Source organism: Cibotium barometz, chromosome 12, assembly GCF_041138505.1.
Source record: "Cibotium barometz isolate CiBa-2024 chromosome 12, ASM4113850v1, whole genome shotgun sequence".
NCBI classification, from domain to species: Eukaryota; Viridiplantae; Streptophyta; class Polypodiopsida; order Cyatheales; family Cibotiaceae; genus Cibotium; species Cibotium barometz.
Window position 1 is genome coordinate 18,234,073 of NC_141057.1, and position 118,393 is coordinate 18,352,465.

General features: G+C 39.6%; 1 protein-coding gene across 1 annotated transcript; it reads left to right on the forward strand.

The window, feature by feature from the left end:
• Window positions 1-493: 493 nt before the first annotated feature.
• On the forward strand, window positions 494-66,472 carry LOC147633148 (MADS-box transcription factor 23-like). Its single transcript, XM_086805689.1, has 7 exons — window positions 494-1,094; window positions 38,830-38,905; window positions 65,455-65,516; window positions 65,683-65,821; window positions 65,853-65,885; window positions 66,030-66,071; window positions 66,232-66,472. Exons 1-7 carry the CDS (start codon window positions 757-759, stop codon window positions 66,370-66,372), a joined length of 831 nt encoding a protein of 276 aa, XP_086661815.1. The 5' UTR covers window positions 494-756; the 3' UTR covers window positions 66,373-66,472.
• Window positions 66,473-118,393: the final 51,921 nt, after the last annotated feature.

Consider the following 118,393-nt stretch of genomic DNA (forward strand, 5'->3'; position numbering starts at 1 on the left):
TGTATTGTGAGGTTATTTTTAAAGAGAGAAATTGACATTAGCATGCGGGAGAAGGGGGGGGTATTGAACCCTGGCTATCGCAATGTAAGGCAAGAAGCCTAACCGCTATTCTCTTGTAGACTTGAATTAATGAGATGCTATCTTGTTTTTATATTTGAACCTATGATTAATGATAAACTTTAAATACATTAATATCCGATTCATATTTCATTTGCATCCTCTTTAGAAGTAATACCTTCTTGTTCAAAAACTGCTTGAGGCTTGTGAGTTCACTCTTTCTTGATTTTAAAAATCCTAGGGTGCATTATGGATCTTGATAATGGAGGCACGCGGTGTGGTCCTCTAGCATGTTAATTTTTTTTTTATTTTTTTTAAAGGGCGTACGAGAGACAATGGTCGTACTGTGGGTGGGTAGAACGGGAAAGTGAAGCAAAAAAAAAAAGGAGCAAAGCTTCAGGTTTCGTTTTCAGGCGGTACTGTTGCCAGACGATTATACAGAAAAAAAATTACATTTATAAATAATGGAAAACGGGATAGTGGATGCAATGTCCAAGTAAAGAAGCGTTCTTGTCTCCAAAGTTGATTTGTTTTTCCTGTGGAGATCTGGCTTGCGCTTTTAAGCCTGATCGGCCCTGGCTTGTTAGGTTTCTTCTCATCTAAATAAATCAGAAGCTTGGCATTGTGGAAAGGCCTTGCTGCTGTAGTAAGTATAACCTGTATCTTCATTTCTCCCTGAGCACGTTACAGCTAAGAAGAATGGTTCAAGCTCCAGCTGAAGATGCCCACGCAACAGTTGCTCAAGCAGAGTGGCATCACGCGGAGACGGAGTACACGCACCACGACCACGATGGTTGCCTGGACCTGCTGCAGCAGTCGTTCCATAAGTTTGATTTGCCCGCCCCTCCCGCTGCTGTCCCTCGCGGCAAGATCCAGATCAGACGAATCCAGAACACCACCAGCCGCCAGGTCACCTTCTGCAAGCGTAGGAACGGGCTGCTCAAAAAAGCATACGAGCTCTCTGTTCTTTGCGATGCCGAAATCGGCCTCATCATCTTCTCCAGCACCGGCAAACTCTTCGAATACGCAAGCTCCAGGTACAATTGCTGCGAATTAAAGCTTCTCATTAATTCTTCTCATTAATTGCGCTGCTAAATGTATCGGAGGCTATTTGCTGAAGTTTTCAACCTCGTCTGTTTTCCCACTTGAGCACGCACGTGCATGTGCACATCCCACGCGTACACATGTATATGCTCAAGTTTTTATTGATGTGTCTGACCTCTTCCACCTGTGTACGTGCATGCATAAACGCACACATGGACATCCTGCGTATACACATACAGTATGTGTAGTTATATTATATATACATGTATTTATATATGTACATTTACACACACTCACGTACATGTATGTATTTATGTGTATTGTAATGGGAAAGAATCTAACCCTCAAGGAACGAAGATCAAGAGGGCTTTTCATTTGAAGAGGTTGAGTATAAAAGATGTATGGAGGAAGACAAACCAATCGCTAGCTAGTTCTCGATCATCCTTGTCCTATCCTGATGATCACATACCTTACCTTCATGTGCTAGGGATTCATTCAAAAATTGACCATTTTTTCGCACCTTCCTAGTTGTAGGCATTGTTGTTTCTAGGAGTATCAGCACTCTATACATGGCTCTAAAGTCCCCTGTGTCTTTACCCATGAAAGGATCTTCCATAGGCATGACTCCTCATTTATCTAAAATAGACATAGCTGTAAAGGTTCTACAAGATCCATAGAAACAATATTGGAAAACCAAGCCGACTCTAACCCTCTTAAAAAATGTTGACCGATAGTGGGTCTCTACATCTTATAGTGTATACTATTTGAGCAATAAATGAGAATATTTTTTGCAAATGATGCTCATGCAACCAAAGGAAAAGGTAGGTTGACTAGAATTCAAAGTGTAAAAGAGAATTCCAAGTCATGTAGAAAGTTAGATAGTCCTATGTAAAAGAGAAAGCCAAGTCATGTAGAAAGTAAGAAATATGTTGAATTCAGGGCTTAGTGCGTCCACCAACAAGAAAGAGATAAAAGCCGGATTTCATTTTATTATTATTAAAAAAAGAAATTAAAAACAATATAATTTTTAACAAAATCCTAACTATACACAATTTCTCACACTCCATCCACATATCCTCCTCCTTGCCTACCTTTCACTCACTTTATTATGCACCTAACCCCCTTATTCCCTCCCCTTCACACATTCCCCATAAATGTGTGCATAAATGCACACATGGACATCCTGCGTATCCACATGTATTTAGTTATATTATATATACATGTATTTATATATGTACATTTACACACATACTCACGTACATGTATGTATTTATGTGTATTGTAATGGGAAAGAATCTAACCCTCAAGGAACGAAGATCAAGAGGGCTTTTCATTTGAAGAGGGTGAGTATAAAAGATGTATGGAGGAAGACAAACCAATCGCTAGCTAGTTCTCGATCATCCTTGTCCTATCATTATGATCACATACCTTACCTTCATGTGCTAGGGATTCATTCAAAAATTGACCATTTTTTCCCACCTTCCTAGTTGTAGGTATTGTTGTTTCTACTTCATGTGCTAGGGATTCATTCAAAAATTGACCATTTTTTCCCACCTTCCTAGTTGTAGGCATTGTTGTTTCTAGGAGTATCAGCAATCTATACATAGCTCTAAAGTCCCTTGTGTCTTTACCCATGAAAGGATCTTCCATAGGCATGACTCCTCATTTATCTAAAATAGACATAGCTGTAAAGGTTCTACAAGATCCATAGAAACAATATTGGAAAACCAAGCCGACTCTAACCCTCTTGAAAAATGTTGACCAATAGTGGGTCTCTACATCTTATAGTGTATACTATTTGAGCAATAAATGAGAAAATTTTTTGCAAATGATGCTCATGCAACCAAAGGAAAAGGTAGGTTGACTAGAATTCAAAGTGTAAAAGAGAAATCCAAGTCATGTAGAAAGTTAGATAGTCCTTATGTAAAAGAGAAAGCCAAGTCATGTAGAAAGTCATTCAGGGAAAAAATATGTTGAATTCAGGGTTTAGTGCGTCCACCAACCAGAAAGAGATGGAAGTCGGATTTCATTTTATTATTATTAAAAAAAGAAATTAAAAACAATATAATTTTTAACAAAATCCTAACTATACACAATTTCTCACACTCCATCCACATATCCTCCTCCTTGCCTACCTTTCACTCACTTTATTATGCACCTAACCCCCTTATTCCCTCCCCTTCACACATTTCCCATACACAATTTAAATTTTTTATAGTCTTCCTCCTTTCCCACCTAACCCCCTACCATACTTATAACTCACACACTAAACACACACACACACAAATACACTCAACACACAACACTTAATTCACAACTAACCCTCTCATCATCTCCTATCTCCCGTTAACTTAATAACACTCTTTTTACTAATTATTTTCTTGCACCTTTAAAAAAAAGATCTATCATCCCCCCATCAACTTTATGAGTTGTAGCATGTTTTTGTTCTCCAGTGGCACTTTTGGGAACGAATTGTTTTGTGCACATGGCAGTCTCACATTTCTCTATGGAGATTCAATCTCTCATCTTTGTATATAGCATGCCACAAAGATATAATTGGACCACACACTCTTGCACTATGTACACCCCCATTTGTGTGCACATTGGCACACAAAGGTGGCACATGCACATTGATCACACATCCTCCCATTTTTCTCCATTCCTTTTTGTAATCTAGCATGAATTCATTAGTTTCACTGATTTTTTAGATACCCAACTCCCATGCCCACACTTGCATCACCAGTTTCATGTAATTCCTTTGATATTATGAGGATATTTGGGATTCAGTTCCATTCTTGAGGGCTACATGGGAGGATATTGCTTATGTGATCTTCGGGGACATGTGGTCTGTAAATCATGAATCATGATATAGTGTAGAGAGGTTCTTTATGGTATATGTCTCATCACTGCCTTCCCTTTTATGTCTTATTACTATTGCAAGGTCACATAGAGTTTTTCTATCGAGAGCTTCATACGGCCGTGTTACACCATGATGCATATGTTGTGACCTCAAGTGTGTTTTTTGTCTAGCAAACCCATCTAGTATCTATAATATCTTCCATCATTGGGGTTGAGCTACATTTGTCCTCATCCTCCTCAATAGCCACTTCAGATCATTTGGAGCCAGTGTCTATGGACACTATGTAGAAGATAGCCTTAACACCGACTATTTCCTAGTCTTTGACTTACTCTTTTTATTAGGAGGACTTCTCCCCACTGCATTATAGATTCATGGAGGAGGGACCTCGTGGTACACACTATGATTCTATGTCTTATTTGGAGTCATTAGGTCCACATGGATCATCGGCAGGTCTTACGATTCAAGGTACTTATACATTTATGGCCTTTCCTAGAACACCATCTCTAGCCACTTTCATCTGGGATCCAAGATCCACTTTGGATGATCCTTGGACCATATCCTAGCCATCGACATTTGCTCCATCGACCATCCCTTTTACATTGCAATTTGCTAGGGCACCCATGCTAACATCATATGTTTGGGATATAGACATACACTCATGGGCACTCATTGAGTTCCCTATCTTCATTTGGGATCCTAGTGGATGGACTACACATTAGAGGTGGGGGAGTCCCTCGCCTCTCTTCATTCATGTGTGCTTCCAATTAGAGGTGGGGGAGCTTCCTATACCTCCTTCTTTGACATGGGTTTGATCGAGATATCGTTTTAATGTTCTTTGGCCTATTACGCTTCATCATTTTATTTTCTTTTTGTACTTCCCTCCTTATACTTCCACCTTAGAAATTCTCTTCGACATCAAATGGGACCATGTGTGCATCAGACATGGGGGAATGTTAACCCCTTGGGTTAACACCTAGGCTGACATTGACAGTGTCCACTATAGGTGCATGTGCACATGATTTGTTCACATTGTATTATTCATTAGATGCACATCTTATATGGTTTATAGTTTAGGCATGAGGGTTATTGGGTTTACCCACACCTCTTTGGTTGTAATCTATTAAATCTCACCCATGTGTGACATGTGGCATTGTATTTTCTATATAATGAAGGTATGGGTAAGGGAGAGATCATTGCTTCTACCTTAGAGTTGAAGTGTCTATTCCTTCACTGATAGTGTAAGCTTTCTCTTATGCAAAGGCTCCTCTTGTTCCTCTTTCCCTCTTCTTAGTTCTTGTGTGAGAGAGACTGTGTGTTGCAAGGGTGGAAGATCGCCTGGTCCTTCTTCTTGCCATGTAGCTACTAGTGAGAAGGTGTGAGGTTAAGTTGAAAGAGGGATGTTTGTGTTCTTGAGGTTCTGCATATTTATTGAGGGAGGATGGGGAGAGTGCTATCTTCTTCTCTTGGGTTTGTTGCATGTGGTATGGTGAGAACATTCTATATCTGAGAGCCCTTAATATTATCATTGGGATTGTTCATGGTGTTGGAAAGAAGGTTATCTAAATTAATTTATATAGTTTTCTTGCTCATTTATTGTTCCTTCCATTCATTAGGATGTTAGGTACTTTAGGTCCTCTCTACTCTCTCTCTCTCTCTCTCTCTCTCTCTCTCTCTCTCTCTCTCTTCATCCTCATCCTCGAGATGTTGTGTGAGAGGAAAGCATTTGGGGCTCAATCCTTCTATGTAGATATCTTTCGATGGCATGTGAACACCGAGGACCACAAAAAGGCTACATACTAAGATGTGCGGCTGGAAAAACTTTGTATCCAAAAATATCTCAATTTCGTATTACCTCTCTCTAGGCCAAAAACAAGGGAAAATAATATTTCTTGTATTCAGAAATAGGGGATGATTACAGAAGCTGAAGGGGAGGTTCTTACACCTTTACATCTCCAAAGCTAGACGTAAGAATCTTACATCCTATCCCACTCAAAAAATGAGGGGTGTCCTCATCTCGCACAACTGAAGGATAATCTCTCTCATCTCTTTCTTCTTCTATTCCTTCGAGCGTTCCTGCCTTGGAAGTGGATGGTTGGTTTGGGAGCTTCTCTCTTTGATTTTTTCAATTCTTAGATTGAGGTCTTGCATTACTTTGAATTGAATTTGAGGGTTGGTTAGGGGGTCTACCTTTGGGGTTTCTCTGATTTTGATGGAAAGGACCTTGATTACTCTGGAAGGAGGGATCTGGAATTTGGAATCTTGGTCCTTGATTACCTTATCCCAAAAACCTTGATCCAAAAGGAGTTGGGCAATCCATACTACGATGACCGTATCCTTGGTAGTTAAAGCATTTAACTTCTTTGTTCAAGGATGGAACTTCTGAAGTTGAATTCCATGGGATTGCGTTGCAGGAAAAAGACCTTTCTTTCATTCTAGAATTTTTGGTATCCGGAGTTTGACCTTGTTGTCTCTTAGGAGGTGAAAAGTTGGAATCCCCTTTCGGAGCTAGGAATCTTTTGAAAGATGATGGTATTCTCTTCGGCGAGACCTTGACAACAAAGGCCTTTCCAAAATCCTTCGCTATCCGCACTACTTCAGCCATGGAAACTGGCTTGGCATTCTTTAGCAGCGTATACAAGTGTTCGTTCCTTTCCCGAATGAACCTGGCCATGCTGCTCTTCATCCCCAGTGGTGCCGAGTATTTGAGGAGGAGAGCAAACGCCTGGTGATATTCTTCCATGTTTCGGATTTCCTGGGTTTCTAGGGAGCCGGGAGGACAAAATCTCTTCTTGAGGTAAGCTTTGAGATCATTCTACGTTTGGGTGTTCCGATCCAAACAGTTTGTTTCATAGTGGTTCCTTCATGCTACCTTGGTTGTTTCTATGATCTTCAACCTGGCAAGAGCCACCTTACTTTTTTCATTGTAACCTAGTGACATCAAAGTACTCTTCCGTAGCTTCGATCCACTTCTCTACTGTTTCTTCGAATTGCTCTCCTTCATCTTTGAAAGGTCCAGGCTAAGATCTATGAAGAGCTTTGCGAACATATGGGTCGAGCTCTTCCTCATCGCGTGGGAGCTAACATTTATACCATGACGACCTTGATCCATGATCCTATCAATACAAAAATTCCCTGTTAAGTCCCTTTTTCTAATTTAACCAAAACACTCAGGTGAAAAGATCACTTCAAATCTCAAAGGAGTTAAACTTTAGATCCAATTAATTTTGGGGTTCCTAAAAGTTTGTCAACCCTCATAGAATCCTGGGATAAAGATCCCTTTGACGAGAAGAAACATATAGATCTCATCATCAGAAAATAGTATATTCATATCCTTAACACAAAAATAGTCCATCAGACCAATAATTTTCAATTATCATTTGAACATTCCCCACGGGAACTTCAGTTATATAGGTTCTTAATTTGTCATTCCATAATTGGGTCCACTGTGTCAAGGTCAAGCTGCAACAATCTCGCAGCACAATCCACTAATCTCATTGTGATCTGCAGAGATTTGATCGTCTTCCCAGCTACCAACATCATTACTGAAATTTTCTCCATTCATCATCATGACTTATTCAGCTCATCATCCCAAATTCAAAAAACATCATCCTTCAATCACAATCCAGATAAATTCTAATTCTTAACTAGAATTCTAAAATCATATCAACCAACATTCGAGATCATCATCTAGTATAGCATTTTTGCTTATAACTTTAAGGTCTTATATTCATTCGTATTTATCATCAGTAAAGAGCTGCAGTTATACCCACGGTATATACAGGTAATCACAATCCTTGGAGCTATAAGGTAAATACCATCATGTCTAGGTCTTAAACAAGTCGGGGATTCCACACAATTGTGGTACTTCCATCTAAAAACCCAATTCCCAATTTATGAATCCCCATTCTGAATATCAATTCGTATGAATTTCAACACACAATTACAAGCTTTTACTGGTAACTCATAGATTTTTGACATTTCTTGCTTCTTGGTTTATCAACTTTAGCCAATTCGCCTTTAATACTAGTGAAAGATCCCTGCCCCCTCTGCACATTGAATTCTAACGTTTCTTGCTTTTCTTGGTTTATCAACTTTAGCCAATTCGCCTCTAATACCAGTGAAAGATCCCTGCCCCCTCTGCACATTGAACTCTGGGGTGCTCGCAGAGTAGCGAAAGTAGTAACTTCTTACGCAGGGCAGAGCTTCCCACTCAGGGCCTCGCCTACGAATGTCTAGATAAGAGACTAATTCCTCGGTTCTTCTAAAACCAAACCCGGAAAAACTTTTGTCATCCAGAGAAGGCATAGGCGATTCCTCCAGGAAAAGTTATTCTAATGTAGTCAAGAGTCTTAATTACCCTTTTGTGTTCCAATCGACCCCGCAAGTCACATGGCCGGATCGAGGGAGGAGCTTGTACTTGGATCATAAAAACCAACACTTTTTTCCCCGTCATCAAAGAGACACAACTGTTGATTCTTTTCCATAGAACAAGGATTATCCGTGATTTACTTCAACTATCGTAACTTGAATTGAATTGAATTGAAATTTATTATAGGAATCCATTAGTCCAACCTAACCCTATCCCCAATCCCATGGGTTAGTCAACTGCCCAATCACTGTATTGATAAGATCCATTATAAAAATTTGGTAATGTTTTGTCCTCGTACCAGGGAAAAGAGTTCCTAGCCCCTAGCCGGCACTCAAGCTAATTACAAAATAGAAACACCGCTTATGCACCCAATATGAAATTGCCTTTTTCACAGATTTAGTTGTCTTCAAAACAAAGTTGGAATGAAACCATAGTGTTTTCCATCACGATCCTCAGTATTTCATTTCCCAATCCAATTTCCAATCATTTCTTTCTCGGCGTAACTATGGCATCATTGGCAACTAGAACACTCACCACTTGCTCGCACAGCGGCCTTTTCAATAGTCACTAGCCCATAGTACCTAGGAATATAATCACATAAAATCTATCTAGACTCTCTGTTGAAGATCAGCTAGATCAAACAATAAGATCTATGTAAAAGAGCCATGAACGCCTCCGTTGAAGACCAGCAAGGCCAATCAACCAAATCTATGCCCGTGTTCCGAAAACAACTCCAACTCATTTTCTTCCTCGTCGCACGTGTGGGTATCCTGGGTGAGAGCCCGAGCACCGTATGGTCAGCACGCTCTAGGTTCATTTCACAGGTCACCTAGCACTTCACTCATCCAATCCCATGGGTTAGCCAACCGCCCAACCACTGTATTGATAGGATTCATTATAAAAATTTGGTTATGTTTTGTCCTGGGTACCAGGGAAAAGAGTTCCCAGCCCCCTAGCCAACACTCAAGCAAATTACAAAATAGACAAACCACTTACGCACCCAATATTAAATTGCCTTTTTGTCCTGGGTACCAGGGAAAAGAGTTCCCAGCCCCCTAGCCAACACTCAAGCAAATTACAAAATAGACAAACCACTTACGCACCCAATATTAAATTGCCTTTTTCACAGATTCAGTTGTCTTTAAAAAAGAGTTAGAACAAAACCATAGTGTTTCCCATTAGGATCCTTAGTATTTCATTTCTTAGTCTAAATTTTAATCATTGATTCCTCGGCATACTTGTGGCAACATTAGCAACTAGAATGCTCACCACTTTCTCACACAAAGAGCCTTTTCAATAGTCCCTAGCCCATAATCACATAAAATTTATATGGACTCTCTGTTGAAGATTAGCTAGATCAAACAACAAGATCCATGTAAAAGAGCCATGAACTCCTCCATTGCAAACTAGCAAGGCCAATCAACTAGATCCATGCACATGTTCAGAAAACAACTCTAACTCATTTTCTTCCTCGACGCATACATGGGTATCCTGGGCGACCTAGAGCCCGAGTACCGTATGGTCAGTACCCTCTAGGTTCCTTTCACAGGTCACCTAGCACTTCACTCATAGGCTGCTTCCTTGGTCCCTCATGCACCATATCGAGCCTGACCATTTTAATCAAACCACAGGCTAGTCAAGACCTCGGCCGGTCAAGACTTCGGCCGACCTTGCCATGCAAGACGTCCTTCATTGACTCTCCCGTCAGCTGTTGCAACCTTTTAACTTAGGTCCTCACAACCTCATTCGACAAGATAGTCAAAATGCTTCCCTAGCATTCTTGACATAAAATAATCTTTAAAAATAGATTTCATATACAAATACAATTTCCAACAAACTCCCATTATTCTACATCATTTCTGATTATTCCACATTCTTCTACATCAATTCACATCGTATCATTCCACATCCATTCATATCCATTCACATCGTCCTAAATCCATTCACATCATTCCATATCCAATCACATCCATTCACATCGTCCTACATCCATTCACATCATTCCACATACATTCACATCATATCGCATCCATTTGTATCCATTGGCATTCATTCATATCCATGCGCATCCATTTACATCTAATCACATCCATTCATATCCATTCACATCATTCATATCCATTTACATCATTCCATATCCAATCACATTATTCCATATCCAATCACATCCATTCACATCATTCCATATCCAATCACATCATATCGTATCCAATCATATCCATTCATATCATATCGCATCCATTCACATCATATCACATTTTTTCACATCCATTGACATCATATCGGATCCATTCAAATTGTTCTATATCCAATCACATCCATTCTCATCATATCACATCCATTCACATCATATTGCATCCATTCACATCATATCACATCCATTCACTTCATATCGCATCCATTCACATCCATTCACATCATATCATATTTATTCACAACCATTCACATCATATCACATCTATTCACAATCATTCACATCATATCACATCCATTCATCTAAATGAATCATTTCTATAATTCTCTTAAATTAGATGATTCTAGAAAATTTATGCATAACCTTCTTTATTCTTCTCACAATTGAACAATGCTCAAAACTTCACTTTTAGCATAAAATTTATTATGCAAAAATTCATTCTCTATTGATATAAATTTTTTCATAGCTTCTTCATATTTTCTCAAAATTTCACTTATAAATAAAAATAACCATTTTTTGAAATATGCCAAAAATTCTTGTTTTAATATTCAAAATATTTTTACCTAGAATATCTTGAAAAAAACTCTTTTTGTATCTAATTTTTTATGCATGTAAAAATAAATATAACAAAAATTTCTCTTTTCTCTATTTACACAATCATGCATAAATACTATAAAAGTATTTTTCATAAATATAACAATAATCATTCTTCTAGCATAAAAATATTTTTGTCTAGAATATGATGGAAATTCCTCTTTTTGCTTTATTAAATTTATGCCTAAAAATAAGACTTATCTTTTTTTCTGAAAAAAATTGCCATAGGTTAATGTCTCTTATATACATATTCAATTAATTTCTAATGCACATTAGAAAATTCTTTTCGAACTTCTCTTTCAGGGAAATTCATTTTAGATATTAAGAGAAGCTTTGAATCCAAAAATATCTCAATTTTGTATTACCTCTCTCTGGGCCAAAAACAAGGAAAAATAATATTTTCTTGTATTTAGAAATAGGGGATGATTACAAAAGCTGAAGGGGAGGTTCTTACACCTTTACATCTCCAAAGCTAGAGAGAGGAATCTTACATCCTACCCCAAAAATGCGAGATTTCCTCATCTCACAAGTGAAGTATAATCTCTTTCATCTCTTTCTTCTTCTATTACTTCCAGCGTTACTGCCTTGGAAGTGGACGGCTTGGGAGCTTCTCTCTTTGATTTTGTCAATTCTTAGACTGAGGTCTTGCATTACTTTGCATTGAAGCTGAGGGTTGGTTAGGGGGTCTACCTTTGGAATTTCCGTGATTTTGACGGAAAGGACCTTAATTACTCTGGAAGGAAGGAGCTAGAATCTGGAATCTTGGTCCCTGATTTCCTTGTCCCGAAAAACTTGATCCAAAAAGAGGTGGGCAATCCATACTACGATGACCATATCCTTGGGGGATAGTTAAAGCATTTAACTTCTTTGTTCAAGGGTGGAACTTTTGAAGTTGAATTCCATGAGATTCTCTTGCGGAAAAAGACCTTTCTTCCATTCTGAAATTTCTCATATCATGAGTTTGACCTTGTTGTCTCTTAGGAGTTGGAGATTTGGAATCCTTTTCTACAGCTAGAAATCTTTTGAAAGATGATGGTGTTGGCTTTGGCGGGACCTTGACAACAAAAGCCTTGGCAAAATCCTTTGTCATCCGCACTGCTTCTGCCATGGAAACTCGCTTGGCATTCTTTACCAGGTTATCCAAGGGTTTGCTTATTCCCCGAATGAACCTGGCCATTAGCTGTTCTTCATCCCTAGGGGTGCCGAGTATTTGAGGAGGAGAGCGAATGCCATATTTTTCCATGGTTCGGCTTCCTTGGGTTAGCTCCAAGAATTCATTCATCTTAGTTTCTAGGAAGCCGTCGGGAGGAAAGAATCTCTTCCTGAGGTAAGCTTTGAGATCATTCCATGTTTGGGTGTTTCGATCCAAATGGTTTGTTTCACAGTGGTTCCTCTCCATGCTACCCTAGCTATTTCTATGATCTTCAACCTCGCAAGAGCCACCTTACTTTTTTCATTGTAACCAGTGACATCAAAATACTCTTCCATAGCTTCGATCCACTTCTCTACTGTTTCTTCCAAGTTCTCCCCTTCACCTTTGAAAGGTCCAGGCTGCGATCTATGAAGAGCTTTGTGAACATTTGGGTTGAGCTCTTCCTCATCCCATCAGGGACTAACATTTCTACCACGATGACCTTGATCCATGATCTTATCAATACCAAAATTCTATGTTAAAGTCCCTTTTTCAACTTAATCAAAATGCAAAGGTGAAAAGATCACTTCAAATCTCAAAGGAGTTAAACTTTAGATCTAGCTGATTTTGGGGTTTCTTAAAGTTTGGTCAACCCTCACACAGAATCCTGGGATAAAGATCCCTTCTACAAGAAGAAACATAGAGAACTCATCCTCATCACAAAATAGTTTATTCATATTCTTAACACAAAAATGGTCCATCAGACCAATAATTTTCAATTATCATCTGAACATTTTCCACAGGAATTTCAGTTATAAATGTTATGAATTCATCAATTCTCAACCAGAATTTTAAAATCATGTCAAGCAGCATTCAAAATCATTAGCTAGGATAGCATTTTTGTTTATAACTTCAAGGTCTTAGATTCACTCATATATATCGTCAATAAAGAGCTGCAATTATACCCACATTATATATAGGTAATCACGGTCCTTGGAGCTATAAGGTAAATACCATCATGTGTAGGCTCAAGAAAGTCAGGGACTCCACACAATTGCGGTACGTCCATCCAAAAACCCAATTTTCAATTTATGAATCTCCATTCAGAATATCAATTCGTATGAATTTCAACACATAATTACAATCTTTTACTGGTAACTCTCATATATTTTTGACATTTCTTGCTTCTTGGGTTATCAACTTTAGCCCATTGGCTCTAATACTAGCTAAAAGATCTTTGTCCCCTCCATGCATAGAATTCTGGGGTGCGCAGCGGAAGTAACAACTTCTTGTGCAGGGCACAGCTTCCAACTTGGGGCCTTGCCCACGAATGTCTAGACAAGAGAGGTATTGGTCGGTTTTTCAAAAATCGAACCCAAAAAAACCTCCCTCGCCTAGAAGGCATAGGCGATTCCTCCAGGAAAATTTATTCTAACGTAGTCAAGAGCGTTAATTACCCTTTTGCATTCCGACCGAATCCATGGGTCACATGGCGGGATCGAGGGAGGAGCTTGCACTTGGATCATAGAGACCAACACTTTTTCCCTGTCAAGAGGCACAACTGTTGATTCTTTTTCATAAAACAGGATTATCCGTGATTTACTTCAACTATCATAACTTGAATAGAATTGAATAGAATTGAGTTTTAGTATAGGAATACATTAGTCTAGCTAACCCCATCTAAACCCATGGGTCTAACCACTGCATTGATAGGATCCATTATAAAAATTTGGTTATGTTTTGTCCCAGGTGTACCAGGGAACAGAGTTCCCAGCTCCCCTAGTCGGCACTCAAGCAAATTACAAAATAGACAAACCACTTACGCACCCAATATGAAATTACCTTTTTCACAGATTCAATTGTCTTTAAAACAGAGTTGGAACAAAACCAAAGTGTTTTCCCCATTAGGATCCTTAGTATTTTATTTCCCAGTTCAATTTTTTATAATTTCTTCCTCAGCGTACCTATGGCATCATTGGCAACTAGAACGCTCACCACTTGCTCACACAAGGGTCTTTAAAATAGTCCCTAGCTCATAGTACCTAGGAATATAATCACAAAAAATCTATATGGACTCTCTATTGAAGATCAGCCAGATCAAACAGCAAGATCCATGTAAAAGAGCCTTAAACTCCTCCGTTGAAGACTAGCAAGGCGGCCAATTAAGCAGATCCATGCTCGTGTTCAGAAAACAACTCCAACTCATTTTCTTCCTCGACGCATGCATGGGTATCAGCTAGATCAAACAACAAGATCCATGTAAAAGAGCCATGAACTCCTCTGTTGTTGAAGACTAGAAAGGCCAATTAAGCAGATCCATGCTCGTGTTCAGAAAACAACTCCAACTCATTTTCTTCCTCGACGCATGCGTGGGTATCCTCGGTGGCGACCTAGAGCCCGAGAATCGTATGGTCAGAACCCTCTAGCTTCCTTCGCAGGAGGTCACCTAATGCTTCACTCATAGGCCGCTTCCTGGTCCCTCATCCACCATACCGGAATCTCACCATTTTAATCGAACCGAGGCTGATTAAGACCTCGGCCGACCTTGCCACGCTAGACATCCTTCTTTGACTGTCCCGTGTGGCAATTTTTTCACTTAGGTCCTCATGATCTCATTCGACAAGATAGTCAAAATGCTTCCCCAGTATTTTTGATATAAAAGAATCTTTAAAAATAGATTACATCCATTCACATTATATTGCATCCATTCACATTATATTGCATCCATTCACATCATATCACATCCATTCACATCATTCCATGTCCAATCGCATCCATTCCACATCCATATCCAATCGCATCCATTCCACATCCATTCACATCATATCGCATCCATTCACATCATATCACATCATTCATTCACATCCATTCACATCATTCATTCACATCCATTCACATCATATCACATTATTCATTCACATCCATTCACATCATATTCCATCCATCACATTATTCCATATCCGAGCACATCCATTCACATCATATCACATCCATTCACATCATATCGCATCCATTCATATCCTTTCACATCCATTCACATCCATTTACATCATAACACATCCATTCACATCAAATCGCATCCATTCACATCATATCACATCCATTCATCTAAATGAATCATTTTTAAAATTCTCATAAATTGAATGATTCTAGAAAATTTATGCATAACCTTCTTTATTTTTCTGACAATTGAATAATGCTCAAAAGTTCACTTTTAGCATAAAGTTTATTATGCATAAATTCATTCTCTATTGATATAAAATTTTCCATAGCTTTCTCATATTTTCTCAAAATTTCACTTATAAATAAAAATACTCATATTTTGAAATATGCCAAAAATTTCTCTTTCAATATTCAAAATGTTTGTACCTAGAATATCTTGGAAATTTCTCTTTTTGCATCTTAATGTTTATGCATGTAAGAATAAATATAACAAAAATTTCTCTTTTCTCTATTTAAATAATTATGCATAAATACTATAAATGTATTTTTCATAAATATAACAAAACTCATTCTTTTAGCATAAAAATGTTTATGCCTAGAATATGATGGGAATTCTTAATTTTGCTTTATTAAATTTATGCATAAAAATAAGATTTATATTTTTTTCTGGAAAAATTTACCATACCTTCGCTGCAACTTCTGAGAATGATCAATTTTATAACTTTAAATGAATATTCATAATTGAAATATGATAAGAACTCCTCTTTTAAATTTAAATTATTTAATGCATACATAACATAATTATAAGCATAATTATAATTAAATCTCTTGATTATTCTTAAATATACATTCCTCATTTTCAAAACTATTAGCATAACTCAATATAAAATGAATTAATATGATTTTTCTTAATCATAAACAAGCTTAAAGAAATTAATCATCATTTTTAACTAGATTAAAATCATAAAAATAATTAATCTTTTTCTCTAGCTTGTCAAGCCTAAAGTTTTGTTTAAGATAACGAGTTTATCATTAAGAACCATTCTTTTAAGAAGGATCTAACCATAAAGATAATTAATCTTTTCAAAAAGAGAGATTTACTAATAAAAATACTATAATTAAGCATAAAGATTAGTAATAAACCATTTAAACATTATGAATGATTAGAAAAAGAAAAAACCATTTAATTGAAAGCTTCCCAAGCATTACAAGGGTTGGGAAGCAAATAACCATTGAGAAAGATAGAAAAACCATTGGATTAAGGCTTACCTTTGATTTTGGCTTTGCTCCTAAAAGAAGTGAAGCCCACAAAGGAAGATTTGGTCACTAAGTTGGGGGGAGTAATCTTCAAGAGAGGATAGAGAATTGTGAAGCTCCAAATCTTCCAAAAGTAGACGCAAATTATAGGGATAATAGAATTACACTAAAATGAAGCTAATACTAACATCATGTAATTACTCAAAGATGAAAATACAAAGAAATGAGGGTCTATTTATAGGTGAGGGAGGCCACTAACCAAGTTCAACCAGGTTCTACCGGGTTCTAGAGGTTTCAAGCTTCAGTTTGACCGAATTTGGATACGTTTTGGATGAGTTTGGCTCTCTTTTTGATCCAATTTGTAGTAGCAAGAGAGAGGAGAGATAAAAATATCTCATTTTTTTGAATAAAAAATGCAAGGTAATTATAAAAAAAAGGTGCCTCCTTCGCGAGCCCTTTTTCTCTTTACTACTGAGGTGTCAAATTTTGATTTTTTTACTAATAAACCTTAATTTTTAACTAATAAACCTAGTACTTGGTCAAGTCTTCATCTTATGTGAGCATTTACTCAATTTTCAGAGATTCTATTTTATTTTTTATATTTTTGTCATCCCAACACTTGGATTAATCCTATTGGCTCTTTGGAACCTTATTGGTACCTATTTAAAAATTTCTAAAAATGTTGACCCTTAGGTTGTCTCTTATACACATATTCAATTAATTTTTAATGTACATTAGAAAATTATTTTTGAACTTCTCTTTTAGGAGAATTCATCTTAGATATTAGGAGAGACTTTGTATCCAAAAATATATCATTTTTGTATTATCTCTCTCTATAATATTTTCTCTCTCTAGGCCAAAAACAAGGAAAAATAATATTTCTTGTCTTCAGAAATAGGGGATAAATACATAAACTGAAGGGGAGGTTCTTACACCTTTACGTCTCCAAAGATGGAGGGAGCAATCTTACAGCCTTCTCCCCAACTGCAAGGCGTGCTTCAAGTGAGTGAAGTTGATCACTCTTGTTGGTTTGAGTTGTTGGTTGGTAACAAAGAGAGATGTTGTTCGAGTGTGTTCATAAGATGGAGGTTTTGCATACGTACCTTAAGCCCATGCCTTCTTAAGATTGGACTATAGTATGCTATAATTTTTATTGGCACAACCAAGCTAATCCTCTAGTATATTTACATTATTTACTCTATGAACTTTTTATAACCTTTCAAATGTTATAGTTGCTATCAAAGAACTTGGAAGCTGAATGCACCATTCCCACTCTTTGTGTACATAATTTGGTGGAAAAAACTTGGATATATACCAAAGAAGCTACATGTGACAGCCCCACTCTCTGCGTACATAAAACTATACATAAAATTGTATGAGGTTTACTTATTTAATCTTAATGGGGAATCATAGGATGTCTCCAATTTTGTGGGGCTTAAAGTATTGAAGAACATGCCTTAGAGATCTTCCTTTGAGGGCTCATAAAGCTTTTTGATATTGGATTAATTTTATTCCTTTACCTCAAACTTGTTGAGTCTGCATCCACCACACCATCCAATGTTGTGGTGGAGGTTGTCTTGCTTTGAGATACTAAGTTCCTCGTTATGTTTTGTGGCCACTACCTTGACCAAAAGAGTGATCATATTGAGGTTATCTTAGTGTAGGTCTCCTGTAGGTCAACAACCTCCACATATATCAAAGACAACGAAGATCAATCTCCATGCGAAGAATATACTTCTTAGATTTTGTGCATTGTTTCCTCTTTTGTCGTTGAGTTCTTATGGATAATTCATAAGTTGATTCTTCCATGAAATAATATTACCAAATGGGTCACTAGATATCCTAATTTGAAGTCTTTGTTAGCCTTTAAATTTTAGGTTTTGATTTTCACATCTTGAAGGATGCCCAATGGTTTAGATGCATTCCCATTGGTGAGCACTTACCAGGAGATAGATGCCTACAAGATTGTGGTGGAACCTCAACCGAAAGGCCTCAATTTCTACATCTGAATTCTACATCTGAAAGGACGCCTAATGGTTTTGAGGATCATAGTGTAATATCCTATTCTCTTAAAATCCATCACAATAAATGAGTGGTGAAATATCAACCAAAAGGTCTTTATTTTTTGGAGCCTTTCTATAGCATTAAGTCAAAGTGTATGTTTTAGTCCTCACTACACACTTAATAGATTAAGGCTCATTAAAGTGGCTAACACATTTTTCATTGGAAAAATATGTAACTTTGTTTGGAGAATTATCCATGCTTTTATCCATATAATGGTATTATGTGCCTCTGTAAAGATTGGCGTTTGGGTCGACAGTAGGGTCCATCATGGTATATGGAGTTCTTGGAGCATGCGAGGGACTGAAGGCAAGATCTTTATGTGAGGAAAATATGTAATATAGTATCGGCCTTTGGATGGAAGCACCATTACTTTGATCAAGGAGAAATAATCTCTAGTTAGAGCATTTTCTAGTTACATTCATATGGATCATTAGTCTTGTATGGGTCTTATGGTTCATAAGCTTTATAGCTCACTTGTTTGGGATTTTGTAAATATATAGATATGGTTACTAAGTATTATTATATTCATGTGTTTCTAAGCGAAACTAGTTGGGTTGGTACCATATCTATATATGGCATCTATGGTGGTAGTATATGTGTATCCCCCTCACTAAGGACTTCTAGTAGTTGGGAACTAGAGTCTAAGATGGCTGAGGAGTATTCTATGGTAGTATTTACATATCCCTCACTAAGGGCTTCTAGTAATTGGGAGCTAGAGTCTAAGATGGTTGAAGAGTAGTGCTAATGGTTTCCTTGATGCAGGGAATGTAAGCAACCAAGCGTTCAGTCAAAAGAAGACACCGACTTGGATGATGAAGGCGACACACAATCTTATTGCCCTGACATCTCCAACCCATCCCCGACCCCCCTAAAAAAATCAACCTCCACCACCCATGACAACCTTCTCACGAAGATGGACCCGCTGGAACAAGAGCTGGCCTGATGTAAAGAGTGAAATGCCAAACTCTTGGAAAAGAATCCTATCAGAACATGAGCGAGTTGAAATCGGAGGCATCGATCGACATGCAGCACTTACCGACTGACCATGGTGCCCAATTCAATGGTAACCACATCTAAAAAAGATTTGGCCATGGCCCTTCTGAAGGATCATGCAATGGCACTCTATAAAAATTACAATGAGTTGCAAGATTGAATGGCCCACAAAGATCAGTACCAACACCATGAAGATGGCACAAAGATTAGCACCAATGCCACACAAATGATAAGGACAAGATGCTCGCTCACATCCACGAACTCAAAGGCAATTTCTTCGAGGAGAATCCTAGAAGGTTGGTGATGGAAGAACCAAGACATGCATGCAAACATCAAGCTCACCGTTGATGGCACGGAAGCGGTAAAGCTGTTTACGCCCTTATAGCATGCCACACTTCCACACACGCATGCAAACACACCAGAACACCAGACCAAAAAGCATGAACAAGACTTATATTTCAGATCTGGCTGTCACAACTCGTACCCAAACGAACAAAGGAACAAAAAACTCTCTGGCATCATCAAACACCAGCTACAGCTAATCAAAAGAATTTACAACTCTGGCTTGAATCCCCAGAAGAGGTAGAAAACCACAAAATACCACACACACGCACTCTCTCTCTGGCTCTCTGTGCTGATCCTTTGTCAGCCACACTTCAAACCCAAGCTTTGCAATGCTACCAGCCCATCACCAAGCAGCCACACTGTATATCACCAGCCTTTAATGCTAGCAGATACGCACTCCAGAGCCCCTCTGAGGACTCAAGACGGCCACCTTTTGAACCACTCCAGTGATGCTTCACCTCGTTGCTATGACCAAGGCTCTTCACTCGTCCAACCTCGTCTCTAAATCACACGGTGCATTTAAGAGGGGGTTCAAGTGGGATCGACGGCTGAGGGGGCCCGATTTTGGGCGGGGCCGATCCGGGCCGTCAGATCCCCGAAAGTAAACTAGGGCACAAAAAAAACTCGGCCTATGAAGTAAACTAGGGATCCCTAGTTTACTTCATAGGCCGAGTTTTTTTTGTGATGTCCGCACTTGGCCTCTGAAGTAAACTAGGATCTAGAGCCACCCCGTAGTAATGTCGGGGGCTTGCCAAATTGCCTAGTTTACTCCAGTTCCCGAGTTTGGACTTATAATTTTTTTGCCTAAGTCTCAAATTGCAAAAGAAAGGATTTGAACCAACGACGTGCCGCTAGGGAGGCCATAGTCTTACCATTAGGCTATAATTTCTGCTAGCTAGTGTGTTTGGCCCTTATTAATATATGTGCGGGGCAGCCCTAGTTTACTTTCAGACCCTAGTTTACTATCGGGCGGTCCTAGTTTACTTTCGGGAATCCGACGGCCCGGATCGCCCCGCCCAAAATCGGGCCCCGTCAGCCGTCGATCCCACTTGAACCCCCTCTAAAATGCACCGTGCCTTTTAGACACGAGGCTCATCCAGGAAGCGACTGCTTCTAGTCGCGCTGCTAATGCCCAAAGCTGCCTCAGCAGCCTCTCTTCACCAAAGCACCTGTCTGCACAAGCACCCGCCCGTATATACGTATCTACCTCAGCCTCAACGCTTTTCACTCGTCCGAATGCTCTCACCGAGGCAATCCTTCGTATCCTTTGGCGACCACCATGCCTTCTTCATGCCCGTCTGCTCTGCAGCTCCTCTTTTGCAAGGCTGATTCCTCTCCCTTCTCTACTTGCAGCCGGCGAGTCGGCTCCAGCATCTGCTTTCTCTCACAGTCGCAATCAGTTGGCGCTCCCAGAGTAGCTAACGTGCTAAAAAGCTCCTCGCCACCCAGCAGCTTCTCCCAGCAGCTGCTCCTCTCTTCGTTCAAACACCTGGGCGTCTCCAGCCTTTTGGCGACCTCCAGCACAGCTCTCCCCTCTCACAAGATGGCGCCCTCAGCTGCGCGCCTGCCTACAGCTTTTTGCTCTGAGTGCAGCTATGCGAGAGAGCCTCCATCCACAACACGGCGGCCTACCTTATCAAAGCATCTCATCTGTGCCTGTCTCCGCCACTTCTCACAGCAAAAGCCCCCTTCTCGAACTCGTCCATCGCCTTCAACCCCCTACTTCTGCTGAGACATTCATGTCCAGTAGCTGTACAAACAGGGATGAAATGTTCAGATTTTCCTCTGTACCTTCCACATCCTCCTGACATGCATCACAAGCTTCCTGATCTTCTTCTTTCACGGCCAACATCAATCGAGCAAAATATTTCTTCAGTCGTAAACCATTTACTCTCCTTTTATGCTTCTTTCCATCCAAATCAGCAAGTTGATAACTCCCATTATCAAATTTTCTCTCAACTTTATACGGACCTTCCCACTTTGTCTGGAATGCAGTATGAAAAGTGCTATCCAGTTTGCTATTATACCTGAGAACCACATCACCCTCGTCAATTTCTTTCTGCTCCACCTTCTCATTCTCTCTCTCTTGTCTTTTCAATTGCATAGCTGCATAGTGATCAAATGCTAGCTCTCAGTCCAGTTGAACTATTTGCAAAGCTAGTAATTTTTCTCTGTAACAATTAATAGGCTCATGCCCTTCTTCAATCAAAAACTTCAAAGCTGGAATTTCCACATCAATAGGCATGAGTGCTTCTTTCCCATAAACTAAATGAAAGGGTGAGAATTGTGTACCAGATTTTACAGCAACCCTGTATGCCCATAATACACGATTCATCTCTATATCCCAATTCTTGATATGACCTTCTGTCATTTTGGTTATCATCAGCTTAAATTCACCATTGAATCTTTCATTCAAGCCATTGCATTGAGGGTGATAAGGAGTGGAGTACTTGTGGTTGATATTCAATCTTCTGCATAAATGGTCAACTACCTCTCCTCTAAATTCAGGTCCATTATCTGATAGTATCTCCAGAGGAATACCAAACCTGCAGCATATATGTTCATACACAAAATCAGCCACCTCTTTACTATCCACTCTCTTTACTGCCTTCACTTCCGCCCATTTTGATAAGTAATCTACCGCAGTAAGCACATAACACTTTCCTCTGGCTGTCCTGGGAAGTGGTCCAACTGCATCCACTCCCCATCTTTCAAAAATGTCATATACCAGCATGATATTTCTCGGCTCCATTTTTAAGATCCTCTTCCCCATTCTCTGGCACTCATGGCAAGACCTGCACCAGTGCTGAATATCCTTCTGGATGGAAGGCCATACATAACCCTCCAGTAATATCTTCTGCAAGGTGATCTTAAATGCATAATGACCCCCACATGCTCCCTCATGATTTGAAGATAGAATATAATAAATCTCTTCTCTCCAGGGAATTCTCCTCAATACCTGATCAGCTCCCTGCATGTATAATTCATCCCCAATCATGACATAATGCTTACTTTTCCTGATAAAATGATACTTTTGGCCTTTTTTGAGCTCCTCAGGCAAGCGACTTGAGAGTAAGTAATCCACCACTCTCGACAGGTATTCCCTCCCTCTGTATAATGGCTCTTCGATTTTTGCAATTGCTAGATCCTGATTAATTGCCTCCTGAGCCAACTCATGTGCCATATGATTTTCCTCCCACCGCACATGTTGAATACTCCATGCTGTAAATTGATGTAGCAGCCTTCTAACATTAGCCAGACATTCTTTTAATCTCGGATTCTTTGCTCGCCAGCTACCCAAGACCTGCTTTACCACTAATAAAGAATCTCCCTTTATGATTAGCTTTTGAATTTTTTGCTTTAAAGCAGCCTGCAACCCTTGAAACAATGTTGTGTACTCAGCTTCATGTTACTTTCAGCTTCCAGAAGTATCCCATTCTTTAGAATCAGCACACCTTCTGAATCCTGGATTATATATCCCCTGGTGGCCTGATGTATACTCCTTTTATACGAACCATCAAAGAATAAAACATGAGCTCCAGGAATGATAATCTGTTCCTCTTTTTCTATCTTTGAATCCACTTCCTTCACCAGTATCGGGCCATCTTTGTATGTTAGAAGATCTGCCAGAGTTGCCTTGCAAGTATCTTCAATCAAAAATGAGAAATCATACTCTTCAAGCTCCACTAACCATCGCATCATACCTTTTGAGAGTGAAGTACCATTCACCAGCTGAGGGAGTAAAGTATAATTTGTCAGCACCACAAATGGTTTCATCAGGAGATATGACCTGAATTTCCTGCAAGCATACACCAGACTTGACAAAACCAATTCAGCCGCCTCAGTATATTTCCTCTCTGCATCTGTCTTCACTCTACTTGCATAATACACAGGCTTCATATATCTAGATTCATCTCCTCTCTGCATTAAGATTGCTCCAACTACATCCGGACCAAAAGATGGATTCACATAAAAGACCTGAGAGAAATCCGGAGCTTTCACACTGGAAATACCTTCCAATACCTCCTTTACTTTCTCAAACACTTCCTCGCATTCTTCATTCCATTGCAATGGTTCCTTCTTCATAGCCTGCTGAAGAGGATAAAGTAGTTGAGACATTAAAGGAACAAATCTTGCCATATATTTTACCTTCTGGACAAAAGTCTGCAGCTTCCTGGATGTTGATGGTGCAGATAATAAGACAAGAGCTTTTATCTTCTCTGGATCAGGTTCAATTCCATTCTGAGATATCATATGCCCCAACAGCTTCACCTTTGAATGTCCTAAATGACACTTCTTTGGATTCAGCTGTCCACCTGCATCATCCATTTTAGAAAATACTTGCTCCAATTTATTACCATGCTCTTTTTGAGAACTATATACACATATATCATCTAAAAAAGCTCTCACAAAATGATCTGTAAGAGGTGCAAGTACTCTATCAGTATTCCTCTGATACCACGAGGGTGCATTTTTCAAACCAAATGGTACTACTCGATAACAGAAGCAACCCCATGGTGTAATGATTGTGGTTTTAGCCTGATCTTCCTCAGCAATTGAGATTTGAAAATACCCAGAGAAGCCATCGCATACACTATACCTCTCATATCCAGCTACCCTGTCCAAAATATCATCAATAAACGGCAGAGGATAATGATTGCTTTTTGTTGCAGCATTCAGAGGCTTGTAATCAATACAGACTCTCCACCCACCTGTATGCTTTGGAGTAAAGACCACTGGATTTGCCCAATCTGAGTGATCTACTGGATAAATTAACCCTGCTTTTAACAACTTACTCAGCTCCTCTCTTAATACAGGCAATAGCTCTCTATTTATCCTCCTCAGTTTCTGAAACACTGGCCTCACACCCTCTTTCAATACTATAGGCATTGGCTCACATTTGAATCCTCGGATCTCTTCATATGAAGTAATAAACAAATGAGGGAATTTATGTATTACCTTCATATATTCTTCTTTCTCCACTGGCTAGGATTCAGCATGCCCTGTAAAACAGCTTCTCTTTCTCTCCACTGGGGGTGATGGAGGCTGCATTAGACTGTCCATATCTTCAAGTCTGCTTTCTTCTTCCTTTTTTAGCTCCTCTTCAGCTTGCATCATATGCTCATTTTGTTCCTTCATTATAAATTATACCTGGCTCTCATCATCAGAAGTAGAACTTTCTTCTTCAGTTTCACTATCTGTATACTCATCAGGACTTGTTTCTTCAGGCTCAGTCTTCATTTCCCGCTTACTACTCATGTTGAATTTCCTGGCTCTCCCTCTCCTATTATGTACTGTTATGGTCCCCCTTTTCCAGTTTTGGATGGCACCCACCTGTCTGAGCCAAGGTCTGCCCAAAATCAGCGGATAAGCTCCCAAACCAGCCGGCATAATATGGCAATTTATATTGCAAACCACACCAAAAGCAGTCTCACTGGCACTTCTGTGCATATACCCAGACACTTCACTTTTGCATGATTTGCCAGACGGAGTCTAAAATCTGAACTAGCATTCAGCTTCAACCCCAATCTCTCCATACAGGACTGAGTCATCACACTGATTTGTGCACCGCCATCCACATATGCTTCCCCAACACTCACACTTCCACACCAGGCATCAACTGATGGACAAATATCAGGAAGGTCTTCCACAGACATCAGCTCCATTTCGCCTTGTGTGGGCTCCTGCTCATTTACTTTCCTCGGATTTGCTAACTTCTTCCACTCTCTCTTAAGCTTCGGACACAATCCAAGTAATTGGGCAAATGTTATATTGGCTACCCTTCCCTTTAAGTCTCCCATCAATGTATACTCCTCTTGGCCTTGACCAATATGCAAATCTGAAGTTTTATAATGTCTCCTTGGCTTCCTCTTCTTCTTCTCTGGTTGAGGGCTTATATCAAATTGGACATGTTTACCTTTTTTAGAAGATGGTTCAGGTTCTGCCATTGTACTCCTCGTCCTCTTTGCCACAGGCATAATCTCTGGAATGGCCTCTACTTCTATCAAGCTGAGAGCCGGTCCCTTTCCTTTATCCTCCCATTTGACTCCACTGGTAGAGGGTTGATTTGGATCTTTTACTTCAACACTATGATCCCCCGATCTATCATTAGTCCTTTGCATCACAGGATATATTCCACCACCTTCTTTGGGCGGCTTGTCACATTGAGGGCTGATATGTCCCCGCTCCCCACAGTTCCAGCATTGGACATAGTAGCCCCGTCCTCTCCCTGTTCCTCCCATGTTCCCTTCACCTGTTGACATATTATCCCTTCTATTATTTGGTGCACCTCGGCTTCTTCCCTTTCCACCTGCTTCCATCTAATTCAAACTTAGAGACTTCATGAGCTCCACTACATGTATGTCCCTCTTCAAAGTGTCTTCCTGTTCTGGAACAACAGCAGCTTCCCTTTCAGGATGTAACTCTCAATCTCTGGCATCTTCACAAACTTCTTCGGCTCTTCCTGTATTCCCATCTGCCTCAGACGCTTCACCTTCCACTCCTTTTCTCGAGCTACTCTGACAGCCTCCTCAAAGCTATCCAGGTTCTTCAGCTCCACCTTCAGACGGAGGGTTGGCTCCAGACCAGCCACAAACCGGTCTCTCTTTATCATCTGCGGGGGTACTTCAGGAATCAGAGCCTCACACCATAGACTCCACAGTCTACCAAACTCTATCAGGTACTGATCCACATCCTGACCATCCTTCTGCTGAATGTTACACAACTCCTTCCACACCTCATTTGGACTCCTCACTCGGGCAAACTGTGCCAAGAATGCAGCTTTGACTACACGGTACTCAGGATCCTGTTGATGAATGTTCCTGTGTGTAGTCACAAACATCTGTAACCATGTTTTTGCATCACCCTGCAAGTAATAAGCCAAAATCTGAGAAAGGATCTCCGGGGTTGCCCTGTCTTTCATCAAGGCTGTAAATTCCATCTTCTCCAGAAACCTGACTGCACTTTCCTGTGGCAATCCCCAATACTCTGCAAAATCTTGAGCCATCTTTTCAAATCTTGCTTCTCACAACCCCTATCTTCTTTCACAATCCAGAGGAAATCTGCTCCTCTGTGGAGGCACCAAAAAGTGATGGCACGGAAGCGGTAAAGCTGTTTACGCCCTTATAGCATGCCACACTTCCACACACGCATGCAAACACACAAGAACACCAGACCAAAAAGCATGAACAAGACTTATATTTCAGATCTGGCTGTCACAACTCGTACCCAAACAAACAAAAGAACAAAAAACTCTCTGGCATCATCAAACACCAGCTACAGCTAATCAAAAGAATTTACAACTCTGGCTTGAATCCCCAGAAGAGGTAGAAAACCACAAAATACCACACACACGCACTCTCTCTCTGGCTCTCTGTGCTGATCCTTTGTTAGCCACACTTCAAACCCAAGCTTTGCAATGCTACCAGCCCATCACCAAGCAGCCACACTGTATATCACCAGCCTTTAATGCTAGCAGATACGCACTCCACTGAGGACTCAAGACGGCCACCTTTTGAACCACTCCAGTGATGCTTCACCTCGTTGCTATGACCAAGGCTCTTCACTCGTCCAGGCTGCTTCCAGTCGCTGCTAATGCCCAAAGCTGCCTCAGCAGCCTCTCTTCACCAAAGCACCTGTCTGCACAAGCACCCGCCGGTATACGTATCTGCCTCAGCCTCAACGCTCTTCACTCGTCCGAATGCTCTCAGCAAGGCAATCCTTCGTATCCTTTGGCGACCACCATGCCTTCTTCATGCCCATCTGCTCTGCAGCTCCTCTTTTGCAAGGCTGATTCCTCTCCCTTCTCTACTTGCAGCCCGGCGTCCCTCTTAGTCGGCTCCAGCATCTGCTTTCTCTCACAGTCGCAATCAGTTGGCGCTCCCAGTTATCACCAGCAGCTAACGTGCTAAAAAGCTCCTTGCCAGCAGCTTCTCCCAGCAGCTGCTCCTCTCTTTGTTCAAACACCTGGGCGTCTCTAGCCTTTTGGCGACCTCCAACACAGCTCTCCCCTCTCACAAGACGGCGCCCTCAGCTGCGCCTGCCTACAGCTTTTTGCTCTGAGTGCAGCTATGCGAGAGAGCCTCCATCCACAACACGGCAGCCTACCTTATCAAAGCACCTCATCTGTGCCTGTCTCCGCCACTTATCACAGCAAAAGCCCCCTTCTCGAAGTCGTCCATCGCCTTCTTTTTTTGGTGAAGATCCCTGCAGCGCCCGCAATCACCAGCCACGCACTCTTCACGTGTTTCACCAAGCTTCGCCAACCCTCTAGAGGGTGCGCTGGCGGCCACCTTTAGCTCCATGTGGCCTTCAATTTTTATGGCCACATCAATATTATAATTATTTTTTTCTTCTTGGAAGGCCTACAAAATGGCCACACTCATTTTCTTTTTTCACACTAATACTCAAGCTGCATTGGCCACCTTAATATTTATGGCTCAAACCTCCATATACTTTCAAACACAGCTTCAATGCCCATACATTTGGGTGTGTACACATACTCAGAGCCAAACGAGGAGCTGAAATCATCCTCAGTGGACCTTCTACCGGACAGGCCTGTACATGCTCACATCAATACATTTACTCTGTACACCTGACAATGCTCTCAAAAGCGAAACTTCACACATGCCATGTACATGTATGTACACATTTCAACTCCTATTTTTGTCCACACACCGTATCTAGCATCGAAGAGGCCAAGAACTTTAAGGTCCCTCCATGCTAAACTCACCCCCGCCTGAACACAAATTACGGACCTGCAATGCAAAATGATCTGACTCCAAGCTAGCCTCACCCAAACCATCTGCCAGGGCTCTTACTACATCTAGATCCTCATCAGTGACATCATGGTTGGTAACTTGGCCTACAAGCTTGATTTTTCAACTTCTACAAGAATCCATAATGTATTTCATGTACCTAATCTTTAGAAATTTGTGGGGCCTATACATCATGTTATCAAGGAGCTTCCACCTATGGACGAAAAAGGGGAGATCATATTTGAGCTAGAAAGGATTATTGGGAGAAGAACAAGATAATTCAGGAATATGAGCATTGAAGAAATCCTCATCAAATGGAATCATTTACCCTTGGATGAGGCTACATGATGGCAACCACATTCTGACGTGGAACAACAAGGTTTACATATGCAGGGTGTATCTTAACCATGTGGCATGTTGTTCTTTGGATTTAAAAGGGTTTCATAAAGAAGTATACATGGTGGAATTATATATTTTGTTGAAGTTCCCTTATGTGAAGGCCTCTTTTTATAGATATTGGACTTGAATCATCATCATGATTTATACATTGAGGATAAAATTGGCTACTTGATCGATGAATTTTCAGCCTATTATGAGCTCATTACCATCCTCTCCATTGATTTATATGAGAGGATGTATCCAAGTATACATAGAGTAGATTTTAAGGACAAAATCCTTCGAGAACTTTAATTAGGGAAGGAATGGTTTGTAATAAAGTAGGAACTTTAATTAGGGCATGGGCATGGGATCAACTATAAAAGGGGTTGATGGATCATCGTTTTTACCTTTTTATCATATGAATTTCGAATGTTCATTAGATCCTAGAGCTACCATGCTTTGGCCTATGGAAGGCTATTTCCATCCTTTGGTGAAAGGCTAAATCACTTAGGCAATGTGTATGATTTTTTTCTAATCTCATGTTAATCAACTTAATGATTTGTCCCAAATCTCAGCTTATGGTTAGCTAATTTTAGGATCAAGTTATTCATGGTGGTGTAAGGACAATTATATAAGATGAGCATAGACCAAATTTTAAGAAGGTGTGTTCCTGAACATGAACAAAAAACTGTGATGTGGGAGAGGCACATCAATCGGAGTATTAGAGGCCACGTTTCGAGAGAAATCATGGAAAGTAAGGTGTTCTTGCAAGTAGTACTTTGGTGTTCAACACAATTAAAAGATGCCCACACATTTGGAAAGAAGTGTGACATGTGCCAAAGGCTAGGACAGTCAAATGATTCAAAAAAAATACCTCACACCATGATACTATCACTCGTGCCATTCTAGAAAAGGATCCTAGACTTTGTAGGACCGTTCAGGCCAGTTTCTTAGAGAACAAGAAACAATTATATACTAGTGGCGAGAGACCACTATAGCAAAACCTTTGAAATATTTAAAGGCATCATCAGTGGGGTAAAGCTCCTATATGAAACAATCATCAAAAGATTGGGATGCCTAATTGAAATAGTTAGCAATGAAGAAAGCCACTTCCTAAATCAGGTGATCAAGAAGTTGACAGAGAAACACATGATTATTCACAAGAAATCAACACTCTACTACCCACATGCTAATGGACAAGTGGAATCCATGAAGAGAATCCTGAAAGAAATTTTGATCGAGACAGACAAGGACAATAGGATAGATTGGGACATAGAACTACATTCTGCATTATGGGCATTTGAGATAGCTTAAAAGAATGTGACATGACTTATGTCATTCAGCGTGGTGTATGGACTCAAATCAATAGTGCCCATGGAATTCATTACACAAAAACTCAAAATACCCATGGTAGAGAGATTATCTTCGGAAGAGTCAAAAGTTCATAGAATCGAGCAACTCCTCAAATTGGATGGAAAAATAGTATATAGTGCATGGATAGTTGGGATTGTGTAGAAAAGAAGGAAGCTCCAAGTGGACAAGAACACAAAATTCAAAATCCTCGAGGTCGGAGCCGTAGTCCTGATATTCTTCTCAAGAATGGGACCTTATCGAGGAAAGTTAAAGATAAGATGGACATGCCCATTCAGAATCATCAAGAAAAAGGGAACTAGAATCTTTAAAAATCAGGAAGCCTGGATGAAGAAAGGTTAAATATATAAGCTGAAGCCTTATCATGGAAAGAATCCACAATAGGAAGGGACACAAGAAAAACAAGTGCATCAAGAACCAAAAAGCATCCAAGGAGCATAATCTGAATCCAATGAAGTGGGATAGGACTCTCGAAAGAGCAAAGGGGGGAAAGAAAACATAAAATCAAAAAATAGAAAATGTCAATGTGAATGTAATTTGAGCAAGTTCCATTTGGCAATTGCATGGAGGTGGTAAAATCAACCTTGTAAAAGGGTGCATGGATGGAAAAGGAATGAATTCACATCATTGTGCCCCACTACTACCCACCTGCAGGCAACCTATGTAGTAGGCATTGATGAACAATATCTGAAAAAGAATTATGAAAAATCATGAAAACATCAAGCAATTATAGCCATACAAAGGAGGCATGCGCCATGACAAAATGGCCAAGAGGCACTATAGTTTCTCACTCAAATGGCGAGATAATGTAAATTGATAGGAACGTTTTAAGTGAAAGGATGGGTCGAAGGAAGCCTGAACATGGAACCAACTAAGAACGTTTACCAAATCTTTTCCCAACTTGTTTTTACAGATGTAAACTATTCTTATGGGGGAGTAATGTCATGTATCCTGTAATGGAACATGAGAGCTGTACTGAATACAGAGCCAGAATGCCAGAATGCTGGAGTGCAGAGGAGAGTACATCCAGGGTCTAGGGGTGAGGACACTTGAGTAAAAGCACCAATTGGACATAGAGCTAGGCGGTCGGATGATCGAGCAGTCAGATGATCAGACTAGTGTGGACGTCATACCCTATACCAATTGGGTGGTCATGAACTATACCAATTGGGTGGTAATGATAAGTGTGTACACTCATCATTATCCTCTAGGGTTGGGTGGTGACTAGAGCTCTTAGCCCTCTCGGCTATGTAAATGTGACACTCCACCACCCCCTTAAATCATTACGGAGATATACAAACTTGTGAATGAAAGACACAACAATCCCAAACCTCAACCTCAATCACAACCCTTGAGGGGGTTGACTAAGAAGGAGTGGTTAGTACCAAAGAGTATCCTTTCTAGCTAAGGGAAAATGTGATTCCCAAATAAAAACTTGACAATTTCCATTTACCTATAGGTCTACCACATGATGAGAGATTTACTAAGATAACACTTGCTGTCAAGGATTGACTGATGTCCTGATCAACCTACTGAGTGTCTCTGGTTATGTGTGCAGCAAAAATACACCTGTATGATATGGATCAAGCACAAGATGATGCGGAAACAAACTATCAACTACAGGAGATTGCACAAAGAAATCGATTAAGACGAATATATATGAAAAATATATAGGAAGATAAATAGACATGACAAATGTACATAGATGATATAGAATGATCTTTTTTTATCTAAACATATAATACAATAATAATAGTTGGGACTACACCCTTTTATACTGTTTCACTCGTAGTCATAGAGTGGTATAGAGATACCCTCGTGCTCTGAGCACGACTGATTTACAGAAGTAATGACCTATTAACTGGTGTTAAAGTGCGTCGACTCTAACATTATGGCGATGCTGCTCCAGCTCGGCGGTGGCTGGGTGGTTGTCCGACTGTGTGGATGTTTGGTGCTGTTGTTCGGTCAGACAACACCTAGCGTTGTCGGATTCCCAATCCAATAACTTAAACCCTGAATCTTCAAATCTTCCTTGATGTTAGATTTTCCTTATCATGTTAGTGGAGTCAATCACCCAGAGATAGGGACCATGTTAGATTCTCCTTAGCATCTACCTTCTTCAGCTTGGGGAGTTTTGATCAAAGTGTGCAAATGAATCCTCCTCTCCAACCTTAGTGCCCAAACTCCTGAACCTAATGTGACAGGCACATTTGTGATGGTGATATGGAAAAAGGATTTGTGGTGGTGGAAGATGAAGGATAAATTCTTCAAGTTTGTGCTGTGAAACATAAACACCAATATGGCCAATGTCCTTCTGTCGCATCGAGCTAGCCGAGGTGTGCAAACAACGCCATTGATCTGGGCAAATTTTAGATCCCGTTGAGGTGGGATGGGGGCGAGGTTGGAAAGGGGTTGGGGGTTGAGGCCATGATTTTGCAAAAAGGCATCCATCCTCCTCCATGCCCAGAGGGGGTTAACTATGTAAACACTAACTATAGCACATGCATTCAAGGGGTATTTAAAAATAGCATTATTAATAATTTTTGTATATTAAATATAGATCTTATGTATGGAATCTAGTAGTAAAGCTAACCTTTATGTATGGAAATTTCCACCTTTTTAAATTAAAACTACCAATTTTTTTTGTTGGCATTGACTGTAAAACTATCTCCAAGGAAAAGCGCATTAGACAATGTATGACTAGCATATAAACTCTCTTCTATGGACTCTTCATCAATACTTACATCATTTGTAGGACCAAAATGTAATAGTGTCATCGTGGCATATGTGCTTTATTGATGCTTCTTCTCTATGACCATTACATACATGCATTACAATTGCATGACACCCATCTTGATGTTAGTGAAAGGTTGCTATATGGTGAATTCCCATGAACGCAATGTAGGGATCCTGACTTGGGAATAGCTTCATAGTTCCACTTTCTCTCCCTATCTACATCTCCTTCTTGATCTCCTAGTTGGCATGCAAAATCTCCCTATGCTTGGATGCATAGCAAGCAAGAGCTTCATGAGAAATATTAGCTCTAAGAAAAGCCATCAAATCCACTACACATTTTAATGTAGCTTCTTTGACCTTAATCTACTAGTTTGTCAAGGATCTCTTCACAAGTACATTAGCCCCATTGTGATCATCTTTGCCATGGGCAAGGACAAAGATGTTGCATGTAATCTCTACAAGCCTTTGATCCCAACATATCTTGGAATAAAATAGAAGGGTTTCTTGGCCTTGAATTGAAAGGAAGCCTCATATTATCAAAATCAATGCCTCTTGAGGTTGAAGCCTTCATCTCTTAACCACTAGTGATGCTACACAAACAAAGTTGCACAAAGATTATGCCATGTATTTTATCATTTGATATGAAGTTAAATTTCTTACTAAACGCGATTCCCATACAATATACATATGGACAAAATTTGTGACTTGTCTAGCATACCAGTTCATGGACTGAATCTCGTTTTGCTTCTTCACTACAACAAAAAGAGGGTTTAGAAGCACAAATAGTAGCACTTTTATAACTAGACGAGTACGGAGATGTCATGCCCATTTCGTCATTAAACATGCTACTATTTTTGCTGCAATGGGTTTGCTTCTCAGTAGTGAAATTAGCAGCGCTTTTTTGCTCCTCCATAGTGTAATTTCACTTTCGCTGCTAAGCAGCATAATTTCACTGCAATTTTCAGCTAAGCAATGGAATTATTGCAGAGTAAAAAAAAACCTAGGGCAAATTGGGAAGCCTGCACAGGACTCCCCAGTCTACCCCAACTCTTTTTTTCTGATGTAGACACAATAAAACTAACACAACTTCATGTCTTACTCATCGTCATGGACAAGTGTAATGTAAATAAAACTTGACAAATACAAAAGAAAAACAATTTCAATTCATGGTTTTAGGAATGTCAAAATTCAATACTTGGCGGAATTACATAAATATATGATTCCAAAAATCTCATATACAAAAAAAAACGTAATGAAAAACTGTGGAGCTAGGGGCTACATTGAGGGGGTCTTACATCTCACTCATTGCAATTATTATTGTTCGTTGTAGCTCCACTCCCTTGGCTTCTCACATTTCCATTTCTTCTTGCTTGGACATTTGCGGACCATTTCTAGTTACATGATCACCACCGTTTCTAGTTACATGATTCTAAAACACATCAAAACTATCACAAGTGAAAATCAGTTTTGCAAAAACAAAGACGTCCAAGGTTTAGGAATGTACTTATTTGCATGCTTTCCAAGCATGTCCTCTAGTAATAAAAATATATCCTTCGTCTTGCACCCTTTCAAATAGAGCTTCCAAACCCCATTGTAATGCAAAATTATATTCATTGGGAGCAATCCACTGCTCTAAGCAACAAACATACAAAAAAATGATTGTTTTAGAAAGTTGTTATTTAAGATAACTTTCTTTAATTAAGAGATAAGATACAATTTGAGGCTAATATACTTACAAATATTGTTGGGATATCGACTCCTCCTTCATGTGTAACATCGCGCCACAAGTTCTGTGCCATCTATCCAAGAAAAAACATAAATATTTAAAAATCTTACGCAAATGGCCTTATGCATATGGATAATCCATAAGGCTAATGCATTTGGCTAATGCATAAGGCTACCGGCATGCCTATGGTGCTACCGGCATGCATTGGAAGCTACCGGCATCCTAGGTTGCTATCGACATCATACGTAGGTTGATACTGGCATGCATAGGTTGCTATCGGCATGCATAGGAAGCTATTCGCATGACTAGGAAGCTATCGGCATGCCTAGGTTGCTAGTGGCATGCATTGTAAGCTACCCGTATGCCTAGGTTGCCAGTGGCATGCATTGAAAGCTATCAGCATACATAGGTAGCTACGAGCATGCCTATGGTGCTACCAGTATGCATTGGAAGCTACCAGCATGCCTAGGTTGCTACGAGCATGCATAGGTAGCTACTGGCATGCCTAGGTTGTTAAGGGCATGCATGGTAAGCTATTGGCATGCCTAGGAAGGTATCATCATGCCTAGGTTACTGGCATGCATCGGAAGCTGTCAGCATGCATAGGTAGCTACCGGCATGCCTAAGTTGCTACTAGCATGCCTATGTAGCTACCGGCATACATTGAAAGCTATTGGCATGTGTAGGTTACTACCAAAATGCATTGAAAGCTACAGGCAGACCTTGGAAGTTATCAGCATGCCTAGGTTGCTATGGGCATGCATTGGTATCTATCGGCATGCCTAGGAAGCTACTGGCATGTCTAGGAAGCTACTGGCATGCCTAGGTTGCTACCAGCATCATGCATAGGTTGCTACCGGCTTCATGCCTAGGTTGCTACCAGCATCATGCATAGGTTGCTACTTGCATGCATAGGAAGCTACCGGCTTACCTAGGTAGGAATTTGCCTCTATTTCTTTCTACTTAGTCATCAGTTTGCTACTCTCCCTGGTCCTAATCGATGCTTCTTTCGCATTTACTTCAAAAGGTTCAGCTTATCCGGATAAGTTCACGAACGCGGTTCTGACCTACTTGGTGATGCTAGAAGTCGTTTTGATACATGACCTTATTCGGTCTCCCCTTCATTCATTATCTTCGATTCAGAAGTGACCTTTTCATTTCCCTGTGCAGTATCCTCGAACAAGATTAGTTGGTTTTTGGATTTCGGTCTATGATGGTGTTTGTACGGATTTTGACCATTGGATTTCTTCACGAATGGAAGAAGGGTGCTCTGGATTGGGAGTAACCGAGAGTGAAGAGTCAGGCTCCAACGAGGCAAATGCGTGATGAACGGGGACCGCACGCGAAGAAAAAACCCCAGGATGAACCGAATACTACTACTACTATCAGCATGCCTAGGTTGCTACCGACATGCATAGATAGCTACCGGCATGCATTGGAAGCTATTGGCATGCCTAGGAGGCTATCAGCATGCGTAGGAAGCTAAGCTACTGTGCCATGTCTAAGTAGCTAAGGGCATGTAGTATTGGAAGCTACCGGCATGCCTAGGTTGCTACCAACATGCATAGGTTGCTACTGGTAGGCATGCATAGGAAGCTATTGGCATGCGTAGGTAGCTACCAAGGAAGAGGTATCAATCACTTCTCGCCATGCATCTACTCCTCATGGGACAGGAAGCAACAAGTATGCACGTGCATGTTGGAGCTAGTAGGCGACACGATGTCCTTGTGGATTCAAAGAATGTATATCATGGAGAGAGTGGTCAGCATGCAAGCCAAAAGACTTTACCCATTGAGTTGTCTCGTGGTGAGACATTGGAAGCTACCGGCATGCCTAGGTAGCTACCGATATGCATTGGTAGCTATCGGCATGCATTGGAAGCTACTGGTATGCATGGAGCATGGAGAATGGAAAAAATAATAAACCTTAATCTTAGAACCCTAAACTTACAAACCCTATAACATGTAAAAGCATAAGAGAAGAAACATAAAAGAAAGAGATCTCTTACCTTTTGAAGCTTTTATGTGTTAAAATCCTACAAAATCAAACCAAAATAAGGAAAAAAAAGTATTAATAAAAAACCCTAATCTTAAAAGCTTGAAATCTTACAAACCCTAAAAACATGTAAAAGCATGAAAGAAGAAACATACAAGAAAGAGATCTCTTGTGAGGCTTGTATGTGTTGAAAACCTACAAAACTAAACCGTCAAAAAAAAAAGTAATGAAAAAAATCAAGATCTCTTACCATATGAAGCTTTAATGGTGGAGAGCTATTAATTAGGAAAAAAGAAGAAGGAAAAATACTCGTAATGATTAAGATTCAATAAGAAGGAAAAAAGAAGAAAATAAAAACTTAAAAGAGAGGAAAGAGAAAGAAAATACTCATAAGAAAGCTTTCATGGAAAGCTTGTTTGCATAGGAGATAAATGAAAAGAGTAGACATACCTTGCTTGAGCTTGAGGAGGAAAGGGTAGGAGAGGTAGAAGTGATAGATAAGGCATAAACCTGTAATAAAACTACGAGTACAAGATGATTGTATTTAAAAGATAAAACTATGTGGCGGTAAAAGAAGCGGGATATTTTTATAGTATAACATCGATTTTTTCATTTTTGCTATACACGATGCTATGCAGCGAATTTTCACTGCAAAAAATGTTGCTCAACAACGGAAAAATGCTCTGGAGTGGCGATAAATCATTGCTCAACATCGTGAAAATCCTCGATATTTTCCTTTCAAAATTGCTACTAAAAAATGTTGTTGTGCGCGTGATATGTTGTGGTGTTTGAATGAATAATTTTTAGGAAAGTCCACTATTAACACCACCACATCTTGAGGAAACCTTAGAATGAACTATTTGAATTGTTCAGCATACCATGTATAGACAAAGTTGTGCATACTGAATTTTTGAAGGTGTCTTTAACAACTAAAGTAGCTCATTGCATTACATCTCCTTGAATGTTAGGTCCTTTGTTTTCTTCTTATTGTCATTTTTGTCACTTCCTGTCTCCATCACTAATTTAAATAGTTTTATAGAAAGCATGCATTGGAAGTGCCGGATGTATAGGAAGCTACTGGCATGCCTAGGTTGCTATCGGCATGCCTACTAAGAAGCTATCGGCATGCCTAGGAAGCTAAGCTATTGGCATGTCTAGGTAGTTACCAGCATGCATTGGAAGCTATCGGCATGCCTAGGTAGCTACCGGCATGCATTGGAAGCTACCAACATGCATAGAATGCTACGTTAAAATGAAAACCTCTACCTATAAATTTAGGTAAACTAGTTGCATTTAAGAGCTACTTATTTTATTCACTCTTCTATCTATATGCAATGTAAGTTCATTAATTAAAAATCCTCTTTTATGTATATGTAATGTAAGTTCATTAATTAAAAATACTCACTCTATGTACTAAGATGCTTTGTTACATATGTACAAGCTACAAGCACAAATACCACTCTAGCTACTTACTGACGAGTTCTACCATCCTATATCTCAAAGAAGCTATTTCTAGCAAATAACTCTCTATGTACTCACATTGTTTGGTGCTACCATCCTATGTCTCAAAAAAGCAAGTTGTGACATGTCTCAAGGCTCTACATTGAGAATGCAAGCTTGGCAAACTCTATCCATTTATAATCAACCACTTATAATGAAATAGCATCTATATATAATCAATAAGGGAGCAAATTCCAATAGTACTAATGTCCCATGGATGTGGTATTAACTCCTTGAATCATCCGATATAGAGTATAATGAAAACTAAAGCTCCTTAATTAATCTAGAAATGGATATCAAGGTACAAAGTTGAAGTCCTTTAGAATATTTACAAAATCGCAATGTGCCTTTTTCTTCCATGCATGTTCCCCCTAAACGAGTCAATGGAAAGGAGAGGAAATATGTGGTCTAAACTAGAGTAGTTTATATTAAAGTATACCTATATCTATGTGGAGAGAGAGAGAGAGAGAGAGAGAGAGAGAGAGAGCGATTATTTAACAACTTTACTTTGACAGGATGCAAAAGATATTTGAAAGATATGAAATGTGCTCAAGCATAAAGAGTGGAAATGTTATGACATCAAATACTAAGGTACACAAAACATTACTTATATACAAAGTGATTACTAGTTTTTAACTTTAATATGAGTATATTAAATTAGAAAATATTTTTTATCTAATAGTAAAAAGAGTTCAAAGTAAGCATAGTATTCTTGGTGCATGTTGAGAGGAGTGATTTTAGAGTAGAGGAGTGATTTTAGAGTGATTTTAGAGTAGAGGAGTGATTTTAGAGTAGAGGTATGCTATTCTTGGTGCATGTTGAGAAGATTGAGTTACCTCCTTTTTATCATGGAGTACATAGCTATGGATGGTCACAACGTGGAAGACAGATTGTAGCAGAGTGGTGCTTCAACACCTAATTAAGCTTACACATTTTAAGAGGCTCAAACTTGAGAGAAAGGTTACTTTCCCATGATAAATCATGTTAAACACTTCCTTAAACATTGAATGAGTAGAGTTCTAGGAAGGGTAATTTCTCCACATTGTCACATTAAACTCTTTCTTAAAGTGTGAATGAGTAGATTTGTAGGATTACGCTCAAACTTGAGAGCAAGGTAAGATACCCACAATAAGTCACATTGAACTCTTCCTTAAACTATGAGTAGAAAGGGTAAGATGGAGATATACCTAGTTTATATCAAAGGGATATATAACAAGTTTTAATCATGATTTTTTGCCACATAGTAAGCATATATCATAAAATCACAATTAAAACTCATAATTCACACAAATGGGATTTGTGTTCTTGATGATAAAATTACTAGTATATAAGTGGCTCCTATATTCGTGTTTGGATACCCCCAAAACTATGCCTCCTATATTCGTGTTTCGATACCCCCAAAACTATGCCTTACTCACACTTGGGTACCCGAAACTCAAAAGTCAACTAAATGTAGTTTGGACATGGCTAGCTTTTCATAAAGATTAGATTTATTTATACTACCATTACATGGATATGTTGGACATGGCTAGATTCTCATAAAGATTAAATTTGACCATATTATCATTACATATAGCTCTTATTACTTTCTCTCATTTGTAGCAAAGAGTAACTTTAAACCCTTGGGATATGGTTAACATGCTCCCTGCCTCATGCATACCCTCTTGTGCATAGGATTCTACCTATTTTTTGAAAGACATGTTAAGAGTGTGTGAGTAGTAGTAGTTCATGTGCTTTTGCACTGTGAAAGGGGTTTATTTTAAATATGGAAGTGCTATCTAGAATCCTATCTTATTTATATCTTCAAAAGTGTGGTGCATGTATGGAGGTTTGAGGAGTGTAGTTGATGGTATTAATACAACCTGATTACTCTAGACATTTATTCTTCTCAATATATAAGTTGTTGTAATATACGACTATTTATATGTTGGCAAAATTTAATGCTTGCCAACATACTCCCTTAAGGTGTCTTTTACCTCAAATTCATTTACAGAAGGGTTTTTTATTTGATTCTACGTAAAAATTAGTAAGTCTATAAAGAAAAGGGGTCATTCTATTCATGGGAAATTCACAGATAAGGGGTTGTTTAAATAACCTTTGAATGCACGTGCTTCATAGGGTTTCTTAGTAGTGCACCCCCCGAGCCTTTTCAACTTAAAGATGTTATGTCAATCATATCTAGAACTGTATGACATTCAAGGTTTCTACTAGATAAAAGTGTGTGTTTGCCTTGTGGTGTGATAAAAGGATCTTATTTTTAGCAAGGCATTGAGCCTTAACTTAGGATTTACTAATGGATTACCAATATGGACCATTATCTCATCCTCATCCGAAGTTGTAGTTAGCATAACTTCTTGTTACCTCTATTGGTTGTTAGAGTTCTTGAGCTGTTACTAATTTCTGAATGTCTCCAGCTTGACCTTTACAAATCATTATATTTCCACCAAGTCCTCTTGATCTAGAAGTTTAGTAGCTTGGTGAATAGTAACAAGTAGGTGGCATAATCAATAATAGTGAGGAGGAGAGAGAGAGAGAGGGAAAATGGAGGGTTAGTAGGTGAATAGTGATGAGGGGGAGAGAAATAATAGTTGCTAATATTTTCACTTACATGAACATTATAGGCCTCACCTTGGTCAGGAAGGTGATATGGAAGAAGTATTTAATTTAGAAAACAATTTTAACAAGAAAAGTAAGCTATCTCTCTCTCTTTCTATTATTATGTTTCATCTTTATGGTCAGGGGGAGGTGTTGGTAGAATCAAATAATATGCAAATTTCTTGATCCTCTTGACATGTGATTCATGGGTATATGTTTAATAGAAAATTCCTATACTACATTTCATAAAAGTTTTTCTAAATGAGCATATATTTTATGATATAAAGTAAGAAAACCCATAGGATGACATCATGAGATATTGTGGAGTAGTAAGTTTTGATGGGTTTCAAAAGCTTCAAGCCACCCTTGTGTTTTGAATTATCAAAACTTTGTTTTAACATTTGAAGGGAAGCTAGTGTGGAGAGGTTGGTGTTGGAAGTAGTAGATTGGACAAATGAACCTTGAACATTATCTACCCATCATATTCAATATGGTAGAATTTTGTAGCACTCTACACCAATATTTAAAATTTAGTATAGAGTGTAGAGGGTATGAGTACATGGATGTAGCATTGGAGAGGCATACATTAAGTACTATACACTGTATCATGGATGTAGCATTATAGGTATATACGGGAACATGAAAGACATATATAATTATAATAGAGCATGCACACATGGATATAGAATTAGAGAGGTATATGTAAGCATGAAAGATAGATATAATTATAAAAGGGTCTTCACACCTCTTAGTGTGCTCATGGATGTAGCATTAGAGAGGTATATGTGAGGATGAGAGATAGATATAACTATAATAGAGAGGTATATGTGAGGATGAAAGATAGATATAACTATAATAGAGTATGGTGCTCTCATGGATGATATGTATAACTATAATAGAGTATGCTCTCATGGATGTAGCATTAGAGAGGTGTATGTAAGCATGAAAGATAAATATAATTATAATAGGGCCTTCACACCGCTTAATGTTATCTCCTAATGAGGACTATATGTCCTAAGGTGAAAATTCAATAAGAGAGAGGGTTCGTATAGGAATAAATAAGGACAAGTTTTAACAAGGAGACCTATCAACAAGCCCTACAATGACTTTCTCTATGATATTATCACCTTATTATGCTGGTGGTCTTAGTTTGACTTGATCTTATTGTAAAATAGTCACTTGCTGCTCATGCCTATAGAGGAATCGGAAGATAACATCTTCCCTTCATGTATTGTTGCTAGAAGTTCCTTGTGAGTCTCTATGTGCTAATCACAACTTTATATTTGGCTTGATTTGCCTTCGTTTATGCTTATGGAAGATCAATGTCCACCTTATTTATCTCCTTCTTTACAGCATATAGCTTGTCATTTGAGTTACTAAGCACTTGTTTCTGGCTTTTGAGTAGTATTGTTTTCACTATTTCTATCTCTTCCCATGCTTACTTTACGTTTGTATACATTATTCTTAAGTGGTCCTTATTAGGGAATTCCCTTTCCCTTTGTGTAATCTTAGCTCTATGATCTTAGGATCTAGAGAGAACTTTTATACCCCAAGCTTATTTAGTTTGTTGTGTAGTTGACTTTTCATTTCTCAATCCTTTTTTTTTCAATTGTGCAATTGATTCTTCATTTCTCTTGTTGAATTGTTTGCCATTTTAATCTTGTCTTTCATCTCATGTGAGTTGGTTTGGCCTTGTGCAACCTTACAAGCTTTCTTTGGACTTCTTTCTAAAAATGATATAGTTGCTACTTTTGGGTAGTCGTTTCTTTTTACAAATCTTCTAGTTGCTACTTTTGGATAGTCGTTTCTATTCTCATTATAGACAACTTAAAAGACAAGGCATTGCTATCCTTTGTAAAAAAAATTTACCTGGATTTTTTTGTTGTTTAAATGGCAAATAAGTGTGCACATCTTATAATTTATTTTGTGCTTTAGACCTTTATCATCAATTTAAAATGGAAAATAAGTTGCACAACTTTTAAGCATGCACATCAAGCTAAAATGGAAAGTAAGTGGGCACATTAATTTAAAACGGAAAGTAAGTGTGCACACCTTATAATATTATTTTGTGCTTTAAACATTTGTCTTTTTGTTTCACTTTAAATGCATCATGTTTAAATGGCACATAAGTGTGCACCTCTTCTAATATTGATTTTTGCTTTAGATGTTAAGTATTAAAATGTTGGAGAAGATTAGCCCAAAATGTCTACATGAAGTGAGAGTACACATTTATTTAGGTAAACAATAGGATTAGTAGAAATGAGCACACTTTCATGGAAAGTTGAAAGTGAAGATTACCTACCTTACTCTCTGGTTCAATATTGTAATTCGGTTAAGTTTAAGCCTACATAAAAAGGGCTTCAACCTTTCTAAATATCATTCAAATGGTCAAATATAGAAAGTATTTTGGGAGCACTTTTTGATACAAGGTTTGAAATGTGTTTTTTGTTTTCGTTAATGAATTTTTTAATCCCTCCATAACCAAGCCTTCATCTCCTACTTTGATTCTAGCCTGTCATAACTTTTCTTGATCCAATTATTTTTCTACGGCTTTCTCTTGAGATACGTCTTTAAGCTTTTTTAAATTATCTTTGTTTTGCAAGGAATTCCAAATTCTTTACCACATCTTTGTGCATATTTTGATTACAATCTAGGATATGCCTTGTGAGTATGTTAATGCGCACTATAGTATCCCATCCGATTCTTATGTATCTTTTAATTCACATGTCATAATTGTAGGCAGTTCTTTATGCCCTCAATCAATTTCTCTAATTATTATGTAAGATCTATTGGGAGGTTTGGCACTTATTACTATAGAGCGGTTCTCTCTACCGTGCAAAATATAGTGCTCATAGAGTACTACCGATCAACAAATGTGTTAAGAAACACAATGTCAATCCGAGGACTCAACCCGATTAGTGCATGAAGGCTTATCCCTTGAGGGAGAGCTCACATACACGAACCACCACTTGACGACTCAACCATTCAACACCTCAATCAATCTCTCAATCCCTTAAATCCACTACACTAATCAAGAGAACAAGCAATGCATGGCAATCTCTTAATCCCATTCAAACATTGATTAAATCTTAGCTTTCCCTAATGCTAGCAAACCCATAAGCGTGCATCTACTAACCCACAAGCTTAAGCAAGCATAGAATGTATCATTCACAAACCCACAAGCTCATAGAGAGAGTCTCTCCATGAATAACTCATTGCCAATGAAGTGGGCAAGAGCTTGCATCAATGGAGACTACACACACACACACTACAAGCATGCATACACAAGAGAAAGAAAGAAGCATTCAACTAATCATAGATTAATCTACTTCAATGATGCTAAAGCATATTAAGAGAAAGAAGTGGAGCTATACTCATTGGAGCTTGATGCTCATTAGAGTACAATAGAGAGAGAGTTAGAGAGTTGCCATAGCTTGAGAGCTCAAGAGCTTCACTCAATAGCTTATGAGAATGGCCAAAAACCTCCTCTTTCTTTAGATAACATCTCTTTTATAGAGATGTCACTAACCCTAACCCTAGGCCTCTTTCACATATGGGTGGACAACCCCATAAGTGAGCCTTGCTTAATACACTTAGAACTCTCATTTAGAACCCACATTGGTCTAAAATGATTTACATTGCACTTCGGCACAAAAATATGAAAAAATTATGTGCATCTTTATGTTCCCATGGCTACAATCTCGCTCTCTCGCATTAATTGCTTCCGGTCTCCTTCCATAATCCGTGTTCCCGTGGAACATTCCCCCCTTCCTAAATCGCGCACGTCCTCGGGCACAGTAGAAACAAAAGTTGCAAAAAACAATGGAAGGAGCAGAAAACACTATATTCGTAAGTTTGGGAATTTCCCAACTCCCATTTTTTGAATACTAAAAAGGTGGAACCTGGATAACATGCCTAAGAGTTTCTCAAAACCATATCATGTGACCTATTGTTGGAAAGCGCTTGGAAAATGGAATCTAGTGAGCTATAGAGCGCTCAATTTGGACTAACGGTGTTCAAGTTATGATTAATCCAAAGATTTAACCACGTGTCCCAAACTATTGGAAAATTCCCATATTCCCCAATATGGTGTTAGAAGATTAAAGAGAATTATTATTTTTAGCTTGATAAAGAGGAAGGTTCCATCCCAATGAGACCCAAGCAAAGGGCAAGAGACCTCCGCCAATAGAATCTAAAGGCCGCTAAGTATCTCAAGGGCGATAGACCCTTTTCTTTCTTTTTGACATAAGGAGTACTCCATGAAGATGAGGGCATCGGTCTCGAGGGTCCATAATGTACCCAAGAGTCCTACCAGCATTTATCAAGGCGATAGAGTCCTTGTAGGTCTTCTTCTTAATCTTTTAGATGTTAGTGTTAACCCCATGGAAACCAAGGCATTGGCTCCAAGCTGTTAAAACAGCCCAAGGTCCTACCAAGCATTCCACATGGCTGTAGACACGTCACGTCTCAAGTCACTTCTATATATTTTTTAGGGCACGTGTTTCGTAAATTTTTGTTTATCGTAGCACCTAGCCCATACCTAAGAGGTAGCTACCACTAGGGATAACTAATATACTTCTAGAGCATAAGAACTTGGCATACTCCGTTGGTATATGTCTTACACCGTCTTCAAATAGAAATACCTTCTACTAATTCCTCTAAGAATCTAGAAATCACTCGCTAATAGTAACAACTAATTTAAAACTTAAACCAGCCAACTATGTGTGAACATGCAAACAATATATGCAAAAGTGAAAAGCACATAAAGAACAAAAGATTATGATTTGAATACACCTGTTGTAGTGGTCGTTGATGTGGCACATTTGTCTTGATGCATTGCTGATTTGCAGATTGCTTCTCTTTGCTCTTTGTAGGCATTGCATGTCTCCCCCTTCCTAATTTGTATGCATGGTAGGTGGACTGTTGGAGCGTGTTTGTATGCTCTTGTTTAGCTGAGATCTCTGCAAAATGTCTTATTAACAAATAAGAAAAAAAAAGAATAAAATTTGTTATTGGTGCCAATCACCGAATATAGCCGAGGGGAAAAACCCAGTGGGAGAAAAGTGCCCTGGCTTGTTGATCGTATTGTGGAGTTGATGAGCTTATCCTTGCATTGGCGGTGGATCCGTGTCCAATTCTGCTGGAAAGATTGTATCAATCACTTCAGGACGCAAGGACAACCCTGTACAAAAGCCGGCCTCTGGAGAAGGTGGTAGAGGAAGGAGTGCTTTCTCGCTAAAATATGGCATTGGTTCTATGGGAAGGTTAAGCAGACAATGCCGATTTTGAAATTGCTCAATATAGGTGCTTATAGTGATCCAAAATTGACATGTTGAGGCTGGGGAAAGAAGGGCTTGCAAGATAGGTGGTTGCAAGGCATTTATGCATGTATCCCTCCATTGTTGTGCTTGAACCTCCTTAGGTAATCTACGTTAATTTGGTTCTTGGTCTGGTACTCTCATATCAAGAAGGTTATGGCATTGGGGTGTAATTCTCACAATTTGTTTCATTAAGCCCGTGCCATATCGTCGAGAGTAAGAGCGGCATAGCCAATAAATGTGTGAAGCTTCCCCTAATACGAGTCATGCACACTCTTGACAATGTGGAAATGGATGATGCTGTTGATAGAATAAAGTGACAAAGTGATGCCCACAGCAAATTTTACCTAAGGAAGCATAAAAATACCTAGAATGAGTTTGAAAAGGAGGAGCACTATAACCCCCGCGATGTTCATGTTGAGTACTATGAGGGTTAATGCATGGTGGACATGTATCTCGCCAAGTATCCATCAGGAGGTATCTGGGCGTAGAATAATGAAATTTAGAAACTTCAAACTTTATACACTCATATCCATCATTACAATCCCTATCAAAAACAATGTAGATAAGATCATCTCAAAAAGAACACAATCCTGTAATGGCAGAAGGAACCACATTAGTAAAAGTGAGACTATTCAAACACTGATCTACCAAAGAGCTTCAATTGTAGTGTTAATGCCTTACCTTTGGTTTTGGGTATGTCCTTCTTAAGAGGTGGGAAGGATAGCAATTGTCGAGGAATTTAGGCAAGATAAGAGGATTTAGGCAGTGAAGTGCTAGAATCTATGCTCAAAGGAGACTCATGTAAAGTTGGATTTGTCTTAGGTACACAAGTTGATGGTGGGAGTGTGTAACAAGGAGAAGTTTGGACAACTGGTGATTCAATACATGTTTTGGAAAGTCAACACAAGGATATTTGTAGGTGCTATCACAACCACCTATCCTATCTTGAAGAGGTTGTGTTGATTTCCTTTGCACCCACTGATATGAAAAACCAAGAGTGGCTTTTGGAATCTTATTGATACACTCTTCTGGCTCTAGCAAACCATGGCATTTGGGAAGCCAAAGTGTTGTTGCACCCTCATAATAGCCTTGTGCTTTAAGAACATGCTTTGGGACCCAATGAGTAACAATCTGAGGCCTAGGCTTGGAAAAGATATTTTTTTAGGAGGTTTAGCAACTAGGCTAGATGGTACAAGTTTGTACGCATCTTTGGGTAGCCAAATTAACGATTCCTTCTTGCCTGGCCTTCTTTGAGCAGTGACTAGAGTAGTTGGAACATGCCAGCCATGGCCCTCACTTGAGGACTCATCGATTATCCACATCATTTGTCTTGGATCTTGAAGAGCAGATGTTGAAAGTGGGTTGTGTAAGGTAGAACTACCACCCTTTTGACATGATAAAACTCATGGAGCAGCAGATCCCAAGATGCAATCAAAATCAATTTGCAATTTGTATTGTCTATTCTTCCAATCTAATGAACAATTAGTACCTTTTAACCATGATCGGCCAAGAACAACCTCTACCACTGCCTTGGACTTACTAGCCACATAAAAGGGAATTGACATCTGGTGATCCTAAATGGATATCATAATGACACATTTTCCCTCTATAGGGTTATCTTCACCTGAGAAGCTTCGTAAGTCAATAGGAATGTGCACAAGTGTTGGTTGTCCCAAGGCTACCCATGTGTCAAATGAGAGAACATTATAATCTGCACCAGAGTCAATTGTCTCATGAAGATGAAGACACACGTGAATATTGAAAGGATCGACATATTGTTCATCAATATAGCCAACTATAAGGTCAACACAGAAGCCTTGCAACGCTCTTTGGCTTTTGCAACTCTAGCTTTAGCTTCTTCTTGAGCCTGACGTTTAAGTAGGTTATGTGCTTCTTTCCGTGTGTGGATAGCATGCATTTGTTGAAGCATGGCTTCAGACCTTTCGCTTATGCCTTTTAAGTGTGTACAAGAGCACAAGGTCCCCTTTTTTGAATCGGCTAGTTGTTACATTTCGATCATACCGTTGCTTTTGTCTCCTCTTCTCAGCATACATCCCCACCATTATCGCCAATAAGCGGGTCTCATCAAGCTTTTTCAATTCATCAATGCATTGAGAAAGCTCATGACCAGTCTAGTCCAATTGTTTAGCAACTCGTAGAGTAGGTACAAGAAATTCAATGGGAAGAATTGCATCTAGCCCAAAAGCAAGCTCAAATGGAGTTGTGCCCACAAATGTTTTATAGGCTGTTCTATATGCCCAAAGAACTTAGTGAACTTTTGCACACCTTGATCACTAACGATTTCAATAGATAAGCCATAGCATGTAAACACGTACTCATACAAGAACTTGGCTGTGGTTCTCGCATCATTTTTGACTGTAGCCTTTGCTTCTACCCATTTGGTCAAATAGTCAATTGTTGCGACTATAATATATTCGGCATACGTGTGACGAGCTGGAGGTTTAATGGGACCGACAAAATCAATACCCCATTTGGCAAACACATGTGTGCTTAACATAGGCCGCAATGGCATATTGTTCTTTGTGATGGGAGGTTTGGTTCTTTGACAATCGTCACAACATTTTACATATTCTTCGGCATCCATTTGTAAGGTTGGCCCCCAAAGCCTAGACCACCTAATCAACTTAGCTATGGCATCGCCCGAAAAGTGTCCACCCCCAACACCTGCATGTACATGAGTCAAGATTTTCAAGTAGTCAGCTTCACATACACACATACGCAAGTTGCCATCCTTGCCCCTCTTGTAGAGTTGGCCCTCTATCAGCATATAGTTGGCCGCTTCAACATCAATAGCATGCTTTCGATATTTAGAAATTTTTCGATCAGTATGACCATACTGAAGATAGTCCACAATATACTTGCTCCAACTTGGTGTAGTTGAAATTTGGAATAATGTGACATTATGAATTGGTTGTTGAATTTTACATGAAGCACAGTTACGAATAAATTTTTCAGCATCCACATGCATGGTAGGCCACCATTACCCATCCTGAGTTATACGTCGCACACAAGTAGTAGCTGATGCATGGATTCCACCAATACTCTCATGTGCCCATTCCAAGATCTCCTCATATTGGTCAAGGTTAGGTATAAGCCGCAACACTCCATCATTACCCTGATGATACCTGACGATATAATCTCCCTGAGATTAACTTGAATGGTTGCCATAGGTCCACATTAGGACCCGCTAGTTGTATCTGCCCACCACTTGTCAAAATTTCTAAGATGGGTTCAGACCATTTAGGAGCTGTCTCTACCAGTAAAAGTGTTGAATCTAACATACCATCATCCACACCCACAGGAGCTTCTCGAGAGGTGATTCGAGACAAATGATCTACCCTAAGATGAGTTGTTCCTTTTCGGACTGCCACTTCAAAATCAAACTCAAGAAGGATGACAAACCACCTCACAATCCTTCCAGTTGCACAAGGTTTATTCACCAAATATAGCACTGCTTGATGGTCCACAAAAAATATAAATTTGTTTGCCAAAAGGTAATGGGGCAAAACTTTTTCACTCCATATATCATGGTGGACAAACCTTCTCTTTCTGTTGTGGTATAATTCTTCTCAGCTTTGTTCAACTGTCGACTAGCATATGAGATTGGAAAATCCTTATTATGTTCTCTCGATTGAGCCAAAATACATCCAATTGCAAAGTTTGAAGCATCAATATGGACATGAAAGATTTGGTTCCAATCTGGTGCCCGTAAGATGGGTGTAGACACTAATGCTTGCTTCAACTTTTCAAAGGATTCCTCACACTCGTCAGTCCAATTAAACTTTACAAGAAGAGCATATAATGGTCTGGCTAGGACATCGTACATGTAGATGAATCGACGATAATAGCCACAATGTCCCATGAATATTTGTACCCCTTTAGGATTGATAGGCTGATGTAATGAGACAATGACATCAATTTTATCCATATCTGTTGAAATATCATTGCGAGAAACAATATGGCCCAAAATCTTCCCTTGTCTTACCATGAATTTGCACTTGTCAGGATTCAAGCATATACGATAAACTTGACAATTTGAAACACAAGTCTGAGGTGTTCTATATGATCATCACGCTCTTGTGAGTGAACACATAAATCATCCATGAAGATCTCAAGAAATAGCCTAAGGTACTCCTTGAAGACATGACTCATTAACCGCTGAAAGGTTGTAGGTGCATTTGTTAGACCAAATGGCATAACACGATAGGCAAAGATGCCATCTTCAGTTGCAAAGGCTATCTTGTGTTGATTATTCGGATCAATTGACACTTGATTGTAACCGAAAAAATCCATCCAAGAAACTATATACCTTTTTCCTTGCAACACGTTCTAAAACATGATCCGTGATTGGAAGTGGGTAATGATCACGTAGAGTAGCTGCATTTACCTTCTTGAGGTTTACACATACTCGAAGTTTTCCATTTTTCTTGGGCACCACTACAATAGGGGAGACCCATTCAGTGTGTTCAATCTCATAGAAAAATTTTGCCTCTAAGAGCTTGTCTATTTCTTCTTTTATCTTTCGTGCAAAATTCTCATTGTAAGTATAAGGACGTTGCTTGGAAGGCTTTGCATCCTCTCGCAATGGAATTGTATGCTGACATATGCTTGGATCAACTCCTTTGAGGTCTTTATAACTTCAAGAAAAAACATTGCGATACTCCTTTATTGTTTGAATTAATAACTTCTCCTCATCTAAGGACAAGTCTGTGGCAATCCACACATAGCGAGGTTCTTCTCCTGGCTTAGCGATATCAATTTTTTTTGCATCTTCTGGACCATCATATGAAACCCCTAGCATGCTTGGCTTTTGTCGCATGGGCTGTTGAAGAACAATCTTCCGATCTTGAAGAGTGTACTGTGTGAAGTATGCGAGAACATTGAGACCCTGTTCTTGTCCACTTGAGTCATCACTAATTGCAGACCATGCGGTTTTGAGCTCTCTTTTGCAATCTTTCATCAGAGTTTTTTGTTCAACCATTATCTTTGCACTTCCGACACTCTCTTTTTAATCGGTTTGAGACTTGAGTTTTTGTTTTTGTCTCTTTGTTTTTTTGTGATTTTTGCTAACAGTTTTTGGCTTTTCTCCTAGTTGGAATCCATCTGATCGTTTTACTTGGTCTTTGATACTATCTTGTGGTTGGACATAGTATAGATATCCATTCTTTCCTGAGAAGTAAGGTGGTGGTCCAGAGTGTTCATTCTTAAACTCCTCGTTTTCTTTTTGTATTCTCTCACGTCGTTCCCTCTCATCTTATTTATGGATTCTCTTATGGCTCTTACAGCATTTACGTTTGGGTCAGCTTCGAGGGATCTCTATTTGAACCTCCCTTCCTCTCAAGATTAGGCGTGCCTTTCCTAACTCTTCCTCGGGGTTTAGAGTCCCATCCATCTTCCTTATCACTATCATTAGCCGATTCGAGTGTTAAATCCTCCACTGAGAATTCCTCTACATGCAGTGCTATGGATGCAACCCCATAGTACAATTCATCTAGAAGGTCACGTGGTTGTACCATTCGTATAGGAATAATGTCATATCCATTTGAGTCACAAAATTGAATTGGCTTAGGTAAAGCACATGTTGATAATGTTGCAAGGACATGACTCCATTCTAGGGGATCAATTAAGTGCTCAGGGAAGGGTTGTGGAATGTATGCCTCATCTGATACACTTCGATTACCCTTAAAACTTTCAGTGTTGAAATCCTTACATGAGGCTCCACACATCCACAGATCTTCTCGCCCATCTGACAATGTAACTCTTGAGCCCTTAGATGAAGCAGAATCAAACTCATCTATTGGAGACTGCATTACATCACGATATGAGTGATTCTTTAGGTTGACCCTCGTGATGATGACAGAATCATGTCGATGGTACAAATAATTGTATCCCCAATCTTGAATCATTTGAAATTGTCACATGAATGGTCTACCCAATATCACTTCATAGTTTGGATGCTTTCCAAAATCCACTACTGCAAATGTGTGCTCATATTCAATCCCACATGTGGTGACCAATATGTTCTCTAGCAGCCCAATGGGATGTTTTAAGCTTCCATCTGCTAGCTGCAAGCGTATCCTTGTACTCCTAATTGCTGGTCTGCTCCCACTTTTTCTAAATGGACCTTGTCACAATGCCAACTCCTACACCACTATCAAGTATTACAGTTGGAAAGCAAGGATCTAGAGATCTCTATAGCCATGGAGGTGATGATAAATAAGGTGAGCTAAGGTGGATAAATGTAAGATTCCTCCCCTAGCCTCTCAAGATGTCCAGCATCTTTCCCTGTAATCAAATCCCTCTTCAGAAATATAAAAGATCTTGTTTCTAACTGTTTTGGCCTAGAGAGAGAAAATGATCTAGAGAGAGGTAATTTTGAATATTTTCAGGCAAAAAAATATCTCTTCTTATTAAAATAAGCTCCCCCAAAACAAAAGTTCAAAAAGATTTTTAGAAGGTGCATTAGAAATTAAGTATATTCTGTTCAAGAGGCCTTACCCTAGGGGTCCATATTTTAGAAAAAATTTAAAATTAAGGTTTTGAGGGGTCAATCAGATTCATCCAAATGTATACAGAAGATAAATAGAATAAATAAAGAAAATACCCCCCCAAAAATGAGTAAATACTCACATAAGATGATGAAGAGTGGACTAAGGACCAAAGGAATTCTAAAAAAATAGATTTTTGACACCTCTCACAATAGGGATCCCCCCCTCATCAATGAGGCACCTACTTCACACATGTGGTGGAGTTTTAAATCATAAAAAATTGAGATATTTCATCTCTCCTCTCTCCCAATTCAAGTCTAGTTCCAAAAGCTAAAATGACCTAAAAATGGTCAAAAATTGACCAAACTGAACTGAAAAATTCTAGAATCAGTTTGCCTGGTTAGGAGCTCACTTTTTCCTACAAATAAAAGCCTTCCCCTTTGTTGAAGCTTAATAGTGTTTTATGCATTGTTACTCTACTCCTCCCAAGAGCCAAGAACTATGAAATCCTTAATAATTCACTAGTTTTTGACCATTCCCTCTTCTGAAGAATGTGTGGCCACTCTTGTTGCATACAAGAGTAGAACCTTCAAACCATCAAGCCAAAGGAAAGCTCCCAGAATTCATGTAAGTTAGAAATTTTATATTTTCTTTATTCTTTTAATAGTTTTATAAATTGTTTGTTATCTTAAAAAATGATAAACAAATGCTATGCCTTCTTGGAAAGGCTTTCCCCCTCTCTCATTCTTAAAATCAGCCCTTCTTTGTCCTAGTTAAGTGATCTAATTGTTGGAATTAATCTTTTCATATTGTTTCTTCCTTAAAAATAAAAATTGATTAATTTAGAATGATTTAAACCAATTGGGGATAATTCCTAAGTAGCTTAAGGTTAAAAAAATCAAAAAATGCTCAGCCATACAAAGGAGGTTATGGTGAAATTTTCTAAAAAAATTATGAAATAAAATTAATCTTTTATTAATAAAAAAGAGTAATCCTCATCGTTAGTGTATTCTAAAAGTGTCATTTTCATAGAAAGATGCATATTGATTATTTTTTTTTAAAAAGAGTGATTTTTACATAGAATTGAATTTTATGCATAGAAAGATGCATATTGATTATTTTTTAAATAGAATTGAATTCTATGCATAGAAAGATGCATATTGATTATTTTTTTTAAATTGTAAAAGTGTTACTTTTATCATTATGGATTTTTATGCATAAATAGTTGCATAAAAGAATAATTTTTTATTATAAAAGTGTTACTTTCATCATTATTGATTTTTATGCATAAAAGAAATTTCTTAATTATAAAAGTGTTACTCTCATCATTATGGATTTTTATGCATAAATAGTTGCATAAAAGAATAAATTTTTTAATTATAAAAGTGTTACTTTCATCATTATTGATTTTTATGCATAAAAGGATGCATAAAAGAAATTTTTTAAAATATAAAAGTGTTACTTTCATCATTATGGATTTTTATGCATAAATAGTTGCATAAAAGAATAATGTTTTTATTATAAAAGTGTTACTTTCATCATTATTGATTTTTATGCATAAAAGAGTTTTTTTAATTATAAAAGTTTTACTTTCATCATTATGGATTTTTATGCATAAATAGTTGCATAAAAGAATAATTTTTTAATTATAAAATTATTACTTTCATCGTTATTGATTTTTATGCATAAAAGAAGTTTTTTAATTATAAAAGTGTTACTTTCATCATTATGGATTTTTATGCATAAATAGTTGCATAAAAGAATAATTTTTATTATAAAAGTGTTACTTTCATCATTATTGATTTTTATGCATAAAAGTTTTTTCGATTATAAAAGTGTTACTTTCATCGTTATGGATTTTTATGCATAAATAGTTACAAAAAAGAATAATTTTTTTGTTATGAAAGTGTTACTTTCATCATTATTGATTTTTATGCATAAAAGAATTTTTTTAATTATAAAAGTGTTACTTTCATGATTATGAATTTTTATGCATAAATAGTTGCACAAAAGAATAATTTTTATTATAAAAGTGTTACTCTCATCATTATTGATTTTTATGCATAAAAGTATGCATAAAAGAATTTTTTTAATTATAGTTCAGCCTCAAACTGCAGCAGCCAGGGCAGTCACAATTGCAGACGTAGTGGAAGAGAAAAGAGGACAAATTTATCCTGCAAATTAAAAACCAAGGGCCAAACCGTCAATTCTTTGTCATTCATACTCCAGCTTAGTATCAGGGTAAGCCTTTTAAGCTTTTGATTGATTCAGGTAGTACTCATTCTTTCATTTCCCCTGGATGCTTGCGTAAGCTAGTCTTAGATCACAAATCAGGGAAACCTATGCAAGTTGAATTGGCAAGTGGGAAGATTCTTTTCACTCACCTTGAGATAGATCGTATTCAGTTCAATCTACATGGAAATTTAACTGACTGTCAGTTTAGAGTTATATCTTTCGGAGTTTTTGACGGGATCCTTGGAATGAGTTTGAAAAGGAGGAGCACTATAACCCCCACGATGTTCAGGTTGAGTATTATCAGGGTCAGTGCATGGTGGACATGTATCTCGCCAAGTATCCATCAGGAGGTATCTGGGCGTAGAACAATGAAATTTAGAAACTTCAAACTTTATACACTCATATCCATCATTACAATCCCTATAAAAAACAATGTAGATAAGATCATCTCAAAAAGAACACAATCCTGTAATGGCAGAAGGAACCACATTAGTAAAAGTGAGACTATTCAAACACTGATCTACCAAAGAGCTTCAATTGTAGTGTTAATGCCTTACCTTTGGTTTTGGGTATGTCCTTCTTAAGAGGTGGGAAGGATAGCAATTGTCGAGGAATTTGAGCAAGATAAGAGGATTTAGGCAGTGAAGTGCTAGAATCTATGCTCAAAGGAGACTCATGTAAAGTTGGATTTGTCTTAGGTACACAAGTTGATGGTGGGAGTGTGTAACAAGGAGAAGTTGGGACAACTGGTGATTCAATACATGTTTTGGGAAGGTCAACACAAGGAGATTTGTAGGTACTATTACAACCACCTAGCCTATCTTGAAGAGGTTGTGTTGATTTCCTTTGCACCCACTGATATGAAAAACCAAGAGTGGCTTTTGGAATCTTATTGATACACTCTTCTAGCTCTAGCAAACCATGGCATTTGGGAAGCCAAAGTGTTGTTGCACCCTCATAATAGCCTTGTGCTTTAAGAACATACTTTGGGACCCAATGAGTAACAATCTGAGGCTTAGGCTTGGAAAAGATATTTTTTTTAGGAGGTTTAGCAACTAGGCTAGATGGTACAAGTTTGTACACATCTTTGGGTAGCCAAATTAACGATTCCTTCTTGTTGGCCTTCTTTGAGCAGTGACTAGAGTAGTTGGAACATGCCAGCCATGGCCCTCACTTGAGGACTCATCGATTATCCACATCATTTGTCTTGGATCTTGAAGAGCAGATGTTGAAAGTGGGTTGTGTAAGGTAGAACTACCATCCTTTTGACATGATAAAACTCGTGGAGCAGCAGATCCCAAGATGCAATCAAAATCAATTTACAATTTGTATTGTCTATTCTTCCAATCTAATGAACAATTAGTAGCACTTAACCATGATCGGCCAAGAACAACCTCTACCACTGCCTTGGACCACATAAAAGGGAACCGACATCTGGTGATCCTAAATGGATATCATAATGACACATTTTTCCTCTATAGGGTTATCTTCACCTGAGAAGCTTCGTAAGTCAATATGAATGTGCACAAGTGTTGGTTGTCCCAAGGCTACCCATGTGTCAAATGAGAGAACATTATAATCTCCACCAGAGTCAATTAAGGCAGAGACAAAGTAGGTAGTCTCATGAAGATGAAGACACACGTGAATATTGAAAGGATTGACATATTGTTCATCAGTATAGCCAACTGTAAGGTCAACACAGAAGCCTTGCAACGCTCCTTGGCTTTTGCAACTCTAGCTTTAGCTTCTTCTTGAGCCTGACATTTAAGTAGGTTATGTGCTTCTTTCCGTGTGTGGGCAGCATGCATTTGTTGAAGCATGGCTTCAGTTAATGGTTCATTGTATTTCTTGAGATGACTTCTATTAATGAAGTTAGGCATTTGCTCACCTTCTAGTGTCTCTAAACGCACTGCACCACTTGGAGTAAGCTCATTAATCACAAACGGTCCTAGGCCATGTTTCTTGAGCTTTCGCTTATGCTTCTTAAGTGTGTACAAGAGCACAAGGTCCCCTTTTTTGAATCGGCCAGTTGTTACATTTCGATCATACCGTTACTTTTGTCTCCTCTTCTCGGCATACATCCCCATTACCGCTAATAAGCGGGTCTCATCAAGCTTTTGCAATTCATCAATGCGTTGAGAAAGCTCATGACCAGTCGAGTCCAATTGTTTACCAACTCGTAGAGTAGGTACAAGAAATTCAATGGGAAGAATTGCATCTAGCCCAAAAGCAAGCTCAAATGGGGTTGTGCCCACAGATGTTTTATAGGCTGTTCTATATGCCCAAAGAACTGAGTGCAACTTTTTCTCCGCATTAGTTCTATGTCCCTCAACAATCTTTGTGAGTGCTGTGCAGAGAATCTTGTTAGTACTCTCAGCTTGACCATTGGTCTGGGGATGATAGGGTGCAAAATACTTGTGAATTACCATAAATTCTTGAAGTAAAAACTCTATGACCTCATTCACAAAGTGCACACCTTGATCACTAACGATTTCAATAGGTAAGCCATAGCGTGTAAACACATACTCATATAAGAACTTGGCTGTGGTTCTGGCATCATTTTTGACAGTAGCCTTTTCTTCTACCCATTTGGTCAAATAATCAGTTTTGTGACTATAATATATTCGGCATGCGTGTGACGAGTTGGAGGTTTAATGGGACCGACAAAATTAATACCCCATTTGGCAAACGCACGTGTGCTTAACATAGGCCGCAATGGCATATTGTCCTTTGTGATGGGAGGTTTGGTCCTTTGACAATCGTCACAATGTTTTACATATTCTTCGGCATCCATTTGTAAGGTTGGCCCCCAAAGCCCAGACCACCTAATCAACTTAGCTATAGAATTGCCCGAAAAGTGTCCACCCCCAACACCTGCATGTGCATGAGTCAAGATTTTCAAGTAGTCAGCTTCACATACACACATGCGCAAGTTGCCATCCTTGCCCCTCTTATAGAGTTGGCCCTCTATCAGCATATAGTTGGCCGCTTCAACTTCAAAAGCATGCTTTCAATATTTAGGAATTTTTCGATCAGTATGACCATGCTGAAGATAGTCCACAATATACTTGCTCCAACTTGGTGTAGTTGAAATTTGAAATAACGTGACATTATGAATTGGTTGTTGAATTTGACATGAAGCACAGTTACAAATAAATTTTTCAACATCTGCATGCATGGTAGGCCACCATTGCCCATCCTGAGTTATACGTCGCACACAAGTAGTAGCTGATGCATGGATTCCACCAATACCCTCATGTGCCTATTCCAAGATCTCCTTATATTGGTCAAGGTTAGGTATAAGCTGCAACACTCCATCATCACCCTGACGATACCTGATGATATAATCTCCCTGAGATTAACTTGAATGGTCGCCATAGGTCCACATTAGGACCCGCTAGTTGTATTTGCCCACCACTTGTCAAAATTTCTAAGATGGGTTCAGACCATTTAGGAGCTATCTCTACAAGGAAAAGTGTTGAATCTAACATATCATCATCCACACCCACAGGAGCTTCTCGAGAGGTGATTCGAGACAAATGATCTACCCTAAGATGAGTTGTTCCTTTTCGGACTGCCACTTCAAAATCAAACTCAAGAAGGATGACAAACCACCTCACAATCCTTCCAGTTGCACAAGGCTTATTCACCAAATATAGCAGTGCTTGATGGTCCACAAAAAATATAAATTTGTTTGCCAAAAGGTAATGGGGTGAAACTTTTTCACTGCATATATCATTGACAAACGTTCTCTTTCTGTTGTGGTATAATTCTTCTCAGCATTGTTCAACTGTCGACTACCATATGAGATTGGGAAATCCTTATTATGTTCTCTCGATTGAGCCCAAATACATCAAATTATAAAGTTTGAAGCATCAATATGGACATGAAAGATTTGGTTCCAATCTGGTGCCCGTAAGATGGGTGTAGACACTAATGCTTGCTTCAACTTTTCAAAGGATTCCTCACATTCGTCGGTCCAATTAAACTTTACAGGAAGAGCATATAATGGTCTGGCTAGGACAGCGTACATGTAGATGAATCGACGATAGTAGCCACAATGTTCCATGAATATTTGTACCCCTTTAGGGTTGATAGGCCGAGGTAATGAGACAATGACATCAATTTTATCCATATCTGTTGAAATATCATTGCGAGAAACAATATGGCCCAAAATATTCCCTTGTCTTACCATGAATTTGCACTTGTCAGGATTCAAGCATATACGATAAACTTGACACTTTGAAACACAAGTCTGAGGTGTTCTATATGATCATCATGCTCTTGTGAGTGAACACATAAATCATCCATGAAGATCTCAAGAAATAGCCTAAGGTACTCCTTGAATACATGACTCATTAACCGCTGAAAGGTTGCAGGTGCATTTGTTAGACCAAATGGCATAACACGATAGGCAAAGATGCCATCTTCAGTTTTGCAAAGGCTATCTTGTGTTGATCCTTCGGATGAATTGACACTTGATTGTAACCGGAGAATCCATCCAAGAAACTATATGCCTCTTTCCCTACAACATGTTCCAAAACATGATCCGTGATTGGAAGTGGGTAATGATCACGTATAGTAGCTGCATTTACCTTCTTGAGGTTTACACATACTCGAAGTTTTCCATTTTTCTTGGGCACCACTACAATAGGGGAGACCCATTCAGTGTGTTCAATCCCATAGATAAATTTTGCCTCTAAGAGCTTGTCTATTTCTTCTTTTATCTTTCGTGCAAAATTCTCATTGTAAGTATAAGGACGTTGCTTGGAAGGCTTTGCATCCTCTCGCAATGGAATTGTATGCTGACATATGCTTGGATCAACTCCTTTGAGGTCTTTATAACTCCAAGGAAAAACATCGCGATACTCCTTTATTGTTTGAATTAATAACTTCTCCTCATCTAAGGACAAGTCTGTGGCAATCCACACATAGCGAGGCTCTTCTCCTGGCTTAGCGATATCAATTTTTTTTGCATCTTCTGGACCATCATATGAGACCCCTCGCATTCTTGGCTTTTGTCGCATTGGCTGTTGAAGAACAATCTTCCGATCTTGAAGAGTGTACTGTGTAAAGTTGGCGAGAACATTGAGACAACTGACTAGTAAACACTTCTTAGTAATTTCTTCTATCCTTAGTCTCATAAGTGATCCTGCAAATTTGATGGCACAAGAACAACCTCTTGCAACATGGGCACTCCTCTTCCATGGATGTGCTACTCGTCCTTAAAATCGGCATTCTTGTATTTAGATAATGGAAGACGAGGCATACTACGTATTGAGATGAGAGGCACTTGTTAAGTGGAAGGATAGAGAGGATGAAGCGTCCATATGGGAGAACTTGAGTACGCTTACAAATAACTATCTAGATTTTGTTTTTGTGGAAGAAAAATCTTCTTAAGGGGGAGGTAATGTCACGTAGCGTGTAGCATGTACATGGTCGCAAGCACGACTACGAGACCACATTCTAGAGAGCGGGTGATGAGTGAGTCCAGGGTTCAAGGGTGAGACATATGGGTCGGAGTATCGTAGTATCCGGGTGAATGTGGACAAGAAGGCCCCTACATATATCCTGGTAGGGATGGAGAGATCCCTCATTCTTACTTTATAGATGGGTGGTGACTCCAAGCCCTATGTCTCTAATCCGCATAGTCTAAGAGTGTCTGCGCAGTCGGGGACCATGGCGTATGCATCACATTAGTATCATAGCTTGTAGGTTGCTTTCTCTTCCCCATGTGATCGAGGTTTAGGCTTGCAAAGGATAAGGAACCTTATCTTTAAATTTTTGGGTGGTGGAGAGGAGACACATAATCGTGAGCCCTCTAGAAGCATACCACAATGGTCACACTACTAAGTGTATGATGTATGCCTTGTGTCTCACCTCATATTATATATCCTTTTATGCCTCTACACATTTTATCACAAGACCTTACATAAACATGTTCACCAATTTTGCAGTTGTCATAGCAGCACTTGGGAAGATGATTTGTACACAACTGTAGATATTGTGTGCTTACCTTGTGTGTTGGTTTTGTCGATTAGGTATCCACGTGAATAGGTGGTACATTGATCTCATCTAATCTTGATGATATTGGACACTCATTGTGTCATTATTAGTTTTGTGTACCTCAACACCTTCTTATCATTTATGCTTCAACGTGTGGTGTAGACTGTAGAATAATTGGTGACACAATTGGAGGAGAAAAAGGCAGCATGTTTATATGGATTTTATCTTTTGTCTTTTCTTTTTCTTGTGGTTTTGTTTGTTTGTTTCACCATAAATGTTATCTTTATTCCAAAGAAAATCATAATGAATTTACATGTTAAAAGGATTTGTGTAAGAAAACTTAGGGTATTATGTGTGACATCTTTCTATACTAAGTAACGATCTTGATGTAAAGGATCAAGGAACTTATTTTATAAAGAGAATAATTAAGAGAATTGTTTACAATTCTCATCTAACTAGGTAAGGATCCTTAAGGAAGAAACAGTGACCTTCCACAAAACCAATAAACCCATATTGCAAGTAATTATCTTTCCAGAAAAGAAAGAAACACATATTGTAAAGAATTGTTATTATTGAAGTGACATAATATAAGTCCTTTAAGGACACCTTTTTTGGATGTTAATGCTCCATCCACATTTTGTATTTTCCAAGCATGGGTTAACTCATGATTGTATCACCCCCCCATCATAAGGAGTATGGTTGCCGAGCGTGGTTAGCCCCCTAGAAGCATACACATCTACATGGACGTATAGAGGCTCTATCATGATAAAGTAGCATCCCACTTTGCCTAGCTAGCCCCTTATTGTTTCACAAAAGACAAGCTTTGGGGAAGTTAAAGATAGGAGGGGTCTCTTTGGAGTATATTTACCCCTTTCATTTTCCACACTACCTTTGCATGTGGAACTACATGGAATCTCTTTTACCATCTTGACATCCTGACTACCCATGCAATATTTTCACCTCTAATACCCTCGTCCAATCAAGAATGAAGGGAGCTAGACTAGGACTATGAATTGGGGCTTTGAAATACCATCTTCAAAACCAAGATTCTAGTCAGAATTTTGACATATGGTTAGCAATAACATATTACATAACTTTTTACACAAGCATAAATTCTACAAGAAGAGGAACCGCCATATAATTTGACCCAGAGGAAATCACACTGAATAAGGTTTTGCCTGAAGATTGAGGGTATTAAGCATGGCATCTTGCTAGTTAATAATGGCCTTGAGGTGAAAGCTCAAAGGTCTTAGCTTTTAAATAAGATTAAGAGGGTTTTCATGTAAGAAATGTTTGCATTGATCATCTAGCTAGCTAAGGATTCTTATTATCTAAACAAAAAATATCAAGAGAGAATGATATTTAGATATAAAGATTAAAGAATATGGTAATGAATTATAATTATTTTACCTGAGGTAAATTTCCACAAAACAATGTATGCATAAAGTTGTGATATAGCACACATTTTGACATAGATTGGATTATATAATGCCAATTTGGTATTATCCCAAACTTTTTGATGTGTGTATGTGTGTGTGTAAATACATATATATACACACATATATGTGTGTGTGTAAATACAGATATATACACACATATATGTATACATACATGTGTACATAGACATGTAGGTAGATATATATCTACATATGTATGTATTTATGATGAATACAAACACACATAAAAATATACATACACATACATCATATCAATATATAAATATGTACAAATGTTTATGTGCATATAAACTATGTATGTATACATACATACATACGTATTCAAATTTGCATAGATATATGGATACATACATAAATGCATGTGTATATATAATAGATGCTTGCAAGGTAGCCACTAAGGTATCTCACATAGAGGTGAAACTAGCTAGTTGGAAGGGGGGTTGTTGCTCAAGAAGTGCTAAATGAGCTTGCCAAGAGCTCCAAAAAAGGGTAAAACTAGCTACCTAGAAGAGTTATTGATGCTCATAAGTAGTGTACCATAAGAGATTGAGGACACATATAGTAGACACACATGGATAGCGGCCCAAGACACATGAGGGGGCCTCCTCAAACCCATGCACACCACCATGAAGGTGTAGGGTAAAGGGGGACATGGGCCTAATTAGCCCTTTATACTACGGTTATTTTTTACCCTTTCATCATATATGTGTTAAGGGTGCCATGGGCTTAATTAGCCCTTTATACTAAGGGTATTGTTTGACCCTTTCATCATATATGAGATATACGATATCCACATGTCAGTTAGAGAAGGAACGATTTCCAACACCCCCCACTGTCTAACTTTGCTCCACGTTCACACTAGGATAGTGGCAACATATCAACCAAATAGCTTGGCTCATACGTTTGTGGATGTGTGGGATCAGAGGTGACGAATACTTGCCTTGGCTCTATAACTTGGCTCAAGGGCCCATAGTAGGCTCAAAGGCTCAGAGTCTTGGCTTGTCCATCCTACAGCTTGAGCACAAGGCAGGTGCTTGACGATGATGATAGAGAGTGAGGCACAACCAAGATTTGATACCATGTAAAAGATTGAGTGCACACAAAAAGCAAACACATGCAGACACATAGCTGGATTGGGGCCCTCCTTGCCTCGTCAAACCATGCATACCACCATAAAGTTGGAGGGTTAATGGGGCCATGGGCTTAATTAGCCCTTTATAATAAGGGTATGTTTAACTATTTCATCATATATGGGATATATGATATCAACATGGTAGCTAGAGAAGGAACGGCTCTACCACGCTGTGATACCATGTTAGAGATTGAGCACACATGAAGCACACACGTGACAGGCAGTCGCAAACATGGTCGAGAGTCCTTGCTTCCCTGATCTTGGGTTTTCCAGCCATAAGGTTGGGGGAAAGAGGGGGCCAAGGGCCTTATTAGAGACAGAATGTATATGGTATATATGATGTAGCTAGAGAAGGAATGTGTGCCAACATGTGTACACATAATGTCATTCGAACTACTTGCATGTTGGGATCAAGTAATATGTTAGCCCTACTACCTCATATAATCAGAAAGGAAATCAATTTTTTCTCTAACTTTGTACACTAGCATGTTGTTTTTAATCCATGCGCCCCTCCCATTACTCGAGTTAAAGATAATTAAAAGAGAAAGCCCCCAATCTGGAGGTTGTGCTTGTGGCTAGGCCCCCACTATATAAGGCCTTCCTAGGCTCTATTGTTGGTTATCTTTCAGGTGTCACTCTCACATACCAACCCTACCTAGAACTTCACACTTTCTTGATGAGAAGTTTCTTGTAGTTAAAAAAATTGTAAGTTTCATGAAAAGAAAAGAAAACACAGCTCAATAGACAATCTTGGCAACATGCACAAAATATTTTTATAAAGAAAAAGGATATTGTTTGATTTCAAGAATCCAAATCCGCTCTTTGGAAGAACGTTTTTTTGGCCCAATGATAATGAACATATGCTTAAAGGTGAGATGCCTCCATTCTACTTTATTTTATGAGTGTCTCAAAGGAGGATGCCGTATGAACAAAAAAAGGAAAACAAATTAAAAAGAGAGGAAGCTTAGACTTCTTATTAGCCTCATTTATGAGGTTTTTAAAACGTTGCATATGTAATGATCCTTATAGAAATCTATTACTTGGGAAAAGACTCAATGAAAGCTAATGGTAGTCATGTGCCAAGATTAGTGTTGGGAAATCCATGGCTTCTTGAAGGTCATATAATCTTTTGGATGGGGAATCTTCTCGATCTTGGATGCCCCTAGCAAAAGGTGCATCCCCCACCATGGGCCCATCATTGACTAATCATTTTTTTGACCTACCAACCAACAAAGTGTGGACCTAAAAATATGACATTTAAACTCAAAACAAGGCTTTCAAAGGAAACCATGTGCTGAAGTGGCTATAGTGTTAGACTAGGAATGAAGAGGTCTTAGGTTAGAGTACTTTCCCTAGACGGTTTCGGTCCCCCATGCAACATTTGTGCCGCTACTACGGATGCTGACAAGGGTAGGGTATGTTGTATGAACAGAAAAATATACTACCACCCTTCTCCTCCCATCCTCCTCAAATTAGGCCAATCTCGTCACCCATGCACCATGGGCTACTAAGGATCGACGTCTAAGTGTGAAAAGTTCCGACGGCTAAGACATAAGATTATATTGAGTGCATATGTAGTGTCTTAAAGTATGTGTGAAGTTGTATGCCATTGAAGAGAAGACTTTTCTAAACATCTTTTTATGGGTAGTATATGTGCAATTGCATGTTATTGAAGAGAACAACTCTTTGGTTTTTTTTTTTTTTGGGTAGTATGTGTGAAGTTGAATGTCATTGAAGAGGAGACTTTTTCGAACGTTTTTTTAGTAAATGTATTTTTCCCAATGAGCCAAGAAGGACAACAGGTGTTGACTTTGGAGAATTTGGTCTTCAAACTTAAAATTACAATTGGTAAGACCGCTAATACCCATTGATGTTGTGTTGTTAGTATTGGATACATAAGGCTGCCCGAATGAAAGAGCAACTAGAAGTCCTAGAAGAAATGCATAGGTATGAACACTTTTCCTGCATTGAAAATACTGTTGTGCCAAATATAACCTCAAAGCGTGTCATGGTAGCTTGTGTCGCATCTCATGATCTGAAGTAGGTGTACAGTGTATATACAGTTGTTGAGTCAAATTGGAGCTGTCTCTTAATGTTTTCTCTGTTTCTAAAGAAATATGTCAGGTGCAAATCTAGACAGATTGCAGATTAGAGACTTGCAAAAACTTGAAAACAAACTTCAAACTGGCTTATCTCGTGTGAGACAAAGAAAGGTGATTGTCAATACTTTGATTCAGGTAGTCGATAGGTATGCTAACTAAATACAAAACTTATTTTTTCAAGTGGACAGACACAGTTGAAGATTTGCGTACAAAGGTGCGTGTTTGATGCATTTTTTTTCTTATAAAGGCTACGAGAAGGATTCACACGTCTGATATTTTACGAATTTATTTTGAAATATGATAAAAACACACGTAATAAAGAGTTTAAAATGGGTTTTCGATTGGTGATTACCTTCAGGAGAACTTGCTTCTAGCGGAGAATGAGTCCCTAAGATCGAAGGTAATCAAACCCCATAATATATCCATAAGACTCAATATAGCTTTTGTCTGACTAACTTTGTTGATTAATCAATTACACGCGCCCAAACCGCTTAATTCGGGTGATTACTATTGACTATTTGATTTGAACAATATTTTTTTTTCTGACATAATCGTTAAAGTTGGCATGGCAAGCGCCGGCTGGTGTGTCTACAACCACAGGCCCCATAGACATGCAAGACAGGGTGAGTGCAGCTAAGGCGTCCTCAAAGGAAGAAGAATCAAGCATGAGGCTTGCTGAAACAACCCTTAGGCTGGGTTAGTTGCTGCTTAAACCAAATGTGCTCCGGCAAGCAACCTTCATAGCACTTCCAAACTTTCATAAATATCTGTATCAAAAACTGTCCTCTGTGCAAATTGGTTTATATAGACAGAACATGACTGAATGGATATCGTGTTGTGAAGCAGTGCTGAAGGTGCCGGCTCGTGTGTGTAAGCATAAGGGTTATTCTAACATGCAATGTAAGTTCCTGAAGCATGCTGGGTAGTATAAGCGTACGTTGGTGAATCGTGTCTTGAAGACCAGAGCGGTAAGAACTTCGTGAAGGAAATACTTGAAGCTCAGTTGGTTAGGCACAACCGTTGCTTTGCTAGTCCCGAACCTGTATGCCCAACAGGGACAACATCCATGAGCAAGGACAACAAGAACAACAAGAGAAGGATTTAGTGTCATTGACTGGCCACACGTGGAGATGGAGGTTAATGAACTTATGGTCACAACGAAATCCATGGCAAATGGGTGCAGCCATTACATTCTTGCTCCATCAAATTCTATATCACCTCATACTTTATTTGAACCCCGTTCATGCATAACTTTAAGGTCTCACACACATACAAATGCATGCACGCACATGTACATGCATGTATGCCCACATGTCACCATCTCGTCAAACTTGACACTTTAGTGGTTTTGTATCGGTATCTTCCAGCCATGCTATCTGTCTATCCTCGATGCAATAAGCTTCTAGTGGCTGGCATCACACTAGTCTACAAGAGTCCTAGGATGAAATCTCACTCAGCTTCGTGACGCAAGGACTAGTGTCTAGAAAACATTTAAACTACGTTGAGGAGATAAGAGAAGGTGACACAATTGCTCAAAACACACATTAACATTCCACAGTACTTGAAAGAGTCTATAAGCATTAGTATTTTAGAAAGGCCCAAGAGGTAGAGTACAAGATGTAATATAGTGAGCTATTGACTCTCTAGACTATAGTCACCAGATAGTACAATGAGCTGCTGAACTAAGCGAGCTAAGACTCTGCATCGAAACTAAACTTCCACTTTAGAGTTGTAAGCTTACAACCATGAATTACACTCACTCCATCACTCTCTCTTGATCACTTCTACTTTTGTCCTCACACATGCATATCATCAAAATTCTCTTCATCATTATCCTCATCAATTGAGCTTAAAAGATTCCTCTTAATTGGGTTCCAATCACCATTGGTAAGAGTAACCTCATAGGAAGAATCGTAGCCACCTTGATTGAGTTGATATTCAACTTCACTTTCATGAATCCGATCATCATTGTTATGAGTGATCTCATAGGAAGAATCATAGAGCCAACTTGATTTGTGTAGGCATAAGTATCAAAATCCATACCTTCCGTATGCCCTTGATGATCATACTCATAGTCATCATCACATTGATCATTATCCATGCATGTTGAATCTTCGTGATTGTCTCTAGCTCCATCGGAAGAATCTTCTTCAAAGCAATCTTCCTCATCCGAGGTTCAACTTCCATTACAAATACTATCATCAGTATTATATGAATTTTGATTCCCATAATAGCTTTTATGATCCTCACTATTATAATCATCCATGACTCAAAATAGTGTATCAGACCCAAAATTGGTCAACTATGGCCCCAGTACAAGATTTGATCAAACTTGTGATTTCGAAATTCGATTGAAGAGCTTGAAATCTTGTCGTGAAGCTAATTATGGGATAAGGATTTAATATCAATGATTGCTTTCAAAACAGCCCTAAGCCCTCTTGATTGAATTAGGGTTTAGTACTATGCTCAATGCGGTCAAAAACTGCCAAAACAACAAATAAGCCGTATTTTGCTCAAACGGACTCCAAATTTGATGATATTTAGCTTGTCACATCAACAATGGAGAGAAGAAATCATATTCCACCCTAGATCGCACTTTGGATGAGTGCAAATCATATACCTCTCCGTTTTGAGATTTGTACCATTGTCTACTACACCACTCAAATGAATCTCGATTTGCGTGACCTTTGGGTCATTAGAATGCTCTTGATGAGTAGATCAAGAATGTTTAAAAACAAATCTAAAAAGTCAATTGTCTATATTAACCAAAGTTGACTAGTGAGAAAGTCAACCGCTTTAAGTTGATCAATGAAAAAGTCAACCGCTTTTAGTTGACCTATGAAACGGTCTCCGAACTTGGCATGCTTGGGCTTGATGGAAAGCTCTTAATATGCACTTTCATGCTATATGATCACTTCTCCACTATCTCTAAGCATTTATGACTAGGCTAAGGTTTTGTACAATCTGCTCCAAAAACAATGCGTTGGAAAATGCCAATGTTTATCACCTTTGCAAATTTTGATTGAGGAGTTTTAATGCTTGTTAGAAAGCTCTTAAGTAGTGCTATCCAACACTCCAAAACCCTTCAAAACAGCCTATACCCTTTGTGACTGAATTAAGCTTTTCTACATAACCTTCCCATAGTCAAAATTGTCCCACTAGTCTTCAATGCAACAAGCTTGACTCTACAAATGATCTCACCATGTCAAATAGCATGTATTAACTCAAGAGAGGCATTTGGCATTGTATTTTAAAGAAATTTGGGCATGACCTTTGGGAAATTGCTACCGAATCTCAATCCAAAATTGATCTGTCCAAGCATAGGCAATATGCATATACTAAACAATTGTAATCTTTTCCACTTTGCTTGTGACATTGCTTTTCTCCAAATGCAATTACTAGCTTGATGATTATTTATGAAGGTTACAATCCAATGGCATAGTGAGTTCAAGACATGCTCCCCCTGGCCTCACCGCCATATACCAGAGGTACCCTCACACATCACTTGTTTACTAGAAATTGAAATGTGGATACAAGCATGTGTGACTTGTATCTTGAACTTTAAAATTATGTATGGAGTCACTTATAATTGGCACTTAAAATTTTGCATACCCCAAGAGAACAAGCAATGCATGGCAATCTCTTAATCCCATTCAAACATTGATTAAATCTTAGCTTTCCCTAATGCCAGCAAACCCATAAGCGTGCATCTATTAACCCACAAGCTTAAGCAAGCATATAATGTAACATTCACAAACCCGCAAGCTCATAGTAGAGAGAGTCTATTAATGAATAACTCATTGCCAATGAAGTGGGCAAGAGCTTGCATCAATGGAGACTACACACACACACACACACTACAAGCATGCATACACAAGAGAAAGAAAGAAGCATTCAACTAATCATAGATTAATCTACTTCAATGATGTTAAAATAGATTAAGAGAAAGAAGTGGAGCTATACTCATTGGAGCTTGATGCTCATTAGAGGACAATAGAGAGAGAGTTAGAGAGTTGCCATAGCTTGAGAGCTCAAGAGCTTCACTCAATAGCTTATGAGAATGGCCAAAAACGTCCTCTTTCTTTAGCTAACATCTCTTTTATAGAGATGTCACTAACCCTAACCCTAGGCCTCTTTCACACATGGGCAGACAACCCCATAAGTGAGCCTTGCTTAATACACTTAGAACTCTCATTTAGAACCCACATTGGCCTAAAACGATTTACATTGCACTTTGGCACAAAAATATGAAAAAATTATGTGTGTCTTTATGTTCCCATGACTACAATCCCGCTCTCTCGCATTAATTACTTCCGGCCTCCTTCCATAATCCGTGTTCCCGTGAGTGTTCTCGTGAAACATTCCCCCCTTCCTAAATCGCGCACGTCCTCGGGTGCGGTAGAACCAAAAGCTGCAAAAAACAATGGAAGACAAGTAAAGCCTTTTATTGAAAAAAAAACCAGCAAAATGACAATCTCACAAGTGAACATGCAAGTGAAAGGCCGATTAGAGTTTTAAAGAGTGCTAAAAGAAGCGAGTATAGACTAGTCAAAGTGAGACTAAGTGGTAGATAGTGCTATGCAAAGGCAAGTGTGTTTGTACACCGTAGGTTATGACTGCAGTCTCAATGTCCTAGAAGTATTTAAGTTATTCCTAAGTGGCAACCCTACTCCTAAATATAAGCCATGGTGATTGGACCTTTCTTTTTTCTTTCTTTCTTTCTTTTTTTTTGGGGGGGGTGTAAAGAGCAGAAGATTAAAGAGAATTATTATTTTTAGCTTGATAAAGAGGAAGGTTCCATCCCAATGAGACCCAAGCAATGGCCAAGAGACCTCCGCCAAGAGAATCTAAAGGCCGCTAAGTATCTCAAGGGTAACAGACCCTTTTCTTTCTTTTTGACATAAGGAGTACCCCATGAAGATGAGGGCATCGGTCTCGAGGGCCCATAATGTACCCAAGAGTCCTACCAGCATCTATCAAGGCGATAGAGTCCTTGTAGGTCTTCTTCTTAATCTTTTAGACGTCAGTGTTCACCCCATGGAAACCAAGGCATCGGCCCCAAGGTGCTAAAACAACCCAAGGTCCTACCAAGCATCTCACATGGCCGTAGACACGTCATGTCTCAAGTCACTTCTATATATTTCTAGGACATGTGTTTCGTAAATTTTTGTTTATCGTAGCACCTAGTCCATACCTAAGAGGTAGCTACCACTAGGGATAACTTATATACTTCTAGAGCATAAGAACTTGGCATACTCCGTTGGTATATGTCTTACACCATCTTCAAATAGAAACACCTTCTACTAAGTCCTCTAAGAATCTAGAAATCACTCGCCACATAGTAACAACTAATTTAAAACTTAAACAAGCCAACTGTGTGTGTGAACATGCAAACAATATATGCAAAAGTGAAAAGAACATAAAGAACAAAAGATTATGATTTGAATACACCTGTTGTAGTGCTCGTTGATGTGGCACGTTTGTCTTGATGCATTGCTGATGTGCTGATGTGCAGATTGCTTCTTTTGTTCTTTGTAGGCATTACATGTCTCCCCCCTTCCTAATTTGTGTGCACGGTAGGTGGAGTGTTGGAGCGTGTTTGCATGCTCTTGTTTAGCTGAGATCTCTGCAAAATGTCTTATTAACAAACAAGAAAAGAAAAGAATAAAATTTGTTATTGGTGCCAATCACCGAATATAGCCGAGGGGAAAAACCTAGTGGGAGAAAAGTATCCTAGCTTGTTGATCTTATTGTGGAGTTGATGAGCTTATCCTTGCACTGGCTGCTGTGGATCCGTGTCCACTTCTACTGGAAAGATTGTATCAATCACTTCAGGATGCAAGGACAACCCTGTACAAAAGCCAACCTCTGGAGAAGGTGGTAGAGGAAGGAGTGCTTCCTCTCGCTAAGAATATAGCATTGGTTCTATGGGAAGGTTAAGAAGATAATGCCGATTTTGGAATTGCTCAATATAGATGCTCGTAGTGATCCAAAATTGACATGTTGAGGTTGGGGGAAGAAGGACTTGCAAGATAGGTGCTTGCAAGATAGGTGGTTGCAAGTCATTTATGCATGTATCCCTCCAATGTTATTCTTGAACCTCCTCATGTAATCTATGTTGATTTGGTCCTCGGTCTGGTACTCTCATATCAAGAAGGTTATGGCATTGGGGTGTAATTCCCACAATTTGTTTCATTAAGTCTGTGCCATATCGAAAGTAAGAGCAGCATAGCCAACAAATGTGTGAAGCTTTGTCTAATACGAGTCATGCACACTCTTGACAATGTGGAAATGAATGACGCTGTTGATAGAATAAAGTGACAAAGTGATGCCCACAACAAATTTCACCTAAGGGAGCATAAAAGTACCTAGAATGAGTTTGAAAAGGAGCACTATAGCCCCTGCGATGTTCAAGTTGAGTACTATCAGGGTCAATGCATGGTGGATATGTATCTCGCCAAGTATCCATCAGGAGGTATCTGGGCGTAGAACAATGAAATTTAGAAACTTCAAACTTTATACACTCATTTCCATCATTACAATCCCTATAAAAAACAATGTAGATAAGATCATATCAAAAAGAACACAATCCTGTAATGGCAGAAGGAACCACATTAGTAAAAGTAAGACTATTCAAACACTGATCTACCAAAGAGCTTCAATTGTAGTGTTAATGCCTTACCTTTGGTTTTGGGTATGTGCTTCTTAAGAGGTCGGAAGGATAGCAATTGTCAAGGAATTTGAGCAAGATAAGAGGATTTAGACAGTGAAGTGCTAGAATCTATGCTCAAAGGGGACTCATGTAAAGTTGGATTTGTCTTAGGTACACAAGTTGATGGTGGAAGTGTGTAACAAGGAGAAGTTGAGACAACTGGTGATTCAATACATGTTTTGGGAAGGTCAACACAAGCAAATTTGTAGGTGCTATCACAATCACCTATCCTATCTTGAAGAGGTTGTGTTGATTTCCTTTGCACCCACTGATATGAAAAACCAAGAGTGGCTTTTGGAATCTTATTGATACACTCTTCTGGCTCTAGCAAACCATGGCATTTGGGAAGCTAAAGTGCTGTTGCACCCTCATAATAGCCTTTTGCTTTAAGAACATGCTTTGAAACCCAATGAGTAACAATCTGAGGCTTAGGCTTAGAAAAGATATTCTTTTTAGGATGTTTAGCAAACTAGGCTAGATGGTACAAGTTTGTACGCATCTTTGGGTAGCCAAATTGACGATTCCTTCTTGCTTGGCCTTCTTTGAGCAGTAACTAGAGTAGTTGGAACATGCCAACCATGGTCCTCACTTGAGGACTCATCGATTATCCACATGCCAGCCATGGCCCTCACTTGAGGACTCATCGATTATCCACATCATTTGTCTTGGAGCTTGAAGAGCAGATGTTGAAAGTGGGTTGTGTAAGGTAGAACTACCACCCTTTTGACATGATAAAACTCATGGAGTAGCAGATCCCAAGATGCAATCAAAATCAATTTGCAATTTGTATTGTCTATACTTCCAATCTAATGAACAATTGGTAGCACTTAACCATGATCGACCAAGAACAATCTCTACCACTGCCTTGGACTTACTAGCCACATAAAAGGGAACTGACATCTGGTGATCCTGAATGGATAACATAGTGACACATTTTCCCTCTATAGGGTTATGTTTACCTAAGAAGCTTCGTAAGTCAATAGAAATGTGCACAAGTGTTGGTTGTCCCAAGGCTACCCATGTGTCAAATGAGAGAACATTATAATGTGACCAGAGTGAATTAAGCTAGAGACAAAGTAGGTAGTCTCATGAAGATGAAGACACACGTGAATATTGAAAGGATCAACATATTGTTCATCAGTAGCCAACTGTAAGGTCAACACAGAAGCCTTGCGATGATCTTTGGCTTTTGCAACTCTAGCTTTAGCTTCTTCTTGAGCCTGATGTTTAAGTAGATCATGTGCTTCTTTCCGTGTGTGGGCAGCATGCATTTGTTGAAGCATGGCTTCAGTTAATGGTTCATTGTATTTCTTGAGACGACTTCCATTAATGAAGTTAGGCATTTGCTCACCTTCTAGTGTCTCTAAACGCACTGCACCACTTGGAGTAAGCTCATTAATCACAAACGGTCCTAGGCCACGTTTCTTGAGCTTTAGTTTATGCTTCTTAAGTGTGTACAAGAGCACAAGGTCCCCTTTTTTGAATCGGCCAGTTGTTACATTTCGATCATACCATTGCTTTTGTCTCCTCTTCTCGGCATACATCCCCATTACCGCCAATAATCGGGTCTCATCAAGCTTTTCCAATTCATCAATGCGTTGAGAAAGCTCATGACCAGTCCAGTCCAATTGTTTACCAACTCGTAGAGTAGGTACAAGAAATTCAATGGGAAGAATTGCATCTAGCCCAAAAGCAAGCTCAAATGGGGTTGTGCCCACAGATGTTTTATAGGCTGTTCTATATGCCCAAAGAAGTGAGTGCAACTTTTTCTCCGCATTAGTTCTATGTCCCTCAACAATCTTTGTGAGTGCTGTGCAGAGAATCTTGTTAGTACTCTCAGCTTGACCATTGGTCTGGGGATGATAGGGTGCAAAATACTTGTGAATTACCATAAATTCTTGAAGTAAAAACTCTATGACCTCATTCACAAAGTGCACACCTTGATCACTAACGATTTCAATAGGTAAGCCATAGCGTGTAAACACATACTCATATAAGAACTTGGCTGTGGTTCTGGCATCATTTTTGACAGTAGCCTTTTCTTCTATCCATTTGGTCAAATAATCAGTTTTGCGACTATAATATATTCGGCATGCGTGTGACGAGTTGGAGGTTTAATGGGACCGACAAAATTAATACCCCATTTGGCAAACGCACGTGTGCTTAACATAGGCCGCAATGGCATATTGTCCTTTGTGATGGGAGGTTTGGTCCTTTGACAATCGTCACAATGTTTTACATATTCTTCGGCATCCATTTGTAAGGTGGCCACCAAAGCCCAGACCACCTAATCAACTTAGTTGTGGTATTGCCCGAAAAGTGTCTACCCCAAACACCTGCATGTGCATGAGTCAAGATTTTCAAGTAGTCAACTTCACATACACACATACGCAAGTTGCCATCCTTGCCCCTCTTGTAGAGTTGGACATCTATCAGCATATAGTTGACCGCTTCAACTTCAATAGCATGCTTTCGATATTTAGGAATTGTTCGATCAGTATGACCATGCTGAAGATAGTCCACAATAAACTTGCTCCAACTTGGTGTAGTTGAAATTTGGAATAATGTGACGTTATGAATTGGTTGTTGAATTTGACATGAAGCACACTTACGAACAAATTTTTCAGCATCCGCATGCATGGTAGGCCACCATTTCCCATCCTGAGTTATACGTCGCACACAAGTAGTAGCTGATGCATGGATTTCACCAATACCCTCATGTGCCCATTCCAAGATCTCCTCATATTGGTCAGGGTTAGGTATAAGCTGCAACACTCCATCATTACCCTGACGATATAATCTCCCTGAGATTAACTTGAATGGTCGCCATAGGTCCACATTAGGACCTGCTAGTTATATCTGCCCACTTGTCAAAATTTCTAAGATGGGTTCAAACCATTTAGGAGCTGTCTCTACAAGGAAAAGTGTTGAATCTAACATATCATCATCCACACCCACAGGAGCTTCTCCAGAGATGATTCGAGACAAATGATCTGCCCTAAGATGAGTTGTTCCTTTTTGGACTGCCACTTCAAAATCAAACTCAAGAAGGATGACAAACCACCTCACAATCCTTCCAGTTGCACAAGGCTTATTCACCAAATATAGCAGTGTTTGATGATACACAAAAAATATAAATTTGTTTGCCAAAAGGTAATGGCAAAACTTTTTCACTGCATATATCATGGACAAACCTTCTCTTTCTGTTGTGGTATAATTCTTCTCAGCATTGTTCAACTGTCGACTAGCATATGAGATTGGGAAATCCTTATTATGTTCTCCCAATCGAGCCAAAATACATCCAATTGCAAAGTTTGAAGCATCAATATGGACATGAAAGATTTGGTTCCAATCTGGTGCCCATAAGATGGGTGCAGACACTAATGCTTGCTTCAACTTTTCAAAGGATTCCTCACACTCGTCAGTCCAATTAAACTTTACAAGAAGAGCATATAATGGTCTGGCTAGGACAGCGTACATGTAGATGAATCGACAATAATAGCCACAATGTCCCATGAATATTCGTACCCCTTTAGGGTTGATAGGCCGAGGTAATGAGACAATGACATCAATTTCATCCATATCTGTTGAAATACCATTGCGAGAAACAATATGGCCCAAAATCTTCCCTTGTCTTACCATGAATTTGCACTTGTCAGGATTCAAGTATATACGATAAACTTGACACTTTTGAAACACAAGTTTGAGGTGTTCTATATGATCATCACGCTCTTGTGAGTGAACACATAAATCATCCATGAAGATATCAAGAAATAGCCTAAGGTACTCCTTGAATACATGACTGCTGAAAGGTTGCAGGTGTATTTGTTAGACCAAATGGCATAACACGATAGACAAAGATGCCATCTTCAATAGAAAAGGCTGTCTTGTGTTGATCAATTGACACTTGATTGTAACTGGAAAATCCATCCAAGAAACTATATGCCTTTTTCCCTGCAACACGTTCCAAAACATGATCCGTGATTGGAAGTGGGTAATGATCACGTATAGTAGCTACATTTATCTTCTTGAGGTTTACACATACTCAAAGTTTTCCATTTTTCTTGGGCACCACTACAATAGGGGAGACCCATTCAATGTGTTCAATCTCATAGATAAATTTTGCCTCTAAGAGCTTGTCCATTTCTTCTTTTATCTTTCGTGCAAAGTTCTCATTGTAAGTATAAGGACGTTGCTTGGAAGGCTTTGTATCCTCTCGCAATGGAATTGTATGCTGACATATGCTTGGATCAACTCCTTTGAAATCTTTATAACTCCAAGCAAAAACATCGTGATACTCCTTTATTGTTTGAATTAATAACTTCTCCTCATCTAAGGACAAGTCTGTGGCAATCCACACATAGCGAGGCTCTTCTCCTGGCTTAGCGATATCAAATTTTTTGGCATCTTCTAGACCATCATATGAAACCCCTGACATGCTTGGCTTTTGTCACATGGGCTGTTGAAGAACAATCTTTTGATCTTGAAGAGTGTACTGTGTGAAGTTGGGGGGGAACATTGAGACCTTGTTCTTGTCCACTTGAGTCATCACTAATTGAAGACCATGCGATTTTGAGCTCTCTTTTGCAATCTTGCATTAGAGTTTTTTGTTCAACAGTTATCTTTGCACTTTCGACACTCTCTTTTGAATCGGTTTGAGACTTGAGTTTGTGTTTTGGTCTCTTCATTTTTTTGCAATTTTTGCTAACAGTTTTTAGCTTTTCTCCTGGTTGGAATCCATCTGATCGTTTTACTTGGTCTTTGATACTATCTTGTGTTTGGACATAGTATAGATATCCATTCTTTCCTGAGAAGTGAGGCGGTGGTCGAGAGTGTTCATTCTAAAACTCCTCGTTTTCTTTTTGTATTCTCTCACGTCGTTCCCTCTCATCTTGTTTACGGATTCTCTTATGGCTCTTACAGCATTTACGTTTGGGTCGGCTTCGAGGGATCTCTATTTGAACCTCCCTTCCTCTCATGAGAAGGCGTGCCTTTCCTAACTCTTCCTCGGGGATTATCACATCATCATCAAAATCAGAGTCCCATCCATCTTCCTTATCAACATCATTAGCAGATTCGAGTGTTAAATCCTCCACTGAGACTTCCTCTACATGCAGTGCTATGGATGCATCCCCATAGTACAAATCATCTAGAAGGTCACGTGGTTGTACCATTCGGATAGGAATAATGTCATATCCATCTGAGTTACAAAATTGAATTGGCTTAGGTGAAGCACATGTCGATAATGTTGCGAGGACATGACTCCTTTCCAGGGGATCAATTAAGTGCTCAGGGAAGGGTTGTGGAATGTATGCCTCATGTGATACACTTCGATTACCCTTAAGTTGATAATGTTGCGAGGACATGACTCCTTTCCAGGGGATCAATTAAGTGCTCAGGGAAGGGTTGTGGAATGTATGCCTCATGTGATACACTTCGATTACCCTTAAGTCTCTCAGTGTTGAAATCCTTACATGAGGCTCCACACATCCACAGATCTTCTTGCCCATCTAACAATGTTACTCTTGAGCCCTTAGATGAAGCGGCCTATGAACCCTAAAGGGGTACAAATATTCATGGAACATTGTGGCTATTATCGTCGATTCATCTACATGTACGCTGTCCTAGCCAGGCCATTATATGCCTTCTTGTAAAGTTTAATTGGATTGACAAGTGTGAGGAATCCTTTGAAAAGTTGAAGCAAGCATTAGTGTCTGCACCTATCTTACAAGCACCAGATTGGAACCAAATCTTTCATGTCCATATTGATGCTTCAAACTTTCCAATTGGATGTATTTTGGCTCAATCGGGAGAACATAATAAGGATTTCCCAATCTCATATGCTAGTCGACAGTTGAACAATGCTAAGAAGAATTATACCACAATAGAAAGAGAAGGTTTGTCCATGATATATGCAGTGAAAAAGTTTCCCCATTACCTTTCGGCAAACAAATTTATATTTTTTGTGGACCATCAAACACTACTATATTTGGTGAATAAGTCTTGTGCAACTGGAAGGATTGTGAGGTGGTTTGTCATCCTTCTTAAGTTTGATTTTGAAGTGGCAGTCCGAAAAGAAACAACTCATCTTAGGGCAGATTATTTGTCTTGAATCACCTCTGGCAAAGCTCCTGTGGGTGTGGATGTGGGTGCGGATGATGGTATGTTAGATTCAACACTTTTCCTTGTAGAGACAGCTCCTAAACGGTCTGAACCCATCTTAGAAATTTTGACAAGTGGGCAGATACAACTAGCGGGTGTCCTAATGTGGACCTATGGCGACCATTCAAGTTAATCTTAGGGAGATTATATCGTCAGGGTATAATGATGGAGTGTTGCAGCTTATACCTAACCCTGACCAATATGAGGAGATCTTGGAATGGGCACATGAGGGTATTGGTGGAATCCATGCATCAACTACTACTTGTGTGCGACGTATAACTCAGGATGGGCAATGGTGGCCTACCATGCATGCGGATGCTGAAAATTTTGTTTGTAACTGTGCTTCATGTGAAATTCAACTGCCAATTCATAATGTCACATTATTCCAAATTTCAACTACACCAAGTTGGAGCAAGTTTATTGTGGACTATCGTCAGCATGGTCATGCTAATCGAACAATTTCTAAATATCGAAAGCATGCTATTGAAGTTGAAGCGGCCAACTATATGCTGATAGAGGGCCAACTCTACAAGAGGGGCAAGGATGGCAACTTGCGTATGTGTGTATGTGAAGCTGACTACTTGAAAATCTTGACTCATGCACATGCAGGTGTTGGGGGTGGACACTTTTCAGGCAATACCACAGCTAAGTTGATTAGGTGGTCTGGGCTTTGGTGGCCAACCTTACAAATGGATGCTGAAGAATATGTGAAACGTTGTGTCACGATTGTCAAAGGACCAAACCTCCCATCACAAAGGACAATATGCCATTGCGGCCTATGTTAAGCACACGTGCGTTTGTCAAATGGGGTATTGATTTTGTCGGTCCCATTAAACCTCCAGCTCGTCACACGCATGCCGAATATATTATAGTCACAATTGACTATCTGACCAAATGGGTAGAAGAAAAGGCTACAGTCAAAAATGATGCCAGAACCACAGCCACGTTCTTGTATGAGTACGTGTTTACTCGCTATGGGTTACCTATTGAAATCGTTAGTGATCAAGGTGTGCACTTTGTGAATGAGGTCATACAATTTTTTCTTTAAGAATTTATGGTAATTCACAAGCGTTCTGCACCCTATCATCCCCAGACCAATGGTCAAGCTGAGAGTACTAACAAGATTCTCTTCACAGCACTCACAAAGATTATTGAGGGACATAGGACTGATTGGGAGCAAAAGTTGCACTCAATTCTTTGGGCATATAGAACAACCTATAAAACATATGAGCTTGCTTTTGGGCTAGATGCAATTCTTCCCATTAACTTTCTTGTACCTACTCTACGAGTTGCTAAAAAATTGGACTGGACTGGTCATGAGCTTTCTCAATGCATTGATGAATTGGAAAAGCTTGATGAGACCCGCTTATTGGCGGTAATGGGGATGTATGCCGAGAAGAGGAGACAAAAGCAATGGTATGATCGAAATGTAACAACTAGCCGATTAAAAAAAGGGGACCTTGTGCTCTTCTACACACTTAAGAAGCATAAGCAAAATCTCAAGAAACGTGGCCTAGGACCGTTTGTGATTAATGAGCTTACTCCAAGTGGCGCAGTGCGTTTAGAGACACTAGAAGGTGAGCAAATGCCTAACTTCATTAATGAAAGTCGTCTCAAGAAATACAATGAATCATTAACTGAAGCCATGCTTCAACAAATGCATGCTGCCCACACACGGAAAGAAGCACATGACCTACTTAAATGTCAGGCTCAAGAAGAAGCTAAAGCTAGAGTTGCAAAAGCCAAAGAGCGTCGCAAGGCTTCTGTGTTGACCTTACAGTTGGCTACCGATGATGAACAATATGTCGATCCTTTCAATATTCACGTGTGTCTTCATCTTCATGAGACTACCTACTTTGTCTCTGCCTTAATTAACTCTGGTGTAGATTAAATGTTCTCTCATTTGACACATGGGTAGCCTTGGGACAACCAACACTTGTGCACATTCCTATTGACTTACGAATATTGACTTACGAAGCTTCTCAAGTGAAGATAACCCTATAGAGGGAAAATGTGTCATTATGATATCCATTCAGGATCACAAGATGTCAGTTCCCTTTTATGTGGCTTAGTGAGTCAAAGGCAGTGGTAGAGGTTGTTCTTAGTCGATCATGGTTAAGTGCTACTAATTGTTTATTAGATTGGAAGAATAGACAATACAAATTATAAATTTATTCTAATTTCATCTTGGGATCTGCTGCTCCACAAGTTTTATCATGTCAAAAGGGTGGTAGTTCTACCTCACAACCCACTTTCAACCACTTTCAACATCTACTCTTCAAGCTCCAAGACAAATGATGTGGATAATCAATGAGTCCTCAAGTAAGGGCCATGGCCGGCATGTTCCAACTACTCTAGTCACAGCTCAAAGAAGGCCAGGCAAGAAGAAATCATCAATTTGGCTACCCAAAGATGCGTATAAACCTGTACCATCTAGCTTAGTTGCTAAACCTCCTAAAAAGAATATCTTTTCCAAGCCTAAGCCTCAGATTGTTACTCATTGGGTCCCAAAGCATGTTCTTAAAGCACAAGGCTATTATGAGGGTGCAACAGCACTTTGGCTTCCCAAATGCCATGGGTTGCTAGAGCCAGAAGAGTGTATCAATAAGATTCCAAAAGCCACTCTTGGTTTTTCATATCAGTGGGTGCAAAGGAAATCAACACAACCTCTTCAAGATAGGATAGGTGGTTGTGATAGCACCTACAAATCTCCTTGTGTTGACCTTCCCAAAACATGTATTGAATCACCAGTTGTCCCAACTTCTCGTTGTTACACACTTCCACCATCAAGTTGTGTACCTAAGACAAATCCAACTTTACATTAGTCTCCTTTGAGCATAGATTCTAGCACTTCACTACCTAAATCCTCTTATCTTGCTCAAATTCCTTGACAATTGCTATCCTTCTCACCTCTTAAGAAGGACATACCCAAAACCAAAAGTAAGGCATTAATACTACAATTGAAGCTCTTTGGTAGATCAGTGTTTGAATAGTCTCACTTTTACTAATGTGGTTCCTTCTGCCATTACAGGATTGTGTTCTTTTTGAGATGATCTTATCTACTTGTTTTTTATAGGGATTGTAATGCTGGATATGAGTGTATAAAGTTTGAATTTTCTAAATTTCATTGTTCTACGCCCAGATACCTCCTGATGGATACTTGGCGAGATACATGTCCACCATGCATTGACCCTGATAGTACTCAACCTGAACATCGCAGGGGTTATAGTGCTCCTCCTTTTCAAACTCATTCTAGGTACTTTTATGCTCTCTTAGGTGAAATTTGCTGTGGGCATCACTTTGTCACTTTATTCTATCAACAACATCATCCATTTCCACATTGTCAAGAGTGTGCACGACTCGTATTTGGCTATGCCGCTCTTACTTTCGACGATATAGCACGGGCTTAATGAAACAAATTGTGGGAATTACACCCCAATGCCATAACCTTCTTGATATGAGAGTACCAGACCGAGGACCAAATCAATGTAGATTACTTAAGGAGGTTCAAGCACAACAATGGAGGGATACATGCATAAATGACTTGCAAACCCTTCTTCCCCCAGCCTCAACATGTCAATTTTGGATCACTACTATGAGCACCTATATTGAGCAATTCCAAAATCGCCATTGTTTGCTTAACCTTCCCATAGAACCAATGTCATATTTTAGCGAGGAAGCACTCCTTCCTCTACCACCTTCTCCAGAGGCCGGCTTTTGTACAAGGTTGTCCTTGCATCCTGAAGTGATTAATACAATCTTTCCAGCAGAAGTGGACACGAATCCACCGCTAGTGCAAGGATAAGCACATCAACTCCACAATAAGATCAACAAGCCAGGGCACTTTTCTCCCACTCGGTTTTTTCCCTCGGCTATATTCAGTGATTGGCACCAATAACAAATTTTATTCTTTTCTTTTCTTGTTTGTTAATAAGACATTTTGCACAGATATCAGCAAAACAAAAGCATACAAACACGCTGCAAAACAGTCCACCTACCGTGCACACAAATTAGGAAGGGGGGAGACATGCAATGCCTACAAAGAGCAAAGAGAAGTAATCTGCACATCAGCAATTCATCAAGACAAACGCGCCACATCAACGAGCACTACAACAGGTGTATTCAAATCATAATCTTTTGTTCTTTATGTGCTTTTCACTTTTGCATATATTGTTTGTATGTTCACACACAGTCGGCTGGTTTAAGTTTGAAATTAGTTGTTACTATTGGCGAGTGATTTCTAGATTCTTAGAGGACTTCGTAGAAGGTATTTCTATTTGAAGATAGTGTAAGACATATACCAACAGAGTATGCCATGTTCTTAAGCTCTAGAAGTATATTAGTTATCCCTAGTGGTAGCTACCTCTTAGGTATGGGCTAGGTGCTACAATAAGCAAAAATTTACGAAACACATGCCCTAAAAAATATATAGAAGTGACTTGAGACATGACGTGTCTACGGCCATGTGGAATGCTTGGTAGGACCTTGGGTTATTTTAGCACCTTGGGGCCGATGCCTTGGTTTCCATGGAGTGACGTCTAAAAGATTAAGAAGAAGACCAAGGACTCTATCACCTTGATAGATGCTGGTAGGACTCTTGGGTACATTATGGGTCCTCGAGACCGATGCCCTCATCTTCATGGGGTACTCCTTATGTCAAAAAGAAAGAAAAGGGTTTGTCGCCCTTGAGATACTTAGCGGCCTTTAGATTCTCTTGGCAGAGGTCTCTTGGCCATTGCTTGGGTCTCATTGGGATGGAACCTTCCTCTTTATCAAGCTAAAAATAATAATTCTCTTTAATCTTTTGCTCTTTTACAAAAAAAAAACAAAAAAGAGAAAGAAAAAAAGAAAGAAAGAAAGTTCCAATCACCATGGCTTATATTTAGGAGAAGGATTGCCACTTAGAAATAACTTAAACACTTGTAGGACATTGGGACTGTAGTCATAACCTGCGGTGTACAAACACACTTGCCTTTGCATAGCACTATCTACCACTTAGTCTCACTTTGACTAGTCTTTACTCACTTCTTTTAGCACTCTTTAAAACTCTAATCGGCCTTTCACTTGCATGCTCACGTGTGAGATTGTCATTTCTGGTTCTTTTTCAATAAAAGGCTTTACTTGTCTTCCATTGTTTTTTGCAGCTTTCGTTTCTATCACGCCCGAGGACGTACACGATTTAGGAAGGGGGGAATGTTCCACGGGAAAACTCACGGGAACACGGATTATGGAAGGAGGCCGGAAGCAATTAATGCGAGAGAGCGGGATTGTTGCCATGGGAACATAAAGACGCACATATTTTTCCATATTTTTGTGCCGAAGTGCAATGTAAATTGTTTTAGGCCAATGTGGGTTCTAAATGAGAGTTCTAAGTGTATTAAGCAAGGCTCACTTATGGGGTTGTCCGCCCATGTGTGAAAGAGGCCTAGGGTTGGGGTTAGTGACATCTCTATAAAAGAGATGTTAGCTAAAGAAAGAGTACATTTTTTGCCATTCTCATAAGCTATTGAGTGAAGCTCCTGAGCTCTCAAGCTATGGCAACTCTCTAACTCTCTCTCTATTGTACTCTAATGAGCATCAAGCTCTAATGACTATAGCTCCACTTCTTTCTCTTAATCTATTTTAGCATCATTGAAGTAGACTAATCTATGATTAGTTGAATGCTTCTTTCTTTCTCTTGTGTATGCATGCTTGTAGTGTGTGTGTGTGTAGTCTCCATTGATGCAAGCTCTTGCCCACTTCATTGGGCAATGAGTTATTCATGGATAGACTCTCTCTATGAGCTTGTGGGTTTGTGAATGTTACATTCTATGCTTGCTTAAGCTTGTGGGTTAGTAGATGCACGCTTATGGGTTTGCTGGCATTAGGGAAAACTAAGATTTAATCAATGTTTGAATGGGATTAAGAGATTGCCATGCATTGCTTGTTCTCTTGATTAGTGTAGTGGATTTAAGGGATTGAGAGATTGATTGAGGTGTTGAATGGTTGAATCGTCAAATGGTGGGGTTGGTGTATGTGAGCTCTCCCTCATGGGATAAGCCTTCATGCACTAATCGGGTCGAGTCCTTAGATTGACATTGTGTTTCTTAACACATTTGTTGATCGGTAGTACTCTATGAGCACTATATTGCACGGTAGAGAGACGCTCTACAAGGTAAAACTAGCTACATGATGCTCATAAGTAGTGTACTATAAGAGATTGAGGACACATATAGTAGACATAGATGGAAAGCAGTTTGATACCATGTAAAAGATTGAGTGCACACAAAAAGCAAACACATGCAGACACATAGCTGCAAACTGATTGGGGCCCTCCTTGCCTCGTCAAACACATGCAGACACATAGCTGCAGACTGATTGGGGTCCTCCTTGCCTCGTCAAACCATGCATACCACCATAAAGTTGGAGGGTTAATGGGGCCATGGGCTTAATTAGCCCTTTATAATAAGGGTATTTTTAACCCGTTCATCATATATGGGATATATGATATCAACATGGTAGCTAGAGAAGGAACGCTCTACCACGCTCTGATACCATGTTAGAGATTGAGAGCACATGAAGCACACATGTGACAAGCAGTCGCGCAAACATAGTCGAGAGTCCCCGCTTCCCTGATCTTGTGTTTCCAACCATAAGGTTGGGGGATAGAGGGGGACAAGGGCCTTATTAGAGACAGAATGTATATGGTATATATGATGCAGCTAGAGAAGGAATGTGTGCCAACATGTGTACACATAATGTCATTCCAACTACTTGCATGTTGGGATCAAGTAATATGTTAGCCCTACTACCTCATATAATCAGAAAGGAAATCAAATTTTTCTCTAACTTTGTACACTAGCATGTTGTTTTTAATCCATGCGCCCCTCCCATTACTTGAGTTAAAGATAATTAAAAGAGAAAGCCCCCAATCTGGAGGTTGTGCTTGTGGCTAGGCCCCACTATATAAGGCCTTCCAAGCTCTATTGATGGTTATCTTTCAAGTGTCACTCTCACATACCAACCCTACCTAGAACTTCACACTTTCTTGATGAGAAGTTTTTTGTAGTAAAAAAATTTGTAAGTTTCATGAAAAGAAAAGAAAACACAGCTCAATAGACAATCTTGGCAACATGCACAAAATAATTTTATAAAGAAAAAGGATATTGCTTGATTTCAAGAATCTAAATCCGCTCTTTGGAAGAATTTTTTTTGGCCCAATGATAATGAACATATGCTTAAATGTGAGATGCCTTCATTCTACTTTATTTTATGAGTGTCTCAAAGGAGGATGCCGTATGAATAAAAACAAGAAAACAAATTAAAAAGAGAGGAAGCTTAGACTTCTTATTAGGCTCATTTATGAGGTTTTTAAAACATCGCATATGTAATGGTCCTTATAGAAATCTATTACTTGGGAAAAGACCCAATGAAAGCTAATGGTAGTCATGTGCCAAGATTCGTGTTGGGAAATCCATGGCTTCTTGAAGGTCATATAATCTTTTGGATGGGGAATCTTCTCGATCTTGGATGCCCCTAGCAAAAGGTGCATCCCCCACCATGGGCCCATCATTGACCTACCAACCAACAAACTGTGGACCTGAAAATATGATATTTAAATTCAAAACAAGGCTTTCAAAGGAAACGATGTGCTGAAGTGACTATAGTGTTAGACTAGGAATGAAGAGGTCCTAGGTTAGAGTACTTTCCCTGGACGGTTTCGGTCCCCCATGCAACATCTGTGTCCCTACTACGGATGCTGACAAGGGTAGGGTATGTTGTATGAATAGAAAAATATACTACCACCCTTCTCCTCCCATCCTCCTCAAATTATGCCAATCTCATCACCCACGTGCCATGGGCTACTGAGGATCGACATCTAAGTGTGAAAAGCTCCAACGGCTAAGACATAAGATTATATTGAGTGCATATGTAGTGTCTTAAAGTATGTGTGAAGTTGTATGCCATTGAAGAGAAGACTTTTCTAAACATCTTTTCATGGGTAGTATATGTGCAATTGCATGTTATTGAAGAGAACAACTCTTTGGTTTTTTTTTGGGGGGGGGTAGTATGTGTGAAGTTGAATGTCATTGAAGAGAAGACTTTTTCGAACATTTTTTAGTAAATGTATTTTTCCCAATGAGCCAAGAAGGACAACAGGTCTTGACTTTGGAGAATTTTTCCTTGTCACAATGCCCACTCCTGCACCACTATCAAGTATTGCAGTTGAAGCTACTTTTCACACTTCTAATGGGAGGGTAGCATTTCCCTGATTGTCCTCCCAAAATTTTCCTATTTTTTTGTTGATAGGAACTGGCATAACATGCTTTGTCTCAGGGTGTATAGTACATTGATGGTGACCCTTTTGTAGCAATACCTGCTCTCACAAACATGCGACAATATCATTCCACAACTCTCGTCGAAGCTTTATCAAATCAAGCAAAGGTAAGGTACAAGCCACTGGTGCTGACAAAATAGCTTGCACGATACCCATATCCATCTCTTTTGTCAACCTTCTATGCATGGAGGGTATCCTCAAGGTTTGAGAACAATTCTCATATGGTAAGGTTTTCATTGTATGCTTACTTCTAGGAGAAACAATTGTTTGAACTTCTTCCTGAATGCTTGGGCATCTAAATTTGTTTTCTGTGCCCCTCGTAAAATTCACTTCAGAGAATGGAGGTGAAATAATAGAGGACATATTCTCATTAACTTTCTCATGAACTGCTGTCCACACATCTCATTTGCCATGTCCTCGTTAGCATCAATAACTTCATCATTGCATGGGAAGGCAAAACTAGGTGGTGGCAGAATGCCTTCTTTCAATGGGGTGTCAATTGGTGCAGACTTCTCGCTATGAGCTTGTGAGATCAGCTCACTTTTCATTTCCCAACTTGATGACACTTCTGGTATGGTTTCTAATGTTGGCTTAAGATAGGTTGGACCCCGAGGGATAGGTGGAGGTGGGCCCTCAAGTATTGATTGAGCTTCCCTAATGTCTGATGTACAGCTAGATTGATCTTCTCCTCATGAGGGTTTGGGTATTCTTGAAGCTTCTTGGGTGGCTCAGATAAAGCTACAATGCGACTTCTATGAGCATCAATGATGGCATCTAGAGTCTCGTTCACCTTATCCACAAAAACGGAACCCCCAGAACTATCCTCGGTTGTACTAGCCTCATCTTGTTTAGCACTAGGCCCAGGTTGAGGTTGATGCTCCTCATGCACTTCTTGCTATGTAAAAGCTTGATCCTTCATGTTTTGTTTAGAGACTTCTTAAGAACTAGTAGATGCACTCTTAGTTTGCTTGTTGCAGTTCTTTTTCCTCCTAGTGGTCCTTTTTCTATTGGAATGTCCACTAGATTTGCCTTTGCATCCCTAGTTCGAGGTGTCTCATCAGTCTGCATTTTGGCATTTTGTGTCTGTGATCTAGTCATGACTCTAAGTGGCACGACATCCTCGTTCTCTGATGAAGGTGGCGATGGAACTGCCCCTACAAAGTTAAGTGAGACCTTTGGTTGAGAGGTGCCTTCCTCATGTGGTTTCAGCAAACAATCCTTTGGAAAGTGTTCTACACAACACCCTAGACAATATCTTTCAATTGGTGGAAACTGTGGTACTGTTGTATTGGATCGAGCTGCTTGCCTTGGGTGATGTGGACAATCACGAGCCCAATGGGGTTCTCCGCACTCATAATAGGGGCCCATTAGTTTGGCTTCTACTTTCCTTTGCTGCCATTGACCTGAGGGGCCTGGAGTCCTAGGTTGGTATCCGCCTAGCAACATCAAAGAATTTTGTTCCCCTGGTTGAGGCTCCAGTGCTTGGCTTGGATATGCGGGACTTTCAAAGAGATTTTCCTTGGATGAATATGATGCAAATTCCTCCTCCTCATAGCTTGGGTTTACCAAGTCTCTACACATATTTGAATTGTCGTAGTCAACAAACCTCACAGGAGCAGTCCCAAGAGCAGGAGGTTGAGCTCCAAGTATAGGTCGTGCTTGCTCTTGTGCCATCGGTGGCTTATGTTGAAAATTAGTATACTGTTGATGCATTTGTAGATGTTTGCTACTACTGTGTCATGCTGAATCCCCATCAAGGAAAAAGTAGCAATGAATCTCTTTTCCAAAACTCGTAATAAAGAAGATTTGTCTAAAGACTCTAGTGCCTGAAACCAAGCAAGGGCCTTTCCCTCGAGAGTGAGCCCAAATCCTTCAATTTGCGTATGCTTGTCAGCTCAAACTACTTGCCTAAATGCTACTACATGGTCATATGGATCTCCCGACCCTTCGTACTTCTTTACCAGTTTCTGAAGAGTTGATGGCCTTACTCGTCTTGAATACTCATCATCAGGCCTACGACCTCTCACTCTCAGTGGTTCCTCTCTTTGGTAAGGTGGTCCATATGCATCCTGAATTGGTGTGGGTCCCCTATTACCTGCCTCACCAACCCTCTCCAAAGATCCTGTTACCCGCATTTTAGGAGGTGCATTTATGGGAGGCCGAGTTGGCTCCCCTACCCTCCGATTATCTTAGTGAGAGAAATGTCGTTGTGGTGTGATCTGTGGTCGCACTTTTGGTGTAGGATAATATCTTGGTGCTAGAGTTAGGCTACTTGCAGTGTGGTCCACTTTGATGTTGAGGGTCCTTCTCAAGCAAAATCTTGTAGGGGAGGAGCAACAATATCTCCAAGAAAGGTTGTCTCTCCTGGTTTAGCTGTATTAGTTGAGAGCACTTCCATGAATAATGGTTGTCCTCTCCATGTGAGCTCACGAATCTCCTTCCAATCTAAGGTTCGGTATTCATTGGCCCATTTTTCAACGATTCGGTTCTTATATCTAGCAAGCTTGTGCTAGAGGAAGATCTAGCTTTGGCAATCTAGTTGTGGCATAATATCCTTCTAAAGAGTCCGTATAGACCTCTTGAAGTGGGTCATCCTGAAAGACCTTTGTCACTGGAATTTGTCGTACAAACTCCCATTGGTTCTCAGCCCCCTGATCCATTTTGCTCTTGCCTTTCCTGTCCCTTTCCAAATTTAGATCTACAAAAAGTAAATCATCTATGGATGGCTTTGAGGACTGGGCATTGGATGGTCCAGGCATGTCCGGCTCAATGAGCCAATCATCTCTAGACTCCCTTGCTGCGGAAGGCTTTGATAAATCTAGGAACTCACTCTTAGAGAGCTCTCCTAATTTGTCTACATTCTCTGGATGAAAGCTGACTTCATAGTAGCGAACACCATCTCCACCCATGTACATGTTATCCTAGTCATTGACTAGAGGTGCTCTATCAAGCTCTGAGAAAAAGTCTGCAATGTTAACGAGATACCTTTGTTGTGGATCCCTAAAGATCTCAGCTCCTTGAGCATTCGTGTAGACATATTGAAGTCTCACATTGAGTGGTAACCCCATGATGTCGGCTTCAAATGAATTAAAAGATCTTGTGGGTGTCCTATTTGGGGCTAAGGGATGACTATTTGACGGCCCTATGTTGTCCATAGACAATGAGCTAGTTGTCCTGGAAGAAAGGGTATCAGATTGGGATTCAAAAAAGGTTTCAGCAATATCTGCCAAATTTTCTACCGATTGGGTCCAACTTTCCTGCGTAGATACTCTAGAAGGTGCCCTAAACCCTATGGCAGTGTCTATATGATGTCCCGACCGCAAGTGCATAAGGTCAAATTTTAAGAGTTTTTTCTCTCTCAAAAAAATCCAAAAATTTTCAAGTTGGCTCAAACTTTGCTAGAACCCATTTTGAACCCCCTCAAACACATTAGGCTAAAAAAATAGTGTATTTTTTAGGATCAAAAATCGCCTAAAATTTACCAGTTTCCCATACTGACTCACTATGGGAAAATGGTTCCGGGACCAAAATTTTGACGATGGGTGTTTTCTAACTCCTCTCGAAAAGTTAGATAACCTCCCAATTTTTTGCGGCAGAAAATGAAAAATTTTCCAAACTCTCCATTTCAAAATTTTGATATCTGGTCAGAATTTTGACATATGGTTAGCAATAACATATTACATGACTTTTTACACAAGCATAAATTCTACAAGAAGAGGAGCCACCATATAATTTGACCCAAAGGAAATCACACTGAATAAGGTTTTGCATGAAGATTGAGGATATTAAGCGTGGCATCTTGCTAGTTAGTAATGACCTTGAGGTGAAAGCTCAAAGGACTTAGTTTTTAAATAAGATTAAGAGGGTTTTCATGTAAGAAATGTTTGCATTGATCATCTAGCTAGCTAAGGATTCTTATTATCTAAACAAAAAATATCAAGAGAGAAAGGTATTTAGATATAAAGATTAAAGAATATGGTAATGAATTATAATTATTTTACTTGAGGTAAATTTCCACAAAACAATGTATGCGTAAAGTTGTGATATAGCACACATTTGGACATAGATTGGACTATATAATGCCAATTTGGTATTATCCCAAACTTTTTGATGTGTGTATGTGTGTGTGTAAATACACATATATGTGTGTGTTAATACACATATATGTATACATACATATGTAAATAGACATGTAGGTAGATATATATCTACATATGTATGTATTTATGAATACAAACACACATACAAATATACATATACATACATCATATCAATATATAAATATGTACAAATGTTTGTGTGCATATAAACTATGTATGTATACATATATACATACGTATTCAAATTTGCATAGATATATGGATACATACATAAACGCATGTGTATATATAATAGATGCTTGCAAAGGCAGCCACTAAGGTATCTCACATAGAGGTGAAACTAGCTACTTGGAAGGGGGGTTGTTGCTCAAGAAGTGCTAAATGAGCTCACCAAGAGCTCAAAAAAGGGTAAAACTAGCTACCTGATGCTCATAAGTAGTGTACCATAAGAGATTGAGGACACATATAGTAGACACACATGGAAAGCGGCCCGAGACACATGAGGGGCCCTCCTCAAACCCATGCACACCACCATGAAGGTGTAGGGTAAAGGGGGACATGGGCCTAATTAGCCCTTTATACTACGGTTATTTTTTACCCTTTCATCATATATGTGTTAAGGGTGCCATGGGCTTAACTAGCCCTTTATACTAAGGGTATTGTTTGACCCTTTCATCATATATGAGATATACGATATCCACATGTCAGTTAGAGAAGGAACGATTTCCAACACCCCCCACCGTCTAACTTTGCTCCACGTTCACACTAAGATAGTGGCGACATATCAACCAAATAGTTTGGCTCATATGTTTGTGCATGTGTGGGATGAGAGGTGACGAATACTTGCCTTGGCTCTATAACTTGGCTCAAGGGCCCATAGTAGGCTCAAAGGCTCAGAATCTTGGCTTGTCCATCCTACAGCTTGAGCACAAGGCATGTGCTTGACGATGATGATAGAGAACCAAGATTTGATACCATGTAAAAGATTGAGTGCACACAAAAAGCAAACACATGCAGACACATAGCTACAGATTGGGGCCCTCCTTGCCTCGTCAAACCATGCATACCACCATAAAGTTGGAGGGTTAATGGGGCCATGGGCTTAATTAGCCCTTTATAATAAGGGTATTTTTAACCCTTTCATCATATATGGGATATATGATATCAACATGGTAGCTAGAGAAGGAACGGCTCTACCACGCTCTGATACCATGTTAGAGATTGAGAGCACATGAAGCACACATGTGAGCAGTCGCGCAAACATAGTCGAGAGTCCCCGCTTTGCTGATCTTGTGTTTCCAACCATAAGGTTGGGGGATAGAGGGGGACAAGGGCCTTATTAGAGACAGAATGTATATGGTATATATGATGCAGCTAGAGAAGGAATGTGTGCCAACATGTGTACACATAATGTCATTCCAACTACTTGCATGTTGGGATCAAGTAATATGTTAGCCCTACTACCTCATATAATCAGAAAGGAAATCAATTTCTTCTCTAACTTTGTACACTAGCATGTTGTTTTTTAATCCGTGCGCCCCTCCATTGCAACACAAAATAAGCTTCTAATGTGGCAAATGGAAGACTTAGACTTAAGCTAAGATTAAGCTTTGATGTCTATTGGCCAAAATCATCCCAAAAATCTATAGAAATGCACAAAACACAACATGATGAAATTTGGTGATTAGCGCAAATCAACCTCCATAATCCCTATTAGATGGATACTACTGCCTTCCCAAAATTTCCTTTGCAAGATCTACTCCATAATCATCTAACAAGATTCTCAAAAATCAAGCAAGAAAGAGAAAGAAAAAGGAAAATATTTTAATTAACACAAATTAGAATTAATAAATCTCCCCCAATTTTGGTCCTACCTTATTCAACTTTTGGAGTGGCTACCCCAAAAATTGACCACCCTCAAACCAATGGCCCCAAATACTTTTGGAATTAGATCAAGAAATGGGAATTTAACCAATCAAGGTCACCATATCCATCTTCTTGATCACAAGAAAATCAAGAACATGCAAAAAAATCAAGAAAAATGGATCAAAACAAGAGATTTGATACCACTCCACGAAGTCCCACATCATCACATGGAGTAGACAACAAGGGTGTACGTCACCATCCTAGAATCTTATGTGGGAGAAGCTCACCATGGAAGCTTGCTCAAGATAAGTAGATAACCATATGGTCATGTATCAAAGATATCAAAAAGGTATACAAACTATCCCATAAGTGACTTATATAGTCAATTACTCCTATGAACTGTCACACATCGATTGCCCATAAACCTAAGTCTATGCCCCATATCATGTGCCTAGGCCCTCATCCTACATGTGCACCTAATTTCCTACATTACAAATTAGGCTGATTAGGAATATGAGAACTAAAAACACTTTTATCGATGTTGTCATCGACGCTTATTTTGACAAAAATATAGTTGCTTTTAACAACTTTTTTGATGATGTGACTTACCGACGTCGAAACCTATCGTTGACAGGCTCAAGATAAAATGTTATTTTTTTTGTAACACAAAAATAGGTTTCTTTTTTCTGAGTTTTAAGATTTTGCATTTTTTGAACCTTTCTTTTTCTTTTTTGTTGCACTCATTTTTCGGGGTTAATGCGTCTACACTTATGTGTGAATCCTTTTTTATGGGTCACGTCTCTAGTATCACACCTCTATATACTAACTGTTCCACGGGAACACGGATTATGGAAGGAGGCCGGAAACAAAAAATGCGAGATAGCGGGATTGTAGCCATGGGAACGTAAAGACGCACATAATTTTCCCATATTTTTGTGCCGAAGTGCAATGTAAATCGTTTTAGGCCAATGTGGGTTCTAAGTGTATTAAGAAAGACTCACTTATTGGGTTGTCCGCCCATGTGTAAAAGAGGTGTAGGGTTAGTGACATCTCTATAAAAGAGATGTTAGCTAAAGAAAGAGGACTTTTTGGCCATTCTCATACCCTATTGAGTGAAGCTCTTGAGCTCTCAAGTTATGGCAACTCTCTAACTCTTTCTATTGTACTCTAATGAGCACCAAGCTCCATTAATCAATGAGTAAAGCTCCACTTCTTTCTCTTAATCTCTCTTTTAGCATCATTGAAGTAGATTAATCTATGATTAGTTGAATGCTTCTTTCTTTCTCTTGTGTATGCATGCTTGTAGTGTTGTGTGTGTGTGTAGTCTCCATTAATGCAAGCTCTTGCCCACTTCATTGGCAATGAGCTATTCATGGATAGACTCTCTCTATGAGCTTGTGGGTTTGTGAATGTTACATTCTATGCCTGCTTAAGCTTGTGGGTTAGTAGATGCATGCTTATAGATTTGCTTGCATTAGGGAAAGCTAAGATTTAATCAATGTTTGAATGGGATTAAGAGCCATGCATTGCTTGTTCTCTTGATTAGTGTAGTGGGTTCAAGGGATTGAAAGTTTGATTGAGAACCGCTCTTCAATGGTGCCGCTGTTGGGGAGCGAGTGCCTACATTAGTTGAGCACCATATATCACTATCCTTGTTAAGATCCAATCGGTTGCAAAACCGTTGGATAGGAGAGCAGACTTTGGGTGTGGGATCCCAAGAGCACTACGGGTAGATTAGGATTGGGAAAAGGTATTAAGAATAGATTAGAAGAATCCCCCATTAGTGGTTGAGTTATTCCCGCAAGCAAGCTTTATGTTATATTAATTTTTGTTAAATTTGTGACTAATGTTGGTACTGATTTGTGACTAATATTTTGTTAAATTCTCTTTGATGTCTTGCAATTTGAGTGCGACTGGCTAGCTACACACAAAGGACCTCTCCCTTGAGATCGGGACAAGGATTCAACACACGAGAAGGATTGGAGGTAGGCGTTAAACCTGCCAATTTCAATTTGTGTGCGAAAGAGAGAGAGCTGATTTGCATTTCTGTCATTCTGTTTGAGGTTCATTTTTTCTGTCTGAGGTTAATTTTTGCAGTTTCAATTTTGTGCATGTTCGTTTTGTTTTTTGTTTTTAGCTTAGTTTTCTGCATCTTTAATTTTGTGCATTTTTTGTTCTCTGTTAAATCTGCACCTGCAGAGAGACTGAAATCTATACACACACATGAAGATTGCATACATAAAAGGTACATTTTGATTTCCGTGCAAATCTCACAGGGCAGCTGCACACACACAGATGCGCACAGTGAGACAGCGCACCGAGCACGCACTTCAAAAAAGGAAAAACAATAAAAGCACGCAGAGATGCACACAGTCACCGAGCGCACCGAGCAGCTAGATTTGCGGCAAAGAAGGCGGCTGTGCATGAATAGCACACCGTGCGGAGAGACCCGCACACCGCACCGGACAAAGGGGTGTTTTTTTTTTAAAAGGAGTGGAAATTTTTTCATTTTGTGGCACAAAAAATTGGGAGGTTTTCTAACTTTTTGAGAGGAGTTAGAAAACACCCATCGTCAAAATTTTGGTCCCGGAACCATTTTCCCATAGTGAGTTCAGTATGGGAAACTGATAAATTTTAGGCGATTTTTGACCCTGAAAAATACGCTATTTTTTTGGCCTAATGTGTTCGAGGGGGTTCAAAATGGGTGGCAAGGTTTGAGCCAACTTGAAAATTTTTGGATTTTAAAGAAAAAAGAAGGAAAAAAAAAGAAAAAAACCAACCTTAAAATTTGACCTTATGCACTTGCGGTCGGGATGTCATATAGACACTTCCGTAGGGTCTAGGGCACTTTCTAGAGTACCTACAGAGGAAAGTGGGACCCAATCGATAGGAAATTTGGCAAATATTGCTGAAAGCTTTTCCGAATCCCAATCTGATACCCTTTCCAGGACAACTAGCTCATTGTCTATGGACAATCTAGGGCCGTCAAACAGTCATCCCTTAGCCCTAAATAGGACACCCACAAGATCTTTTAATCCATTTGAAGCCGACATCATGGGGTTACCACTCAATGTGAGACTTCAATATGTCTACACGAATGCTCAAGGAGCTGAGATCTTTAGGGATCCTCCACAACAACGGTATCTCGTTTAAGATTGTAGACTTTTTGTCAGAGCTTGATAAAGCACCTCTAGTCAATGACCAGGGTAACGTGTACATGGGTGGAGATGGTGCTCGCTACTAACGAAGTCACCTATCATCCAGAGAATGTAGACAAATTAGGAGGGCTCTCTAAGAGTGAGTTCCTAGACTTATCCAAGCCTTCCGGAGCAAGGGAGTCTAGAGATGATTGGCTCATTGAGCTGGACATGCCTGGACCATCCAATGCCCAGTCCTCAAAGCCATCCATAGATGATTTACTTTTTGTAGATCTAAATTTGGAAAGGGATAGGAAAGGCAAGAGCAAAATGGATCAGGGGGCTGAGAACCAATGGGAGTTTGTACGACAAATTTCAGTGACAAAGGTCTTTCAGGATGACCCACTTCAAGAGGTATATAAGGACTCTTTAGAAGGATATTATGCCACAACTAGATTGCCAGAGCTAGATCTTCCTCTAGCACTTGTGGTGGTAGTCGAGAAGCTTGCACGATACAAGAGCCGAATCGTTGATAAATGGGCCAATGAATACCGAACCTTAGATTGGAAGGAGATTCGTGAACTCACATGGAGAGGACAACCATTATTCATGGAAGTGTTCTCAACTAATACAGCCAAACCAAGAGAGACAGCCTTTCTTGGAGAAAATGTTGCTCCTCCCCTCTACGAGAGTTCACTAGAGAGGGACCCTCAACATCAAAGTGGACCACTGCAAGTAGCCCAACTCTAGCACCAACAAGATATTATCCTACACCAATAGTGAGACCACATATCACACCACAACAATGTTTCTCTCACTATGACAGACGAAGGGTAGCGGAGCCAACTCGGCCTCCCATAAATGCACCTCCTGAAATGCGGGTAACAAGATCATTGGAGAGGGTTGGTGAGGCAAGTAATAGGGGACCCACACCAATTTGGGATGCATATGGACCATCTTACCAAAGAGAGGAACCACTGAGAGTGAGAGGCCGTAGGCCTGATGATGAGTATTCAAGACAAGTAAGGCCATCAACTCTTCAGAAACTGGTAAAGAAGTACGAAGGGTTGGGAGATCCATATAACCATGTAGCAGCATTTATGCAAGTAGTTCGAGCTGAGAGCAAGTGACTGACAAGCATACGCAAATTGAAGCATTTGGGCTTACACTTGAGGGAAAGGCCCTTGCTTGGTTTCACGCACTAGAGGCTCCAGACAAATCTTCTTTATACGAGTTTTGGAAGAGAGATTCATTTTGCTGCTTTTTCCTTTGATGGGAATTCAACATGACACAGTAGCAAACATCTACTCTTTCAAGCAAGGCGAGACTGAGAGTGTTAGAGACTGTGTAAATAGGATGAAGTAGTACATTAATCGTTGCCCAAAAGATGAGAAGCCCACCACCCAGAGTCGATTAATTTCTCTCTTCTTAAAAGGACTCAAAAATTCAACACTGCACACACATCACTATGCAAAGAAGCATACAAATTTCAATGTGTGTTGCCATGATGCTATGGATTTCACAGATAACTTCAAATTCCAAGATGGTGCTTGCCCTGAGGTGCAACCTAGAGATCAGTGGGGTAATGACCAAAGTTCAGGGTCTAGCGCACTAGTAAATCTAGACCAGATAGCTAACCTAGTGCTAAGGAGATTGGGACAAACCTATCGCCCACCCATGCAACCACAACAACAGCAGCGAATGAGGAGTGTACTACCTACAGGTCCTCATCTTTGTGGAGCATGTGGCAGTAACCATAAAACCGAGGAATGTATTACCTTTTCTCCTCTAGAAACCAACCCACAAAGAAGTGGTGCCAAGCTTGTAGGGTGTTGTGTAGAACACTTTCCAAAGGATTGTTTTTTGCTGAAACCACATGAGGAAGCCACCTCTCAACCAAAGGTCTCACTCAACTTTGTAGAGACGATTCCATCGCCACCTTAATCAGAGAATGAGAATGCCGTGCCGCTTAGAATCATGTTTAGATCACAGACACGAAATGCCAAAATCTAGACTGATGAGACACCTCGAACTAGGGATGAAAAGGCAAATCTAGTGGACAAGACCCTGCATCCCAATAGAAAAAGGACCACTAGGAGAAAAAAGAACCGCAACAAGCAAACTAAGAGTGCATCCACTAGTTCTGAAGAAGTCTCTAAACAAAACATGAAGGATCAAGCTTTTACATCCCAAGAAGTGCATGAGGAGCATCAACCCCAACCTGGGCCTAGTGCTAAACAAGATGAGGCTATTACAACCGAGGATGGTTCAAAGGGTTCTATTTTTGTGGATAAGGCGAACGAGACTCTAGATGCCATCATTGATGCTCACAGAAGTCGCATTGCAGCTTTATGTGAACTACCCACGAAGCTTCAAGAATACCCAAACCCTCGTTGAGGAGAAGATCAATCTAGCTGTACATCAGCAACTCATTAGGGAAGCTCAATCGATACTTGAGGGCCCACCTCCACCTATCCCTCAGGGCCCCACTTCTCTTAAGCCAACATTAGAAACCATACCAGAAGTGTCATCAAGTTGGGAAATGAAAAGTGAGCCGATCTCACAAGCTCATAGCGAGAAGTCTGCACCAATTGACACCCCATTGAAAGAAGGCATTCTGCCACCACCTAGTCTTTCCTTCCCATGCAATGATGAAGTTATTGATGCTAACGAGGAAATGGCAATGAGATGTGGGCAGGAGTTCATGAGAAAGTTAATGAGAACATGTCCTCTATTACATCACCTCCATTCTCTGAAGTGGATTTTACCAGGGGCACAGAAAACAACTTTAGACGCCCAAGCATCCAGGAGGAAGTTCAAACAATTGTTTCTCCTAGAAGTAAGCATACAATGAAAACCTTACCATCTTATTTGGGAGAATATAAGAACTGTTCTCAAACCTTGAGGATACCCTCCATGCATAGAAGGTTGGCGAAGGAGATGGATATGGGTATCGTGCAAGCTATTTTGTTAGCACCAGTGGCTTGTACCTTACCTTTGCTTGATTTGATTAAGCTTGGACCAGAGTTGTGGAATGATATTGCTACATGTTTGTCAGAGCAGGTATTGCTACAAAAGGGTCACCATCAATGTACTATACACCCTGAGACAAAGCATGTTATGCCAGTTTCTATCAACAAAGTAGGAAAATTTTGTGAGGATGATCAGGGAAATGCTACCCTCCAATTAGAAGTGCGAAAAGTAGCTTCAACTGCAATACTTGATAGTGGTGCACAAGTGGGCATTGTGACAAGGTCCATTTGGGAAAAGTGGGGCAAACCAGCTATTAGGAGTACAAGGATGCACTTACAGCTAGCAGATGGAAGCTTAGCGCATCCCATTGGGCTGCTAGAGAACATATTGGTCACCACATGTGGGATTGAATATGAGCACACATTTGCAGTAGTGGATTTTGGAAAGCATCCAAACTATGAAGTGATATTGGGTAGACCATTCATGCAAAAATTTTAGATAATTCAAGATTGGGGATACAATTATTTATATCTCCAACATGATTCTATCATCACAAGGGGCAACCTAAAGAATCACTCATATCGTGATGTAACAAGGTCTCTAATAGATGAGTTTGATTCTGCTTCATCTGAGGGCTCAAGAGTTGCATTGTCAGATGGGCGAGAGCAGGGATTTCATTAACGTCTTCACAATTTTGTGATCACGTTAACAAAACCTATTGTTAACATATTAAAACTTGTGATCACATTGTATATTCACATGACCTAAGCAATGACCTGCCAGAACCTACTAGTCCCGTAACCCCGCCGGGCTTCTTTAGTTTTTCCGGAGGGACCGTCGGGATATTAGATATCCCGACGGGCCCGTCGAAAAACAAAAGAAGCCCAGCGGGCTTCTGCCATGGTTGTAAACATTGCCCGACACCCATCATGCAACTTTTGGGGAGATAGTCCTTGTTTTGGGGAGATAGTCCTTGTTTTGGGGGCGTGATATCTCTCCTCAAAGTACTTGTAGAGCTGTCGAGTTGCTAGAAGTGTCCTCTTGGGAAGAACGTCCTTATCTTAGGGGCTTTCGTCTTTCCTTGTAGGCACTCCTAAGGCTATTGAGCCACTCGTCCTTAGTTCTTTGAATTGGGGGTAGGGTGTGGTTTGTAGCTAATACTTGCGGAGATTTAGGGACAAAGTTGGAGTCATTCAGCTTTGCATTTGAGCTACGTAGGTAATCTACCTCATTCTGCTTTATTAATGGTTTGATGGAGCCAAGAGTCTTGCTTAGGGGCTTGTATTGGTTCTTGATACTTGATATAGTTTAGAGTAGACAAGGGTCTATTGTTCTATACTAGAGTATTGGGCAGGCATAGATCTTTGATTTTCTTTGTGAATGTTAGGGAAGAGAGTATTGGGCAAGCATAGATCTTTGATTGTGTAAAGTATCCTTAATTGGGTACAAAAGGCATCCTTCATTGGGGGTGCAATGTGCATGATAGTTTCGAAGTGGTTTTGTAGTCAGACCTTGCAAGATAGTTTCCAAGTAGTTTTGTGTTATGTGATGATCTTTTGTGTTTGTCAAGATAGTTTGGAAGTAGTTTGTCTGCTAATGTATGTTTTGTAATACATGGGTGACTGTCGTTTTTTCATTTGTGTATTCATTGTTATATGCTTGGTTGAATAGGGTATTTGAGATGGAGGACAATGTTGGATCCAGTGATACCTCCAATAGAGTCCAAATTCCAAATAGTAGGAAAAAAAATGCACCTGGGATAGAGTGGCAATATGCAATTAACGTTGGTGATCGATTCATAAATGGGAGTGTAAGCTATGCCACGCAGTAAAATCAAGTGAGGCGCCTCGACTAAGAGAACACTTTTCAGGCGGAGCGAAGAAAAAGTCATGTACCCACCCCTCTGCACCTACTACAGTGGCCAAACGCATAAGAGAAGAAATTCAAAAGAAAGATTCAAGAAAACATTACACTCCTATCGTTAATGTATCAAGGCAGCAAGAACACTGTTGTTCTAATCATCAAACTCCCGCTACATCGCCTGCTTGTACTCCGAACGTCAATGTGCAACCAGAAAGTAATCTACCCAGTGCATCTTCCTGCAAGTGGAACTTTGATGTAGGAAATATACCCATGCGTCAAACTTCATTGCAAGAAAGCCTACGTCAAGGTCGGCTCGATGATGCACAACTCACCCTTGCTGAAGCGATTTACTTTTCTGGGAGTGCTATGATGATGGTGGACAGTGAGCATTGGAAGAGAGCATGGAAGAAAATTGGTGAGTTTGGACCAGGGTTTTCACCGCCTACATACCATCGCCTACGTACCATGCTATGCGAAATGATCTATTAGAGAAATGTTATGCGCAAGTAAAAGAACATGTACAAAGAATAATTCTTAGCAATATAGAGCTTTCTAGATGTAGTATAGTAAGTAATGGATGGTCTAATGTACAAAGAAAACCATTAATTAATATAATGGTTATTTCACCTAGAGGTGAGACTTTCATCCGTGCCGTGGATTCTGCTGATTCAATCAAAACTGGGGCTTACATTGCTCAAGTCATTGGCTCTATGATAGAGGAAGTGGGTGCCAAAAATGTAGTCCAAATCGTCATGGACAATGCAAAGAATTGCAAGAATGCATCCAAAATCCTAAAGCGACACTATCCACATGTTTTTCCAATAGGCTGTAATACTCATAGTTTGAATCTTGTATTAAAAGATTAGTATAAAAGTGATGATACCAAATGGTTTGCCTCAATCGTCGGTTGACATTGCTCGCCAGCTTGTGAGATTCATGCTCAAGAGACAGAGAGTGTTAGATATTTTTCGACCTCGCATGTCAGTTATTTTAAAGCTTCCAGTCGGAGACTAAATTTTGCACTCACTCTTCCAGTCGGAGACTAAATTTTGCACTCTCTTCTTCAAAATAAAGATGCAGTTTGTGAAACATTTACATGCATGGCAACTGGGAGAGCACTCATCAACCTGAAAAAGTGAAAGAGAAAATCAAAGTCTTGAAGGCAGCGCTTACGAGCGAGAAGAAGTTGGTGGAACAGTGTGCTGGATGCATACCATGTAATGATGCCTGTTATGTATGTCGTACGAAGTCTTAATCAAAGAGCGCCTAATCTCGGGAAAGCATGGATGCAATGGTGGACTGTTCAACGGAGTTTGGAGTGTCCTGAGAAATTAGAGCATTCAGTGGTGGAAAAGCAATGGCGTGTACCATTCTCCAGTAGACAAAGAAAAGTCCTATTGAAGTACTTACATGCTAGATGGATTGGAGCGCATTCACCACTACACAGTGCTACTTACATGTTAGATCCTGAATATTGGAATATGGATTTGATGTCCAAGGTTGAGGTGGTGCAAGATTTTTATAAAGTGGACACTTTTTATAATAATGTTGATGATAGTGTAAAGTGCATAAAGGAGATGACCTCATTTCGATTGAAAGAGGGTTTAATTTCCAACTCCCTTGTTCAACAAATGGCTAAAGAACAACCTGCATGGAAGTGGTGGTGGATGATGAATGGTGGTGAGCATTATGCTTTATTGCGCAACCTTGCGATGAAGGTTCTAAGTCAGTGCTCTTCAAACTCAGGCTCAAAAAGAAATTGGAGCATGTACAAATATATTCACAGTACTATTCGCAATCGACTTCTTCCAGATCGAGCAGATAAACTTGTTTACATGTATTGCAATGAAAAGACCTTGCGAGACATTGAAAGCAAAGAGTATGAAAAGACCTTGCGAGACATTGAAAGCAAAGAGTATGAAGAAGATATGCCCAGATGGATGTACGATTGTGATGATGTAGTAGACGAGAACTTTGATGTTGGACGTACGCCGTGCACTACCCTTGAGATAGAAGACAATTTGGACATTGACTTAGATGAGCTTAATTTAGCGACGAGAGGGTAAACCGTGAAAGAATTTTGGAGCAAGATACTAACATAGAGGATGAAGTCATTTCATTAATTTCATAAAAAGTACTTGTACAAATGATTGTATTTAGAGAAATTATCAATACAAAAGTAGGATTTATGTCTTTCTTAGCTTTCATCTTGAAATAAATTGCGAATTGCACTAGGTGTTGCATCTAAAGGTCCTGGTGGTTTATATTCGCTAGCCATTGTTGAAATTTGAGCATAATGATGAGCTATGGTGGATCATACACTAGAATCAACATCATTAACAAAGTGATTAGTAAATGATTAAGATGTAATTAGTGAATAATTAGCAAATAGATTAATTTAGGCATGGATACTCAAAAACCAGCAAATTCTCATTAGGGCTATGCCTCAATTTATAGAGTTTACATCAAGCATCAAATCCCATTGATTTCTCCATGATTCACTCCCAGAATATCTCCACCTTTTGCCTGATTCTCTCCACCTCTTCTCTTTTCCCTGATTATCTCCCAGAATAACTCCACACTCCTAAATTCTCTCATGCTACCCTTTATTCTCTCCCAGTAGATTCTTCTCACCTTTTCACAGGTTCTTTCACAATTACATCTCCTCTTTTACAGCCTCTATCCAAGAGCTTGTTCCCACACACACCCTATTCACTTGTATTTTCAACACCTCCCCTCAAGTGAATACTCCTAGTACACCTAGACCCTATACCAAGTTTGCCTCCTCTTACTTTTGGTAGTCCGCGACCAGTGTCTATTCCTCCCCTCAAGTTATCTCAGCACACCTGGACCCTGTATCAAGTTTCTTTCTTACTTGACAGTCCGCGACTAGTGCCTCAAGTCCCTAAACTCCATAGTCCTTGACACTCTCTCTCTCTCTATGTGTCCAAGGCTACTATAAAGTGCTCACACATACATCTACCACGTGGCCTACATCATCGGTGGCTCAGAGGTGGTTTTACTTTATTGGGCTAGGTTACATTGGGTTGTGGGGTCTCTCTCTCTCTCTCTCTCTCAGAGATTTTCACATGGCTCCTCACTCTTTGGAGCCTCACATCTTCTCTTGTCTTCAGTCTTCTTGTCGTGGCAGCTTCTCTCCACGCGTCCGTCTCTTCTTTCAGTCTTCTCGGGGCAGCTTCTCTTCTCGTGGGGCAACTTCTTTTCTCGTGTCCATGTCTTCCTTCAGATCTTCTTCTTGGTGTGGATCCTCTTCTTGGGAAGAGATATTCTTCTTCTTTCATGGCTGGGGCCATGAGCTTGTCCGTCATGTCATTTTGCTCCATGTGAGCAACATGTTTCAATATTTTGCTGACAGTTCCTTTGGGATTTTTATGTTTATTTTGTATCATTATGCAATGCAAACCCAAATTTATGTGGGAGGTCATACCTCTTGCCTTAATCTGGACAAGGGCAGTGTCTGTTCCCATTTTTACACTGATGCAATGTGCCCAATACATAATGCGTATAGCATTCATTCTCATGCACATTCCAAATGCAACTCTGGCTATGAATAATCTTGAATTTGAGTGATATTTACAGGCATTAACCAAGGGTTAAATGCAAAATGATGATTTTCACAATTTTATCAGCACAATTTTACCAGAAATTACATTAAATTAAGGGTAACCAATTTGTACGGGATGGTTGGAGTATCAAACCAACTTCAATTTGCAATCTGAAGCTATAGGGATCTGTATCAGATACCTAATGGTTAATTTGAACCCTCAATTACACCAAAGTACAGTGATTACTGATTAGCAAATTAATGCTCTGTTTTGTGTGCAGAAAACAAAGTATGCGGGGAGTCCAGATCTGGTGCCTTCCACTTCAAATGAGCTCAAATGCTTTCAAAGGCATCAATAGCAATGAGTCTAGTAGAGGATTAAGCCAAGAAACACAAGATTTGACCAAATAATGAAAGCTTAATCTCTGTTTTACCAAAGTCACCTGCAGATTTGATGAAGAGCTTGGATCTCACTATAGACTTGATGAAACTCAATTCTGTCTTCACCAGCTTGTAGAGCATGCTTGATTACCCCTTGGGCTAGGAGGAATTAGAAGGATTTGACTTGATGAAGTAGCAATGGCAAAAAGTTCCTCAGAAAAACGGTGCCCAAAAATCAGCAAAAATGGGCGCATATACATGGTGGTTTGCAGCGTTTTTTTGATGAGCTTGTAGCCAAAGGAGTTGGCTACCATGTGCTAGAAGCTTGTGCCCTAATTCTATGTGTGCAAGGTGCTAGAGATCCTCCACCACTGGCTGGGGGTGAAGGGGAGAAGTGAAAACTCACTCAAAATTTGATTTTTTTTTCTAATTACCTATTAATCCTAATTAATTAACTAATAGGCTCGTAAACCTAATTGATTCTAGGCATGGCTCTGATACCATGTTGAAATTTGAGCATAATGATGAGCTATGGTGGATCATACACTAGAATCAACAGCATTAACAAAGTGATTAGCAAATGATTAAGTCGTAATTAGTGAATAATTAGCAAATAGATTAATGTAGGCATGGATACTCAAAAACTAGCAAATTCTCTCATTAGCGCTATGTCTCAATTTATAGAGTTTACATCAAGCATCAAATCCCATTGATTTCTCCATGATTCACTCCCAGAATATCTCCACCTTTTGCCTGATTCTCTCCACCTCTTCTCTTTTCCCTGATTATCTCCCAGAATAACTCCACACTCCTAAATTCTCTCATGCTACCCTTTATTCTCTCCCAATAGATTCTTCTCACCTTTTCACAGGTTCTTTCACAATTACATCTCCTCTTTTACAGCCTCTATCCAAGAGCTTGTTCCCACACACACCCTATTCACTTGTATTTTCAACAGCCATGCCGAACACTGTATAAATACCTTGATTTATTGGGACACTGCACAATGCACATGTGGAAATATTTTACATTTGCCTCACTAAACATATTAAGTGGTAGTAGTGTCCACAGGGTAGTATATACTGGCTGCTCCACCCATCTAATACTTTGTAACATACAGGACATTGGGGAGTGGAGGAACTAGTAGCCTCATCAGAAACTCCCACAAGATTAGGATGTATCAAAAAATGAGAGATGTGGTTCCCTTGGCGCACAGGAGCTATACGTGAAGAGATGGTCTGTACATCTTGGTTGATCTTTGTGAGCTGCTCTTGAATCCCTTTATTGGCCGGGGGAGGAGTTGACGCTTGAGATAATCGTACAGCTTCTTTCTCCTTCTCTACTGCTAGCTGTGCCCCTAAGCTTTCTTTGACCTTGTTTAACTCCAATCCAGCGCCCTCCACCATGAGAGCAAGTTCCTCCCTTGTGAATGTCATTGTCTCTTCACGTATTTCGTGGGTGTTGACAGTGGCCTCTCTGGAGGCGAAGTCCACTGGAGTTTCTAGAATAAATTGTGCATATAGCATCTTAGCAAAATAGAGTGGAGCGTCGGCGTTATGGAGAGGACGACCATAAATCTCCAAGAAAATGCGCTCGACATTAATTTTGATATCATTATGAGTGCAATGCGAAACCTTCCATCTTCTCTTCTTAATCTCGCCATCTAGACATGGCCATATTTCCTTTATCATCTCTGTGGTTATGCGTTTATTTATGTCTTTCCATTGGGCATAAGTAGGATTTATCCATTTCGACAACCTGCATGCTGTTCTCGTAGCTTTGCGGGCTGTCAGTCCATGTGCAAGGGCCTTCATTCGCTCATATGCCTTCTTGGATAACTCTTGATGCTCGTTTGCTTGCGCTTCTGCCATATCTGCATGAACGTAAATGACTTTAGGATTTTAATGAACTGTAAAGATCAACGTAAGATAAATTGACCATTACTCACAAAAACTTAAAGTTTAACACCACGAGATGAGATATGTATTGCAAAGACTCAATGAGAAATATCCACTTGACTCAAAAAATACTTTAAACAATGCGCGCACATCAAATTTTGAAGAGAAAAAATAAACTTAAACACCACAAGAGGAGAGAGATATTACAAAGACTCAATGAGAAAATATTTCAAACAATGGGCACATATCAAATTTTGAAGAGAGACAAACAAAGAGCCATTCTTGAAACTTAATCTCCTGATACTGTATCATTACAAAATTCGGGTGAATGACACCGATAGCTCTACACACGGGCCCTCGTTGGGTCAGTATTTAGTGATCTAAAAAATTCCACTACTTGCAAAACAGATTTTCGCTCGTCGCGATTAGGTAGACACGTCCAATTTTTGACTCTATAAATAATAGTATCCATGGTAACTTTGTCATAGGAACTATTGTCCATCCACAACTCTTGTACTTTCTGCCAAAAGTCATATAAAATTTGTAAATAAATACCCTAAAGCAAAAACATCAGATACACGAGTGTATGCATCTGCCAAAAACGGATCATAAATTTTCGGGGCTATCCACGGCCGTTTATTTCGCTCTCTGCCTGCATAGGAGACCGCCTGTGCCACCTTCTCAGGGTTCTTGTTTGCTTCAAATACAAAATTGAGAGACGTCCATTTTTTGGGCACTCTCAGCAGTAACCAACAAATCAATAATACCTACGCGTGGCTTCAACTCTTTTGTAAAATCCAACACTACATTGAATGGATGTAGGTCGGTATGTACAATTCCTGCCAAATAAGCTGCCGCTAGGCCTTCCACCACGGCATGCATAATATGTGGCATGGTTATTACTATTTGTTTTATTTTAGAAATTTCTAGATGACTTAAAGGAATATTATCAGACGGGGGTTTTTTCCATCCTCGATCCAAACGGAAAATTGCTCTAGTGAACTCACTGAATCTGAAGCCAAGCGGGCCGCCATTATAGTATGGGAAAATAGTGATCCAAGGAGATTCTTTTGTGAAGTCAATACACCTGACAATTGATGGGTGTAGAACCTGCTGCCCTACTCTGCCTGGAAGCTCTCAAACTTGGCATTGCCTTCTTCTTTGTAGTGCTTTCCGCAAAAAGTAATGTGCTCTGGCAAAAATGATATATCTCTAACTCTTTACTCTTTTACTATGCCAAAAATACCAGCGCCTATTGTTCGCCCTTCAAGAAGAGCCTCGTGCGGGACGCCAATGAGGTGTGTGCACATAGAATTATAGATTGTATGATTAATGGCACCTGTCCCACTCGCATCTACCTGGCTGGACGTTGCAGCGATGTCCTGGGCAATGCGCACTCTTTTGGGGGGTGACTCTGCATCCAACGCCTTCATGTGCTTGCTCTTGGCTCTTTGCTTGCTCCATACAGCGTCCCATAACTATAGACGATGCATATTAGCTTCAAGCGGGGCAGCATCTCTAAGATCATTGCATGCTACATGCATGCTCCCCAAAATAGTTCGTGTTATATGTTGATGGTTGAAGTCTGCTATCTTTTGTCTATCAAGCAACTCAGCGTTGCCTCCGCTTTGAAGTCGACGCTGTGCATTTTCCCATATCTACTCTAATAGATCTCGCGTGAGTATCTCAGACTCATTGATCTTTTTGACGACGTCTTCTGCACATTGTGACACAGCGATCTTCAATGCGAATTGCTCGTAGAATGATTTTACGCTCTTCAGGGAAAAGCATGTTGGTCGTCTTCGTAAATCTAGCAAATATCACTAAACACAACAAAAACAAAATATTAAACAACATTACTAAAATCAACATCAAGCAGTACATCATCAAACGTGAGAGAACATCAACAAGTGTATCAATACTTATCAATGATCAAACAAAGACGGAATATCATATAATATTACTGAAATCAACATCATCCAATATATCATCAAACGTGAGACAACCGCAACAAGTGTATCGTTACTTATCAATGATCAAACAAAAACGGAATATCAAACAATATTACTGAACTCAACATCATGCAATACATTACCGAACGTGAGACAACCACAACAAGTGCATCATTACTAATCATTACTTATCAAGTGTATACATGTTGAACTCCTCATCTACACACCTACCGTGACAGAGAGAGAGAGAGAGAGAGAGTTGTGAAGTGTGTCATGAGAGAGAGAGAGAGAGAGGTGTGACAGATAGAGAGAGAGGGAACATTAGATGACATTTTTAATAGTTCTGTGAGTTCCTAAAGAGAGGAAAATAATGTTTTGTATTCCTAAAGCACTCCTCATCTACACACCTATCGTGACAGAGAGACAGAGAGAGAGAGAGAGAGAGAGAGAGCTATGAAGTGTATCATGAGAGAGAGAGAGAGAGAGAGAGAGAATTGTGAAGTGTATCGTGAGAGAGAGAGAGAGAGAGATAATTGTGAAGTGTATCGTGAGAGAGAGAGAGGGGGAGGAAGAGAGAGAGTTGTGACAGATAGAGAGAGAAGAAACATTAGATTACATTTTCAACAGTTTTGTGAGTTCCTAAAGAGAGGAAAATAATGTATTGTTTTATATTTTAAGAAAATAGAGGGAGAAAAAGAAATTTATTAGGGATTATGTATATTTTAAGAGAAAGAGTTGTGAAGTGTATCGAGAGAGAGAGAGAGTTGTGAAGTGTATCATGAGAGAGAGAGGGGGGGAGGAAGAGAGAGAGATATTCATTTTTTCAAGTCACGATATTATGAAATTAAACTTAAAGACAATATGATGTAAACTTTGATCCATGAAATACTCATGTCGCATTACCAACCAAGTATCGCATGGATCACACACAATAAAAACAATACAAGTCAAATCAAGCAAATTTACGACATTTTTTCGATCGCATTAACGATCAAATGCCGCAATATGCAAAAAACAATATATGCACTAGCGGACGACACCAACTTGCCGCGTTAACGACAAAATGCTGCCCGATTCTATGGGAATACGAATAGGATACGGACATACACTGGCCGCGTTACTGACCATATGCCCGCATCATTTGACAAAGGGAAGGGAAGGGAATGTGACATCGCCATAACGATACTATGCTTGCTGCGTTACCGACTAGTACCGCTACAGCGTGCCATACTTACCATAGGACACAAACCAGCCGTGTTACCGACTAAGTGCCCCAGGATAAGCACCATTCCGAAGAATGGCCTTACACACACACCCCTCGTGTGGCAGACCACCCACAACCTGCCGCCGCGCATTGCAACAATTGGCAGCTGCCCGCACGAACACACACCCACACACACCCACACAAACACGCACACCCACAACTCTCATTACCTGTGTGTATACTGTCAGCAATGAACTCCCAAAGGGCCCCCCGGGCCCATATATATACAAAATTGTAGCCCGTCGGGCTAGATGACGACCCGGGCAGGACCCGCCGGGTTTTTAATTTTCCCGGGGCGGGACCGTCGGGTATTGCAAAATCCCGACGGGATTTTAACCGGTTATCAGGGAACCTCCTACCGGATTTTTTGGGAACATGTTAACATGTTAACATGTTAATAACATGTTAACACATGTTATTAACAAAAAGAATTGTGATCACGTGAATATAAAATCATTGGGCGAGAGGATTTGTGGATGTGTGGAGCCTCATGTAAGGATTTCAACACCGAGAGACTTAAGGGTAATCAAAGTGTATCAGATGAGGCATACATTCCACAACCCTTCCCTGAGCACTTAATTGATCCCCCAGAATGGAGTCATGTCCTTGCAACATTATCGACATGTGCTTTACCTAAGCTAATTCAATTTTGTGACTCAGATGGATATGACATTATTCCTATACAAATGGTACAACCACGTGACCTTCTAGATGATTTGTACTATGGGGATGCATCCACGACGCTGCATGTAGAGGAAGTCTCAGTGGAGGATTTAACACTCGAATCTGCTAATGATGCTGATAAGGAAGATGGATGGGACTTTGATTTTGATGATGATGAGATAATCCCCGAGGAAGAGTTAGAAAAGGCATGCCTACTCTTGAGAGGAAGGGAGGTTCAAATAGAGATCCCTCTAAGCCGATCTAAACGTAAATGCTATAAGAGCCATAAGAGAATCCGTAAACAAGATGAGAGAGAACGACATGAGAGAATACAAAAAGAAAACGAGGAGTTTGAGAATGAACACTCTCGACCACCACGTCACTTCTTAGGAAAGAATGGATATCTATACTATGTCCAAGCACAAGATAGTATCAAAGACCAGGTAAAATGATCAGATGGATTCCAGCCAGGAGAAAAGCTAAAAACTATTAGTAAAAATCACAAAAAAACAAAGAGACCAAAACAAAAACTCAAATCTCAAACAAATTCAAAAGAGAGTGTCGAAAGTGCAAAGATAAAGGTTGAACAAAAAACTATGATGCAAGATTGCAAAAGAGAGCTCAAAGCTGCATGGTCTTCAATTAGTGATGACTCAAGTGGACAAGAACACGGTCTCGATGTTCCCCCCAACTTCACAAAGTACACTCTTCAAGATCGGAAGATTGTTCTTCAATAGCCCATGTGACAAAAGCCAAGAATGCTAGGGGTTTCATATGATTGTCCAGAAGGTGCAAAAAAATTTGATATCGCTGAGCCTGGAGAAGAGCCTCGCTATGTGTGGATTGCCACAGACTTGTCTTTAGATGAGGAGAAGTTATTAATTCAAACAATAAAGGAGTATCGCGATGTTTTCGCTTGGAGTTATAAAGACCTCAAAGGAGTTGATTCAAGCATATGTCAGCATACAATTTCATTGCAAGAGGATGCAAAGCCTTCCAAGCAACGTCCTTATACTTACAATGAGAATTTTGCACGAAAGATAAAAGAAGAAATAGACAAGCTCTTAGAGTCAAAATTTATCTATATGAGATTGAACACACTGAATGGGTCTCCCCTATTGTAGTGGTGCCCAAGAAAAATGGAAAACTTCGAGTATTTGTAAACCTCAAGAAGGTAAATGCAGCTATTGTACGTGATCATTATCCCCTTCCAATCAATCACGGATCATGTTTTGAAACGTGTTGCAGGGAAAAAGGCATACAGTTTGCTGGATGGATTCTTCGGTTACAATCAAGTGTTAATTGATCCTAAGGATCAACACAAGACAGCCTTTGCTCTTCTGAAGATGGCATCTTTGCCTATAATGTTATGCCATTTGGTCTAACAAATGCACCTGCAACCTTTTAGCGGTTAATGAGTCATGTATTCAAGGAGTACCTTAGGATATTTCTTGAGATCTTCATGGATGATTTATGTGTTCACTCACAAGAGCGTGATGATCATATAGAACACCTCAGACTTGTGTTTCAAAAGTGTCAAGTTTATCGTATATGCTTGAATCCTGACAAGTGCAAATTCATGGTAAGACAAGGAAACATTTTGGGCCATATTGTTTCTCACAATGGTATTTCAACGAATATGGATAAAATTGATGTCATTGTCTCATTACCTCGACCTATCAACCCTAAAGCGGTACAAATATTCATGGGACATTATGGCTATTATCGTTGATTCATCTACATGTACGCTGTCCTAGCCAGACCATTATATGCTCTTCTTGTAGAGTTTAATTGGATTGACGAGTGTGAGGAATCCTTTGAAAAGTTGAAGCAAGCATTATTGTCTGCACCCATCTTACGGGCACCAGATTGGAACCAAATCTTTCATGTCCATACTGATGCTTGAAACTTTGTAATTGGATGTATTTTGGCTCAATCGGGAGAACATAATAAGAATTTCCCAATCTCATATGCTAGTCGACAGTTGAACAGTGCTGAGAAGAATTATACCACAACAGAAAGAGAAGGGTTGTCCATGATATATGCAGTCAAAAAGTTTCGCCCATTACCTTTTGGCAAACAAATTTATATTTTTTGTGGACCATCAAGCACTGCTATATTTGGTGAATAAGCCTTGTGTAACTGGAAGGATTGTGAGGTGGTTTGTCATCCTTCTTGAGTATGATTTTGAAGTGGTAGTCCGAAAAGGAACAACTCATCTTAGGGCAGATCATTTGTCTCGAATCACCTCTGGAGAAGCTCCTGTGGGTGTGGATGATGATATGTTAGATTCAACACTTTTCCTTGTAGAGACAGCTCCTAAGTGGTCTAAACCCATCTTAGAAATTTTGACAAGTGGGCAGATACAACTAGCGGGTCCTAATGAGGACCTATGGCGACCATTCAAGTTCATCTCAGGGAGATTATATCGTCAGGGTAATGATGGAGTGTTGTGGATTATACCTAACCCTGACCAATATGAGGAGATCTTGGAATGGGCACATGAGAGTAATTCATCTTGGTATCGGCATTGTCTGCTTAATCTTTCCATAGAACCAATGCCATATTTTAGCAAGGAAGATGAAACACATGCCCTAAAAAATATATAGAAGTGACTTGAGACATGACGTGTCTCTACGGCCATGTGGAATGCTTGGTAGGACCTTGGGTTGTTTTAGCACCTTGGGGACGATGCCTTGGGTTCCATGGGGTGAACATTGACGTCTAAAATATTAAGAAGAAGACCTACAAGGACTCTATCGCCTTGATAGATGCTGGTAGGACTCTTGGGTACATTATGGGCCCTCGAGACCGATGCCCTCATCTTCATGGGATACTCCTTATGTCAAAAAGAAAGAAAAGGGTCTGTCGCCAGATACTTAACGGCCTTTAGATTCTCTTGGCGGAGGTCTCTTGGCCATTGCTTGGGTCTCATTGGGATGGAACCTTCCTCTTTATCAAGCTGAAAATGATAATTCTCTTTAATATTATGCTCTTTACATACAAAAAAAAAAGTCCAATCACCATGGATTATATTTAGGAGTGGGTTGCCACTTAGGAATAACTTAAACACTTGTAGGACATTGAGACTATGGTCATAACCTATGGTGTACACGCACACTTTCCTTTGCATAGCACTATCTACCACTTAGTCTCACTTTGACTAGTCTTTACTCGCTTCTTTTAGCACTCTTTCCAACTCTAATCGGCCTTTCACTTGCATGCTCATGTGTGAGATTGTCATTGCTGGTTGTTGTTTTTTTTCAATAAAAGGCTTTACTTGTCATCCATTGTTTTTTGCAGCTTTTGTTTATACCGTGCAATTTAGGAAGGGGGGAATGTTCCACGAGAACACGGATTATGGAAGGAGGCCGGAAGAAATTAATGCGAGAGAGCAGGATTGTATCCATGGGAACATAAAGACGCACATAATTTTTTCATATTTTTGTGCCGAAGTGCAATGTAAATCGTTTTAGGCCAATGTTGTTGAAATGTAGAGAGAAAGAGACGAGACAAGAGACACATCATGTACGCTCCCAAAGACTGATTCATATTGAGGACAAGATACATATATATAGGTGAGACCAGTTACGTAGAGTGAGCCATATATAGAGCTCCAACACCCCCACTCAAACAAGGGTCTCTAGCTATGGATGAAAAAACCCTTGGGGAGTACAAGGGAAAAACCCAAGCCCCTATACAAATGTGAAAATATGAACCAGAAGTAATGATGTGAAAGTGCATTGTGCATCTATGTACAAATATACAAAAGGACCAAGAGGTCATAGTGAGCAATTGTGGAATGTGCAAAGTGCATGGTGTCTAGAAGATTACAACGATATATGTACAAAGCTACCATAAGAGTAAAGAGCCTAATCTAGAAAGAGTGAGCCCGAGGCAACTCCAAGCTCTGAGCGCAAGAGAATGAAGCGTGACTCATTGAGACCTTTGGTAAAAATCTCTGCAATCATCTGGTCACTTGGACAATGTTCAATCATGATAGTGCCTTTGCGTACTTCGTATCGAACATAATGGTAATGCACAGCAATATGTTTTAACTTGTTATGTTGGACATAGTCTTTTGCAAGACTAATAGCACTCTGATTATCACACCACAAGGGTGTACTAGAAAGAGGAGAATGGCCGATATCTGTCAACACTTGTCGAAGCCAAATGAGTTCACGAGCTGCAAGTGATGCCGCAACATATTCAGATTCGGTTGTAGAAACTGCAACACAACGTTGTTTCTTGCTGGTCCAAGAAATAAGACAACCATTAATGAAGAAACAATTGCCACTAGTAGATCGCATAGATAAATGTGAGCTGGCCCAATCTGCATCTGTGTAACCCAAAAGAGAAAGAGATGGAATGGAGTCGGATGTGAATTGTCGTTGATAAACCAAACCATAATCTATAGTGCCTTTCAAGTATTTCAACACGCGCTTTGCTGAAGACCAATGCTTAAGAGAAGGACATGCAAGGTGTTGCCCGAGATAGTTAGCAATAAACAAAATGTCAGGACGAGTGTTCAAACCAACAACTTGAAGACATCCAACCAGATTAGCATATGGTTGATTTGTAACAAGCTGGCCACCACCATCAGAAGTGTTTTTCATGGAACTCGCAAGACAAGGAGTAGTTGCTGAATGTGCAGATTCCAAACCAAACTTCTTAATCGTATCTTCAATAAACTTTGACTGTCGAAGTAATAAAATACCTTTACTGCGATCCCTTTGAATCTGAATGCCAAGACACGAGTGAAGCTCTCCAAGATCCACCATATCAAATGCCGAAGATAACAACTGCTTACTTTGGTGTAGAAATCCCAAATCATTGGAAACAAGGATTGTATCATCCACATAAAGGGAAAGGATTACAAAACTACCATTTTGGTGTTTAGTAAATAAGTTGGGATCAGAAAAGCAAGAGAGAAAACCATGGGAGGTAAGAAAAAGATCAAACTTGATGTACCAGGCCCGTGAAGCTTGTTTAAGACCATATAAAGCCCTATGAAGACGAGCAACAAGATCTTCCTTCCCTGCAATAACAAATCCTTTTGGCTGCTCCATGTAAATTTCTTCATTCAAATCTCCATTCAAGAAAGCTGTGCGCACGTCCATCTGATGAATTTCTAAGTCAAATTGAACAACAAATGCCAATAAAACCCGAATACTAGTAATGCAAACAACTGGTGAAAAGGTTTCGTGATAATCAACGCCAGCAACTTGAGAATAACCTTTGGCAACTAAACGTGCCTTGAATTTGTCAAAGGATCCATCTGCTTTAAATTTTGTCTTATATACCCACTTACACTTAATGGCAGTACGGCCAGGAGGTAGCTCAGTGAGTACCCATGTACCTTTAGAGATAAGAGAATCAGACTCTGCTTCCATAGCCTCTTGCCATTGATCCTTTTGTGGAGAACATATAGCATCACTGTACGTGGCTGGATCTTCAGAAGTAGAGAAAACATTAGCCTCAAAATCTTCATCATAAACATGACAAGAACCATGCTCAAAATCAATAGGCAGATCAATAAAAATGTCAACATCATCAATGACAGCATTCGGAATCAATGGTTGTGAAGAGGAAAGTTGCTCTTTAGATGGTTGTGAAGAGGAAATTTGCTCTATAGAAGAAGATTCATCATCACACAAGAATGGAAAAGCTTGAAGCAAAGATTTAGTATCATCAGAATCATCCATGGACCATGTACCGCCCATAAGCTGTTGATTGAAAATAGCATCACGATTCACAAGCACTTTCTTGGAGGACGGGTCATAGAGTTTGTAGCCTTTGGAAGTGTCAGAATACCCAATAAAAATAACTTTAAGGCTAGGAGCATCAAGCTTTGCTCGTGTTTCTTTAGGAACATGAGTGTAAGCAATACATCCAAAGGTTCGAAAATGAGATACAGAAGGAATTTCACCTGTCCATGCTGTGATGGGTATCTTACCAGAAGGAGCAGTAGTAGGAAGATGATTCTGAACAAAGACTACTGTCAAGAGAGCTTCACTCCAGAAGACACGAGATAACCCAGAATGAATCAGCATACATCGTATAGCATTGATAATAGTGCGATTCTTACGTTCAGCAACACCGTTCTGTTGAGGTGAATATGGAATTGTATGTTCATGATGAATACCATGGTCCGTACAATAACTCTCAAACTCACGAGACACATATTCTCCACCATTATCGCTGCGAAGTTTCTTGAGGCAACGTCCAGTTTGAAGTTCGGCAGCCTTGTGAAATTGCTTAAAAACAGATAACGCCTCAGATTTTTGTTGAAGCAAGAAAACAACTGTATACCGTGAGTAATCATCAATAAACGTAATGAAATAACGATGTTGTGTTCTCGATGGAGGCAAAGGTCCACAAATGTCGGTATGAACAAGATCCAACAAATCATGAGAATGAACTGAATTCGAGAGAGGAAAGGGTTTACGATTGTGTTTGCCAAGAGCACAAAACTCACAGATTCCCATATGAGGATGAGCTTTAAGATCCATTCCGCGTACAAGACCTTGACGATGAAGATTAAGAAGCTTTGAGAAATCAGCATGAACAAAGCGATGATGCCATATCTTGCAATCATGATCCCCTGGAGCAGTGACAACATTTGCTACAGCATCATTAAGAGAGAGCTCAAACAAATTGCCATTACGAGAAGCAGTTGCAATAATCTGTCCATCTTTCTCAATGCGGCATTTGGTGTGGTCGAATCCAACAAACAAACCAAGATCAACAAGTCTTGCAACTGAAAGAAGATTACGTTGAAGTTCTGGGACATGTAAAACCCCTCATAAAACTCGAGTTGAAGAAGATAAGGTGCCAAGATATAAATCTCCAATGCCCTTGACTTGGCAAGTTGTATCATCAGCAAGATAAACAACACGCTTAACAGGTAAAGAATGATAGTTATGTAGCCACTTAGATTCATATGTCATATTTCCTGTAGCACCAGAATCAATAATGAAAAGTGAACCATCACGTACATGAAGTATTCTGTCTGGGGGAACTGAACATAAAACACAACTTGTTTCAGGCATAACATTATCATGATGCTCGGCTGCATATGCTCGATTTCGATCTACATCAAATCGACCCTTAAAGCACATGGAAGAGGGATGATCAGATTTTCCACAATAATCACAAGAAGAAGAATCTCTAGATAAACGTGGTTGTTTTGTGGTAATGTTGTGTTCTTCATCATATTGACGTGCCCAACAGTCATCTTCAGTATGACCATTCCTATTGCAGTAAGAACAATGCTTGTTGGGAAATTTGAGACGAGAGAAACTACCACCACGACGACCACCTCTACGATTGCATCGTTGAAAAGAACGCCTTCGCACATTAAAGGCCCGTTCCAACTGTTGTGACTCAGGCTCCTCTTGTTGTGAAAACATAATTGCATCATGGCCGACGCTACGTCGTTGTTGACGTTGAGAATACTCAATCAAAGATATGCAAGTTTGGTCAAAATCAAGACCGTCCTTGTTAGAAAGAATGGTAACAATGTTGTCATACGACGGATCCTTTATTGTATCAAGAAGAATCGTAATAAGTTGATTTCGTGGAACAGGATCACCCGCAGCAGCAAGTTGATTAATAATAGATTTGAAAGAATCAATATGTCCCGTCATAGAAGTACCAACTTCATACTGTAACTTTGAAAGCAAACCTCTCAAATAAAGTGTTTCTATAACAGACTTTTTCTGAAAATTTGCTATAAGATACTCCCATACGTCATGGGAAGTAGGAAAGTCATACACATCAAGCATGAGAGAATCACTAAGAGCAGAAAGAATATACCGACGAGCTGCTTTATCACGCCTCTGCGAATCCATATAAGCAAGACGCCAT

Coding starts and splice junctions, on each gene's coding strand:
- LOC147633148 (XM_086805689.1), top strand. CDS start 757: ATGGTTCAAGCTCCAGCTGAAGATGCCCACGCAACAGTTGCTCAAGCA. Junction 1,095..38,829: donor TTCGAATACGCAAGCTCCAG/GTACAATTGCTG, acceptor TTACTTTGACAG/GATGCAAAAGATATTTGAAA. Junction 65,822..65,852: donor TTCAGGTAGTCGATAGGTAT/GCTAACTAAATA, acceptor TATTTTTTCAAG/TGGACAGACACAGTTGAAGA.